This window comes from Panthera pardus, unplaced genomic scaffold (genome assembly GCF_024362965.1).
Source record: "Panthera pardus isolate Hobbes unplaced genomic scaffold, ASM2436296v1 HiC_scaffold_12, whole genome shotgun sequence".
Taxonomy (NCBI): Eukaryota; Metazoa; Chordata; class Mammalia; order Carnivora; family Felidae; genus Panthera; species Panthera pardus.
Genome location: NW_026526677.1, coordinates 37,690,216 through 37,834,394, shown reverse-complemented (window position 1 = coordinate 37,834,394; position 144,179 = coordinate 37,690,216). Strand labels below are relative to the sequence as shown.

The following is a 144,179-nucleotide window of genomic DNA, read 5'->3' as shown; positions in this document are numbered from 1 at the left end:
AATTTAGAGATTACAAGTTCCATGGTTTCTTTTTTTTTTTTCTCCTCTTCCTCCTCCTCTCCCTCCTCTCCCCTTACCCTTTTCCTCCTCCTCCTCCTTTAATTTACTTCTCTCTCTCCTAGATATTATTGTCAGGTGGGTGAAGCCAGCTTCACTCCAGAAAGTGTTTTCCTGGATGCTTAAAAGATTGTCTTATTAATAAACTCGATCCCAAAAGTGAATAAAAGCTAAGCAAAGGAGTATGTGGATTTAATAACTACACTCTAGATTAAAAATATAATTAAAAATAAAAACAGTCTTTAGAACTGAATTGGTTTGGGAAACATATCTTACTTCCTGTCTAGAGCTGACCTATTCCCAGTCTTGAGCCCTGATTCATAACTAACACATAGGAATGGGTTTCATCATAAGCACAATGGGTTACATCATAAGCTATTAATTATTAATAGCTATCTCCAATGTTTCCAATATAACTTTCTGCAGCAATGGAAATGTCCTATATCTGTGCTATCCAACATAGTCGCAACTGGCCATGTGTATTTATTGAGGATTTGTCCTTGATCTGCATTAGCATGATTGGGAAACTAAATTTTAAATTGTACTGGGCTTTCATTACAATAAATTTTATAAACAATTTTACACCACCAAATATGACAACTTAAATAAAATGGAAACATTGCTTTAAGGACCCAAACTATCAAAGATCATTGAAGAAGAAATATAAATCCAGAATAGCCTTGTATCTATTAAAGAAATTGAATTTGCAGTTAAAATCCTTCCCACAAAGAAAACTCCAAGATCAGGTGACTTCCCTGGTCTATTAAACATTTTAAAAGGAAACAATACCAGTTGCACACAACTTTTCCAGAAAATTAGAAAAGAGGGAATACTTCAAACTCATTTTATAAAACCAGCATTACATTGAGACCAAAAAATTACAAGAAAACAAAATCACAGACCAATATTCATCATGAAGATAGATGCAAAAGTTCTCAACGAATTTTTAGCAACTGAATCCACCAATTTTTTTTATGTTTAATTACTTATTTTGAGAGAGAGAGAGAGAGAGAGAGAGAGAGAGAGCAGGAGAGAGGAAGAGAGAGAGGGAGAGATAGAATCACAAACAGGCTCTGTGCTGTCAGCACAGAGCCTGATGCAAGGCTCAAACTCATGAACTGTGAGATCATGACTTGAGCCAAAACCAAGAGCGGGACGCTTAACTGACTGAACCACCCAGGTGCCCCAAATCCACTAATGTTTAAAATGAAAAACACAGGGACACCTGGGTGGCTCAGTCAGTTAAGTGTGTGACTTTGGCTCCGGTCATGATCTCACGGTTTGTGAGTTCAAGCCCTGCATGGGCTCTGTGCTGACAGCTCAGAGCCTGGACCCAGCTTCAGATTCTGTGTCTCCTTCTCTCTCTGCCCCTTCCCCACTTGCACTCTGTCCCTCTCTCTCTCAAATAATGAATAAACATTAAAAAATGTTTTTAAATTAATCAATATAATTCACCATATTAGCAAACCAATCCAAATAAAAGGTGCAATTGTATCAATAGATATAGAAAAGCATTTGTCAGAATTCAAAATCCATTCCTTCCAGATAAACTCTTAGCAAAATAAGAATAGAAAGAATCCTCAACCTGATGAAGAGCATCTCACCTACAACTAACTTCATTCTTAATAATGAAAGAAAGACTGCTTTCCAATAAAGATAAGGAACAAGGGAAAGATAGCTGCTCTTCTTTTTTTTCCTGGAAATTTGTACCTTTTGACCACCTTCACCCATTTCCCCTCACCGCCCACTCCCAACTCTGGCAACCATCTGTTCTCTGTTTCTATGAATTTGGGTTTTGTTTTGTTTTTTTTTCCCTAAGATTTCTACATGTGAGATCGCATAGTATCTGTCTTTCTTGGTATGACTTATTTAACCTATCATAATGCCTCCAAGCTCCATCCATGTTGTCACAAATGGCAGGGTCTTCTTTTTAATGGCTGAATAATATTCCAATATCATTTCAATGGAATAATATTTCACATACACACAAACATATACACATATGTCATATATACACAACATGTATCTCGTATTTCCTTTTCTATTCATTTATCAATAGACACTTAAGTTGTTTCCATGTCTTGGATATTGTGAATAATTCTGCAATGAATATGAGGGTGAAGATATTCTGTTTGAGATACTGATTTCATTTCCTTCAGATATATACCCAGAAGTGAAATTAATGGATGATAGGATAGTTTTATTTTTTTTTTTTTGAGGAGCCTCCATACCATTTTTTTTTTAGTAGATGTGCCAATTCACATTCCCACCAACAGTGCCCTATAGTTCACTTACCTCCACATTATTGCCAATATTTATTGTCTCTGTTTTTTTTTTTTTTTTTGATGAAAGGCATTCTTATAGGTATAAAGTGATATCTCGTTATGGTTTTGATTTGCATTTCCCTGATAATTCGTGATGTTGAGCACCTTTTCATGTACTTCTTGGCCATTTGTATGTCTTTGGAAAAAAATCTATTCAAGTCCTTTGTCTAATTTTAAATTGAGTAATTGAGTAACTGGGGATTGCTACTGAGTTGTAAAAATTCTTCATATATTTTGAATATTAATCTCTTATTAGCTAGGTGATTACCAAATATTTTCTCTCATTCTGTAGGTTGCCTTTTCATTTTGTTGATAGTTTCCTTTGTTGAGCAGAAGCCTTCTTGATGTAGTCCTACTTGTATAATTTTGTTTTCATTGCCTTTGCTTTCAGTGTCAAATCTAAAAAATACTGCCAAGACTGATGTCAAAGAGCATACAGCCTATGTTTTTTTCCTAGGAGTTTTATGGCTTCAGACCTAAGGTTCAAGTCTTTGATTAATTTTAAGTTGATTTCTGTGTGTGGTGTAAGTTAAGGGTCCAGTTTTATTCTTTTACAGGTAGCTGTCCAGTTTTCCCAACACCTTTTATTGAAGAGAATATTCTTTTCCCATGGCATACATATATATTTTTTAATTAAAAAAATTTTTTTTTTATTTAAAAGAATTTTTTTGATGTTTATGTTTTGAGAGAGAGAGAGAGGGAGGGAGGGACAGGGTGTGAGTGGGGAGGGACAGAGAGAGAAGGAGACACAGAATCTGAAGCAGGCTCCAGGCTCTGAGCTGTCAGCACAGAGCTCAACGTGGGGCTCAAACTCATGGGACACAAGATCATGACCTGAGTCGAATTCAGATGCCCAACTGACTGAGCCACCCAGGTGCCCCTAATTTTTTTAATGTCTATTTTTGAGAGAGAGAGAGTCAGAGCATGAGCAGGGGAGGGGCAGAGAGAGGGAGACATAGAATTCGAAACAGGCTCCAGTCTTTGAGGTGTCAGCACAGAGCCTCACACAGGGCCTGAATTCATGAACCATGAGATCATGACCTGAGCCGAAGTCAGACACCTAACTGACTGAGCCACCCATGTGCCCCTCCCACTGTATATTTTTGACTCTTTTGTTGTACATTAATTGACCATGTGTGCATGATTTTACTTCTGGCTTCTCTCTTCTATTTCTGTATGTATCATTTTTTATGTCAATGCCATACTGTTCTCATTACTATAGCTTTGTAATATAATTTGAAATCAGGAAGTGTGATCCTTCCAACTTTGTTCTTTCTCAGGATTGCTTTGGTTATTTGGGTCTTTTGTGGTTCCATACAACTTTTAAGATTATTTTTCTATTTTGTTGAAAAATGCCTATGGAATTTTAATAACAATTGCATTGAATGTGTAGATTGTTTTGAATAATATGGACATTTTAACAATATTAATTGTTCCAATTCATAAACACAGAATGTCTTTCCATGTATTTGGGTTTTCCTCAATTTCTTTCATCAATGTCTTATAGTTTTTGGTGTACAGTTCTTTCAACTCCTTGGTGAAATTTATTCTTAGGTATTTTATTCTTTCTGATGCCATTGTAAATGGGATTGTTTTCTTAATTTCTCTTTCTGATAGTTTGTTGTCAGTATATAAAAACACCACTGATTTTTGTATATTGATTTTGCATTTTGAAACTTAACTGAATTTATTAGTTCTAATAAGTTTGTTTTTGTTTTTGGCAGAGGCTTTAGAATTTTTGACATAAAATCTTATGTCACATGTAAATAGAGACAATTTTGCTACTTCCTGTCTGATTTGGGTGACTTTTATTTCTTTTTCTTGCCTAACTTCTCTGGGTAGGACTTCCATTACTATGTCGAACAAAAGTGTTGAGAGTGGACGTCCTAGCCTTGTTCCTGATCTTAGAGGAAAAACTTTCAGTGTTTCACCATAGAGTATGTTCTTGGCTCTGGGCTTGTCATATATGGCCTCTATTATGTTGGGGTGCATTTGTTCTATATCCAGTTTGTTGAGAGTTTTTATCATGAATATATATGGCATTTTGTCAAATGCTTTTTTCTGCATCTGTTGAGATGATCATATGATTTTTATCCTTCATTTTGTTAGTGGTTAGCAATAACTATGCTCAGTTTAAAGTAGTATATACTGTTTGGTTTAATTTACATAAAATTCTTTAAAAAACATATTAATCTATGGAGATATAAAGCAGATGAGTGGTTGCCTGGGAGTTGGGGGTGGGCAGGGAGGAAGAAGAGGAAGAAAAGACAAATGGGAACAAAGAAACTTTGGGGAATAATAAATATGTCCTTGATTGTGCTAATGTTTTCTTCCTAAGTGTATACATATATCAAAATGTATCAGGTTTTACACTTTAAACATGTGCTGGGGCGCCTGGGTGGCTCAGTCAGTTAAGCATCCGACTTCGGCTCAGGTCACGATCTCGCGGTCCGTGAGTTCGAGCCCCGCGTCGGGCTCTGTGCTGACAGCTCAGAGCCTGGAGCCTGCTTCTGATTCTGTGTCTCCCTCTCTCTCTGCCCCTCCCCCGTTCATGCTCTGTCTCTCTCTGTCTCAAAAATAAATAAAATAAACGTTAAAAAAATTAAAAAAAAACAAAAACGTGTGCAGTTTATTGTATGTCATTGAAACCTGAAAATGCTGTTAGCATTTTAAACTTAAATAGTCACTTGTGGCAAGTGAGTACAACACTGTTACATGAGATAATACAAATCTAGACTATTAAAATTTCAGGGTTATATACAAAGTCACAAAGTCAAAGGCCATGATCAAATATGACATGTGCTCTGGATATGAGAGAGGAAGTAAGAGTACTTGTGTTATACTTGTCAGCACTCATTACTATGTGACCACTCCTAGGATTCCAGTTGCTCTGTATCATCTGATCCAGTCAAGGCAAAATGTAGCAGAATTTCTGGGCCATTCAAAAAAATAGGTTAATGTCTTTTGTTGGGGTAAAAGCAGAGGTCTGGAGAGACAGATAATGAAGCAATAATATTCTTATCCAACTTTGATACCTTTCACAGCATTTCATATGTAGTCATTGTGCAACAAATCTTTCTCAAATTATACTTGTCATAATTTTACTGAAGTATAGTTGGTGTTCAATAAATTTAAATATGCTACAAGTTTTAAAGAAATGATCCTACCTACCTAGAAATAGGCTGGTGTATCATGTGTGGTTTTTTTTTTCTTCAAGATTTTATCCTTATCACCTTATCACCTAAAACTTTCAGAAAAAAAAGTGTTATGTTATAAGAATAAGAAACACTAATACAAAATTATCTAGCAAATGTTGTATCTTGCTGTTCAGTGTTCATAAGAACTGGAGTTCTATCATGCTGTAGGCAATACATGAAGAAGAAATGATAAGGGTGAAGTGTACTCTTTGTATAAATGGAAGATAATATTGCTTGCTGAGAGTTGAAACTAATATAACTATGCAGTTAGGAACACTGGTATACAACATCTATATAGAAAGGAAAATACAAGAATAGCTGCCGTGATGACAGGGCAAGAGTGTAACTCCATTTAAGGTATTAGCATAGTTAAAGAAACAATGTCAAGTACAAGGGCATTAAGCAGTGATGAAAGCATAGACAAATAAAAGTCAGGAAAGATATACTTTGCCTATATCCCTCAAACCCTCATTAGGGGAGAGAGTGCCCTGTCAAAAGGACCAAAGTATCCTCCCACAGTTTAGACTATCCCTGGGGTGCATATTAGAGCACCAGAGTGTCAGAACTCAAGGAAAACAAAGTTGTTTTCCTATCCAACAACCACTGTTTTCTTTCTTTCTTGTTAAAAGAAACTGATTTTACTCAAGTATCAGGCAGCCGTGTGTTTTAGAGAAACTGAAGCCTGTTTCAAGACCAAGTGATGAATCATAATGGGCTGATAGCGGTAGGGAAGTTTGGAAAGTCTGAGCCAAGGAAAACACTCCCTATTGTCCCTGTGAGATAGTGTCATCTGGAAGTCACACCTGGAGCTGTGGCAGCTATCTTGACATTAGGTTGGTTAACTTTACAGGACAGGCCAGGAGGACAGAAAGATGACAGAAAGAAACTGCATCTTTGATGATGTCATGCAGCCACTGAATTTACCAACTCTGGAACCCTACCACCTTTAGGCTGGGATTACTCAATTATATCACTGTGGACATTTGGGACTGGATGATTTCTTGTTGTGGGGGCCTGATCTGTATGTTGTAGGATTATAGGATGCTCAGTAACATTCTTGGCCTCTACTCACTAGAGGCTAGTAGCATCCGTCCCCAGTGGTAACAAGCAAAAATGTCTCTGGACATTGATAAGTATTTCCTGGCTGCCAAATCTGTTCCCAGTACTGCCCTTGGTTGAGAACCACCACTCTAGGTTTATTGCTATATGAGGAAATATGTGTGTCTTATGGTTTTATGCATTTTAATTGAATATGCAGCCAGAAGCATCCTAACCCAGAACCGCACAACATCCACGATATAATTTATTCATTTTAACCATTGTATTTTTGTTGTGGTATTCTTGTTTGCTGAATTAAAAAATAAAGAAACTTTATTCTTCCTTTTTTTTGTTTCCTTTTATTGATTTCTTTTCTTTTTTCTTTAGCCTGTCCTCTTCTCCCTCTGCTTTTACTTTGTTCTTTCTCTTCTCTCCTCTCTTCATTTTAACTTGCCCTTCCCTTTTTCTTCTGCTCTCCCTCTCTCTCTCTCTCTTTCCTTCTTCCCTCCCTCCCTCCCACTTGCTTCCTTCCTTCCTTCCTTCCTTCCTTCCTTCCTTCCTTCCTTTTCAGAAAAATCTTGAGTCTGAATCAAATAACTATAAGAGTTAGCTTTGGTAAAGTTGAGACCATCATGATTCATGCATTAAATCAAAGAAGTTGGAATGACAAGGCCACTTATCAATGGATTGTTGAGTAGAATGGCACCAAATGAACTACTGTGTCTGCTCATCTTTCCCAGAGATACTGTCAAGCATGAATCATGTAGTTGGTTTTGAATTTCCTGATGAGGTGTAACAAAAATATTCTACTCACAAACTGGCTTGAGTCACTCTAGGCAAAGCCAGAATAGATACAGCATATTGAAGGAGGAAACCACACACGAATGACATTGCCCTGGGATCACCTGTGAGACACTCTTACTCTTTCCTACTCTGACAGACATCATAACGTCATAATCCTTTATTATCCCCTTTATTTTTATATGTTTGTGACAAAGAAGCTCTCATATGAAATCTAGCATTACTTTGAAATGAGTTAGCTTGAAGTGAGTTTAAGACACACACTAAAATGGCTGTTACAAATTAGGGAATATTCTTTTTCCCTAAAAGTCTTCTATGGCAGATATAATGTAGATATAATTACAGACTGTCAGGATCAAGCTTTGCTTCAATTTAACATAATTAAAAGTAGTTCTACCAATTCAATGTTCTCTTTTATTGGTAGCAAGAATAACTTACGTCTTATTCCTGTAGTCACAAAACTACACGTCTAATGCAGCATTTCTGTTTCAGAATTCAAGTGCCATGTTTGTTCAAAGATGCGTCTGAATCCAACACAAAGCCTTTCATCAGCTATGTTATGACAATTAAATAGCAGCTTTACAATTTAGGAGGCAAGCAAATACCACATTTTGAATGGGAATTTCTAAATAATTGAAATCTTAAAAGACATATATAGCTTTTTCAAATACAGTGTGTGATTACAGCACCTGGCAGATTTGATCGCCCAGAGAATTTTCAGTTTGACTCTACAACAGCTCTAGTAAATGGTTATTAAACCAGGGTTGTAAAACTTTGTTGCAAAGTACTTCATTCTGTTTTTTGAAAACTGGTGCAATTCCTCTCTCTCATCTTCCTTTCTTGTTTCTTTCCTTCCTTCTTTCCACAATACGTACTAAATGCTAGCCTGTGACAAGTTCTATGTTAGGTCTGTGGATGTAATAATAAACAAGATATAGCCCATAACTTCTTTTTTTTCTAATTTTTTAAATGTTTATTTATTTTTGAGAGACAGGCAGAGTGAGAGTGGGGGAGGCACAGAGAGAGAGGGAGATACAGAATCAGAAGCAGGCTCCAGGCTCTGAGCTGTCAGCACAGAGCATGATGCGGGGTTCAAACTCATGAATCGTGAGATCATGACCTGAGCTGAAGTCGGACGCTCAACCGACTGAGCCACCCAGGTGCCCTGATATAGTCTCTAGCTTCAAGTAGCTTGTAGTCTGTACTACAGGTACAGTAAAGTTAAAAGACAATATGGAATGAAAGTTCCAAGACAGAGATAAGCTCAGGTACACTGGGAGCAGAAATTGGTAAATATTACCATTCTTATAGTTAGAGAGCCCACAAGATGATTCATACTTTATCATAAGGCAAAATCTTCCTCTTGGCCATTTTAATTCATTAAGTCTAGTTCTGTCCTCTAAGAACACGCATAATTTTGATTTTTTGCCGTGTTTCATAATCTTAACAAAGACTAGTTTTTCTTCTTTCCTTGGGAGGCACTGAAAGGCAAACTCAATGTATGATGATTCCCTAAATGAGTTTTTGAAACTTTCCTATGATGGGACATTTGATGGAAAGGTTGTTTGGAATTTTCCACCGTTGTTAATTTTAGTTGAGAAGACAAAGCACTAAAGGTTGTGGTCCTTCACGATTTCACTTTCCCAGAATATGTTCTACAGACAGTGGTACTGATGAGTCATCCTCACCATCAACACAAAAGTTAGTGCTCAGATTTGCATTCCAGGCTGCAATGACATTTCAGATGGAAAAAACAAAAACAAAAACAAAACAAACACAGGTCCTCAAAGGGCCAAGGTTATCAAAGCTGAATTTTTTGTGTATAATGGAGACTAGTTTACCATCATTTCCTTTCCTTTGGCAAAAGATTTTAAAAGCATAACAAGGAATTGAGAATTTGGTATACAAGTTGTTAAGAAATGTAAATTAAATGAATAACCTTTGGTTTATTAAGTAGGAGCCTTGGATTCTATTCCCAGTTTGGTCACTAATTATCTGTGTGACCTTGGAAAAGTCATTTAATTATTTTAAGTCTGATTTCATCAACTGACTATGATAAGGTGAACATAACATTCCCTAACATCTTCCTATGATTTTGAAAAGACCTTATTGAAGATGCAGTGGAAGTGCAAAAAGCACTTGAAAAATACGTCTCTTCCCCACCCTCCACCAACTGCTCTGCCACATTCAGTAAATCTAAAGAATCTTGTATTTCCCTCACAACAGATTTGTCTGTTAAATTTGTGGGTCAAAAGGAGAGGGTGAAAATAATCAAGTGTCTTCTAAGCACAAAATAATATGCTAGATTCTTGACCTATATTTGCTCATTCAATCTTGTAATCACTCATTTTTTTTGTCTTTGTCACATCTTTATCACACGAGTATTATTGTGTCAAATTAGAGAGACAGGGACTATAACTTTTTTTTTTTTTTTATTACATGGGTTGGTAGAGAGGCTGAGTTGAGATTCACTTACCTTCTGCCCTTTCTGCTGACTCAATGATCCCAGATAGACTTCAACTCACCCAGGAAAGATTTTACTGACTTCTTTCTGATTTATTTGAAATCAGTACTTATATTTGTTTTGTTTTGTTTTGTTTTTTTCAAACACTCCTGTGATGACTGCTTTCTCCTTTGATTCAGGAGTTATAAAATCTGTTCTGACTGATGACCTAAGAAAAACAAGTAATAATTCTTCAAGGGAGGAGATTAAAGGCAGCTGACATGAACAGACCAAGGGAGAGAATTAAAGACGTGAAGACTTCTTCTGGAATGAAAATATCCTGACCACATAGGGAGTGTGGTTGCCAGGTCACTGGGAAAGACTTGGCTCTAATAAAATTTGAAACAGCACAGAAAACTGCTCTGGAGTTTCTTTGTTACAAAAATGAGGCTCTGAGACCATGGGCACTAGAGTCCTGGAGGTATTCTAAAAACTGGCAGCCACCATTGGCTTGGGAGGATATTGGAAAATTACATTGATCTTATAGTATTTCCCATGCTTTAGGAATTAAACAGTATCTTCTTGGGGCTAGCCTTAGACTGAAACCATATTAAAGATTTTATAATTTTAAAAGTTACAAAGGGGTGCCTGGGTGTCTCAGTTCGTTAAGCATCCAATTCTTGGTTTCAGCTCAGATCATGATCTCACAGTTAGTGAGTTCGAGCCCTGCATTAGGGACAGCACAGAGCCTGCCTGAAATTCTCTCTCTCCCATTCTCTCTGCCCCTCCTCTGCTCTTTCTCTCTCAAAATAAATAAACTTCTAAAAAAATCTTTTTGAAGTTACAACACATTTTCAAGTATCTCCCAGCTAATACAGTCCTCTTCTCAATACAACAGAATAGTCACAGAAGTGGTTAAAAGGGGGGTGTAAAGCAAGGGGATGATGAAGAAAAACTAGCATCCTAACCTTATCCTTGTCCTAAGAGGCTTTATCTCATCCTTTTACTTGTGTCTTATTTTTTTTTTAATCTCATCTTTCTAAATTCCAACTAAGTCATGATCAGAATTCTTGGCAGCTTGTGCTGAACATGAAACTTGCCCCAAATTCTACATTTTTGTTTCCCAAATTAAGGGAAAGAGATATTCTTCACCTTTCTACTCTAATTTTGTTTATAAGGGGTTGTGTCTGGGTCCAAAGTGTGAAAGCATATTTAACTAACCTAACTTGGTTAACTATGAAGAAAAGGAATGAAGCGAAGCTACTACGCACGAATGTGGTCATTTAATGCTGTTGTGCGTAAAGATGAAAGTTTCTGGGCCCCTCTCAGTTTGCTAATAACTCTATCATCAGACTTGATTATCACTCCACATTATTCTATTCCAAAACAGTAGCAGCCCATTTTTTAAAAAGAGGACCAATCACAAATATGGAGGTTGATGGCATGGAAGGGGTATTCATTAGATTTTCATTTAGAAATAATAATAAAGTCAACAATGGCCTTATTCTCTCTCTTTTTCCCTGATTGCTGACTTGTCTCTTCCTCCAAAACAACAGTCTAACCAAAAGTGTGTGAGCCATCGGTTAAGTGTCCGACTTCAGCTCAGGTCATGACCTCAAGGCTCGTGAGTCCGAGCCCCTCATTGGGCTCTGTGCTGACAGTTCAGAGTCTGGACCCTGCTTTGGATTCTGTGTCTCCCTCTCTCTCTGCCCCGCTCATGCTCTCTCTCTCTCTCTCAAAAATAAAATAAAACATTAAAAAAAAAAAAAAAAAAAGCATGTGAGCCAAACAAGGTCAAACCAGCTCTTGCTATAGGATAAACACTTGGGAAGATTTCATCTTTTCTAGAGATAAGATGCCTCATTCTTAGAACATTGGTTCTAGAAGACCCAATCTTTGCTTTCATCCTACATTTTCAAAGTAAAGAAAAAAATTACAAAGGGTTTAATTTATTTTTGACCAATGCTCATGAGAAATAACTAAATTAACGTTAGGAAAAACCAAAAAGGGAAAGCGAAAACAGTCCCTAAGGTGCCACTGTGTTCACCCCCTACCTCTTTCCTGACCTAGAGTAGAGTGTCTCAAGCCAGTATGTTGTAGCACTCTGCCACGTTACAGGTGGGTGAAAGTTCTGCCCAGGTGCTGCTTCCCACTCTTCATGCCAGATGTGGCCTGGGAAAGCCAGAGCTGTCCCTCTTTTATACAACCGTACTTGTTAAGTTTCCCCAGTCTGCCTACAAGTATTATCGTTTTCTACATATGCCATTACAAGATAAAAGTTAAAACTGCTTGCCTGCAGGTACCCTATTTAAACGTTCTCACAAGATGGACCATACCAATGTAACCATTTCTATGTGTGAGTGTGTGTGTCTTTTAGCTTTTAGAATTAGCCTAACTCTTCTAAACGTTCCTAACATTCCTTACGGGCAGCAACTCTATATTATAAAATTATGTTACTCCATAGTGCATAATACATTGCTTCACTCATTGTGAGGTCTCACTAATAAAATACCAGTTGATTTATGTTCATTTTGTGTCCACATGAATATGGCAGGACACATTACTCACTCATTCAACTGAGCCAGTACTCAGACAAATCCAGATAAAGGAACGAGTCTTGCTTTCAGCATTTAAGCCACATTCCATATGCTAACCAATGTTCCCCAAAAAACTTTGCATTCCATGTTTCCAGTTATACAGATGATGATTAACATAATATTTTATTAGACAGGTAAAAGCAAGGGTTAGTATATAAGATACAACTCAAACTGGTGGCCAGACAGCGAGGCGCTGGTTGCTGGTCCCCAAAATTGTATTAACTTTTTTCCATGTATACGTTTAAAAAAACCTATTCCTTCTGTTTTAAGTCGTACAGTCTGTGGGTTCCCCCTGCTGGCTCTTTAACTGTTAGAAGCCAATAAAACACTGATGATAACTGTCCAATAAAAATCAACTCCAGAGAGAGGAAAATCATCAGAATGTTGCCTGATACTGGACGATTCTAGTTCAGAAGGGCAGAGAGACATGAAGATAGAACTGTTTATTTAAGCCAAGAACCAGTGAGACTCAGCTCATTTTATTTGACATGTTCATCCACATAATGTTGTTGTAAACTGGTTGTCAATATTTAAAATCTAGATTTATAGGTTCCTTTGAAAGGCTGCCAACAGTGAGCCAATATTGCCCCATGGTTATGGTAAATAACATGCCCACTAGAGTTTGCTAAAGTTACCATATTCCCTATGACCTTACTTACACTGACCTACTGCTAGTCTCCACTTATCATCAGTAGCATGAGTAATTAATTTTTGTATACTTGATCCTTTTCACTTGTTATTGTTCTATTTCCAAATTTCACCAGGTATTTGAGTCTTGGAATTTCCCTTGACAGAACCACTTTCTTGAAAAAACTACCATTGATTCTTCCACATCCTCATACCTCAACCCCTTTCCAATAAATGTTGTTATTATTTTGACATAAAAGGAACTAATATGCCTGGGGAAAAGTATGCTATGAAAACTATAATTCAGGCTTAACTTCTCTTATCACTTAGAGTTTAAACACGAGAATCGTACATCTAGAGAGTTCTCTTAACAGAGAAAAATTATCAAAAGAATACAATTTAGAGTTACTACTCTTTCATGTCAGAATCAATTTCTATAGCTGCAGCGAGACAGAATAGAGAAAATGGTATCCAGAAAACTTTATTAGTCAAATAGCAGGAAAAAAGATACACTGTGACTAAGGAAGGGATAAAAGGAAAGTTTGAGATCTTTTAAAAAAGACCACATAATCTTACTAAGACCTGCCCAAGACAGGCTGGAAGTCTGGAAACCCAAATCTGCTTTTACATTGGATTTGGATGAAAAGCAAAGCCATATTTGGTCCATTATAATTATATGCCCCCAAGAAACTGAACCTGCCATTTGGACTCATTGCTCCTTGATATAGAGATTCCAGCTGCTGACGGATCACCAAAGTAGTGGTTAAGTTTACTTGGCTTATATATTTGGCATGAAATGAACTGTTTGGTCATATATACATATTATTTGCACTGGAACAGTTAAATAACAGTTTTGCAAGGACTTCCTATTGTGAGCCTCTCCCACCCAAGTTCAGTTTCTTTCCTTCATCTACCTCTCATTCCAAAGACCTCTTTTCCCATATCTCAGTAGTTCTTTTATTAAGACACAACAAAATGGAGTGGCAGTATGAAAATAATTCCCTGGGGGTTTGGAGGTAGGGAATCAGGATTTCTGAGTCAAAATCACATCTCTGCCACTGCCCAACTTCTGGGCTGCTTTCTCCCAATGGCAAAATACAAGCCTTGGGATACAAGAAAATGCCTTTTTTGTTTCCTTTGACTCCTACATAATTAGACATCCGTGCACATAGGCTTACTTAGTTTAATATTTTTAACTGAAAACACAGGTGAGTCAAAAGGTCTACAGTGTGTGTATGAAAATTATACGTAGCCCAAACGCAAAGTGAATATGGAGACTTATCACTTTTATTTTCCTTTTCACGGGCATCTTTCATAAGGATCTCTGTTGTTTTGTGATGAAATGTTAGTAAAATGAAACCTGAACAGTTCAAAGTGTATAATGAATTACTATCAGCATCAAATAAAATGACTCATTGATCGAAGCCAGTTAGCCTCATACCTTGCCAGTCTCATGGAGAAACAGATCGTCAAGTCTAAAAAGATCGTGATTGGTAATCATGTTTAAAACAAAAATTCCCAAAGTCCCCAGGGCCAAGTAGGCTGTATCATCTGACTTATATGGTGAATGGTGGATGCCAGATATTAGATACTCATTAGTATTTTTTTGCATTCTGATACTCCCTTCCTGGTCTTTCTTCTTAAAGCAGTATTTTCCAAAGAGCATTCTATGGATCTCACTTGGTGCTCTAACAAAAAACAAAGAAGGTAGAGAAGAGTAGGGTAGATTTTGAAGTTCTGTTTTTACTTAGGATATTTAACATATTAAAATTAAAATATATATATAATATTTTATATATTAAAAATATTTTTAAATGTTTATTTATTGTTGAGAGAACGAGTGGGGAGGGGCAGAGAGAGAGGGAGACAGAATCCCAGGCAGGCTCTGTCGTGTCAGTGCAGAGCCCCAAGCGGGGCTCGAGCTCTCTAACCCTGAGCTCGTGAACCTGGAGCCAAAGTCAGATGCTTAACCAACTGAGCCACCCAGGCGCCCCAAAAAATATTTTTTAAAAGGAACTCTTCTCAGAGTCTTTAACCTGCCAGTATGTAATATGATCTATGAATTTGCATAAGGTGATAGCTGCATTTTTTTCTCCATGAGATTTGAAACCATGCCCCAGGGTTGTTTAGAAACGTATTAGGGTATTTTGATATCATGGCGGTTGAGGACCTGTACTTGAATTTAAAAGCCAGGCAGCATGGATGCTAAATAGCTGCGGTACTTGAGGCAGTCCCACACAACAAAGAATTGTCTGGCCCCGATGCTAGTAGCCTCTCTTGACATTGGCCGAGAATGCAACATTCCTCGAATGAATTTGACCACAGAACCTTTAATTTGGAGAGCAACTTGTGAGCCAGTGTTCCCTGGGATCTATTTTGGAAAAGTTTAGCCTAAGGTGTATACTTAAAGACTTAGGTTGTAACACTGGCCAGCCTTTCCACCCACTCTCATCCATGAATTTCTCTTTTTAACTGGGACTTGGTGAAAACTGAAATTATTTCAATCCCTTTAATCAAGGTGAAATGAAAGTAGTAAAAGGGAGATAGGGGTCTGTGAGTGAAAATTCTGCCTCAAATCCACTGAGTCAGAGAGCCAACTTTGTCTCTTTAGAGCATTAATGGCTCATTCCTCTTTCCTCAAGTATTAGGATGACTGAATAATCAAAACCTTCCCACACAGTAGGGTAACTTGTTGAAATAGAAGAGAGCCATTATCTAACTACTGGGACTGATGTGAGGGCTTTGACCAAGAAAAAGAAGATACAGAATTTTATAAATGTTTTGCTATTTTTAATTTAAATTGCTATTTTTTCAAATAAACATTTTTTAATGTTTTTTTGTTTAGTATTTAATCATGTTGACTGGTATGTATAAGTTCATGAAATTTCTTTTTTTTAAATCTTATTTATTCATTGAGAGAGAGAGAGAGAGAGAGAGAGAGAGAGAGAACAAGCAGGGGAGGGGCAGAAAGAAAAGGAGAGAAAGTATCCCAAGCAGGCTCCATGCTGTCAGCACAGAACCCGATGTGGGGCTTGAACTCAAGAACCATGAGATCATGACCTGAGCTGAAACCAAGATTTGAATACTTAACAGACTGAGCCACCCAGGTGTCCCATAATAAACATTTAAAAAAAACCCCACACATTTAAAAAGCTGTGACACTTCTCTTGCCCCTACATCAAGAAGTCTGTTCCTAAGTGTTGGCTAAGATATGGAGAAAAAGGCACTAGTACATTGTTGGTGGGAATGCAAATTGGTGCACCCATAATCGAAAATAGTATGGAGTTACCTCAAAAATTAAAACTAGAACTACCATATGATACAGGAATTCCACTACCAGGTATTTCCCCAAAGAAAACAAAGACACTAATTCGAAAAGAGATACACACTCATGTTTATTGCAGCATTATTTATAATAGCCAAGATATGGAAGCAACCCAAGTATCCATCAATAGATGAATGGGTAATGAACAGTATATGTATATATATTCCAATATATATAACAGAATATTACTCAGCCATAAAAAAGAATTAATTCTTGCCACTTACAACAACACGGATGGACCTGAAGGGTATAATAGTAAGTCAAATAAGTTAGAGAAAGACAGATACCATGTAATTTCATTCATATGTGGAATTTAAGAAACAAAACAAATGAACAAAGGAGAAAAGAGACAAACAAGCAAATAAACAAACAAAAAAACTCAGACTTTTAAATACAGAGAATAAACTGGTGGTTGCCAGAGGGGAGATGGGGGAGATGTTTGAAACAGATACAGGAGGTTAAGAGTGCACTTATTGTGATGAGCATTGAGTAATGTGTAGAATTGTTGAATCACTATATTGCACACCTGAAACATATCATACTGTATGATAATTATACTTCAAAAAAAATAAATTATAAAAAAAGAAGTCTGTTCCCTTCCACTTTCACACAAACCTTCTCAAATTGCTACCCTTATGAGACTTTTCCCCCACCTTAATTGTTGCTTGGATATAGTTCATCATCTGATTTCATTTCCAAATGTTGAAAGGATTTTCAGGAAAATGGAGGAGTGATAAAGAAGGGACAGGATGTCCATTTGTTTTTAAACTCTCCCAAAATAATAGTCATTAACCTCTTTTTCCATTACAAAAACACTTAGCTGGGTCATCCTGGAAAAACTGTTAATACTTGTGGAGTCTCAGCTTCCCTGTCTTTAAAATAGAGTGACCAAAAATATTTACTTTACAGGGCTGTACAAATGGAATGAGATCGTGTAGCAGAAGTCCTTGGCCCTGGCATATATACTTAAGGGCTCGATGCTGTCAAAACTGCCACGTTTATTATTCATAATATTGAAGCGGATCTTCTGCTTCTTACTGTTTGGCTACCCACAGTGCTCCAGAGGAGCCCTGCTGTGTCCAGGTGACAGCTGAGAAGGTAGTGTTTTCCTTTGGCTCAGACAGCACTTGTGCAAACCCACAGCTGCTGCAGCCCACCAGCCTGGGTCCTCACTCACCTCCCAGGCTTCTTTTCCTCACTGCCTTCTCCATCATTGAAATTTCAGTCAAGAAAGCAGCAGAGGCCACCAAATTAACAAATGCTCCAGGAGTCAGTTCTGTGGGATTTCCTTCTCCCTTTTCAATCAGACTTGATACCCAGGGTAATTTCTAAATACCATTTTATTATGTTTTTAGTCTTGAGTAGTCGGCCCCCCTGGCAGCTTGTGGTGAATATTTGAAAAACATGACTGTGTGGAGAATAAAGTGATCCCCGATCACCAGAACTGACTGCAGCGGAACCTAACAACCAGCCCACCCGCTACTCTTACAAAGGAGAATTCTGGGCCTAGAAGGGGGCCTCATGGGAGTAAATCACAGACTTAGCACTGGAATCTGGTTCTCTTGGTCCCTTCAGAATGCAGAGACTACTATTTAGCTCAGTGTGCCTTGTGGGCATAAGCCAGAATAAGCAGAAAAATTCAATTGTAAGAATCTTAATAAACTATCAATGCATTCAGTGTAAATTCAGAATGCAGGTATCTCACGTCAGGGGGCCTTCCTAAGCATATTAAACTAAATACTACTACTTTGACAACACAAAACTTAGATTTACAATACTGCTTGCTCATCGGAAGGAGCATCCAGAATTGGACCTTGCCTCGGGACAAGAGGTCCTGAGGCTCACTTTTTCCTTGGGGTGAGATAGGGAGAAAGTGTTTCTCTCTCTTTTTTTTTAATTTAAATTTGTTAATGTTTTTATTTATTTTGAGGTGGGGGAGGGGCAGAGACAGAGAGGGAGACACAGAATCTGAAGCAGGCTCCAGGCTCTGAGCTGTCAGCACAGAGCTGGACGCAGGGCTTGAACTCACGAACTGTGAGATCATGACCTGAGACGATGTTGGACGCTTAACCAACTGAGCCACCCAGGTGCCCCATCTTTTTTTTTTAATTTAAATTATAATTAGTAACATACAGTGTAATACTGTTTTCAGGAGTAGAATTCAGTGATTTATCACTTACATTCAATACCCAGTGCTCATCACAAGTGCCCTCCTTAATGTCCATCACCCATCTGGTCCCCAACCACCTCCCTCCATCAACCCTCACCTTGTTCTCTATTGTTAAGAGTCTCTTATGGTTTGTTTCCCTCTCCCCAACCCTCCCCGCCCCGCCCCAACGCCCCCCCTTCCCCTCAACCCTGCTTCCTGTATGTTCATCTGATTTGTTTCTTAAATTTTGCATATGAATGAAATCAGGGGGCCTGGGTGGCTCAGTCAGTCAAGCATCTGACTCTTGGTTTTGGCTCAGGTCATGATCTCACTGCTCAGTGAAATCATAAAAACAATAATATTCATATTGCTTTTATTTTATTTTTTATTTAAAAAAATTTTTTTAAGTTTATTTATTTTTGAGAGCTAGAGAGAGACAGAGCGTGAGCGGGGGAGGGAGAGACAAGACACAGAACTTGAAGCAGGCTCCCGGCTCTGAGCTGTCAGCACACAGCCCCGACACAGGGCTCGAACTCACAAACTGTGAGATCACGACCTGAGCCGAAGTCGGAGCCTTCACCGACTGAGCCACCCAGACGCCCCTGTTTTTTACATATTAGTATCAGTGTACTCAATTTTACTTTTGTGAATATGTAGTACATCACATTTCGAAACTACTTTTCATTCATTTTCCTCACAACCACCTTGAAAAATTTTTATCCCAATTTTGTAAAGGAATGAAGTGAGGGTCACTGATGATAGTGCAAGTCTTACATCTAGCAAACGTCAGAATTACTAATAGAAAAACAGGATAAATCATTTATGTTCTTGGCTTAGAGAGGCCACCATTTTAACAGTGCTCTCTTTCTTAATTTAGAACTTAGGAGTTGAGTCTTGATGTGGTCTAGGTCCTTTTTAGCTCAAAGTTTGTTTTGTTTTGGTGGGTTTTGTAATTACAACTTCAATGCCATGTCCAGATGGTACATTGTGTGGAAATACATTTGCATTATTAAAAGGGCTATGAATGCGAAGTTGTTCATCAGAGGAAAAACACAACTTTCATGTTCCCCTTGTGTGAAATTAAGGGGACGGATGAGAATTTATCCAAGATATTTTCCGACTCTATTATTCTTCAGAACTTGTAGAACTGCAGTTTTTGTAAAATTTAGTAGTTTTTTTATTGTACAGTATTTTTTGTTTTTCGCATGTCTTTCTACCACAAGTATGCTTACAGACACTTGTGCAATTTTTCTGTAAATTCTCAAGAAAATCTATTTGCATTCCCTAAACACACGTGCACAGAAAACTTCAGAGGGTCAGAGCAGCCAGTCTGAATCCACCAACAAGCAACGAACTGGAAATCTGCCTTTACTGGACAGGGTGATTTAAGTATAGCTGACTCAAAAATATTAAAGTAGTCCTTTCCCAACCTCAAGTGACATTTCATTCACCTCACTGAAAATTTATTTCCCATCCAAGGACTCAAATGAAACCACATCTAAAGGTTTATGCTCTATGGAAAAGGTTGTACCTATACTGCATGTACCTTGAGGAACTTGGCAAAATTTTCTGGACCCTTCTGCACTGAGAGTGCAATTTGTGGTGGCATTGTAAAACCAAGGTGATTGCTCAAAATCCACATCCTTCCCTCACTTAAATGATGTAAGTACCCACTTCCAAATAAAAAAAAAATTATAGTACACAGCTAAAGAAATAAACAAGGCAAAAAGGGGAGAAGACACTACAACTCAGCTGAATGTGGCTACTACAGATTAAACAAACTGTGAAGGAGGAATTAATGGTTTGTAAAGGCCTCCTACCTCTTGCCTCCTGCAGTCCTGCCCAACCCTGACTGCCCACTGCCTCCTATATTCTGCCCAGCTGCCAGAGAACAGTGTTCCTCAACCTACACATGTCTACAACTTTGCACCCCTCACTCCCACCCTTACATGTGCAAGTAAGCAGCTCAGCCATGCTGGTATAGCTTTTGTTTTTATAATTGTCCCTTCCATACTTGCCCTATAATTCTCTCCCTTTCCCCTATCTTAGGTACACTCCCAATCTACTCGGGTAAAAATTTCTTGACTGTAATTAATAAAGTATTTGATTCAGCTGGCATAACGATTAAAAGCCAGGTTTTAGAATCATGTAAACTACTCTACCACTTACTGTCTGACATTAAGTACATCATTTAGCCTCTCTAAACCTTCCTTTCTTCAGCTGTAAAATGAAGATAATATTACCTTCTTCACTGGGATTTTTTGAGCATGTAGTTTCTGTCCAATAAACATAGCCATTGTTTTTGTTGCTATCATATCAAAGAGAGAAGATCCCTCCAGAAATATATTATTTGGGCAAAAAAACAATTTTCAGTTGGATGATCTCATGGTAAAAAAAAAAAAATGTTTATATTATATTGGAGTGAGTATTGGAAGATGGGACCTGGTCCTGTCACCTCATTATGTAAGCTAAGGCAAATCCTAAGTTTAAGACCTCCCAGACAGTAAAATAACCTATCATATAGCTTTAAGCTTCTGTCAGTTGTCAATCTATTTCTTCTCAGGTCTGAATTCATAATTTATTGCCAGCTGTGTGAAGATAGAGATGGGTGTCTATAAAGTTTTTCTTTGCCAGGTGGCACAATGTTAATTAAGCTTCGTCAGTAGAGGGCGCCAGAAAGACATAGCAGAAGGAAGGGATTTTTCTTCCTGGTTAAGCTGTGCTTGCTCAGAGAGCCCCTGCAGCACACACTGCTTCTCCAGACCTAGCTCCTGCAGCAAGCACAGCTTCCCCAGCATGTGGCTCCTGCAGTGAGCAGTGGGCAGGAGAAACTAGCCGGCAGCTGCTTCCCCCAGCATCCCTTTACCAATGCAATTTTGTACTGTAGTGCCTCAGGTAACACCCTTTCTGTGAATTGACTTTCCCTAGTTCCTACAAGGTGACTTCCCTGCAAGTTCAGAGAGCAGATTCCCAGCAAGTTCCACCAGTGAGAAACCACAGCAACTACTCTATTATCCAGTGAGCCACAGTAGAGCCTTTTCCAACAAGATCTGTACCTCAAACCTCGGAGTGGGGAGGGGAGAGGGATGGGGGGGTGGATCTCCCTTGAGTGTTCTATCTCAGCCCTGCAGGTGCTGGCTGGTCCTTATATGTGCTACCTTTGTATTCTTTGAAACTGTCTTTATTCTTCACCAAACCCTCATTACAGTTGATAATTCTTTATGTTAAAATTTCCCTATTCAATTCTGTGTAGTTTTTTCAGCAGATTGGGCATTGACTGATAACAGAGCTCTAAGATTTTGAGACCCAGAAATACTGATTTCGAGGTGATGTTATTAGGAAAGTGATCTAATCACACTGCTAAGACTCCCAGAGGGACATTGTTTCTGAAGAGAGATGTTAGCAGGGATTAGCAAGGCCTTTGGAAGAAAGCTACATTTGAAAGACAGATAACCCTTCACTTGGGCTGCAAAAAAAAAAAAAAAAAAAAAGAAAGGAAGGAAGGAAGGAAAAAAAAAAGATTGGCCTTACAGAGTCCAAAATCATCTAGACAATCAAAAGGGGCATTCAAAAGCTCTGATTTGGTTCTGCATCATTGGGAGTTAGCTAAACTCTGAGGTTAAGGGCACAGTCCTCCAGAATGCCAACTCTGCCCAGACTTCTGGCACCAACTGCAAGTTTGGGGGTTCTAAAACCACACTTGGTTTTTATAATTCACTAGAAAGCTCACAGAACTCACTATTATACTTAAAATCACATTTATTACAGGGAAAAGGCATAAATTAGAACCAGCCAAAGGAAGGGATGCATAGGGCAAAGTCTAGGAGTTGCCCAAACATGGAGCTTTTAGTCATCTCCACCCTCACCCCCGTCTGGAGTCATGGACAGATAGTGTTGGCAACCAGGGCAGCTTACCTGTATTTTAGTGTCCAGAATTTTTTATTGGGATTCATTACACAGAGATGATTGATTGAATCATTATTCATGTGGTTGAACTCAATCTTCAGTACCTACTCCCTCCCTGGAGATTGAGCTAACATCACATGACCAGAAGGGCTTACCATGAGCCATCTTGGTAGCAGGTAGCATAATGTATCTGATGAGGTCCCAAGAGCCCATCATGAATAACAAAGATATTCCTATAACTTAGGAAATACCAAAGTTTCAGAGGGTACCCCCTCTGGAATCTGAACAAAGGCTGAACTTTTCTTTGGATGGGTCAAATTCGCAGCTACACATGCACCAAGTACATTGGAAAACTGAAGAAAAAAAGGTACAGTAGTTGTTACACTAAAGCCAGGTTTTATTGGAAACAAAAAAGCTGCTTACATAAGGTCAGTTTCATTGAAAGGATAATAGATTGCATATAAAACGGAAGAGCCGGCAGCAAAATATTACAGGATTTGCTACCTCACCATTTTTTACCTGTTCATTTAGCTTTGGGACCTAAGGTTTCCATACAATGGCATGAAAAATTGATTTAGAAGTAAAATTAGTCATATGGAATCCCCATTTCCTTCTTTTTGCATAATAACATTTTCATCTGTATATACTAGCATGCTTCATCTCATTGTAGATTTGCCTCCATGCATTCTGAAAGCACAAAGAAGCCATTCGTTGCCTCTTTCACCCCTCCCCAACCTCAGGAATATATCAAAATATATAGAAAATGTGTGTGTATACATATATAAATGTGACTGTGCTGTTAGATTCTGTGGTCACGTGAATCTTTTGTCCTCTTTCTTCTTGCTCTAAATGGCTTTATAAGTTAAATGATTCGATCACTGTTTTACATTTGTACATATTCAATTACATCAGGCATGGCTCCAGGGAATTTCAAAATGTTATTATATGTAGTGAATGGGCAGAACACCATGCAGACTATTTGAAATAGACATAAAATTTTATTTCCATGGTTGTCTTCTTATTACATTTGTTCCAGCTAAACTGTATGTGATAAGAAGCAAAATAAAGGTGAGTCAGTCAAGGAAAGCAGATTGGATACCCATAAATCCATTGTAACTAACCTGGATATACAGTTGACCCCGACGGTCTATTCTTCTACATTTGTCTGGTCAACTTTTATTGTTTTGACCTAAACCTCAAATCTTAACCAAATGATGTCACCATTTACCTTCCAAAGAAAAAACAAGATTTATGTATATACAGGCACACACACACACACACACACACACACACACACACACACGCCCGCTTTGCTTGCCATCAAATATTCGAACTTGCCATATGTACCAAAGTAAGCTAACAATGCTTTTCCTTGGTTAAAACAGATGTGCAGCACCTTTGCCACCCAAAGGTAGTACCTCCTTATATGTTTTCAATCTTATCATCTTCACTCTTCTCTGGAAAATTCCATTATTGATTTTCCCTCTTATTCCTTTTCTTTTTTTTTAAATTGAGAACATTTTATTTATTTTTACTTTTTACTTTTATTTTAGAAGGATAGAGAGAGAGAGAGCATGAGCAGGAGAGAGGGGCAGAGGGAGAGAGAGAGACAGAGAGAGAGAAAGAGAGAGAGAGCGAGAAGGAGGGAAGGAGAGAGAAAGAATCTTAAGCAGGCTCCACACTCAGTGTGGAGTCTGACCCGGGGCTTGACCCATAACCCTGAATCAAGAGTCGGATGCTCAACAGACTGAACCACCCAAGCACCCGTCCTTTTCTTTTTTATACATTGCAACATCAAACATTGGTGTTTGAACATACTCAATTCTCTTTTATTTAAAAATTAAAATCCTTCCCTCAAATGCTATATCCTGCACCAGTTAGGAGTCTATCCCTGTCTTCACCTTTAAGGCCAAACTTAATAAATCAACTCATCTCCAATTCACTTTCCTAACTATATTAGTCTGAACTTTGGCCTCCATCATTGGACAGAAACAGGTCTCACGAAGGGCCCTCAAAATCCACTGCTGCTAAATCCAGTGAATATGTGTAGGTCTTTTCTTAACTTCTCAGCATTATTTGATTCTTTGGCCACTCCTTCCCTCTTGAAATATTTTCTTGCCCACCATTCTCTTGATAATATTCTCTTGACTTAGTTATAGCTATGGCTGCTCAGCTTAAAGTTTTTACCTTCTTTCCTTAGCCATTTGAGGTCGAAGCTACTAAAAGTTTATCAGAGACCCAATTATATTATAATTTTGCATTTTCTTTCTTGGAGCCATCATCTATGCTCCTGTCTCCATTGCTCCCAGATACAGATGACCCCTAGATCTGCATCTCCAGCTCGGACAGCTCCTTTGCATTTCAAGTATGAATTTGCAACAGTCAACTTGACAAATTGTCTCAAAAGCTCTTCAGACATAGCATATCCAAACCACACTCATGACTCCTCATCTTTCACCAAAGTGGTGTCTTTCTTGTGATGGTCCGTGTCTCATCCATTCAGTTGAATAAAGTAGATATTTGGGGGTTATCCTTCACACCTTCCTCTTCCATACCTCTGTATCCAGTCCATCACCCAGTTGCATCGATTTTATCCCTTAAAACGTAATTCAACATATCTACTTTTTCTATATCCATGAACAAATTTCAGTCCAAGGCAACATAATCTCCCTACCAGACATTTAAAAATCTCCTCACATGTATCCCTGTCCATATTTATACTTCTTGCGTCCTCCACCCTAATACATTCACCATGCAATAGCCAGAATGATCTGATATATCACCTCTGCTTTAAACACCTTAATAGCTTTCTGTTAAGCTAGAGATAGAGATAGAGATAGAGATAGAGATGATAGAGATGATAGAGATGATAGAGAGATAGATAAAAATGCCTGAATGGTTTACAAGGCTCTGTTTGCCCTGGCCCCTAGTCATCCCATTCCTCACCCACCCCTTGCTTGCTTCGTTTTAGTCACACTGGCCATCTTCAAAGAATTGAAAAGCCATGCTTGCCCTGCGTTGTGCATGAAATACTCCCACTCCTTTACTTTACCCAAGTAACTCTTAACTTATCTTTAGATCCTGCTTCACTCATCAGCTCCCCTAGAAACCTTTCCTGATATCCCTGTCTAGATCAAACCTTCCTATCATATGCTCTCATGGTAGCATTTCCCTCTCTTTTATTTAATGTATCACCTTTATAATGTTATACTTATTTGTGTAATAATTTCATTGATCTTTATCTGTCCTATAAGACTATCTTTATGGAGGACAGGGAACATATCAATTTATTGGCACCCCCCCAGAATCAAGCATAATGTCTGGTTATCATTAAGAATGTGTTAAGTATGTAAATAAATGAAAGGAATTTTACTAGTTTTTGATCTACAAAATCACTTACAGGGAGCAGACTTTCTGCTTTTGAGGGTAACATTGAGCCACTTATGGGAAGAAGGCATTCTGTAAATTTCCCTTGTTGGTCAAAATGTGCTCCTCAAGAACTTGGAAAGCCTCAGAGGTGATCCAGAGGTCAATTGGGATGTAAACAAGAGGGAAGGTTACCTTGGTTGGCAGGGAACCAAGATGCCCGCCAGCCTCTTTGTTCCATTTGAACTAGATTAACTTTGATTTTCCCTCTGTTTTACATTAGATTTCCATGAACTATTTTGTTTGGATAAGTGCCCACTCTTCTTCCCTATCAAAAAGATTTGAAGATGACCAAACTAGTAGATAAGAAAATGGGTAGGTAAGAAAATAGAAGCCCATATTAAGGAACTAACCCCAACTTGAAGAAGTGGCTAATGTAGAATTTCTATATTGGATGACAAATAAAGAATCCCCAAGAGGAGGAAAATCTCTTGGAAAAAATATAAGTAGTCCTCTTAAATGACAAAGAGAAATGGTTCTTTTCTCACTTCTCCTTCGTCCTCCTCGGTAGTTCCCATTTCCTCTAGCTGCTTTTATTCTCACAGTATTTGTTACATTATCAAGAAATAGACTTCACAGACTGAACATGAATGTTCATTGTCTGGCTTTGTAAAGGAGAGCCATTCTGGTAACTAAGTTTCCCAGGCAATTTTCATTCTGGCATTTGCCAGATATTGTGTGATCCCCGAACTTTCCTCAATTAAATAATTGACTGTCACTCATTTTTGTTTCTGAAGTGAATTTGAAAATATTCGAGCATTACCTCAATCCGTATAGACACAATCCATCCGTTCCAAGGAATCCTAATAAGCAGAAAAGAGGCAAAATGTATTGTTATCCCTTCTTTGCAAACACCAGAGGGCGCTAAATACCAAAAAAGAAGTCAGAAATGTTCCAAATACATAAATAGATTTTCTCACTAGAGGGAGCAAATGATAAGTTACAATAATATACTGTACATACTGTTGAAAGAGCCTATGTAGAATATATATACTACTTTAAGATAGGGGAATGAATATTTCACTCTAGAGAAACATTACTATCAGAATTTTAATAAAAATCAACCAAAAAGATAATCTCTTTCTCAGGAATCTTAAAGCGATAGAAAATCTGTTTCCATATCATATACATCATTACTATCCCCTCTTCCTCTTTGTTTCTCTACTTTTCTCCCCTTTCTCTCCTATATTTATGCCTCTATTTTTTTTTTTCTTTTTTATCGTAAGTAGGCTCCACTCCTAGTGCAGAGTTCAACTCAGGGCTTGATCTGACTCTGAGATCATTATCTGAGCAAAAATCAAGAGTCAGATGCTTAACTGACTGAGCAACCCAGGTGCCCCTTATGCATTTATTTCTATCTCCATCTCCAGCAATAGGACTATCAATATATCTCTGTCTATCACGTAAAACAATGAAAACTAAAACTTCTCAATAAAAAAGTGAGTAAAGCATGAAAACAGAAGTCACAGAAATAACATGGCCCCAAAAAAATTATTAAAAAAAAAAGTTCATCGGTATTAGTAAGAAAGTAATACAATGAAAAACCAAAAATCATAGTGTGAAAAGCTAGAAAGTATACAGCGTAATAGGCACTTTCACATACCACTGGCAGGAGTATTAAATTTGTTTTAAAAAATTTCAGAAAGCAATTTGGAGATCATTTGTGTAGATAGATAAATAGATAGATCTTTTTCACCTGAAAATTTTCACTTCTTTAAATCTTCCTTAAGAAAATAATCATAAATATGTAAAATATGAATGTACAGAGGCATTTGTCAGAGCAATGTAATAGTAACAAAGTGGAAGTAAACTTAATGTCTTATAGTAAAGAAAATGTTATAATAAATTACCATTATAGCCATAGAATATTATATTTTCATTAAAATGTACTTCTTCAAAAATTATTAAATGATATTTGATAACATCATAATATAATGTTAAATTTAAAAAAACCCAGAAAATATAATTATTTACCCAGTATGTTTCCAATATATTTTTCAATATTCCTTTATTAATGGTGGTTAGATTTATGGAGGAGGATTACAGATACTTTTAATTTTTTTTCTAAAGTTTTCACACTTTGTAAAGGCTGTAGGTTGGGTAATGTACTAATCTTATGATTAGAGAAAAGAACCCAGTTAACTAAACCCTTTCAACTGAGAAAACCTTTAAACCTGAGTGTTTAAAACATGTAATGCCATCTGCCTGTTTGTCTATCCATCCATCCATCCATCCATCCATCAATACACACGCATATGAGTGGGATGTGAGAGTACTCATTTTGCAATATACTTGCCAGCATTGAATAATATAGTTTGTTTTTGTTTTATGTTACATTGTTTAATTATTGTTAAAACTGAATATATGTCTTAGGATTTTTTGGCCATTAGTAATTCTATTACTGCAGCAAATTTTCTACTGTATAATATACAGGCCATATTCAAATTTCACCTCTATACCAACAATTTTCATTTCACAGTTTTTTTCTTCAGTCCAGAAACAAATTCAGTATTACACAATGCATTTACTTGCAATATTTCCTTAGTCTCTTTTAACCTAGAATAGTTCTTTAGGCTTTTTATTTGTCCCTGGCAACATTGACTTTTTTCAAAAGACCACAAGCCAGTTATTTTGTAGAACATCTCTCAACTATTTGTGGAGGTTTTTTTTTTTTTTTTCCTTCTAGTTTAATTCATGCTATTCATTTTTGTCTGGGACAACAATGAAGTAATGCTTTCTTCTCAGTGAATCACATCACATCTCCCATCTTTGGTGATTAATAACTAATTTCTGGAAAGGTGCTTTGATATAATGTGCATACCCTGTATCTCATCAAAATTTGCACTTTAGTTTTATCAGCTTTCGATGATTCATGCCTGAATCAATTATTACTAAGATGATCACAAGATGATTTTTTAATACCATCATTCCTTCCACTTTCAACAGTTTTCATTCTTCTATTATAAAAAGTTGTCTTTTCTATTCATACATATTAGCAGTATAGGCACATGGATTCTTTTTTTAGTCAGTGGGCTGTAATCCATAACTACTATTTTTAATTGTGATATTCCAACTGTGCCAGATTTGACCACTGTGACTCTCCCACACAGGGAGGGGTCCCTCCCGGCCCTTTCACCCTGCCACCTCCCCCAGGCTGGAGAAGGTGTGAGGTGGTCTCAGCCTGGAACCTGACACAGCAGCGGAGGCAGGCCAGGTGCCCCCACACAGAGCCGCCAGGTCCTGGCATTTCAGCCCCCCAGCCCCAGCCGGCACCCAGTCTTGAGCAGGCAGGGGCAGTGGATGGGTGGGGACGGGCTGTGACACCCCTCAACTCCAAGCTCCGAGGCCCAGGGACAGAGCAGCGAGGCCAGGACAGGGACCGCGGCAGGGCTGGGGGCTGGCGGCGAAAGCTGGGGGGGTTCAGCTCGGCCCAACCCTGGGCACCCAGCCCTCGCTGCGCCCCAAGCTGGGAAGGTGACATCACTGCCTTCTATGGGGAGGGTCCAGCCCCCACACAGCCAAGCCCACCCACGGGATTGCGCAGGAAAGGCCCCTGCCTTGGCCCGCCACCAGCCCTTCTGGAGAGGCCCCCCCACACACACACAACCCCGCGGCCCCCAGGGCGTGAGGTGGCCACGTCCTCCTCAGGCGGTGCCCCAGCTGGGCTCCCTCCATCTTTCTCAGAGGCCCTCCTGGCAGGGGAGGCGGCCGGACCCCCACCCCGCAGTACGGGGCCCTGGGCTCTGATGCTCTGAAATGTGTGGGTGGGAGCTCGGGGTGGGGGAGTCAGATGCCAGAACACGGGCCCCCCTCGGGCCCCCACATACTTGAATGTACAAGCATATTTATTGCTCACACGTGTTTGCCCTGTTGTCAGTGGGTCCTTTCCAACCCAAGAGATACATGGTTTTTGTTTTTCCCCAAAAAATAAAGTCTGCCAAGTGAATGCTGTCGCGTCAGGGTTAGTGCTAAGAGTGTGGGAGGCCCCAGGTGGCCGACTTTACAAAAAAAAAAAAAAAAAAAAAAAAAAAAGGCTTCCTTCAGGAGAGACTTTTGTTCTACTGACATGCCCCCACCAGCTTTTTTTTTTTTTTTTTTTTTTCAGCTCTTCCTTACTTTGTGGCACCACAGAATGTTCCCAAGTCATCTTGTACTTTTCCTGTCTCAACCATGGAAAATTCCAGTCTAAAAGTACAGGGTTCTTTCTAGCCTTCCTCTCTTCCATATTTGTATCTTCCTTCTCTAACAGGGAAAACCCTAGCTCCAAACATCATCAGCACCTTTACTCATTCACTCAATACTGCAATACACAGAAAGTAGTATCAGATTTGCTAAGCGCATACTGCTGTGAAATCTATCAAGTAGAATGAAAGCTTAGTTTACAGTTCTTTTCGTCTTTAGAATACAGATATAGTTCAAAAGTTATCTGAGTTTTAAAAATGTTTTTAAACGTTGTTTGTTTAGTCCTTTTATCCTCCTCATACGGTTATGTTATTTGAAAAATTATTTTTTTCAAATATAATTACATTTGATTAAGGTTGCCTTACTTGAAAAAGTTAAATTGAAGGTCCTTATGGTTTGTTGATCCATTTCCATGCAATGCCAATTTAGAAATATTTTCATTTTTGCAATGTCTATTTTTGAGGATGAAAAGCATCATATAACCCAAAGTATAAAGTAAATATCAATGAGTCCATACTGATACAAGTAAATGATTGAATAAGTAAACAGGGAACAAGAGATAAATCTTCCATGTAGAAGAATTCCAAATAATTTATGCAGTTATTTTGTCCTCAAGGAGGTAGCACATAACTCTTTACTCTGTTAGTGTGGGCTGTGCATTGTGACTTCCTTCCAAAGAATGTAAAGGAGATAAAAAAAGTGACTTCCTTCCAAAGAATGAAAAGGAGGTAAAACCAAACACTGTCTCATCCAATTAACCAAGGTTAACATCACTAGTGATAAGCCATGTTGATAGTACTTACCCTTGATATAATGGGAGGAAAGTGGCCCTTTACCTCTGGTCTTCCTGCTCAAATAATGTCTAATCATGAGAAGAACACCAGACAAATCCCAGTTGAGTGACATTCTACAAAGTATCTGGCCAGTATTCTTCAAAATTGTCAAAGCCATCAGAAATAAGGAATGAATGAGAAAATATCATGGCCAAAGGAGTCTATGGAGACATGACCTACTAAACGTAATGTGGTGTCTGGGTGGGATCCTGGAACAGAAATAGGGCATTAGGTAAAAAATAGGGAAACTTGAACAGGTATGAACTTTAGTTAATGACAGTATATTAATTTTGGCTCATTAATGTAACAATTGTACTATATTATTGTGCAGTGTTAATAAGTAAAACTGTTTATGGTGTATATGGGAACTCTCCCTACTGCCTTTGCAATTCTTCTGTAAATCTAAAACTATTTTACAATAAAAAGTCTATTTTAAGGATCAATATAAACTATTTGGAAAATGCAAAATGTTTGGAGGGCAAAACTTAAATTATCTCTCTCACCACTCCAGCATAAACACCTTTAATATTTTTAACTTATTTCTCTTTCTCTTTCTCCCCCCAATCCTCCTTCCCTTCTTTCCTCTTCCTTATCTATCCTTATCTGTCTATTTCTACCTCCATTATTTTCAACAGTTTTAGTGCACTCCTCTTTCTCCCTCTCACACACACTGACTCTATTTGGGTAAGTATATGTGTGATTTGACCAGGATCCCAAAATAAAATAGATGTGAAATTGTAACTGACTCTTGAAAACCTCAACCAAATCAAAAATTTAGAGGGATTGGAAAGTAGGCAGAAGAATTGGCAAAGAGGTGTCCTTAGAGAGAGTTGTTTCTACACTGTGAGTCCTCACTCCTGGCTACTCCAGGCATTGGATAAACCTTTACCTGAAGCTTATCAAGGCAGGGTAATATTTATAGGACCACTTGTAAGAATTAAACTGTGTTTCTGAAATTGAGAAAACTTGAGAAAAATTTATGTCTGAGAATACCACCATAGTCTATGACAGCAGACCACCTACAGGGAGCTAGTTACATTGGGATATGTATGGACTCTCAGACTTTATTGAAGCAAGGGAAGGGAAAGAGTTGCCCATGAACCGGGTATAAACTATGCAGGAGCAAGGGACAGTATTGGGTTATCCTAGGTCCTCGCCTGCAAAGCTATCTAAAAGTGCAGATGAGCCCTAGCTGCAAGATGCTGGATATTGCCAATGGATTCCTGGGGGCTAAGGAAATGAACTATAAGCAACTTGTAATAATGATGCATCTGCCCAGGTCAGGGGAATTGATGGAGAGAGTACTCATTGATGGTGACCACTAAGGATCCAGTAATGTTTGCAGGTGACTGAGATCACAAAGCCATCCAGGCTAGTCAAGATGCCTGTTTTCTTGTCATGGGCTGGTTGGATAGCTGTTCATATGTTGAAGCTCTAATCTCTAATGTGACTGTATTTGGAGGTGGGGTTTTGGGGGGATAATTAAGTTTAGAGGTAAGGTATTTATTTAAAGAAATAATTGGGGTGCCTGGGTGGCTCAGTCGGTTAAGCATCTGACTCTTGATCTCGGCTGAGGTGATGATCTCATGGTTTGTGAGTTCAAGCCTGCATCATGGGGCTCTGTGCTGACAGCTCCTGGAGACTGCTTGGGATTCTGTCTCTCCCTTTCTCTGCCCCCCCCCCCCCCTTAAAATAAATAATTAAACTTAAAAAAAAGAATTAAGTTAAAATGAGATCAATAAAATGGGCCCTAATCCATTATCATTAGTATCCTTTAAAAAAGAAGAAATCTGGAGACATAAAGAGACACATCACAGAGGGGAGACCATGTCAGGATACAGAGAAAAGATGATCATTCACAAACCTCAGGAGAAACTGAACTGAACTAAACAGGAACTTCTGACACCTTGATCTTGGACTTCCAGACTCTGGAACTTTGAGAAAATAAATTTCTGTTAAGCCACTCCATTAGTGGTATTTTGTTATGGCAACCCTAGCGAACAAATACAATATCATCTATATATCTTTGACATATCACACTTAATTTCCCTTCCTGTTCTCTTTTCTGACTCAGAACTCATTCCTCAAACATAATCATTCTCCTTCTTTTCTGTTATTGTTCTTGGCTTCTTTCCTTAGCTGCAACTGGCACCTCTTCTATTAGGCCTGCTTTTAGCTTCTACGTGTACAAAATGGATCTAAATGGATGTTGGCACTTTTCCTGAGACCTTTTACACAGGGCTAATGGACCACCAAATCCCATCCTTTCCATTCTCAACCCAAATCCTGTGGTTGAATTGAACCAAAGCCTGGAAGCAACACCTTATAAACTTCTCATCAACGAATATCCCACCAAGACTTGGAGGAGTGAACTTCTTCCCCTAGATGGGTGTTTGAAATAGTAAAAAGTCACACAGAACCTGGAATACAAGTTCAAAGTCTCTGCTGGCTCCTCAGCAGAATAGGCTCAGCCACGGGAGAGAAGCTGTTTGCCTCTGACAACCTCAACTTGGTCTATACCAACAATCACCTCCTTTCCTTCTCTTTTTCCTTATGCAGTGAGGCTGTTACCTGGGGTGGAGCTGTGCATAGTTAGGTGATATTACTCTCTTTTGCCAAGGGTTCTTTTTACTTAAGTTGTTATACATGGTGGGGCTTTTGCTTTGGCTAAAGGAACAAAGTTTATTTCCTTTTTTTTTTTTTAACTCTTTTTTTAGAAACAGGTGCCAAGACAAAGGAAGAGATGGAAAGAGCAGAGGCAATGAAATGAGGTTTGCTGACCAACAAACCCCTTGGGTCATGTGAGAGCTTCTGGGAAAGAGAGAAGTTAGGACCTGAGTGTGATGAACCCCTTTTGTGAGGGATCTGATGAGAGTCTAGGAACTTCCAATGCTGTGATGGGACTCAGTCACCAGGAAATTGAAGGGAGGATCTGTCCCCTCCCTTTCCTACAAATACCCTACTTTGACCTCCCGGAGCATGAGGAGCTCAAGCTTGACTGGGTGCATGTATTATCACAGGGGTGCTGAGGTTCCTCCAAGCAGCTGTGAAATCCTGGGTTTTGACAAGGGAAACCTGAGCAAGACACAGGAAATGCTCCACAGCAAACTTCTGGCTGGGGCTGAGCTGAGAGACCGAATTCTGAGCATGTTTTACATGCTCATTAAAGATCCCTGAAAAGGGGGAAGGAAGATGCTCTGCTGGGCAAAGGAGTGTGGGGGTGCATTGCAAGTACTGACTGGGGCAATTTTAAGGTGGGCATTTACTTTCCTTTTACTCCATGTTTCCATGTAGAGGGAACTCTAAGTCCAGGATGACCTCATCCCGTAATAATCAACTTAGTTACTTCTACAAAGACCCTATTTTCAAATAAGTTCACATTCACAGGTACCAAGGGTAAAGGCTTGAACATATCTTTGAGAAGAAACTATTCAACCCACCACACTGCCCTGCCGAATGAAGTGTTCCTTCCTCTGAAAATCACTGTATTTTTTGCTGATCTCAATCAGGTGAGAACATTTTGTCCAGCTTTATTTTCTATAGTTTGCATGACCAAAATGTTAGTGTTTTTCATTTTCTAGGAAAAAAAAATCCTATTTACTTGGATTTCATTTTTTAACATACATTCTGTCTTTACTCACCTCCCATCTGTATGGAGTAAGAAGCCCCAAAATGCTTGCCAATTACACTGTGCTCCGCTGATACCTACCAAGGAAGGCAGCCTCGGACAATTCACGACACAGGCTGTGATTGATTGAACTATTTCTCTTTATTCCTGGGCACCATCAAGGCTACATTTTCCACTTTGCTTCGCAGTTTGGTAACTCACTTCTGCCCAAAGGGACATGAACAAAAGTGCTTCGTATCTCTTCCAGCTGGCCCATCCAACCTCTCATGAGATCACACATTCTTTCCCCAAATTCCCTAACCAACCCCCAGTCTGGATATCAGGGCAAACTTGAAAGCTATATGTTAATGATGGTGAATCTTTTATTAGTCTAGATTCATGAATGATTAAATAAACACTGATCAGGGACACTAGTTTGGAATTTAATGGAGTAAGAAATACACTTCTCCTCCATTCAGTATTAAGTTAGAGAGATTTTGAGGGTTATCTGTCACAGGAGTGAACACTTGATTAATACAAGCAACTAAGATGATGAGTAATATTCAATTAGATCTTTCCTAATCAGGAAGGTTGAAATTCAGAGAAATAGAATGGAGGGGTGAGGGAGGAAATTCCATCAAAAATGAAAGAATAAAATTTAACTATTTTGGTGACCCATTAGGTCCTAATGAAATAACCCTTACTACCCCCTCCTTACCCTTCTAACATCCACATCTTACTTGCTGGGTTTCCTTCACCTTGATCTCTTTGGCTGGACTTGAGCATGTCACAGGGCCTTTGTGTATGCTACTTTTTCTGTCTAGATTACTCTTCTTTAATTCTTTGTAAGATTAGCTTCTTTTCATGATTTGGGCCTCAGCTTAAGTATCGTCTTCCCAAAGAAGGTTTCCTAGATATTCCTGTATAAATTACAAACAAAGTAACCTCCCCCATGCACCCAATCCAATAATTCTTGATAACATTATTCTGTTGCTGTTCCTATAACCCTTTGAAATAATCATTTAAAATTGTTTACCTGTTTATTTCTTTCTCCCCAGACACAGAAGTTTCTTTAGAATAGGGACTTTATTTGTGTTGGCCACTTTTGTGTCACCAGAACCCAGAATAATGCCAATCAACAATGAAGATGCTCAGTGACATTTGTTGAAAGAATAAGGGAGGAGAGAAAAGAGGGAGAGAAAAAAAGGAGAGAAAGACATATGGTAGAAAACCTTGGAAGATCTTGTTACATACAGTAAACTTTTAATTAGTTACGTCCTGAGTTTACTCCTTCCTGGTTCTGTTAAAGGACTTACTATGCACTTTACTATATACTTAAAGAATAATATTCTTTCAGATTAGTTACCTGTATTTTTCAATGTTCTCATGTAGTAAGTGGCATATTTCACAAAGAAAAGAATGTTTAAGTTGGATCCACAATATCAGAAAATGCTTGAGAGGTACAGTTTTTGCAGTTTGAGGACAACTGGCTGGTTTTGGCTACAGCCACAGAAGGAGACTTGGCAAAAGACTGTCAGGGCTCAGAGATTCAACATATCTCAAGAGGGCTGGACTTAGGAAAGAGACAAAAATCAAAGCCATTTCAAAGGGCCCAGGAACAGGAGAGGCAATAACCATCTTATGGTAGAAATGGTCTAGGCAGGATACCTGGCCGTCCTTGATTTGCTGCTGCCTCATCACGTGCCTGAGCATGGCCCCTCTGTGAGGTCCCACCTGCCACCATGGTTGGATGAGTTCAGATCTTTTATTTTTGTGCCGTTTGCACAAGAGCCAAAGAATCAAATAGGAGTGTCTGATTGGCAAAGTCTAGGTCATGTGACTGTTCCTTAGGCATAACGCCATCAGTATCTGCTAGGAGAGAGGGGAGTGCCCAGAGATGAGAGACACATTCCAGGAAACTGTAGTTACCAAGGCACAGAGGCAAGAACCTGCATGGTGAGTACGTGGAAGACCCTGGAATGAGGTCGAGATGAGGAGAAGGAGAGAGTTTTGAGGTCACTAAGGAAGGCTATGGTCCAGTTGGGAAGACCCTTTTCTGCTGGGCTCAGAAATTTGGGCTGTATCCTGGACAAAATGTGCATATTATTTCTCTAACTAGATCCTAAGTTCCCTGAAGGTTTAGAAGGTAAAATATTTATCACTCCACTCTACCAACACCGCCAACCACAAAAATACACAGCAGCAAGCACCGTACTTTATACATCACAGCCAATCAATAAAGTCCTTTCAAGTTAAGTAGAGATGATAACAAGTTGACATAAATTTATAATAAAAGAATGCAAATAAAAAGCCAAAGCAGAGCAATCTTAGGAAATTAGAAAGAGGCTTATTCATCTCCAACCCCTTCCCCTTCCCCTTTGTAGGACTCTGGATACACCTCTCCCCACTAGTCTCCCTTTCTCTAGAAGGTACACAGGGTAATGGAGGAAATGGCACATAAATACACTGTCAGTCAGACATGACTTCCAGTCCATGCTCTGATGCTTACCAGCTATGTGACCATGGGTAAGACCTTTAACTCTCGGTCGTTTAGTTTGCTCATTCACAAACAGGGACTCATGGTAGTGAGCTCACAGTTGTGATAATTTAACCTAACAGGGAAGTCCCTTTCTATCCCCTCTGCCTTCCTGTTACTGAGGCACCAAATCCAGTCCTGACCTTTCTGCAGCTTTCCAATGCCCCAGGATTCATTTCTCTCCTTCTCTCCTCCTGTGCCCAGCCTTAGGTTCTCATCCATCTTAAAGGGCATAGCTTGTGATTCATATAAATGAAACTTTAATGGTGCATTTAGATGCAGTTAGAGAGTTATCTTTGTCAGCACATCACCCAGGGGCATCTCCATAACATTGATTGGTAATTGCTTTCACCTACAACACATCTGCTAGGTAGTAAGAGTTTTCAGCTGTAATGTACAAAATTAATAACCCATTAGGATGCAGAATAGAGCAGAGACCGAGAGCGTGATTGCTGGAGTCTATTCACCTCCATGAGAATTCTGTTTCTGCCAGTTATGGGCTATGTGACTTTGCACAAGTTATTAAAAACCCTCTGTGCCTCAGTTTCCTCATCAGAAAAAGAGGGAGAATAGCCTCTGTTATACGAGGTTGCTAAAAAGATTAAATGACTTAATATATGTAAAGTCCTTAGAACAGTGCCAGAGATAGAATTGAAATCAGTGCATTAAAATGACTAAGAAGAATATCCCTAAATGTGAAGAAAATGATACATATTCTTGTACTATTAACTTTCTATTATTCAAAACAACTGAACTCATAGTGTGAGCAGACTTGCAAACTCTGACTTGAAGATAAACATTTCAAGCTCCTAACAAATGAAGGGAAGGCACCCGGAGATTTATGAAGTGTGACACATACTAATCATTCATTCATGCATTGAGAAGGAAAAAATAGGTGACCTGAACCAGACACAGGCATCTGTAATCATTTTCTCCCTCCACCCTCTCTCTCTTTCTCTGCTCTCTCTCTCTCTCACACACACACACACACTTTTTTTCATGTCTTTTAGACTTGTCTGAGGGATTATTAATTTTTATGCAGTTTGACTTTAATGCCATTATAAAGACTATAACATAGTATAGTTCTGAGCATGAGCCCTGAGCCATACTTAATTTCCTTATCTTTTTCTGCTTGTTTTGTAGATAAACACATTGAGAAAAGGAGATGTTTAGATACTTGCACAAGAATATTGTGAAATGGAACTATTTTTACTGAGCATCTGTAACAGGCTAGAGATTTTAGAGTTCTCGGCTCATCTAATCTCTATAACTCTTCAAAAAAAGGCATTATGCCCATTTCATAATTGAGGAAACTGAGCTCCAACAAGAATTAGAAGTTTGTGCAAGATTATAAAGCTAGTAAGTAGCAGAATTATAATTTAAAGTTCATTTTGCCCACCCAAAATGTCATGATTTTTCCTGGTTTCTCAACTCTTATAACTCATTCTTCGGTAGTTAGAAGGAACTATAGGAAATGAATATGGAATTTTTATGTCAAAATGGACATATTTGGGAATTTCATGTAATTCAATGAGTACTTAAAGGTATGCTATGCAGAAATCATGACAACTCCTTGCTACCACTCTTGCTTCCCTATCTTTTACTTTCTCAGCTTGACAGCTTGACAGCTTAATCAGTTGGTATTGACACCAATTTAAATGAAACACTATTGCGAAGGATTTTGGAGGGATCTAAGGTGTGGTCTCTGCTCTCAGATGACTACAACCTAGTTGGGGAGAGAAGACAATCACTAAAGAAACTAGCAGAGAGAAAAACAATGAAGAAATTCATCTGGCTATCTATCCCTGAATATTCTTATATTAAGCCCTGTCCTATAGCCTCTGGTGGATGCAGTGATGAGTAAAACAGACATGGTACATGTCCTCATGGAGTAATGAAGGAACGAATAGTCAACAAATATTTAGATCATCACAGATGTAAAATATGCTTGGGGTTCCCATCAGTTCTTTTCTCTTTCAGCTAACACTCTCCTTACCTGGACAAGTTGTGGTTCTTTAGACCCTGTCCTGGGGTCCAACTGTAGGGACTTCTCTGACCTCAGTGGAGTGTATATTAATTTTTGAAGCAGACCTGTTTTTATTTTATGGGCTCCCATTTCTTTGTTTCTGAAGACTGACCTTTCTGGCAATTCAAATTAGAACCATCCCCTTAATGTAAAGCAACTATGTCATTAAGTCTGGTAGGCTCATTTTTTTTTCCCTGTGACTTTGCAACTACAAATAAGTATCCAGCTTAGGAGAACTAAATAAAGAATGTGATTAAAAACTTTCTCCTTAAACTTTCTCTTAAACATGAAATTACAAACCACAGTGGGTTTAGTTGCAAGTATGCTCACGATTTGGGGAGAGTCAAGTATATTCTTGATGCTTTTATGCTACTAGTGGAAACCATGTAGCCACTGGGTGGAGAACATGAAGGAGGATTTAATAAGGTAGATAAAACCCCAGATGTAACCACTGAGGCAGTGAAACTCTTTAATCACATTTTCTTTGTACTCCTGGTTGAAATTGTAACCAAATTAGATACTTTGAAAATAGACTGTGTTTTCATAAACATATCTTATAAAAGTCCTGACCAATTTTAGCATACGTAATTGTACGCTTTGACTAACTTGAAGCTCCTGTATTTCAGTCGAGTTTAGTTTTCTATTTAACCCCAGTTTTAAGGACTTCTTAAAATTTTGGTACTGGGTATAATATATTTTAGGGACTACAAATTGGCTGAAGGATATTTGAATCCAAGCATTAAATCATCTTTTAATGGGAACCTACTATTTCTCAGAAGCTTTTATTTCATTGCCACAGCACAAAAGATCGTCTGAATGCCACATAATGGAGCACTTTGATCAATATGTGAGTCCACTGGGTCTTAAGAGTTCCTTCCATTGCTTCCAGCAATATTTATATTGACATTTTTATGCGTCATGCACTTGATTTCAAAGTCCAGAAATCTTTGGGCTTGCTTCATAGATTAGTAGAAGTATATAGACTAGTAAAAATAAATCCTTTCACACACACACACACACACACACACACACACACACAAGGAATGAATAAACATTTAACAATAAAAGGCTCTAGCTTCGTCAGGACTCTACCACTTACCACTCTTACCAGCTCAACAACAATAATAGCAAATGTGATAAAATGGATATGGCATGCTATAGTTTAATATTTAAACAAATGAAAACATATGAATTATTATATTATTGCACCAAACAACCCTGTAAGTTAGGAATTACTTTCTCCATTTTATAAATAAGGGAACTGAGGCTTAGAAATGGAAAAAGCCTCACCAAATATCATAGTTAAGAACTGAGAGAATTAAGATTTGAATCAGTGCTATCAACCCCCAAACCCAACACACTTATCTGTAAATAATATTGCGTGATGGCAAGGAAGAAAATCAGCTATCAGGCTGTCATAGGAATCTAAGAGGGAGGCTGTAAAGTGATAGCAGTAAGAAATTACCCATTGTGGTTTCCAACTAGATGAAAGCATTGTGAATAACTGATGAGTGAGGCATTTTAAAAGAAGGAATGACAGAACACTGGTAATTTAGATATACATCATAAACATATTGGACAGAATCAAAGCTAGTTTTAGTTTCTACCTTGAAAAGCAATATAGTGATTAAGCAAGAAATGTGGAGTCAGGCTGTTCTGGATCCAAGCTTTTGCTCTGTATTTTAATAGCCATGCAATTCTGGGCAGTTAATTTCTTCCTTTTTTCCTCCCTCCCTCCCCCCCCCTTTCCTCAATTTCCTAAATGCTTTAAAAAATAGGGTTACAAAAAATGATTCTACCTTAGTGTGGGTTTCCCCTAGTAGCCTGAAGTAAGACTTCTGCACAGAAAAATTATTTTGGGAAGTGATTTTAAGGAAGTGGAGTGGGAAGGAGGGAATACTGGGAAGTGTCAAACATGGAAAGGAAGGAAGAGCAGATCCAAGGGCAAATGGGGAATGGTCCTTCTCTTATACCCTTGAAGAGCTAGGTTAAATGCATCCCAGAATTGCCCCATCAAAGAATGGCAATAACCCTATTGTCAGAGCCATCTCCTGTTGTGCTAACTTCCTCCTTAAAAGTTTGCACATGTGTCAGAGTAGCAGAGTGGTCACATATACCAACCCCACTTCGTCATGGTAGAGAGACCCTAGGGCAGAAAGGAAGAGATCCTCAGGGGAGTTGAGGCAAGATCCTTTAAAATTATACACGTGGACAAGTAATTGTAATAGTACAAACTGGAATGGAAAGAAAGTAAGCCCCAATACTAGTGATAGACAGAATATCAGTGATTGCCAGGGGTCAGGGGGTGGGGCAAGGGGACTGACTACAAATGCACGCAATAATTTTGGGAAATGTTCTATGTGGTGAAAGTGGTATTTATATACATGTCACAAAATCTATCTAATTGCACACTTAAAATTGGTGAACTCAATTATTAGTATAATCATGATTATTATAAATTACACCCCAATAAAGTTGATTTTAAGAGAAAGGGTGAACCAAGAAGATGTGCAACACACACAAGAGATATCTGATAATAAGTACCTACCTATAATAATAATAGTACCTACCTAGCTATTATATAGTATAATATATAGTAACAATATATAGTAATAATATAATACATAGTATAATACACAGTACTATATAATTAATATAGTATATAATGTATATAATATATAGTAATAGTACCTACCTAGCTATTATATAGTATAATATATAGTAACAATATATAGTAATAATATAATATATAGTATAATACATAATACTAATAATTAATATAGTATATAATGTATATAATATATAGTAATAGTACCTACCTAGCTATTATAATCAGTAGCTTGAGGTAACCCTAATAATTTTGAAATAAGTGGGCGAGCTGGAGTTGAACTAGTCTGAAGGAAGATTGATTTGTTCAAATTAAGGTAATGTTAGAACATACAGGTGACATAAATTTCATGAGAAATTTAGAATTTTTCAATGAGAAGTAAGTGTGGAGCTGGATATTTGAGAAAGAGTCTTTTTTTCTAATGTTTATTTAGTTTTGAGAGAGAGAGTGAGACAGAGCATGAGCAGGGGCAGAGAGAGGGAGACACAGAATCCAAAGCAGGCTTCAGGCTCCGAGCTGTCAGCACAGAGCCTGATGTGGGGCTTGAACCCATGAACTGTGAGATCGTGACCTGAGCCGAAGTCGGGCGTTCAACCAACTGAGCCACCCAGGCACCCCAAGAAAGAGTCTTAAAGAAGGTTAGTGGAGAAAAACAGTAAATGGGAATAAAAGGGACATTTTGCTGAGAGAAATCTTTTTCCTGAAAGAATCAAGGAAATCATTGAGTGTACTAAAGGAAGATGAAAACTCACATTCATTTAATGCCTCCTGTGTGTCAAGGACTTCATAACCACACCATTTGGTAGATACAACTGTTTCCATGATATAGATGAAGGAATTAAGGTTTAACAAGGTAAAGCCACTAGCTCACGGTTGTGCAGCTACCAGGGGTCTGAAGGAGCATTCAAACCTGGGATGGGTCTGCCAGACCCAAAACAGTCTGACTAATGTGCACTTTTGGAGTGGGACAGTGAGAATTATGGAGACTCAGAATGGCATAGGTGCTGAGAACCAATGGAAGGATTTGGAAGGAAGCACTTGATATAATGACTGATACACAGCAGTAAAGATAATCTCTAAGGGTAGTGTGATGACCCTTCAGTGCTATAATAAGGTTCAAAAAAGGATGTGATGGTACAGAGAATATAGAGTTAGTGAACATAGACTCACTGATGGAAAACTTTATCTGTGAAAGATGAATGAGAACTATAGTAATATAGATATATCCACTCAAGGCCCAAGATACCGATTCTTATTCGATGCAGCCAGTGTAGGCCATTTATTTTTTATTCCCTATTTACGTATATGCCAAAGACAAATAGCAATACTAAACACCTGCCATTTAAACAAGAAAATGTGATTACTTTACACTAAAGGACACTTTTTGGGGCACCTGGGTGGCTCAGTCTGTTGAGAGTCCAACTTCAGCTCAGGTCATGATCTCACGGTTTGTGAGTTTGAGCCCCACATGGGGCTCACTGCTGTCAGCCTGTCAGTGCACAGCCCGCTTCAGATCCTCTGTCCCCTTCTCTCTGCCCCTCCCCCACCTGTGCTCTCCCCAACATAAATAAATATTAAAAAAAAATCTGAAGGACACTGTTGATACAGGAAGACAGTAGCACTGAAGCATAGGTGGCTCTTGACTTGCTTCTTCTTGCTATTTGCTGCCGTTGTTTGCCAAAGATCCAGCATCTGTGTTCCAAGAGAAGCCAAGAGATTGTGCTCAGATGGTGAGATGAAGTCCTGATTTACTGTCTGTATCTCTGCTGATTCTACCAGCTTCTTTAGCTTTTTATTAAAACTGTTTATAGAAGTTTTATAGTTTTTTTTTCAGAATTAGATTATTTTCCCAGCTGCTAGAAAGCATGGGGCATTGGGGGAGTTAGGTACTGCCTGGACTAAAAGATAGGAAATTTGGTGATAAACCTTATTTGTATCATTCATTCAAGAAATATTTCTTGAGAGTCTTTCTGTGCCAGGCACCATTCTAAGCACCACAGAAACCACAGTGAAGAACCAGGAAAACCTGAGCTTCTATGTAGAGCTTATACACAACTAAATGTGCACGAGCGAATAAATTTAGAGCCAGAAAGAGATAAATGCTATGAAGAAAAGTAACACAAGGCGAGTAGAGTGATGTGAGGTTATTGTCTTAGGGTGGTCAGCAAAATTCTTTCCGAGGAAGTGCCATTTACGTAGAAACTGAATGATGTAAGAGAGTTAGCCATTAAGCATCTGTATGAAGATCTTTATAGGGGGGCGGGGGACTAGCATGGGCAAAGTGCTTGAGGGAAGTAATGGATAAGTGCTTTTTGTGTTTGAGGAACAGCAACAAGACAGCATAGTTGGAGCATAATGGGAGAGGTGGGAAATAATAGATTTACCCAGGCCCAAATCATGGAAATGTAGCATTGCAATCCTACTGACAAGAAAGACATTTCAATTTTCTCTTCTATGTGATAGAAGCCATTGGCAGATTGCAAGTGGTGGAGTGTCATTTCTAACTTAGGTGCCATCCTAAGCAGGCATAGGAGAGAGTAACACACCCTTGTTCCTTATTTATCCTTTGCTGAGACAGTGCCCCATGATCCGTATAGTCTGGGTACCAACGCCATTTCCCTAGTAACAGGGCAGAGTTGACACGCTATCCTAGGCATTTATCTTGGTAATTATCAACATGTCCATGAGTGCCAAGTATTAAATCAGTGTTTGATGACCACAGTGGCTCCAGGTGCCAGCTTTTGAGTGAGGTTTTTTGTTTGTTTGTTTGTTTGTTTGTTTTTAGAAGAGGGAAGAATATGAGATGGTAAGCCAGTAGACAGAACTAGAGCTTATTGTGAAGGTCCAGCACCTAAAAAAAAAAAAAAAGAAAAGAAAAGAAAGAAAAAAAAGTCAAGATGCAGAGAGATAAATTTTGCAACTAAAGAGACACAGCTTGTCTTTTGAAACCAGGGAGTAGTGAATGAGGAATCTGTATGGAGTCAGAAAGTACCTGCAAATTCCAGACACATGGTTGAAGCTGCATTTTGTGGAGTAAAAACAACACCCACGACTAGTATTCCTACCTACTAGTAAATCTAGGACTTTACCTCTGCCAGTCAATAAAACTTTCTCCTGTTTGTTACTCTTTTATTGATTCCAAACTCCTTTCATGCTTATGATTTGTTTGACTTTCACAACAACTTTGAGAGATGGGCAGAACACGTAAGAGCCTTAATATTCACAGATGGGGAAATCTGTGGCTCAACAAAGCAAAGTCATTTGTTCAAGGTCATTGTGCTGTTCAGCTTATCAAGGGACAAAGACAAGGATGGAATGTATGTCTTTTGATTCCTAGTTCAAAGCTCCACACCTTAAAGCATGGTGTGGATTTTTTGAGGATTGTAGTGATGTTAAAAATAGTTGATCCTTGAACCCCAAGGGTTTGATCTACTTTTGCACGGTAATCTTTTTATAAATACAGTATAGTACTATAAATGCATTTTCTCTTCCTTATGATTTTAACAAACTTTTCTCTAGCTTACTTTAGTGTAATCATACAAAATATGATGTTTATGTCATCACCAGGCTTCTGGTCAACAGTAGGCTATCAGTAGTTAAGTTCTGGGGAGTCAAAAATTATACGCAGATTTTTGACTGTGCAGGGGTCACTGTCCCTAACTCCCACATCATTCCAGGGTCACCTGAAAATGGAGTGAATGAAATTTTTAGGGGCCAAAAAATAATAAATGCCTGTTAGACCCCAAAGGAGGAAACTAATTCTAGGAGATAGAGCCTTGATATGAGGAGAAATCAAGAAAGCCGACTGATCTGGAATATTGACTGGAGGTCCCATGTCCTTTCTTTGAATACCAGGAGGGTAGAGGGTGGAGGATTCATCAGATGACTTCTCAAGGCCCTTCTGGCCTCCAGAATCTAGCTCATGAACTTGTCCTCTTCAGAGTTAGATCCATCTACTCAATCAGGTTGCTAGAATAAAACATTACTCACATGCAGGTGTTGCTCAAGTGTATACATTTAACTTCCATACAGCTCAGGCTTTCACACATTATATACTGACACTCCTTAAGTGTCTTCCCTTTTTTTTTTTTTTTTTTTTATTATTTCAGAGAGTGAGAGAGAGAGCACGAGCTGGGATGAGTGGCAGAGGGAGGAAAAAGAGAGGATCCCAAGCAGGCTCCAGACTCAGCACTGAGCCCAATTTGAGGCTCTGTCCTGGGGTCATGACCAGAGCCAAAATCCAGAGTTGGAACCTCACCCGACTGAGCCACCCAGGTGCCCCTAAAGTGTCTTTCCCATAGCACATTCATACTTTTACTTCTCAGTTGGCAATTATTTCAATCTGCCAGTTTACAGTTTGATTTTCAAAGTGTCACCATTTATATCATTATAGCTATGTTTCTATTATTATTTAAATACTTTTGCATACCACCCTTAGTCTAGGAAACATAAGGCAATGTTTAAAAATTTTTATTTTAATCATCATGACAAGTGCACTCCTTAATGCTCATCAACAAAGGGCAATTTTTTTTTTTTTTAAAAAGGCACTACCAGATGATTGTAGTAACATTGAAGCAAAGACCAAATAATCTTGAAACAAAGGGAGAACGCATTTGGAGGGCTAAAAAAGAGTGTTTTTTTTTTTTAAGATAAATTTTTTATCTCAACTCAATACTTAACTGTATATTCAATTACATTAGAAGAACATGTATTCATTATTCAGAAAATAATTTTGGAAATGTATGGTCGATGATTCTGTTGAAAGATGCAGGATGTAGCAATGGAGGAAATAAACAGATCTTAAAACTGTAAATGGATAAGCAACATAAAATATTTCAGTGATAAGAATATAGAGAAAATTCCTTAAGAGCTCCAAGAGTTGTGGGTAAATACAGACCTTTACAAAGGAACAAAAGAAGCCTTCAACTTTTTGGTAACAAAGTTTACAGAAAGTTGATAAAATATCAGCAAATATACCATCAAAAATTCCATTTACTTTTGTGCAAAATCATCAACATTAAATGTCTGCTCATATATGTCACTTCCAATATGGTACAGAACCAAGGAATATAAAACATGATTTTATAAAATTATAGAAAAATAATTTTATTGCATTTATTTTTGTTTAATCTATGTAAAACAAAGATTGTAGTCATCTGTTCAATGACATATCCACAGTACCTACCAGAGTTCTGGTATACAGGAAGAACATGAAACAAATCATGTTGTAAACAGCTTATTAGAATCAAACAATGATTAATATTCAATCGGAAAAACCAAACACTGTATCACAACTAGTGATTTATTTTAATCACATTTAAGACTATCGCTTGACTTACATACATTTACATTTCAAACACAGTTCCAAAGCATATCAAGTAAGGAATTGCCTACAGTCTCAAATTGCTTGACCAGCACTGATGTACTCCTAGAAGTTTAAACAGGGAACAGATAGCAAGGTATAGAGATCTCTAGGATGGAAGGAAGGAAGGAAGGAAGGAAGGAAGGAAGGAAGGAAAGGAGGAAGAAAGAAAAGGAAAGAAAGGAAGGAAGGAAGGAAGGAAGGAAAGAAGGAAGGAAAGGAGGAAGAAAGAAAAGGAAAGAAAGGAAGGAAGGAGGAAGGAAGGAAGAAAAAAAGAAAGAGAAAGAAAGAAAGAAAGAAAGAAAGAAAGAAAGAAAGAAAGAAAGAAAGAAAAAGGGGAAAAAGAAGACAGGTTTTAGTTCCACAGTTAACCATGACCTTCACCAAAATATTTTCTAGGCCTCTTTACTCATCTGAAAAAGGTAATTCTCAGTTCCAAAATGTCAATAGAAAGGGGAAAAGAAAGAATAGTATAAAAATGAAGAAAGGTCAAGTCTTCCCTGGTCATCTCCTCTTTATTCTTAAATCACTGCATCCCTGCCCCAAACTCAGTCACTACCTCCTGAGCACCGTCAAGGCCTTCAGCTCAGACCACTGCTTCACCCTCAGTACACTGTCATTCATCTGTTCCCCCATCTTAGACAGTAATTGACCTCATCTCCCAACGTTGGGGAGCTGGCAGTTGGAAGGGTCTCAACAACATAGAGCCAGTTCAGAGGAGCCTGTGAAGAGTGGGACCGTTCACTCTGCTCAAGGCACTAAGGGACACTTAGAGGCAGGGCTCAACGTAATATGGGTGAGTTCTCTGAGAGCAGCGAGATTTTAGTGCAGTATGCCATCACTCTATCCTCACTACACCCCTGGGTGGTGGGTGCTGTGTTCTTATTTTTAAGACGAGGCACCTGAAGCTTATAGAAACTCGCCCAATGCCATCCAACTTTTAAGAGGCATTGCTTGAATTCGAACTCAGGCCAAAAATGTATGAGTCGTCCCCAGATGTGTTAGAGAGAGATCCGGTTCGGCGCCCAGGAGGGAGGCCCGGTCGGGAGAAAAGCTGAGACCCCCGCGGCAGGTGGCAGAGGCAGGAGGGGGAGGCTGCAGGAACCTCGGAAACACGCCCACGCGCCGGCCTTAAAGCAGGGGTCGCCTTAAGGAAGGGGGGCTTTTTCTCACCCGACAAAAAATAACTCCCCAACTGGGAGGGGGTTCCGTCCGAGTGCCACCCGCGGAAGGCGGAAGGCTAGGCAGATGGACGAGGACCAGGCCGCTCGGCGGGGATCAGAGGAGGAGGGTTTGGAGAGAGGGGAGGAGACAGCGGGGGAAGGCCAGCGGTCTCGGGCTTGGGACAACCGGGTGGAATGGGACCAGCAAGACCTGTTGATGGGGCTGAGCGGCCGGGAGAGCCGGGAGGCGGCGGGCCCCGAGGAGGCGGCGGAGCCGGAGCGGGGGGGTACCGGGCGGCTGGAGGGGTGAGGGGCGGGCGGGCTGGGAGCCCGCCGGGCCAGGGGGCGGGGAAAGGGCGGCCCCCGAGGGAGGGGTGGCGGCGGGTCTGGAGGGCGGGAGGGGCGGAGAGGGGCGGGGAGAGCAGGACCAGACCGACGGGGAGGGGCCGGCCGGGGAGAGCAAGAGTAGAAGCGAGGCTCGGCAGCAGGCGGGGAGCCAGGGCGCCCCGGGGTCCGGCACGCTCCGGGGAGGGTACTGGGAGGGCTCCCGGGAGCGCCACCGGGAGAGGAAGGTGAAGCGCAGGGCCAAGGGCACGAAGCAGGTCGAGAGTAAGTACCGGCTGGAGAAGAAGCCCAACCTCCTGCAGGAGAGGAGGCAGGCGGAGACCCAGAAGAACGTGGTCTTGAAGGGACGGGCGAAGCCTGTCCTTGCTGGTTGTCGGAGCAGCGACGACGGCCGCCCACCACCCGAATCAGCCTCTCCCCCAAACCTCGCCGCCAGTCGCAGTGGTCCTCGCTCTGCCACGCCTCGGTCAGTGTCATTAACGAGCTGGCGCAGATGGGCGACCCAGACGTCCTGGAAATGGTGCAGGAGGAAGGTAGGAGCCGGCGGAGGGAGCCGGCGGACTCGGTGGCGCGGCGGGAGGGCGGGCCTGGGCGCGCGGACGCCGCCACCATGGGCGCGGGGACCCCGGAGGACGTTGGCGGCCCTGCGGCCTGTTTCCTGGGGACGTTCTCGGGGTGGCGTGCTCTGCGCGAGACAGGGTCTGCAAGATGAACAGCCCCTCCCCGGCGGGTGGCTGGGTGACGGCGCGCTGTGTTTCCTCTACTACTCGCGCGAGCCGGGGACCTGTGTCCTGTGACCCCAGAGGTTCTGAGGCCGCCCTCCTCGCTCCTGTGTGCGCCGCCGAGCGGTTGACTAATGCTAGGAGCGAGGCGAGCGCGCTGGCCGCGTGCGCTGAGGCGCTCGGGCCTCGGACTCCCACGGAGAGCCGCAGCTTGGGGTGCGTGACGGCGGTGCCATGGGTGGGGGAGCTGGCCCCTGAGTCCCTCTGCCTCTCTCCATTTGCCGATTACTGGCCAAGCTTTGAGATCCCTGTTAATTATGCGAGCGCCAGGCTCTAAGATCGATCAGCTTGGGATTCTGGTGCACCTGGGAACGCTGCTGTTTCACCAGCTTTCATGCAATCTTTAGTTCCGTGGAGAAATGTCTGTTCATTGTTTGCTAAGGCCGTTGCACAGACTTATGTTCTGTGGGTCTGTTTTGGTACACACATGTTCCTGAGAACGCACGTATGTTTCTGGGACTATCTCCAGGACTCTCAGCGATACTCAGTTCTCTCCGCGACACTCTGTTTTCATGTCTTGTGTGGTATTAGATTTAAACATGGCAACAGTGTTTTTAGGCGATAAAAGGTCTAAGTAGTCTTATGATCCAGTCTTGAGAGGCACTAGGAAATGCAACGCGTTACTGCATCCTCCTCTCTTTTCTAAACAGCTTTATTGAGGTACACTTTAGATACCATGTCACCCGTTTAAAGTGTGCAATTCAGTGCCTTTTAGTGTATTTACAGAGTTTTGCAATCATCACCACGATGTAATTTTCATCACCATAAAATAGAAACCTTAGCAGTCACACCCCCATTGCCTACCCTTAGCTCTAGGCAGTTACTAATTTATTTACTCTGCAGATGTACCTATTCTGGAAACTTCCTGTAAACTGACTCCTACAATATGTGGTCTTTGGTAACTGTCTTCTTTCTCTTACCGTAATGTTTTTGAAGTTCATCCGTGTTGTAATTCGCATGCTTCCTTTTTATTGCCACCTAATACTCCATTGCTAAAGATAAACCACATTTCATCCAGTCATCAATTGGTGGACATATGGGTTGTTGCCAGTTTTCACTATCACGAATAATCCTGCTCTGAACATCCATGTACAGATTTTTGTATGAACAGCTTTTCGTTTTTCTTGGGTATATCCCTAGGAATGGAATTACATAATCATATGGCAGCTTTATATTAAACACTTTTAGAAACTGCCAAACTGTTTTCCCAGTGTCTGTGGCATTTTATATCGCAACCAACAATATGTAAATGTTGCAGTGTCTCTACATCCTCTAACATTTGTTATTGTCTATCTTTTTTATTTATAGCCATCTAGTGGTTGGAAGTGGTATCTGTGTGGTTTTGACTTGCATTTTCCCAGTGATTTCGCAATCAAATATCTTTCCCACGGCTTATTGGCCATTCATATATCTTCTTTGGTGAAATACACATTTAAGTCCTTTGCTCATTTTAAAAGTTAAATTATTTGTCTTATTATTGCGTTGTAAGAGTTCTTTACATATTCTGTATATATGATTTGCAAATATTTTCTCCAATTCTATGAGTTGTCTTTCCCTGTTCTTGATGGTGTCACTTAAAGCAATTCCCCCTTTCTTAAAAAACAATTGAAGGTAGAAGGAAATATGACTATTGAAAACTTTAAACTTTGCCTAATGGCTCTGCTAAATGATACAGTGAATTTATTTGTTAGTGAAAATGAGTGGTTCAGTGTACAAAGTGAAATGACTTTTAGGTGTCTAAAATTAAAACCCCTTTTCTATACTTAATGGTTTCCTCCGTTGCCGAGAATTACTTTTCAGTTGTAATTTCAGTAATCTGAATGTCTTAACAGATTGTTTTCCACTTGAAACATTCAGTAATTCTTTATAATCAGTCCTTCTAAAGTAGAGTTATGAGAAGGTACAGAAATAGTATTTCTCATTGAGGGAAGAGAGGAGGGGAAAATGTGGAGTATGTAACTTTCTGTGCATAATGAAGGAAAAAAATCTACCAGTGCGGCATTACAGAGATTGACCATTACTCTCTTTCAGATAATAGAAGTGTGATCTAATTTAGCTGCAGGATAATTCTGCTTACTAGAATGTATAGTTAAATTAGTATAACTTCAGCTGTGAGGTCAGATTGCAGCTTGAGTCCATCTAAGGAAGATTAAAAAAAATTTTTTTAATGTTTATTTATTTTTGACAGAGAGAGAGAGAGAGAGAGAGAGAGAGAGAGAGAGAGACAGACAGAGCATGGGTGGGGGAGGGGCAGAGAGAGAGAGGGAGACACAGAATCCAAAGCAGGCTCCAGGCTCTGAGATGTCAGCACAAAGCCCGATGTGGGGCTTGAACCCACAGACTGTGAGATCATGACCTGGGCCGAAGTCGGACGCTCAACCGACTGAGCCACCCAAGTGCCCCTATCTCAGGAAGATTTTAGAACTTTTCCCAAGCTAATTTGTTTTCTCTTTACTTGGCAAAGACCTTTGTAACTTGTCTATATTCCCTCTTACTGTGATTGAAGCTTTGCCTCTGCTTTGGGCCTAGGTAGCGGAAAGGAGGTTGATATGGAACACCATGTATCTGATGGATGAGGGTGATGACCACATCCAGCCCATGTTCCCGTTCCCGATTTGTTCATAGATCCAGCATCCAAACAGGGGAGGAGCAGGGTACTGGTGAGAGTAAAGCCTGAGGCCATTCAGAGGACTCTTAGTTTTCTAAATGTTTTTTCAGTATGTCAGTTGTTTTGCTGTGTTGGTTTTACTGCCCGTTACTGAGACCTGTGTTATTACTGTAGTTGTATGAAAAGTGCATTAAAATGATGGTGTATTTTTAAAATATAATGTATTGTCCAATTGGCTTACATACAACACCCAATGCTCATCCCAACAGGTGCCCTCCTCCATGCCCATCACCCATTTTCCCCTCTTCCCCTCCCCCCATCCACCCTCAGTTTGTTCTCTGTATTTAAGAGTCTCTTGTGGTTTGTCTCCCTCCCTCTCTGTTCGTAACTAGTTTCCCTCCCCCACCCCCCACGGTCTTCTGTTAAGCTTCTCAAGATCCACAATATGAGTGAAAACATATGATATCTGTCCTCTGACTGACTTATTTCACTCAGCATAATACCTTCCAGTTCCATTCATGTTGCTACCAATGGCAGGATTTCATTCTTTCTCATTGCCACATAGTATTCCATTGTATATATATACCACATCTTTATCCATTCATCAGTTGATGGACATTTAGGCTATTTCCATAATTTGGCTATTGTTGAAAGTGCTGCTGTAAACATTGGGGTACATGTGCCCCTATGAATCAGCACTCCTGTATCCCTTGGGTAAATGCCTAGTAGTGCTATTGCTGGGTCATAGGGTAGTTCTATTTTTAATTTTTTGAGGAACCTCCATACTGTTTTCCAGAGTGGGTGTACCAGTTTGCATTCCCACCAACAGTGCAAGAGGGTTCCTGTTTCTCCACATCCTCTCCAGAATCTATAGTCTCCTGATTTGTTCATTTTAGCCACTCTGACCGGTGTGAGGTGGTATCTCATTGTGGCTTTGATTTGTATTTCCCTGATGATGAGTGATGTTGAGCATCTTTTCTTGTGTCTATTAGCCATCTGGATGTCTTCTTTGGAAAAGTGTCTATTCATGTCTTCTGGAGGGGGTATTTTTTAACATCAGCAATCAAAGGGGTTTTCAGAAGCCATTCTAAATATCCTAAATATATGTTTCTTCCTGGAGTTTAATGATACAGTTACAAAAACTGAAGGGTTGGTTGAAGGAGGCTGAAAATGACTGGGTTCCATAGCATCCATTTTAAGGAGCTACTTTCAATTTCGTGTTTTAAAATATAAATGGATTTCTTTGAGTAAATTTACTGATACAGGTAAGCCTGGATCTTGCTTATTAATGTATTTCCTAAATCATCTTTGAAGAGTAAATAGGAGAAAGTTAAATGGCTGAGTTATATGTGATGAGATTTTTTTTTCCCCAGAGAGAGAATGCTAACATTTTACCTTTTAGACGTAATAGTTAACAAGGTATTCCTAGGATTTGTTAGGTTTTCTCAATTTATTTTCTTCAGTATTGAACACATAAGCAATCTTTTCCAGTTAACTCTTTTCCCACTATCTAGTGATTTTTAAAAGGAAATTGTAAAGGCAAAGCGTAGCAGAATATTTAAATAATTATGTAAACAAACACTGCTAGTAAAATATCAGTGCTGAAGTTGAACTATTGACTGGTTGACATTGTAAGGAAGTCTTGATTTGAAATATTCATTCTTAGGCTGATTTATGACTCATTCAGCATGGGAAATGACACTTTAAGGGTTTAGCATTGGAAAAGGCACTTTTACAGTTGAAAGAAGTGTCTTGAATCTTTACAACTGCATTAAGCATTGTGTTTAACTAAACCACCCTTCCTTTGGGAATGTGGGTATTTATTTGATTGCATGTATTTTATTTTATGCTGTGGAAGGGGTGTAAACTGAGAAGATCATCTGGTAAATACAAGAGCTATTTTTGGGCTCAGGGTTTGTTGGAGTATATATTCTTAGCAACTTGCTTTCAGTTGAAAACTCAGAGCTCAGTCTTTGGGCTGCTTTACTTTTAGCTCGCATTTTATGATCTCCATAGCAATCAGTATTAAACCCTTCCTATCTCTGGTTTCTAGTGCTCAGAAAGAGTATAGTCATTTCCATGGGGCTTAGAGGATGCTGGAGGAATGGAGGAATGACAAGAAGCCGTTAAAGTTGTTGGCTTCAAATCTTGCCTCCTCAGATACGTTTCTGTTTTGACAGAGGTTTGGTGATTATGTGTAGCGATGCCAGCCTCATACTCTGTGACCGAGTGTGACAGTTTGTCTATATCTCTGACATGTGCAAGCATCTGATTGTGCACGTGTGTGTCAGAGAGATAGAGTGAGCACTATGTGTGAAGGGGAGCATAGTGTGTGAGGAAATACATCTATTTTTTCTAAATCTTTCTGCTTTTCAGAAAGGGATAGAATTTACAAAGTGTGTCCCACCCTGGTCCTCCGCAGTGGGGGTGGGGAGGGAGGGCCCTTGCCCTCTCCTGAAGGGTGATATTCTTGGGCTGGGGACCCAGAGAGGGCTCCATTGAGGATAGTATGAAAGCAGGACGCTAACGTAGGAGGCTGATGAGGAGGTTTCTGGTCAACATTGAAAGGAAGGTGTCAGGAGTGATACAGTGTGAAAAAGAAACAGTAGTTAGCCAAGGAAGAAAACAGTTGTTAGTTCTAGGGAAAGGAGGCAGCAAGTTGAAAGGGAAGAGGGTAAGAAAGAACTAGTAGGGATAGGAGATAATATGGAGGAACTATTTTTTCCCTTTTCCACATTCTCAAATAAACACACTGCATCAAACTCTGATAGCAAATTGCAAATGTTCTTTCAATGCTACATGTTGTTTAAGCTACACATGCAGGAAAAATAATTAGGGGAAGGAAGGGTTAGTGCTTACAGTTTTTCCAAAACCAGAATTATAAAATACTCTATAATCCTAGCTTGAGGCGTGCACATCTTCACCCCGTACTTGGAACAGTTCTTCAGCATAATGACTGGTTTTGTTCTCAAGAAAATAAAAGCCTCTCCTAAGTTAGCGTTCAAGTACCATACATTGAGAGATAAAGCGTGTATTCCTTAGAATCCTGTTCTTTATGTACTCATTATAAGACTTTGCAAGATTGGTTTTCTTCACATTCAACATTCCAATGAGATGGTTGCAACATTGTGCAGTTTTGAGTTGTAAATGTAGACAGTATTCATGGGTAAAACACTTTGATGATGGTACTGGACCATGTTTTATATTTTTCAAGTAATTTTTACATCTATTTATGGTCTTTTAGATGAGAAAGCCTGCACTCAGAAAAGTTGAGTAATATAGCTATTAGCCATAGTTTTGCTTTGCTTAAGATGACTATTAACTTTCTTTTAACAATTCTTTTTTTTTAATTTTTTAACATTTATTTATCTTTGAGAGAGAGAGAAAGGGAAAGAGAGACATAGTGCAAGCAGGGGAGGGGCAGAGAGAGGGAGACACAGACTCCAAAGCAGGTTCCAGGCTCTGAGCTGTCAGCACGGTCTGACGTGGGGCTCGAACTCATAAACTGCAAGATCATGACCTGAGCCAGTCAGACACTTAACCAACTGAGCCATCCAGGCACCCCACTATTCCAGTTTTTAATCGCAGATCCTGCAACAAAAAGATCTGAATACAAAATAAATTCTTTCATTTTTATTCTGACACTTTCAAATTTATCTCAAAGAATTTACGTTTAAAAAAATTCTAAAGTTTATTTATTTATTTTGAGAAGGAGAGAGAGAGAGAAAGAGAGATGCTTAACTGACTGAGCCCTCCCAGGTGCCCCTCAAAGAATTTAAGTTTTGAAAATTAACAATAGAATATATCCTAACAACAATAATATCATCAAAAATAACTAACATTGACTGACCTCAGTGCTGCATGAAGCATTTACATGAATTGTCTCATTGAAATGCTTGCACAAACCTGATGACATAGACATCAATGCCATTTATATGACACTTGAAAGCTTTCAATTTATGGCTTATTCTCCAGTTGCAAGGAAGGCTGGGAAATGTGTTTTTGTTTTTGTTTTGTTTTCGTTTTGTTTTGTGTTTTGGTTTTTTGCTGGAGCACATCACTTCACCTAATTAGGGTTTTGTTAGTAAAGAGGAAGGGGGAGAAAGGATACTTGAGGACAGCCAGTGGCAGCCTCTCCTGTATTTGCCCACCATTAGTAATCCTACCTATTTTTTTTATATAGGATCTTCCCAAATTGCTCAAGCCTAGGAGAGTTCTCACTCAGTCTTTGTCCCTCAACTTGCACATCTGAAATTTGACAGCAGTTTATTTCAAATGTTTACGCAGATATCGGTAATCCATGGACATTCCTTCACACGCACTGCCCCCACTGCAGTCCAGACAGCCAGATCTCCCTTGTGGTTCACTGCCACAGCCTCCTAATGTCTCTTTGCTCCATTCCCTCTTCCTTTCTTTCTTCTTTTGTTCCTATTTTTTTTCTAATGTTTATTTATTTTTGAGAGAGAGAGAGAGAGAGAGAGCCGGGAAGGGCGAGAAAGAGGGAGACAGAGGATCCGAAGCAGGCTGTGTTCAGTGAGCTCAGAGCCTGACACTGGGCCTGAACCCATGAACTGTGAGATCCTTTGTTGCTGAAATCAAGAGTTGGACACTTAACCTGCTGAGCCAACCAGGCACCCCCTTCCCTGCCCCCCCACCACTTCCCTTTTAACTCATTCTTCACTGAGGGACCAGTGCTTTTCATAAAATGTAAATGTAAAAATGACTTAAAAGCTTTTTTGTGGCTTGCTGTTTCATTTAGGAAAGAAAAAACAAAAACAAAAACGGGTATACAAAGTCTTCCACAAACTATCCCCCGCTCCATCCCTCTCCAACATCATGTCATGTCACTCTGCCATTTATCTTCTCATCTCTAGCTTGGCTTTCATTTCTTTGAACACCTCAAAACTGTTCCTGTCTTATAGCCTTTGTGTATTCTCACATGGATTGAGTGCCCTCAACTTTCAGATCTCAGTATATGTATTACTTGCCTCAGAGAGATTTTCTGATTTCTTCATATCTAAACTTCCTCACCCCCAGCTCTGTTTATAGCATTTATCTCAAGTTTTGGTCTGCTTCCACTACAGTACTGCAAACTTCTTAACAATAGAGAACCAATAAATGTTAACCATTATCACATTATTATCATTGTTATATTAATGATCAATATCAAGAACTGCAAAAGATCTGAGATTTTACTGTACTTGGTAGTTAACAGAATATCCTTTTACAGTTTCATGGATACTGGTAGAAGACATAAGATACATAGATCAAAGACAAAGGACAGTGTATTACTCACAGCATTAACAGTAGCCACAGTGGCAGTATTTGTGCCCGTTTCTTGAACCCAAGTTGCCACAACTCAATGCAAAGAGGGCCAGATAATACCTGTGTGTGTGGTGGGTTGCAATACAGGAGAGCAATCTGAACTTAAGGAACTTGAGTCTTTTATATTGGTCAGCAATTATGCCTTCCATTTGCTCTGGAGGAAGACATTACTCTGATATTCCTAGACTGTGTGCAAACCTGCCCTTTGCTACAGAAGGAGACTCAAGATCTTCCAAGGGTGTTCACTCAACCAAGATCCTTGAAAAGGCTTGCAGTCAGTGTCTCACTTGCAAGATGTACAGAAACGTGAGAGACCAAAGGAGAATTATCTCCAAACAGTAACTACCTTTAAGTATCGATTCCTAAGTAACATATTTTGGTTTTGCATAATTAACTTTATGTAAGTGAAATATTAAAGTTTCTTCTTGTTTTTGTTTTGTTTTTGGTAAATAATATTCTTTGGAGATTTATCCATATTTTTGCATGTAATTCAAATTCATTTAACTTTGTTGCTAAGTATAATATGTGGTATTATTATACTACATTGTATGTATCCATTTTACTGTTTGTGGATATTTGAGATGATTTTGGTTTCCTGGTTATTCCCAGCAATACTTTTATGAACACTCTTGTACATCCCCAGAATGCATGTATTTCTATTGTTTATATATAAGGTGGTACTTCTCGAACTTTTTTTTTTTTAATCTCAGGACTTCTCTATACTTTAAACAATTATTAAGAACCTCAAATAACTTTTATTTATATGAGTTATGGCTATTGTTATTTACCAAGGATATCCACTTTTACCCCTTCCATTAAAAATAATACTGGGAGTTCTAGCCAAACTACTTGGGCAAGAAAAAGAAATAAAAGGCATCCTCATTGGAAAACAAGAATTAAATATCTTTATTAACAGATGATATGATCTTTTATGTAGGAAAACCTAAAAAGTCCAGTAAAAAAAACCTTTAGAATCTATAAATGCATTCATTAAAGTAGAATATGAAGTCAGTACATGAAAACCAGTTGCATTTTTGCACACTAACAATGAACACTCTGAAAGGAAATTGAGAAAACAATTCTATTTATAGAATAAGAGACATATCTAGAAAAAGGTTGCTATGGCTAATGTCAAGCAAGTTACTGCCTGTGTTCTCTTCTAGGATTTTTATTGTTTCATGTCTCACATTTAGGTCTTTAATCTAGGAGTGCGCTTATTGTGATGAGCGCTGGGTGATGTATAGAACTGTTGAATTACTATATTGTACACCTGAAACTAATATAACACCGTAGGTTAACTAACTAGAATTAAGATAAAACTTAAAAATAAAGAATAAGATATTTAAAAATTAGTCAAGGATGTGAAAGACTTGTACAAATAAAACTACAAAACATGGCTGAAAAAAAAAATAAAAAAACAACATTTAAATGAAAACATACCCCATGTTTATAGATTGGAAGACTTAATACTGTTAAGATCTCCATACTACCCAAAGTGATGTATAGATTCAATGCAGTCTCTATCAAAATTCCAATGTTTTTTGCAGAAATAGAAAAAACCCATCCTAAAATTCATATGAACTCTTGAGGGACTGCTGAATAGACGATCAATCTTAAAACAGAAGAACCAAGCTGAGGACTTACACTTCCTGATTTCAAAACTTATTACAAAGCTGCAGTAATTGAAACCGTGGAGTACTGGAATGGAGACAGACATATAAACCAATGGAATAGAAGAGAGAGTCCAGAAATAAACCTTCACATATATGGTCAAGTGACTTCTTTACAAGGGCACCAAGACCATTCAATGGGGGAAAGGACAGTCTTTTCAACAAATGGTGCTGGGAAATTTGGATACCCACATGCCAAAAGAATGAAATCGGACCCTTACCTACCACCATATACAAAAATTAACTCAAAATGGATCAAAGACCTAAATGTAAGACCTGAAATTATCAACTTCTTAAGAAGAAAACACAGAGCAACAAGTTCATGATGTTAGATTTGGTAGTGGTTCGTTGGATATGACACCAAATACACATGTAAAACAATAAAAGTAGACAAAATGACCTCATGAATATTTAAAAATGTACATCAAAAGCAACATAAACAGAGTTAAAAGGCAAACCACAGAATGGGATAAAATGTTTCCAAATCATATATGTGATCCAGCATATTTAGAGAACTCCCAAAACTCAACAATAAAAAAAAAATCTGATTAAAAAATGGGCAATTGACTTGGATAGACATTTCTCTAAGAAGATATAAAAATGACCAATAAGAAGCTGAAAAGATGTTCAACAACATAATCATTGGGTAAATGCAAGTCAAAACTAAAATGAGATACCACCTCAAACCCATTAAAATGGCTACGTCAAAAACCCCAAAACACCAAGAGTTGGTGGGGATGTGGAGTAATTGGAATCCTTGTGCACTGTTGGTGAGAGTGTATAATGGTATAGCTGCTGTGGAAAACAATATGGCAGTGCCTCAGAAAATTAAAAATAGAATTACCAGATGGTCCAGCAATTCCACTTTTAGGTATATACCCCAAATAGTTGCAAGGAGGGTCTTGAAGAGATATTTTTATAGCTATATTGATAGCAGCATAATTCACAACAGCTAAAATGTGAAAGCAACCCAAGTGTTCATTAACATATGAATGGATAAATATAACGTGGTATACATGTACAATAGAATATTATGCAGCCTTAAAAAGTAGGACATATGGTACAATACTGATGAACCTTGAAGACATTATGCTATGTGAAGTAAGCCACTCACACAATGACAAACACTGTATGATTCCACTTATATGAGGTACATAGAGGAGTCAAAAATTGTAGAGACAGAAAGTAGAATGGTGGTTGCCTCAGACTGGAGGCGAGGAGAATGAGGAGTTAATGAGTATTGTGCTTCAGTTTTACAAGACGTAAGAGTTCTGGAGATAGATGGTGGTGATGTTTGCTCAATATTATGACTGTATTTAATACCTTTCAACTGTGCACTTAAAAATGGTTAGGATGGTCAAGTTTATGTTATGTGTATTTTACCACAATAAAAAAAATGGGGAAAGAACAGCAAAAAAGAAAGGAAGGAAGGAATAAAGAAAGAAAGGAAAAAAGAAAGGAAAAGAAAAAGCTATACGAATGGCAGGTTTATATTTTCTATATTTTCAGCATATGTTCTAACATTTCCTAAAATTACAATTGCTGTGGATGGTCCTTTATTTCACTCCCACTGTGATTTTCTCCAAAGAAAGTTTTTATATGGGAAGTTTTTGACTGGAGAAATATTTCTCAGTGTTTTTCCATGTCGGAGGCAATGGAGAATAAGAATCTTCTATGTTTAACTTTTTGTAGTGTCAGAAACTTATTCGAAGATGTATTTTAGTCCAAATGACTCAACAGATAGCTATCACAGAGATACTTGTGTGTGAGGAAAGTAATTTGGCCTATTTAGAACTGGTAGTGCCTGTTTGTTAGTGCTTTCCTTGCAGACAGTTTGGTTCAGTTCCAAGAAAACATGCTGACAGAATATTAAATCTCACACAGTGAGAACTAAGATGTAACCATGGATATCCCTCTTGGATGTCTTCCTCTCTGCAGTTTCATGGCTATGGATTAATAACTGCATTTGTCAGGGTTAATTTTCTTTCTTAGTGGGGGAGATTATATCCTACGCATCAGTATTTGCTTTTCCCCTCCATCATAGACAGTTTTTGGTGCTGACTTCCACTGGCAGCTATTTTGAACAACTTAGCTCCAGGAAGGGCATCTAAGACCTTCCTGTGTTTTTTCTTTGAACTTTTTGGTTTCATTTCAGAATTTCTATTTTCTCCTCATGCAGACTTTTAACCTATTCTGATCAATTGGCCATTCTGACATGTTTTTTTTTTCTTTCTTTCTTATTTAATTTAGAGAGAATATCCAATAGAGAAGCAGAATATATTTTCGGAATGAATGAGGTAAGTCAAATGTATATGTATTAGTTTCCTATAAGTCAGCACAAAAAATTGAGACAAGGTTAGGAATGTACTTTGTATGAATACTTCGGTCTTTGTACTTCAGTTATTTACTCATACTCTATCAACTTTATTTTGTCTTCTGATGTATTCATGTTTTTGGTAAAGAAAACAAATTCCAAGTTTCATTCAGATTTAATATTCTATCTTCCTAGGTATGATAAGGGAGCAAATAGAAGTATGAATTTGTTTTGAGGCTCCCTGTGAACAAACTCAGATATGCTGAGTCTTCCTGTGCAAGAGAATAGTATTGGGCTCAAAACTTTGCTAGAGGATAATGCAGGGAGGATATGTGACAGTCTTTGATGTTACCATTACTAGTATGTGATGAGTACTTATTACTTCAAGTGACTCAACTCAACAAGATATATTAAATGAAATAATAAATAATAAAATTAAATACAACTTATAAAAATAAAAAAAATTCTCTTAACTAAAGGCCTAATTTAGTAAAAGTTACTAAAATTTTAGATTTCTTGTATACAGAGAGTAAGCATTCTAAAGATATTTTGGATCAAATAATCTTTCTGGTAGGGCTCCAGGTGACACAACACTAGTCACGGAAGTAGATTTCCTTGAATCAGGTTACAGGTGACCAGCTGGATAGAAAAAAATTCTTTAAAATTAGTTTTTTAGGAATGACCGAAATTCCCACCCTGGGAAACACAACCCACCAGAATAGGTTGGCTAGTCCTAGCTGACTGGATAGACTGGCTGGGTAAGCTGGTTGCTTAAGATTCCCAGAAGTTCTTGGATTCCTTTAAAACCTGTGACCAAAATGCTGAGACAAATAGACTATGAGAACCAAGGGGGCAATGAAAATCATTTAGCCCAGTAATTTTTACAATGCAATTTGTAGACTGCCTGAATGACAATTATATTAAAAATTTCTTAAAAATGCAGACTCCTGGGCCCAACCTTATACACTTAATCTCATTGTTGGGGAATAAGGTTATGGAGTCATGATTTAAAAATAACACCCCAGGTGATTTTTATTGCTCCTAAAGTTTGAAACCCACTGTCATAACGCAGAATCTCCACACTAGAGTGATGTAATGTGGTACAGAGTATGTATTCATTAAATGAATAAGTGGATCAAGGTAACTGTGTAAAAAACAATGTGAAAAATTAAAGTTTGTATGTCTTTGGAGTAGACGGAAGAAAGTTATTATGTGAGATTGATTGGTTCAGTTTAAATGATAAAACGTTGTCATTTTCATTTTGTTCACATTGACATAATAGTAATATACTCCTCACAGATCTCTATATGTATTGCTCAAGTTAACTTCAACTACGGTTCATACTCTTTGCTTCTCTATGTGTCTTTCATATTTATATATACTCTAAACTTCTATAAGAGAAAAACAATTTCATCAAGTCATATTTGTTCTATTCCCTAACCCTTTGCACATTTTTTAAAATGTTTATTTATTTTCGAGAGAGAGCGAGTAAGTAGGGGAGGGTCAGAGAGAGAAGGAGACACAGAATCCAAAGCAGGCTCCAGGCTCTGAGCTGTCAGCACAGAGCCTGACGCGGGGATCGAACTCATGAGCCGCGAGATTATGACCTGAGCTGAAACCGGACGCTTAACCAACTGAGCCACCTGGGTGTCCTTCCCTTTGCACATTTAAAAAGCAATGATATTGCTTCCATGCCTTCAACCTTGGATAGGTCTTCATTTGAAACAATTTTGCTTAAATTTTTAAGGCTTTACGTTTGGCTTGACACACTGAGAAATATATTCAATTAACTTTAAGTTACAGTATTTTAGAAATACCATATGTTTTAATTTTTAGTTCTGATTCTATATAAACTTTACTTTTGTTGGAAAGCAACAAGTGAAAGGGGAATTGATTCAATTTTAGGAGAATTTATTTTTAAGAGAGAGAGAGACAGAGTGCAGGTGAGGGAGGGCAGAGAGAGAGGGAGACACAGAATCTGAAGCAGGACCCAGGCTCTGAACTGTCGGCACAGAGCCTGATGGCGGGGCTCAAGCTCACAAACTGCAAGATCATGACCTGAGCCTGAGTCGGAAGCTTAACTGACTGAGCCACTCAGGCGCCCAAAACTTTTTGAAGAAAAACATAGGAGAAAACCTTTGGAAAGTAGGTCTTAGTGAAGAGTTATTAGACATGACACAAAAGCATGATCCATAAAAGAAAAATTGATAAATTGGACTTTTTAAAATTTAAGAACTTTTGATCTATGAAAGATCCTGTTAAGAGGAGCAGACAAGCTATAGACCTGGAGAAAATATTTGCACATCCTATATCTGTGGCATTATAAAGAAACAGCAAGGGGAGCCTGGGTGGTTCAGTCAGCTGGACGTCCAACTTCAGCTCAGGTCATGATCTCACAGCTTGTGAGTTTGCGCCCCACGTTGGGCTCTGTGCCGACAGCTCAGAGCCTGGGTCCTGCTTTGGATTCTGTGTCTCCCTCTCTCTCTGCCCACCTTCCCTCCCCTCCCCCACCCATTCATGCTCTGTCTCTCTCTCCTTCAAAAATAAATGAACATTAAAAGAAATTAAAAAAATAAACTGCAAAACCCAGTTATTTTTCAAAACTATGTCGATAGTACTTTATATCTCCTGTTTTCAGAACTGGTCTGCCCAACATCACCTGGGTATAAATGAGATGCTGTTTGTGATTTTCCAAGAGCCAGGTAAATGAATTCTCAGTCTAGACATGAGTTTCAGGTCATTTTTGCTGGCTACTGCCTCTCCAGGCCACCCTGCTCTACCAATCACTAGAGACTGCTGAGAAGTGATGGGGAGCGGTCTCAGGAGCACGTGCTGTGGTGTGCAATCTGTCATGGAACATGAGGATTTAAAATCCACCATATGCCAAGAGAGGCATCGCTATTGCTTTAATTATAGGTGTTTTGTGTGTCTTTATATCCATGCATGGCTTTTCTCTTGGGTTGTAAGTACAGATCCTTAGAAATTCTGGTGTTGCGTTTCCTAAAGTATTCACTTTAATAATTCCAAACAAATGCTGAAAGGCCTAAAATAGCCAATTGATTCTACCTTTCATTGTGGTCCTGTTCAGGGCTCCGTATCATTAAAACAGTGGTGTACCTTGTTATTTCTCTGTATGTAGTAGTTCTTAACCATTTCTTGCATCTCAGATTTTTTTTTTATGATTTGATAAAACTACCTCCAAAAGTTTCATTCTCTCTCAGGCTGTCTCTCTCCATACACACACGCACGCACACACACACACACACACACACACACACACACATGCAAGCACACATGAGCATGAACACACATGCACATGTATACACATATATACCCACAGTTTTGCATTCACTTTCAAGTGTTTTATAAGTCCTCTGAATTGCAGGTTTAGTATTTGTATATTGAGAACCTATTTTTGTTGTTGAAAGTTATATGCTCCCCACTTGCATTATTATTAATGGCATTATATCTTCCCCATGGTACTGTTAGCAGTCCCTGAGCAGCAGAGAGACCAGCTTTCTCATCAGTGAAGAACCAGCGGTAAGCATCAATCGGTACTATACTTTCTTGCATGGACACAAATGGGGTATTATTTTGTAGTCAAAGATGGAGATGCTCTGTTTCCCAGGTTACAGTTATTTTTCAGGTCCTCATATATGAAATTTGAGGGTCAATTACTTTGAAAAAAAAACCAGTTTCTTATGGGGAAAAAAAGTAACATAAGACATATTAATGAGAATGACAAAGCATAGCCATTTGCTTGCATTTTAATTTCTCAGTCTTACAAATGAGGAAAAATGAAGGGTCTGAGAGGTTTAATGACTTGATTAAAATTATCCATATGTTTAAGAGGCAGATCCTGGGCTAGAACTTGAGTTTCTGAATTCTAGTTCAGTATTCTCTCTTCATACCTCGTTTCTTTTACCTGTAAGTACATGCCTAAGAATAATCATGAAGTATAGTTTATTTAAAAATCAAATTTGAATATCAACTAAGAGGTCAGTAAAGGGATTTAAAATTTTTCACTAATTTCTTAGCAAAAAAAAAAAAAGATGCTGTTTGGGAACATGGGAAAATAGAGTTATATTCTTACGCTGACAATTTTAACATAGGTGATATTTTGCTTTTTGCTAGCATACTGATCTTTAATCTTTCAGAATGAAGGTTGTGGGCTGACCAATTGAAATAATTGAAACTTTGTTAGGTTTTCTTTTTTTTTGATCATGTGAAACATATGATGTCAAAGTTTAAAACATTAAAAGGTGTCCTTTACTTTTCCGTGTGTGTGTGTGTGTGTGTGTGTGTGTGTGTGTGTGGTATGTGTATAAAGATACATGTGTAAATTTATATTCCTCCTGTTTGTTTACACTAAAGGCATCATACTATATGCACTGGTCTTTTCCTTGGTTTTCAGGATTTAAAAACATAACCCAGAGTTCATGCGATATTGTACATAGATTTTATTCCCATTCATTTGTATGTTGCATAATATTATATTCTGGGTGTTTAGCATGGTGTATTCATTCAGTCCCTTTATTGATGTATATTTGAGTTGTTTTTAATCTTTTGTTATTACAAATATTGTTATCATATATACCTAGGGAATCAGTCTAACAATATTTTGGCCAGTGCTATCTTTATAGCTAGGATTTCAGTATTAAAGAATAAATACATATGTTATTTTGCCATAGATAGCCAAATTCCCCTCTGTTTTGCATTTCTAACAAGTGTAGGAGAATACCTATTTGCCTACAGCCTCATCAACAGCATGTTGTCTTGAGTTTAAATTTTTGCCCATCTGATAGTAAGATAGCTAGTGGCTGTTGGGAGCTCTTTCAGTTTGCCATGTATCTTAGTGTGGTTTAAATTTGTATTTCTCTCAATGAGTGAGATATTCACCTTTTCCTATGTTGGTGGTCATTTTAATTTATTTTTCTGGATAAATCTGTTTATTTATCGCATCTATTTTCTTGTCAAACTGTTCGTTTTTTTTTCCTTTTGTTTTTTTGGAGATGTTTACATATTTATTGTTATCCCCTTGCCTGAGATATGAGTTGCAAATACTTTCCCAATTATGTCATATGCTAGTAATTAAAATTTGAGATTCCAAATGATTTTAAAGTGATTTATGATATTTCTTTTTTTATGATGACATTGTCTTTGGTTAAGCAATAAGTTGTTAAAATTAAACAGTAAGCTTCTTTTTTTTTTTTTTTTAAGTTTTATTTATTTTTGGGACAGAGAGAGACAGAGCATGAATGGGGGAGGGTCAGAGAGAGAAGGAGACACAGAATCTGAAACAGGCTCCAGGCTCCGAGCTGTCAGCACAGAGCCCGACGCGGGGCTCGAACTCACGGACCGCGAGATCATGACCTGAGCCGAAGTCGGCCGCTCAACCGACTGAGCCACCCAGGCGCCCCAACTTCTTTCTTAAATCAACTTTTTATTTTAGCACTGCAAGGTGCTCTCAGCTCATTTTATACTTTCCCTGCATCAGTCCTGGAATCAACTATTTCTCCAGGGAAATTTTTCTTTTAATGTCACAGATATATCACAAAAGAACAATTTGTTTCAATCAGGGTCCTATTGGCCATTTTCAGAGTAGGATAGTTTGGGGAGAGCTTAATGAAAAACTTATAAATATGGGATGCTGAAGAATCCTGCTACATATACATCTAGTAACCATGAGTCTGTTGTCATCTATAGAACTGAGGGAATAGAAAGAGAGCATCATGTATTGAAGACCTTGAGAGGCTCAATGACCTTCAGTGGAGGGATACAGCCTTCCTGAATCTGGCCTCCAGAAGGAAGTCACTCACTCTCTTCCTTCTCTCTAATCATATTTGGGAAACTAGAGGTCTGGGGAGCTCTTTCATATCTATACCAGCCATCCTCACAAGAAAAAGCCAGGTAGAGAGCTAAAGAGAGCATCTCCTGGGATGAACCAAAAATATCCAGCAGAGTACATGTTTTCTTTTACACTATTAATGATTCTATAAATATAGAAGACTTAACATAATTTTACATTTTACTTGAAATAAAGTGGTCAACAGTGGATTTGGTTGAGTGGCTAGCTAAGAGGCTAGCTGAATTGCTAGAAGATACTAGAAGGACCCTAAAGCCATTAAATAGGAAAATTCAGAAATTCAGAAAAATTGGAAAAGCCATACCTAATAAAACTTGTCCCAAAGCAGATACCATCTGTGCTTGGGGGTATAATTTAATAAGTATTCAGAGTTTAATGAGGGATGGATAGAATTAGAAAGTCACACTAGGGGCATGCTTTAGAAACAGTATACATACCATTCACAGGTTCTGAAGGGGTCTGGGTCTTTAACCTCAGGAATGATATTACAGATATTTAACAACTTATGTGGCACAGAAGCTACCTTTGAATAAATGGACCAGAACCAGTCAGTATAAATATGGCATAATATTTATAATTAGTCAATGTATATATTTAGATATGGTTACTCCAGGGCTCAGACATTTAATTTGCTATCCTGGCTTTAAATACCATTGATACACTGTAAACTCTCAAATTTAAGTTTCTCAATAGACATCTCTCCTGAACTTAAGACTGAAATATCCAAGTGCTTTCCCATCATATGCACTTGGATGTCAAAAGATGTTTCAAGATTACTGTGTCTGAAATGTAATTTTTTTCTTTCTCATAAAAAAAAAAAATCTCCCTGGTGAAGTGTTTCATATTCCAGCTCCACACAGTCCAACCTTCTAGTCGTTCAAGCCAAACACTTTTTAAAAAACTATTATCTTTATTTTTATACATTACATACAATGAAATGCACTATTTTAAGTGTATGGTTTGACGAGTTTTAACAAACCACAACAGTCAAGATACAGATTTCTATTACCTGCTGTTTCACCTCTGTTCTGGGCAACCAATGATTTGTTTTTTATTTGTTTCTAAGTAGCATGTGAATGGAATCAGACTCTATAGGCTATTTTGTGTCTGACTTCTTTTGTTTAGCATAATGTTGCTGAGATGCATCCAGAGCTTAAATGATACTGATATATTGAATCTTGTTGAACATATCTATAGTTTTTTTCTTTGATTTATTTTGTTTTATTGCTAAATAGTATTCCAATGTATGGATATGCCAAAATTTGTTTATCGATTCACCTGTTGATGGATATTTATGTTGTTTTCTGATTGGGGACCATTATAAGTAACGCTGTTATGAACATACATGTAAGACATAATATAGTTTGAATAGATGTATATTTTAATTAATCTTGGTTAATTTGCTAAGAGTAAAATTTCTGGATCATATGAAAGCATATGTATAACCTTATGTGAGACGACTGAACTATTTTGGAGAGTGGTTCTACCATTTTTCTTTCCTACCAGTAATGTATGAGAGTTCTACTTCTCTCTACCCTCACTGGAACCCTCTCCACCCTCAAATTTAGTAATCTAATGGAAGGTAGTGGTATCTCGTGATTTCAATCCTCATTTCCCTGATAAATGATGACGTTACACATCCTTTCTTGGGCTTGTTGGCCATTCATATATCTTCTTCTGTAAACTATCTGTTCAAATCTTTGTGTATTTTTAAAAGTCAAGGTCTGAATGTGAGACCCTTGTCAGCTGTTTTCATTGCAAATATTTTCTCCCAGTCTGTGACTTTACTTTTCATTTACTTAAAAATATCTTAACATATTTTAAATTCTATTATGTTTGGTAAAAACTTCCAAAGTTTTTCTCAGAAAAACCCCCCAAAACTAAAAGCAAAACTAAAGACAAAGAAAATGACTAAATGAGAGTGAACAGTGACATTATTTATCCCATTACTGTAGAAGGGAGTGTCTACTCCTTAGTGAAACTGACTGAGAAATTCAGACATTGAAATTTTGATTTTTTCCTGGCCATGTAAGACTGTCATCTTTTGTCGTTTTTCCTAGTGTTCTCATAAATTGGATTCTCTTTCTATGTGCAAATATCCATTTCGTTAAATTTTTTGCTGCATAACTAGTTGTTTCTCTATGATTTCTATGTGCCTGGTCTTCAAGGAACAGTCTTAAAGCTTGGTGTTTCACTGTACATCCTTAAGGTCCACTGCAGGTATTTACAAATATTTCTGTGTCTGATTAATCCATCTGCTACTTTAAACTAGAAAAATAGGAAAGTTTTACATGGCTGTTTTTGTTTATTTTGAAGCTATAGTTTAAACATAGGAATATGTAGACCACAGAGGCTGGGAATATGACACGCACTCCAAGCAATCTTATCCAGATGTGGTTACGTATAACTGGGGATTTTCCAAATTAACTTCCATTTACTAAATTGAAACTTACATCTAGAATATTAAAATGTAATAGAAGCTCAACATTCATTGAAGATTGAGACAAACATATTTTTCAAGAAGGAGTATTTTACCAGTGTCTTAAGAAATTGCTGGTAGTTGACTTTTATTGTTTTTATTATTTTATGGTTGCTGGCTTCAAGGTTGCACAGCACTTACTAGCCAGCCTTTTGTGTACTTAGCCAGTTGTATGTCTTTAGTACCTTTTGCTGATAATTAACAGGATCTACCTGATAACATTAAAGATACGAGTACACAGTATTTGGCACAAGGAAATCAAGATATGCTAGCTACTGCTTAATTGCTGTGGTTTTGTTTAAATTTAGGACTTCTGTAGGGTCCACTCAGTAAGTAAGTTTTACAGTTTGTAGATTGAGTATGTACATCCTTAACATCGAGGGTTAATGTAGTTTTTAATGTGAAATCGAAGTCTCAAGAGCAACTGGACTTTTTCTTGCTTAGAAATTCACAGCATTGAATGGCTTGCGGTATTACAACTCCATGAATTATATTGATTTTCATTCTCTTACAATATATATTCTAGAAATGTCTATGATATTGGATTCCCGCCCCCCCCCCACCCCACCCTGCTGTCTCACCAATGATCTAGTAGCTGAGACGGGAGCTGGAGCCAGCAATCTCAGAAGTGCTGCCCTCTCTAGCACACTAAGTAGTGTGCATATTGGTCAGTGGCTGGTCTGTTGATGATATTCAAAAATGGCCAAGGAGGAGTACGAGAAGAAAGAAATACATAAAGAGGACTACAGATGTGTGATACAAATTATGTATAATGAGAGGAAGATGCTATTGACACCCCCTACTATGTGGCATAATAATATAGGTGATCAACTCTCTTCCTAGAGAAAGGACTCTAAAGTGTCTTCTTACAAATAATTAAAAAAAAATTTTAATGTTTATTTAGTTTTGACAGAGAGAGACAGAGTATGAGCGGGGGAGGGGCAGAGAGAGAGGGAGACACAGAATCTGAAGCAGGCTCCAGGCTCTGAGCTGTCAGCACAGAGCCTGACACGGGGCTCCAACTCACAGACCATGAGATCATGACCTGAGCCGAAGTTGGATGCTCAACTGACTGAATCACTCAGGCGCCCCAAAATTAGTTTACATTTAATGAATTGAAATTACATGGAGAAAACTGTTTTTACGAAAAGTTTATAATATATGAAAATTTATTTTAATATTGTAGAATTATGAAAAAGGCAAGCAAATGTATATTAAAATTAATGATTTACTATACTAAAAAATTCAGTCAGTGCTTAGAGAAAACCAGAAATAAATACAGCAAATAGTTACTAAGATAACAAGGAAATAGCAATGATTATAAAAATACCTATTCATTACTTTCAGAGTTGCCCACATTTTATTTATGTTTATTTATTTATTTATGTTATTTTTTTTTTTAATTTATTTTGAGAGAGAGAGAGTACAAGAAGGGGCAAAGACAGTGAGAGAGAGAATCCCAAGCAGCCTCGGCACAATTAGTACCGAACCCAATGCGGGGCTTGAACTCATGGACTGTGAGACCATGACCTGAGCTAAAACTGAGTTGGCTGCTTAACTGACTGAGCCACCCAGGCACCCCAGGTGTTATCCATATTTTAATAAAAAGCAAACAATTTAGCACGTGATGGAAATATTTAGTAAAGCTGTTCTATAATTTTAGTCGGTAGAGTGTTAATTTTATCTTTTTGTAATCAATCCTTTGGTGGTTTATTGATCTTTTAACATGTTTAAAATCAAGTTTAAAAAATATTAAATATTGAGTCAGTATGTTTCACGACCAGCTGCTGGTGTTGATTCCATTGGTTTTTTTGTTTTTCAAATATTTTTTTAAAGTTTATTTATCGAGGACGGGGAGGGACAGAGAAGAGAGAGACGATCAGTTCTGCATATTGTCAGTGCAGAGCCCAATGCAGGGCTCGGACTCACAAACTGGGAAATCATGACCTGAGCTGAAACCAAGAGTCAGACACTTAACCAACTGAGCCACCCAGGCACCCTGATCCCATTGGCTTTTATATCATGAAGATATCATATGATTTTGGAAAGCTGCAAACTAACTTGATATTAGATGTATTGATTACAGAAGGCTTTTTAGCACTCATCTAAGTAACTTTTTAACCCTGCACTCTTAATAGCTCTTGAATATATGGCATCTAGTTAATTCATGACCCTATGGCCAACTTATTCTTTAGGCACAGTAAGCACAGTGCCTTCTAGGAACCAGGATACTTTTTGAAGCCCATTGAAATGTTTTAATTTTAATTTCTTTTAAAATCTAAATTAAAGAAACAAACAAAAAAACACCCCATAAGTATAATAGTCTGTGTGTGTATGAATATATATATATATATTCATTTATTTCTTTTTAAATTGATAAAAACAATTTAATGGAGAAAGGAGCACACAGAAAGCAAATAGGCCAGACAGAACCCACGAAAGTCATAATGTGGACCTTCTTGGCCCCTTAGTGTATAACTCTTTCCTTTCCCTTAATGATTCTGTAATGAACTGAGGAAAAACATCTGAGAATAACAGTAACTTGTGGACCTCATGAAAGATTCCAAGAAAATCAAAGTGCTAAGATGAAAAATTTCAGCCCAGGAGAAAAATACAGTGTAAAATACACTTTAGCAGTGACCAACATCCATCTTGTGTCTGTTTGCTCTAAGCAACAGCAGTATTAACTCGTCTATGCAGAGTAGGTTCTCAGGTAATAGAGCAGGGATTTTTCATCCAGTAGTCACCGCTGCTTAGGGCTCTAGCTTATTTTATGAAAACAACAGGTTCAGCAAAACTTTCCATGACAGGAACTAAAACTTTTAATTGATAATTTTATTAGGTTATTTATCATTTCATTATAGTATAAAATACACACAGTACTTGCCTTTTTGTGGCATTATTTGGTTTTCTTTCAAATATTATTGATTTTCCCAGATGTTTTTCGGTACTTGCCTTGGTGTCTTAAAAATAATGGTCACCGTAACTGAAGATTGAAGACAGCTTAGCATTTAACTGAATGAGCTCCCCTTTCCTTTCCCCAGTATTTTGGGAGGCTGTGAAATATTGTCTGCTATTAGGTGAACCTTCTATACCATACAGTATAATTGTAGTAATTTTAGTAGTAATTTTCTTCTCCTGATATATATGGGCATACTTAACTGATTACATATTTTACTTTACATTTCCCTTTTTCTCATATTTTCCTTCATTATTTTTTTCTCTCTCCTTTCTTCCTCAATTCAGTTCCACTTAACGTTACGGTATAAAGAACTTAGAGAAATTTACTTTGAAGTCTGTTATGGTATAAAGAACTTAGGGAAATTTACTTTGAAGTCTCTTTTATTCCCCTTTCCTTTATTCTTCATTGTTTTCTTCCTATATTCGTTCTTCTTTCCTTCTTGCCAGCTTCTCCCACCCTGCAACTGTAAATATCACACACACACACACACACACACACACACACACACACACCTGAGTAATCATACTGAAGATTTGTGTCTTTGTGTGTATGTTTTTTGGAAATCTTTTCTTTACTCTGGCAGGATTTGCTAACTTTCTGTTGATTGTTTCACAGTCTGCAAAGCGATTCAATTTGTTCCTGAAGCGACGTCTTTTGGTAAAAAAGTGCTGAATGCTGCTGCTTACGCTTTGGATGGCTGCAGTAGTAGCCCCAGTCCTTTTTATTCCAGTGTATACTATTGATTTGTGGGGACTTTGTCACTGATTTCCAGTCTCCAGGCGATTGAGATTTTAGAATGGTGATTCTTAATTCTGTTTGGATCTGATTAAAGCTGTAGATGCTCTTTCTAAAACATGTATATGTGTGTCTATCTATATACATATAATTTATATATATTATATATATTTGCTGTGTATACATATATATATTACATGTATGTAATGTATATATTTGATATATAATATATTTTTTATATTTGCATATAAACACACATATATATTGCATACATATACACACATATACAGACAATTTACCTACAGTTTTAGAATTTATGAACTCCTAGTGGGAATCCTGGACTATGAACCTCAGAATAACTACCTCATTCAAAGAAAATCCACCCAGATGTTCACCTATTATACACTGGAATTTCTAAGAGCAAATCAAATATAAATACAGACACATACACACATGGCAAAATGTTATCTTTATGTCATGCCTTGAGCAAAACAAAAGAATGATGTTTTTTAATAGCCTTCAGTTATATGTAACAGAGTTATCAAGTTTTTCTCCCCTCATTTGCTTCAATCAGTTTTTTGTTAACAGTACTAAGACAGGTACGTCATGGTGATCTACAAGGTTACCAGTGATTTCTCCATCTGTTTTTAAATGTTTGTTTATTTTTGAGAGGGAGAGAGAATGGGGTAGGGGCGGAGAGGGTGGGGGAAAGAATTTAGGAAGTGGGCTCTGAGCTGACAGCAGAGAGCCTGATGTGGGGCTCAAACTCATGAACCATGGGATTATGACCTGAGCTGAAGTTGGATACTTAACCGACTGAGCCACCCAGGCAAGCCAATTTCTCCATTTTAAGCAATTTACTCTTTATATTAGGACACAGCATAATGAGAGAAGTTTGGGTTTTCCTAGGTAGCATCTGGCTTTCAGTGACTGAACACTGAGAAAACTAATTGTTTTGGGGGTTACTTTGTTTACTTTCTAAGAGTCAAATACTCTGCGTGTGATTTTTTGGTGACTTCAATGTGCATGACTTCTCTCATCAGAACTTCTCTTTGTGAACTTAGATTTAGCTTGCCCAAACAATAAAAACACTTGTAAATGTATATTGTTTTAAAAATAATCTCTCCCAGGAGCACCTGGATGCCACAGTGGATGGAACATGCAACTCTTGATCTCTGGGCTGTGAGCCTACTTAAAAAACCATGCAAATTTTGGCTGTCACAGATTTTGCTTTGAGAGCAAAAGGATTATTAGAATTTTTACCTCTAATTTTTTGCTTTGATTATATTTAGTCTAATTAGTCTTTTATTTCCTGCCCCAAGTCCATGAGTTTTGGTGAATTTCATAAACTATGTTAATATTATGATGATTTACAAGAGCTCAAATGACTTTTTAAATTTTGTTTCCTTTTTCTTTTTGTAGTGAGTTGTAAATCAAGGGGTAACAGGAAAATAGTTTGAGTTTTCTCAGGTTCTTTTACTTTGTTTTAGGCAAAAGGAGATGATTATGCATCTTTTGGTTAGATGCAGAGAACTCAGACATAGTATTTGAATTACTATTTTCTATATTTACTCTCTAGACTCCCTGGATGTGTTTTGTTTTTTTGCTCATTTTCCCACTCGTTTCTTTCTGTGCATTAGGAGCTACTTCTTCCTGAAACATATCAGCTATGCCTTCACATAGATAAAATACAGTTCTATTTTTCATAGAACACACTTCAAACATGAGATTTTTGTTTTATTATACATGACTGTTGTACATCCATTCTTTTTTAGGGGAGGTCTCCCTGGCTTGAGCTGGGTGAAAAACAGCATAGAATACCATAACAGTAACTCATAAATTAACACAAGTAGCAGTACAAAAACAAAACATCCCGTTCTCCATTCACAGGTTAGCTGAATCAATTGGAAAGTTGCCAGGGTTAGGTTATAACTGCGCCACAGGGTTAGAGAGATCACTAACATCCACTACATCATCTGTTTGCGTCAGTCTAAGTATTAGATATATCTGGGCTACTTGAAATATTACGTATTACACATTACATATAAACTCTGAGGAAGGCCACATCAGTCAAACGTGAAATCTCTTCTTCTAAAGCTCTCTAGTGTTTTTGTAGTTCTGAAAGGAAAGGAATTAATGAAATATACAACATGTGACTGCTGAATTTGTCAGTTTGACTATTCCACTGAGAGAATTGATAACATCCGATTTTAACCAAAGATGGACTCGGGCTCACGTAGGGATCAGAATTGAAAGGAGATCTGCATGAGCATTTACGTGCAGTAAACCCAGCTGGCAAGCTATCTGCTTTCTGATTTTTAACTGCACTTTGATTTTACTTTAACCCTTCAGAAGTTGAATTAGAAAGTGGCAATTTTATGAAAACAGAGAAGCATTAGTCATAAGTTAATTTTCTTAGAATGAGATTCATTAATTGGTCGGTAATTAATTCCACCCCAAAGCAGTGTGTGAACATGAATTATTTGTCCGACTCATTGGCATGTTATTTAATGAAGCTAACAAGTCTCTCTCCGAATATGCATTTTGGGATCCATGTATCCATGTGTTCATTTTATATATTGGTATAATTGTACCATTTTTGTTGTGTGTGCATGTAGTTAAATGCTTACCTTCATCTTGAGTCTTCCTGGTATATGTATATATCTTCCCTATGGAAGTTCACTTTCCAAAATGAGCATAATCTTCTGTTGGTGAAAACTCTGGCTATTTGTCTTTACCCGCCAATTCAGGATTGAAACAAATTAGACCAAATGTCAGCTAATTCGTTTCATGTTTTTGCCATTTGAAAATAAAACTGGAAAGTGTGTCATTTCTGTCTCCTACAGTTTAAAAAAGATGAACAAAGCAAAGATTCTATCTTCTTCCGAGATGGGATTAGGCAAATTGATTTTGTGCTATCCTATGTTGATGATTTAAAGAAAGAAGCAGACCCCAAGGCGGTAAGTACTTAAGGGAAGAGAAACTGGGAATCCTTAAAAGAAACACTTCCTGTAGTTCATCAGGGTTGTTCCCATTGAATTAAGCTGTAGAGGTCAGAGGCCTCTGAAGTGTTATTGAAAGCTAAGACTGAGGGAGAAGATTAGAAAACAGGCCTAATAATGGATTGGATTGGATGTATAAAGTCAACTTGTTTTTTGGGGTTTTTTTTTTGGACATCTTGAACACTACCTTCTTTTTCTTCTCCCAAGTGACTGCTATATTGTTTACATAGCTCCACAATATTAAACGTGACCTCCAAAATTTGAGGTGTGTGTCTGAATATAGTATTTATTTTCACTTTGAAAACGTATGGCTAATCCAGGCCACCTGAAATGTCCTCCACATTGTGCTCTATTCCTTATCCTGTTTTCTTTTCATTATAACCCATCACTTTCTGAACTTGTGTATATGTTGTTTAAATTGTTTGCTGTGTGTCCAACACCCTAAATTAAGTTCATGAGACCAAGGACTTTGTCCTGTTCACTGCTGTGTACCCAAATGCCTAAAACAGTGTGGTTGCACAGCATAGTGGATGCTCAAGAAATAATTATATTTGAAATAATGAATTAATACATTAATCCATATGTGTAAGTGTGTACACACACATTTACTAACATACTTACCCAGGAAATAAATGTCAAATAAAATAAAAATAAAAGAACAACAGATATTATCCCCATAAAACCCTGTCCCTTTCTTCCACACTTTCCCTGGAAACCCTTCCATCAAGCCCCTGAAATTCACTCATTTGTCATCATTTTCTTTTTCTCTGAATGTCCGCCTGTAACTGGGCTCTTCATTGAGTTCCCTGCATTCTCCAAGTGCCCTCTCAGGTGATAGTTGCCTTTTTCGGGAGATGGGCAAATGCCTGCTCCGCCCTCCTTGTATCTCATTGTTGATTACAGACAGCTCTCCCTACCTCATCCCTAAAATTCCTGAGCTTTTATTCTTCTCACATTAATTACTGCCCTGCTTTACTGCTGTCATTAATGTGTCCCTGGGTCTTCCTTTCATTTCTCAACAGTTTGAGCTCTTGGTTCATTATCATTCTCTTCACCAATACTCCTTAAATTATTGATTATTGCAATTCATACATCGATGACTATTTTATTTGCAAAATTTTTTAAAAATCTGTGTTTATTTTTGAGAGAGAGAGAGAGAGAGACAGACAGACAGACAGACAGAGCACGAGAAGGGGAGGAGCAGAGAGAGAGGGAGATGCAGATCCTGAAGTAGTTTCCAGGTTCTGAGCTGTCAGCACAGAGCCCATGTGGGGCTTGAACTCACAAAAGCAAGTTCATGACCTGAGCCGAAGTCAGATGCTTAGCTGACTGAGCCACCCAGGCACCCCAGTGACTATTCTAGCATCCTGGCTCTCTTCCTTGAACTCCCCTTTCCATTTATCTTAGTTTCTTGCTCAGCCATTCACTTCCCTAGAACTTGTCATTATTGATAACTGCAAAAATATTTTTGAATGAATTAGAGGTTTTCCTAGAATGATGTGGTTCAGGTTCAACTATACCCCTCTCTTGTTTTTTTATGGCAGTGTCAATTAAGCTTGTTCAGATAAATGAGTAGATTGGAATAGAAAGATTATCGTTTATGCAGTTTTAATCTTTTTTAGACACCTGAGTTATATCCCCAAATTACAGTGATGTATCATAAAAGTAGTGTTTAATGGCCCATCACCTAGTAATCCTATTAGCTCTTCAGTTTTGGCAGTCATGTTACTTGCAAAAGCATTTGTTACTATAATGAAAAGAGTGGTTCACTTTCTCAATTCTGATAAGAGATAACAGTAATTTGAATGCCTAAGTCCTTTTTTTTTTTTTTTTTTTTTTTTTTTTGGTTTTCTGGAAGTTTGCAGTCTGCCTCCCTCTGGTAATGTGAAAGAAGGGCAATTATGAAAGGAAAATCTGTACCACTGTCATAGGCCTGTGCTCATATGTGGCAAACTTTGGAAGTAGGGGAAAAACACCTTAAATTATCTTTTACTCTTTCTTGTAAACTTTAAGATATATCAAGGTAGACCTATGCATTTGAAGATAGGCATTCTATAATACCATAAAAAAGTCTTTTAAAATTTCATTTACTATAAAATTCTTCAGACTTAGGTAATAATGAAAGCCAAAAAAAAAAAAAATTTCAACAATCAATGCATTCTTTTAAAGCCCACAAGTAATGATTGTTTTAACTTAATCTAATTTAATTAAATTAATTTATTTTATTTTTTTTTCTAAGTGAAGCTATTCTTTTCTTTAGCATTAGAAAGTTATAATGAGGGGCATGTGGGTGGCTTAGACGGTTGAGTGGCCTACTCTTGATTTAGGCTCAGGTCATGATCTCAATAGTTGTGAGATCAAGCCCTGTGTCGGACTCCACGCTGAGCATGGGGCCTGCTTGGGATTCTCACTCTCTCTCTCTCTCTCTCTCTCTCTCCCTCTCTCTCTTTCTTCCTCTGCCCCTTTCCCCTGCTCACACACACTCTCTCTCTCTTCTCTCTCTCTCTCTCAAAAGATAAAATCAAAATAAAAACTCACAATGATATTTTGGCTTAAATTTGAATTAAATATATCCTTTCTTTTTAAGAGTGTTGATGTGTTTCTAATACCGAGTCTTCCTGACCAAGGGCATGACATGTCTCTCTATTTATCTAGTTTTTTAAACTGTTATTTAGTAAAGTTCTATACATACTTTCAGATAGCAGTCCTGCACATTTCCTGGAAATTATTCCTAAATATTTTGGATTTTTATACTTATATTGTGAATTTTAGTACAGACGAAAATCAGGACATGGTGCTGAGATGGGGGTAATGTATAAAGGACTTTTATATACAAGCATGGGAGGGGCAGAGCACCATCTGGAATAATGAGTCTGTTTATCACGGGGCAAATAAAAGTGTTCTGCATAATTCTACCAATTTTTTTTCCCATAGGAAAGGAGAAAAGAATTTGAACAAAATCTCAGAAAAACAGGTCTTGAGTTGGAAATTGAAGACAAAAGGGTAAGTGTAGCTGTTAATTTGTACCAGAGTCTTGGTGTTTTAAGCAATTGTTATGGCCTTTGACCAAATAGACTTTGTGTTTGAGAGCAATACAATAGTTTTTTTGGCTACTGTTATCTGGATGGTAGGGCATATGGTCTTCCTGGTAAAGAAGTAGGTCAAGGATATGAATATAAGACAATGAGCAGACACTGAACAAAATAGACATAATTCCATGCAGGATACAAAGAAAGTGAAGATACAGTTCTTGTTTCATGTCTCTCATTTTTTTAAATATGAAATTTATTGTCAAATTGGTTTCCATACAACACCCAGTGCTCATCCCAACAGGTGCCCTCCTCAATGCCCATCACCCACTTTCCCCTCCCTCCCACCCCCCCATCAACCCTCAGTTTATTCTCATTTTTTAAGAGTCTCTTATGGTTTGGCTCCCTCCCTCTCTGACTTTTTTTTTTCCTTCCCCTCTCCCATGGTCTGGAGAGTGTTATGCTAAGTGAAATAAGTCATGCAGAGAAAGACAGATACCATATGTTTTCACTCTTATGTGGATCCTGAGAATCATATCTCTCATTTTGAAGGCTGTCTGTAATCTGGCACTCTAACTAGTTAACCTGGCCATCATCTGCATACCCACTACTTAAGCCAAGACAACTTTCTTTGCTCATGAATATGGCAAATTCTTTTACTTATTTATTTTTAATGTCTTGCCATCTATTGGTTTTCTAGAATTTCCTTCAAAATGTTTTTTTAATTTTTTTAAGCTTATTATTATTATTATTATTATTATTATTTTGAGAAAGAGCAGGAGGGAGAACAAGAGAGTGTGCACAAGCAGGGGAAGGGCAGAGAGAGAGGGAGAGAGAGAATCCAAAACAGGCTCTACACTGTCAGCACAGAACCCAATGTGAGGCCTGAACTCACGAACTGTGAGATCATGACTGGAGCTGAAGTCAGATGCTTAACCAACTGAGCCATCCAGGCACCCCCTGAATTTTATTGTTAAAAATATTCTTTCTTTGTCTCTATCACACACATGTGCGCGCACACACATACACACACACACACATACACATACACACACACGCCATGTATACATATACATACATACACATATGTAAGTGTAATAATACAGATACACGTTTTGAGCATTTGTTCCTCTGTAGATTTTGCTGAAAAGTTTCAATAAATTGAAAGTGCTGTGACATCTGTGATTTGTTCGAGTTGTCATAAAACTTTGTGTCTTTACTCAGTTCGGTAACAAGTAAATCGGTATGCTTCCTGTTATCTTTGCCTTCTTTTTCTACAGAACTCTGAAGATGGAAAGACGTATTTTGTCAAGATCCATGCCCCTTGGGAGGTCCTAGTTACTTATGCTGAAGTGTTGGGAATCAAGATGCCTATTAAGGAGAGTGATATTCCTCTGCCCGAGAATATCCCATTCAGCTGTATGCTTGAGCCTCTGAAGCTCCCAAAGAATGTGAAGCACCCTCATCCTGAATATTTCACTGCCCAATTCACCAGACATCGGCAGGAACTCTTCCTCATTGAAGACAAATCAAGCTTCTTTCCGTCCTCATCGAGAAACAGAATTGTAGGTAGAAAAGACCTTTGAGCATATCCCTTCAAGTGAGGCTTGTGTATCTGCACGTGCTAGTATACATCAATGCTATGTCTGCACCGGGTTTGTGCATACATTTTGATAAGTACTGGGTGATATTGAGCAGGTTCGAAGGTCCACCTGGACTGCTTAAACCTGTTCACCTACCGACTTCTCAAACTGTTGTTTACACGTGAAAGGGTGACAGTGTGGGCACAGTCAAGACGGATGCTTTGTGCAATATTGGGAAAAGTTCTTAATGAAGAGCCAGGGCTTTGGTTTTATTGGTTCTTTGCAAATGGTTTTATAATCTTAGAGTGGTTTTATAAATTCAGTGCATAGCAGGAGGAATATTGGTCATTCCAAATGGAAATGGAATTTTAAAATTTCTTTGTATATCGATAGCATTTGAGAAACCTCAAAACTTTTTCCTTTCATTTAAAACCATTTTCAATCATGGATAATATTTCCTCCCCATTTGTAGTCAATAAGACCTTTAAATTTCCTATGAAGAGCCTCTCTGTAAAGAATCATGCTTTCTGAGTCACTGCTTCTTCATGTTAAGATAGGAATAAAGTCTAGGTTTGCCTAGAAAATTAAATGAGTTAAGGAATGAAAGGCTTCGATACCTGGAATATACTAGGTGCTCAGTAAGTGTTAGGTGTTATTATTATTATTGACCTGACTTGAGCGGGGGAAAAAAGTAATGTTCCTTTTTGCTCTGACCCTCCTCCCTGTTGCCTACTAATGTGATCACCAGGGTATTAATGATCACTTACTGCCTTTCCCAACTTGAGGCTTATTTCTTTTAGGTTCAGCACTCTTCAGTGACTAAGGATTTTGAAATCATCATTTTTTCTAGTTTCTCATTTTTTTTTTTTAATTCACGGACAGGAATATTACATACAATATAATGCCTAGAATTTGCATATAAAAATATGAACCTACAAACTAAAAATGTTCTCCCTTTTCTTCCCAGCAATAAAAACCCACCACCACCACCACAACTACAACCTAAGGGGCAATCTCTAAAAAGGGAGTAAAGAGCCTATGACATGGAATCAGAAGACCTGGTTTCAAGTCATAACTCTGCTGCTCTCTAAATAAAACAACCTCTCTTAAAACAGAGATAATGATGGTCAACACTGGGATTTCTATCAAAACCAAATGAAAGAATGTGTGTGAAGCACTCTGCAAATTGTAAAGTACTTTAGATAGACTTACTACGTTAAAAAGTAGCTACCAAAAGGCCAGTGAACCAGACCAAATTAGGAACTAGATTAAGTATAGAAATACTAGTATCCATTTATTTTTACTGCTTCTGTGTAAAGAGTGCCAATACCTTAGATTAATTCAACATTAAAACACAACAATTTTAATAATTTAATAATTTAAAATTTTATATTACATGGGGTGCCTGGGTGGCTCAGTCAGTTAAGCACATGACTCTTGATTTCAGCTCAAGTCATAATCTCATGGTTTATGGGATCAAAGCCCTGCATTAGGCTCTGTGTTGACAGCAAGGAGCCTACTTGGGATTCTCTCTCTTCCTCTCTCTGCCCTTCCCCTGCTCGCTCTCTCTCTCTCTCTCTCTCTCAAAATAAAAAAGATAAACATTAAAAAATATTTATATTACACTATCACTCTTGACAAAAAGATGTACTAATTTAGGGTCCTAGTAACAACAGATGGAGTGCTCAGTGCTCCATAGCATTCTTGACACTAGTATTTACAAAGCTTTCTTTTTCTTTCTTTTGTAATTGTAGCATAACATGAATAGAGATAGGCCCACAAGTCATAAATGTACAGCACACTGAAACAACACAAAACAAATACGGCCATGTAACCACCACCCATATCAAGGAGAAGACTTTGCTAGCCCCCCAGAGACCCTGCTGCCTCCTTCCAATCACTATTCCATCATCCTCAGTAGAGGTGGGCTTTAACTTCCAACAGCAAAGATTACACTGTTTTTACACTTCACAAAAACGGAATCATGCCGTATATATTCTTTTTTGAGTATGGCTTCTTTGGCTTAACATTTATTTGTGTGATTAATTTAGCTCTTATGTGAGTTATTGTGCATTCATTTTCATTACTTGGTCTTGAAATTTATTTGTGTATGTGTCATGATGGTTGTTTTGTTGAGAGAGAGCGAGTGAGCACGTGAGTGGGGGAGAGGAACAGAGGGAGAGAGAATCTTAAGCAGGCTCCACACTCAGTGCAGAACCCAACGCTGTGCTCAATCTCATGTCCCTGAGATCATTACCTGAGCTGACATCAAAAGTCGACGCTCAACCGAGCTACCCAGGTGCCTCCGTCATTATGGTTTTAATTTGCCTTTCACTCATATAAATGGGATTGATTCTCCTTGTATATGTTTATTGCTTATTTAGATATGCACTTTTATGAAGTCCCTGCTAAAGTCTTTTGTCTGTTTTTCAATTAGGTCTTTTCTTTACTTGTTGATTGGTAGGAATTGTTTATATATTCCTTTTATGAGCCCTTTGTTCATTATATATGTTTACTGATCTTTTCCTACTTCTTGCTTCCTTTTTCTAATGGTTTCTTTTGCTCAACAGATGTTTTTAATTTTAATGTAGTCCAATTTCTCAAGCCTTTACTTTATGAATCATGCTCTTAATCTTTAACTACCACCAAGACCATGAAGTTAATTTCCTATATTATTTTTTTGAAGTTGTATTACTTTACTTTCCACATTGAGGACTACTGTCCACCTGGAATTAATTTTTGTGCATGGTGCAGTTTTCCCACCATATATGTGGTCATCGGTTTGCAACAATTATTGAAAACATTCAACTTTTCACTATTTTTCAGTTTTACCTTTGTCATAACTCATGTATCTATACATTCATAGGCCTACTTCTGGGCCGTGTTCTGCAGCTTTGATCTTTTTTGTCCATTCTTGCATCGATACTGGCAATGTTGAACTTTACTTGAGTTCTGTAGTCGTGGAAAACAGGGACAGTTACAGAAATCGCCCACTCTTCTCATTCTGGGAAACTGTAAAGGATTACCCTTCACCACATGACTTAAAGAATATTCATAGATAACCACCACCCCCATCTCCCAATTTGACTTGAGAGCACCATTTGCCACATAGTTCATCCTAAATTCTCCTGGTCATTGGCGTGTCCATTTGTGTTAGTTGTCTTTATACCAAGAAAAAAAATTAAGCTTCTCATAATCTCTATGGCAAGCGAGTAGTTACAAGTTGGAGCCAGTTGCCCGGGCTACACTGCCATAGAGACAGGGAGGTAGTGATGCTGTCTTTCTTGATGTTTACATTTAGAAGAGATGGGTCCTAGAAAACTTAAGAAACACACTCCTGCATTGTAAAACTGTCAAGAGGCTTATCTAGTAGATTTTTACAGATTTATATAAATCTCAAAGGGAAGGAGAAAAAATTTATAAGTTCTCTAAAGAAATACTCTAAGAAGAGAGAGATGGAGGAAATCCCTTTCCCTTGTGGCTCCAGGGAAATTTAGATTCACACCTAGCCTTGTAATTTCTCCCTTTTGTTATTAGTTTGTGGTAATAAGAGTCAGACACAGGCCTTCCACATGCCTGCTCTTTGTTGGATAAATGGCTAGCTGAACTATTTATCTGCACTGACCCATCAAAGTATTTGTTAGCTAAACTGACCAAATTTTGATTAAACTTGCCTCCCACAGGACCCTAAGCTTTGATGTACCTTTAACCCAAGCCGACCCTGGCAGGTGTAACAGTCCTGCCTTAACACAAAGAAAGATGCTCTCTGAAACTGCCTTGCCTCTCCCAAATGAATGAATGAATGAATGAAAAGACGCTTTCTGCCTGACTTTTCAGATGTCTGCAGATATTGCTCTTGCAATAGTTTTCCTCCCCCTCTTGCTTTTTGTTTTTAATGTTTATTTATTTTGAGACAGAGCGCACACATGCATGGTGGGGAAGGGGAGGGGCAGAGTTTGTGTGTGCAAACTACACCACCCCACCTTCTACATCTTCCTTCAGACAACAAAGGGAAGGTTCAGAGCCTGTGTCTACATTCAGACAAAGTTGGACATTGTTAAATTGTGATGGAAACAAAATGTGGAAAGCATAAAGTTCAGAAATGTGTTGTCTAATGCTTACTTCAAATTATATCATAGGTTTATTATATTCTCTCACGGTGTCCTTTTGGCGTAGAAGATGGGAAGAAAAAGTTTGGGATTGAAAGACTGCTAACTTCTAATACCTATTCATCTGCCTATCCACTCCATGATGTAAGTATAAGCTTGGTTTTGAAATCCTGAATCCATTTTTCCTCTCCCACATTCAGAGGTTGCCTTGTTGCGAGAGAGAATCTTCCCTTTGCTTCCTCTTTAAGACAGGTTACTTAATTCTTTCTCATGTTGGGAAAATCCCTCAAACTCCCTAGTTCCAAGCTGAGAACTTTAACAGCTATGCTGAAGCACATAGTTTATACATCTTTACATTGAGGTTTTAATGGAAATTTATTTTAAAAAACATTACATTTGTGTGTGAATTTTCTTTAGAACTCATATTGAAAATAGTGGTTTTATTAAAAGAACATTACAGAATATGTGGAAATTTCTATCTGAATCCATCAGATCTTTTCTAATTTATAAAGTTTTTAATCCATAAAGGACTTGAATTATGTGCATTAATGTGTTCATTTATTAGATACATAATTGATTTTAATGACAGACATTTTCTTGTGTGTGTGTGTGTGTGTTTTTACAAATTAAAGGTTTGTGGCAACACTGTGTTGAAGAAGTCCATTGGTACCATTTTTCCAACAACATTTGTATATTTCATGTTTCTTATTTATTTAAAAAAATTTTTTTGATGATTATTTATTTTTGAGAGAGTGAGAGAGAGACTGAGTGCGAGTGAGGGAGGGGCAGAGAGAGAGGGAGACACAGAATCCAAAGCAGGCTCCAGGCTCTGAGCTGTCCGCACAGAGCTCGATGCAGGGCTTAAACCCACAGACCACGAGATCATGACCTGAGCCGAAGTCGGATGCTTAACCAACTGAGCCACCTAGGTGCCCCTCATGTCTTGTTTTTTTGAGACATGAGTTTTTTGGTTTCCCACTGCATATATAAAATTGTTTACACAATACTGTAGTCTGTTAAGTGTGCAATAGCATTATGTCTAAAAAAGAACAATGTACACCTTAATTAAAAAAACAATTTATTGCTAAAAATGCTAACCATCATCTGAGCCTTCAGCAAATTGTAATCTTGCTGTTGGAGGGTCTTGCTTCTGGACAGCTGGAAACTGATTGCTGAAGATTGGGGTGGCTGTGACAATTTGTTAAAATAAGACAGTGAAGTTTGCTACATCGATTAGATTCTTCCTTTCACAAATGATTTCTCTGTAAGGTGAGATGCCTTTTAATGAACTGGGTCTCTTCAACAACTGTCAAGCTGATTAAGCAGAATTTTCCTAAATAGGTGACAGGTTTTTATTATTATTATTATTATTTTAATGTTTATTTTTAAGAGAGAGAAAGAGAGACAAAGTGCAAGTGGGGGAGGGGCAGAGAGAGAGGGAGACAGAATCCAAAGCAGGCTCCAGGTTCCAAGCTGTCAGCACAGACCCTGACATGGGGCCCAAACCCACAAACCGTGAGATCACGACCTCAGCCGAAGTCAGCTGCTTCTCTGACTAAGCCATCCAGGTGCCCTAAATGGGTGGCAGTGTTTAACAGGAGTATCAATTCAGGTGAATTTAATTTAAGTGTTAGAGAAATCATCCTCCTTCCCCAACTCTCCCTCTCCCTGTACACACATTTTTTTCCCCTTGGGCAAAAGAATTTCTAGGTGATTATAGATTCAAAATAATGTCATGGCCATTTAGTAGAGAGAGATATATATAGTGGGTTAATAAAACACTTCACAATGCATTCTCTGTCAGTTTTCACAGAAAAAAAGTCCTTTTGAAGATTTTGAGAATTATTTCTTTTTAGGGCATTCATTCTCTTTTTACTATTACCAGGTCATTAAACCAAACTAATATCCTCAGTCAGCAGCAACTTTAATCCATAAATCAAGCCTTCCAGCAAGCAGGGTGCTTTATGATCACTGGAAACCTTAGCTGTTGGGGCGCCTGGGTGGCGCAGTCGGTTAAGCGTCCGACTTCAGCCAGGTCACGATCTCGCGGTCCCTGAGTTCGAGCCCCGCGTCAGGCTCTGGGCTGATGGCTCGGAGCCTGGAGCCTGTTTCCGATTCTGTGTCTCCCTCTCTCTCTGCCCCTCCCCCGTTCGTGCTCTGTCTCTCTCTGTCCCAAAAATAAATTAAAAAAAAAAAAAAAGAAACCTTAGCTGTTAGTGATAGATGTAACTTACCATTAATTCTACTTTTTTTTCTTTGTTTTCTATCCTGAATGTAAGTTTAGGTGCTAGATTTTCCCTTATGTGCTTTAAAGAATGGTTTTTCAAGATACCCAAATAGGCTGCCTTTTTATTATTTTGTTTCTCAAGATTCAGTAGGATTAGTGACAGAAGAAGAAAACAAGACGGAATCTACGTGATAGAAAATCTTCTATCTTATCACATAGAGATTTTCACATGTGCTTAATTTAGATTGGATATTCATTCATGCTGTCTGTAGCAGTTCATTTGTCTGGACCAGCAGTTGAAAGAATGTGTTGAACTGCCATGTGTAGACAGCACTAGTATTCTGCTCTGTTGTGAAGGGGTATTAATAAAGCTATTCAGTAGGTAACAATGGGGAAAATCTTAGGCATGAAACAATACTGAGGTTCTTTGGTGTAAAGTTTATGATACATATTTCAAGTTTTCTGGGAAATGGTGGCAGTGATTGACAGGACCAGATGAGTTTTCTGGAGGAGATTCCTGTCATAGCAGGATGACTTTGGATCATTCACTGGACGTTGCTTGGGTCTAATTTTTCTATATGTGAAGTAAAAGTGTTAGCCTATTTCTAATGTCCCAGCCAGTTACGTAGTTATATTAATCCCTGAGCTGTGACTATTCTAGTATAATTTGAGTAAAGAAAGGGCTTTCGACGTGAAAGAACAGCTTGAGGAAAGCCAAAGGTTCAGACTTTAACTTGTATTTTTAAATAACTGGGTGCGAGAATTTAATGAATCCCTTGTGTCATCGTTTATTGTAGTTTTGGGGAGATAATTGCACATCAATGGGATATGAAAATCCAAATCTAAAAGCTAAAGAGAACATTTGCTTCATTCACTAAACTTCTTATAAAACAGTGTTTATTTGCTTCACCCTCATCTTTTGCTTTGTCATTCAAGTACTTTCATTTTGACTATCTTGTAGGGTCAATATTGGAAGCCATCAGAACCTCCTAACCCTGTCAACGAGAGGTACACACTTTGCCAGAATTGGGCTCGGTTTTCCTATTTTTACAAGGAGCAGCCTTTAGATTTGATTAGGTAAGTTCCTTATTAAACACTATCAAACGGATTAAAACTTCATGATGTGATTTTTATTCACAGTGGTATCATATTCCATTCTTTTCACCACTGTTTTCACCCACCACATGTCACATGTCCCCAGTTTTGTACCCACACTATCACTTAGTCATTCATTTGTGAGCAGAATACTGTCGGAATGTGCTTCATCACCATACAGAAGTAGCTCAGTAGTTAAGAGGTTGGGCCTTGGTGTGTGGGGTGGGCTGGGTTCAGATCCAAGTTGGTCAAATTATTTAACTTCTGTGAGGCTCATCAGTAAAATGGGAATAACAGTGGTGCTTTCCTTATGAGGCTACTTAATAATAAAATGAGATAATGTATATTTTTTAGCACAGGGGTAGCACTTAGTGCTTAATATGTATTAGCTTTGTTTTGTTTTGTTTTTCTCTGAGTTCAGGAATTTAGAAGATAGCAGAAAGGTTGTGTATGGACGTCTGTGTGTGTGTGCATGTGTAGATCTCAGAGATCTGGGAAGGCGTTTGTCCTGTGACCTCAATTCTTTAGACAGTTTCATTGCCTAAGCAAGAAGACTGCAGTAGCAAGTTCCTGCTTTGCACGATAACAATACTACATACATACAGGATGTTAGGAGACTCCTGCTATGATTTCAGTAAAGGAACGATCAGATTAGACCCCTGGTTGTTACAGACCCTGTTTTTTACTCAGTGATTTATATTTGTAGTACTGTGTTTGCACAACATCACAGTATCCTTTTTATGAGACTGATTTGGATGCATACATCCAAACAAGTGAACGATGATCTCAACAGGTTTGTTTAAGGCAAATAAGAAGGGAAATTTTTAAGAATAAATGAAAGGCAGATAGCATATATAAGCTGGTACTTTTGGTAAATCATTGTCTGAACTCTTTATTCGATGGATGTTTTAATTATTTTGAATAATGGTCATTTCATTTTTTTAATGATGAAAGTAGCACACGTTTATCAAAAATTCAAATAATAAACAGATGTGCAAAGCTTTTTTTTTTAAGTTTAATTTTGAGAGACCGTGCATGCAGATGTGTGCGAGCATAAGCAGGGTAGTTTCAGAGAGAGAGGCAGAGAGAAAATCCCAAGCAGGCTCTCCACTGCCAGCACAGAGCTCCATGCAGGGCTCAAGCCCACGAACTGCGAGATCATGACCTGAACCAAAACCAAGAGTCGGATACTCAATTGACTGAGCCACCCAGGCACCCCAAGATGTGCAGAGTTTTAAGTGAAATTCTACCTCTATTGAACTTTGCAGAAGTGACTGCTGTTGATTTGGTATATCCATTCAGTTCTATTTTTATGTGCACAATAAAATGCATACACAATCATATTTTTTCCTTAGAAAAAACAATGACATCTTTATTTACCTTTCAGCTGCAATTTTCTGTTTGCACTAAATAATATATTATTGGTACTCCTCCTGTGAATACACACAGTTCTATCTCATGCTTTTTAAGAGAACACAGAGTGCCATATTGTAAATTTTGCATAATTCATTTATCTGGTTTTTTATTGAAAAACAGGTTGTCCCAGATTTTTCACTGTTACAAACGTGTTGCTAAGAACAGTTTGCAGACATTGTGCCCTTGGAGGATGTTTTCATAGCATATTTTCAAAGAAGCAAAGTCATCAGAATGAAGGTTTACATAGTTTTACATTGTTCAAAATATATTTAAAATATGTATTCATTTGACATTTTAAAACTATCAACAGGTGTTTCTGCTATGAGTATTCCCCAAAGGTTTGTATTTATAACCCTAGATACGCACAAACACATTACATCTTGGGTCAGTGCCAATGTAGCTGTAATACTTCGTTAGCCCTTGATAATTTCCTTTTACAACAAAGTGGAAGCTCAAGTATTTAATCAGATGACAGTGTCTAGCTGAAATTTAAGAACTTTTTAGTTTTTCATTTTCTTATAATAACTTATAATTTGTAGCAAGTTATACTGCCTTTTCTGATTCAATAGTGAAATAATATTTTTATTTATTTATTTTAAAATTTTTTATTGTTTATTTAATTTTGAGAGAGAGAGAGAGCAGGTTTGGGAAAGGGGCAGAGAGAGACGGAGATACAGAATCCGAAGCAGGCTCCACGCTCTGAGCTGTCAGCCCAGAGCCCAACACGGGGCTTGAACTCAGGAGCAGTGAAATCATGACCTGAGCCGAAGTTGGCCACATGCAAAACATGAATCTTGATCCTTTCCTATACAGAAATTTAAACTAACTTGAATGGATCAGGGAACTTAGTGTAAGGGCTAAAAATACAAAACTTCTAGAAGAATATTTAGGAGAAAAATTCATATGGCCTGAGATTAGGCATGGACTTTTCACAAAAGACATAAAAAGCCAAATTTAAAAATTCATAAATCGGATTTAATTAACATTGAAAATGTGTGCTCTCTAAAAGACACCGTTCTAAAAATAAAAAGGCAAACCACAGACTGGAGAAAATACTTGCAACACACCTATTAGTAAAGGACATCTAGAATATTGAAGGAACTCTTAGAATTCAATAATGAGACAAAATCTTTAAAAATGGACAAAAGATTATAACAGATACTGCACCAAAGAAAGATATTTATGGATGGCCAATTAGTACATCAAAAGATGCATAACATCTGTATTCACTAGAGGAATAAGAGTTAAAATGTTTGCCATTGAGATACCACCACACCACCCACTATAATAGCTAAAATCTAAAAGATTGGCAACAATAAGAGCTGACAGGGGTGTGGAACAACTTGAAGACTCAAAGTGCTGCTAGAATGCCAAATGGAGTAGCAACTGTATAAAAAAATTTGACACTTTCTCATCAAGTTAAATACACACTTTGTGTATGACCAGGCAATTCCGCTACTAAGTCTTTGCCCACGAAAAAATGGAGCGTATATGTCCACAGAAACACCACCGATTGAATGTTTATAGCAGATTATTGCAGAGTAAGAAAAAACTGGAAACAACCAAAGGCTGCCAATGGGTAAATGGATAAACAAATTATCATATATTCATACAATGGTTTGTTGTTTTTTTGTTTTTTTCCTCTGAGAGAAATTACAGATAGATGCAACATCAAAGGATGAATCTTAAAAGCATTACGCTAAGGAAAAGAAGCAGGCCATGGAAGGCTGCATAGTCTTAGGTTTCCATTTATAAAACATTCTGGAAGAGGCAAAACTATAGGGACCTAAATGACAGTAGTGGTTGCCCAGATCTGGGGTTTGGGGAAAGGGTTAACTGCAAAGGACCCTAAGGGAACCTTAGGTTCCATCATCTGAGATGATGGAAACGCTCTATGTGTTGACTCTGGTGGTGGTTACCTGAGCGCATGCGTCTGAACTTACCAAATTATGCGCTTAGGTGTATGCACCCCAATCAATTTGATTAAAAAACAAAAAGAAAGAAACACCACTCCTCTTAAAGGATTAACTTTCTGGGATAGAGGGTGAGCTAGGGTTTGGTGGATTCCTCCTTGGAGAGATGAGCCCCGTTGGCCTGGAGGAGCTGGAGTCCAGCACAGTGGCCTGGAAATGGTGTTGGACGCTGACCCCCAAAGATATTCCCAGTATATGTGAGACATATCTGGGGGACTCCAGGGACGCCGGAAAGGAAATGACGCGGGAGACGGGGGGCCAAGGCCTGCAGTTGTACAGGTAGGAAGTGGCAGTTGAATAGTGGATTCGTCAACGAACGCGACATGATCTCATTGATACGGTGTACCAGTCCTTAAGCTGTGGTTCCTCAGCTGCTTCATGAAATTGAGACTGGAACTCTCAAAATCACGAGTATGCGTTGCCACTTGGCTCACTGGGACTCTGCCAGCAGGAAGCACTGGAGGAGGAAACAAGGATCTGTTTCCTTTGTTTTTTGTGGGTTTCCCGTTTGCTTCCTGTGAGCGAGCGATTCCCCAACAACGCTCCTAGTCCTGGATGGGGCAGTGCCTTCCTGTTGCTGAGGCTGCACGCCGCGTACAGTTTTCCCGACCCTTGCAGACCCCACCCGGTCCGACCTGCTCTGAGGTCCCTGCACGAGCCTGCCAGGACCTCCTTCTCAGAGACCTGGGTCCCAGCCCCATGGGCCCCCTCCCGTGACTTTAGAGACACCAACAGCCGGCTATGAACAGCCTCTTCTGAGATGGCAATCAGCTCCGTGGAGCCCCGGGTTGTTTATGACAACTTTGGTCATCCAAAGTGTGATCCTGTTTCTCAACTCTATAGTTTATGTTTTCTTCATTGCTTCTAATAAGTCCCTCATTTTTTATATGAATTTTGATTATCCAGCTACAAATCTTGTTTGATTTCTCCACTGTTTTCACTCTGCTTAATAATAAACAATCTGTGGGAAGTTTGGCTACTCATTAAAATTTCTCCCTAGACACAGCATATAGAACGGTTCTCACCTGAACCAATATTCACTGTTTTGGTTGCAATGTGAGTTTCCAACTGTATTACTCCTTCCTTGTCTAATTGTTGTCACTCAGCATCCTTTTACCCAACTTCCATCAGGAGCCCTGGGAGCTGGATCCTATGTCTTTATAACATTGCTCCTTTTTCCTCGCCAGAACTCTACCCCACTCACTTCACACGTAAGATTTATTTCAGTTTGTTTTCAGTTTTAGTGAAAACCCAGGGAAGTGGCACTCTATCTCTGATCCCTTTCATCCCATTCCTTGCCCTCTTTTCTTATATATTATCCCTTATAACTGGCCAACTTCTCCATTTTCTGATTTATCTTTATGAAAAGCAGATATATGTATTTTCTGAACTTTCTTTTTCATTTTTAAGTGGCATTCTATACAGACTCTTCAGCAATTTGCTATTTTCACTTAATACAGTCTGAAGATCAATCCATATGCATTCATTGAGCCACCCTCATCCATTTTTCGGCTTTCTGGTACACCATTATGTGTACTTGGACATTTAGGTAGCCTCCCGGATTTCATGATTACAAAGTGTTTCCGTGAGTAAAAATGTACCTGTGTATTTTTGTATTGTTGAGAGTGTGTTTTCAGGGTAAATCCGTATGTATGAGATTGTTGGGTTGCAGGGTAAGTGCGTATGTAGTTGTGTTACATATCACCAAATTTCCCTTCACTGGGACTGGACCATTGGGAATTCCCACCAACAGTATATGGAAGTGCAGAGTGCACGATTAAGTTTTCTAATTCTTGCCAGCTGACTGGTGAGAAGCAGTGTTTTAGTGTAGCTTTAATCTGTACTTCCCTTATTATGTACACAATTGAACATCGTTTTGTATGTTAAGGGATATTTTTGTAGCTTTTTAAATGAATAGTATATTCATATCTTTTGTCTATTTTTTCTATAGGATTTTTGCCTTCTTTCTCAATGTTTTTAAGTTTTTAATATACTGAGGTTTTATTACCCTTTATCTGTAGTATGTATTCTTAGTATTTTCTTCAAGTTTTCCATTTGCATTTTGACTTTGCTTATGGGTTTTTTTTTAACTTTGTTTGGTTCTTGCTATGTAGAAGTATTTTCTCATTTTTTCATGAAGTCAAGTTTATCAAAATTTTTATTACATTTGGATTTTTAGAGACAGAATGCCTTTCTATACACTCAAGATATAGAGGATTTCACCTACATTTGTTTTACTTGAATAGTTTCAATTTTAATGTTTAGATTCCTGATCCATTTAAAATTTATTCTTACATATTTTGTGAGGAGTATATCTAATTTTATCTACTTGTCCCAACACCATTTATTAAGTTTATTGATGTTGCAGTAATTTGAGGTATGACCTATATCTTCAAGGTTTTTTTTAATAATGTTTGATTTATTTTTGAGAGCGAGTGTGAGAGGGGGAGGGGCACAGAGAGAGAGGAGGACAGAGGACACAAAGCAGGCTCTGTGCTGATGGCAGTGGGCTCAAACTCACGAATTGTGAGATCATGACCTGAGCAGAAGTCCGACGCTCAACCGAGTCACCAGGTGCCACGTATCTTCAAGTTTCTTTTAAAAAAAAATTATTTATTTTGAGAGCGAGAGAGAGGGAGGGGCAGATAGAGGGAGAGAGAGATCCTAAGCAGGCTCTGGGTTGTCTGCGTGGAGCCTGACTTGGGGCTCGTACTCACAAACCATGAGATCACAACTTGAGCCAAAATCAAGCATCTGACTTTGGCTCAGGTCATGATCTCACAGCTTGTGAGTTTGAGCCCCGAGTCAGGCTCTGTACTGACAACTCAGAGTCTAGAGCCTGCTTTGAATTCTGTCTTCCTCTCTCTTTGCCCTTCCCTGACTAGTGCTCTGTCTCTCTTTCAAAAATAAATAACATTAAAAAAAAAAAAAAAAAGAGTTGGATGCTTAACCAACTGAACCACCCAGGCACCCTGGTACTCCCTTCATCTTATACTAGATTTCTATATGCAGTTGAGTTTATCTGAATGTCCTATTTTATTCCTTTGATCTAGCTAACTACTCATGCATCAGTACCAGGCTGTTTTAATTATAGCACTTTGGCTGTAGTATGTTTTACTATGTGGTGTCTTTGAGTATGTTTTAAAGTCTGTTTGGGCTAATAAACCTCATCATGGCTTTTACTCTCAGTGTTTCTTTGTACAGTCTGCATGTTTATTCCTCCATATAAACTTTATTATCAACTTGTCTAGTGCTTACTAAAAAGAAAAAGATCACTGGTATTTATAAGGGATCACATGAAGTTTATAGTTTAACTTAGACTGGCCTGATAGCTTGGTGATAATTCAGTCATTTTAACCAAGGAAAAGCCATGTGAAGGAAAAGATAGGTCTTTGTCCAAACCTACTTTTGGGTTTTTCAAGAGTGTTACAGACTTTTCTTTGTATACATTAGGAAACTTTCCTAAATTTAATCTGAAGTATTCTATACTTTTGTTGCTTTATAAATTATGTATTCTCTTGTAATATATCTTTTAACTTGTTATTATTTATATATTGAATGCTATAATTTTTGCATCATAATTTTATATTCTGATGCCTTAATTTTTCATTGAACTAGTTTTATCATTGATTCTTTAAGGTTATCCAGGTATATTACCATTTCATTTTTTTTGAGAGAGAGAGAGAGAGAAAGACAGCACGTGTGAGAGTGAGTGGAGGAGGGGAGGAAGGAGAGGGAAAGAGAGAATCTAAAGTAGGCTCCACTCACATCCATCTCAGAGCTTGACTCTGGCTTGATCTCAGAACCTTGAGATCATGACCTGAGTCAAAATCAATACTTGGACACTTAACTGATTGAGCCACCCAGGCACCCTGCCATGTCATTTTTAAGTAGAAGGAGTTGACTTTTTCTTTACCAATTCTTAGGTCTCCAGTTATTTTCTTTTGTTCAGTTGCATTGGCTAGTAATTCCAGGACATCTTAAATAGTAATGGATAGTGGGTGTCCTTGCCTTGTGGAATGTTTCCAGTGTGTCCTCATAAGTAGAACATTATTTTGGCCTTGTCCATTGCTTTATCATTTTGCTAGGAGGCTTCGAGAGTTTCTTTTTTTTTTTTTTTTAATGTTTCTTTATTCTTGAGAGAGAGACAGAGACAGAGACAGAGTGTGAGCAGGGGAGGGGCAGGGAGAGAGGGAGACACAGAATCCGACCATGCCCTGAGCTGTCAGCACAGAGCCCGATGCGGCGCTTGAACTCACAAACCGTGAGATCATGACCTGAGCTGAAGTTGGACGCTCAACCAACTGAGCCACCAGGCACCCCTTTTGCTTGTTTGTTTTAAAGTTTGATTGTTTTAACACATTATGTTTTGGAGTTGATTATTCTAAGTCAGTTTTTCCTGGTTCCTCCTGGATCCTTTAATGCGTACCTTCTATTTTTGTTTTTTTGTGTGTGTTTGTGTGTGTGTTTCTGGAAAATGTTCTTGGGTTATAGTTCTAAAACGTTAGTTCTTTTCAAGTATTTTAATTTTCTTTGGATTCCAATTCGTTGTATGTTTGGTCTTTTTTTGCCTGTCTTCATACCAAGTAATTTCTCTGAGATTCTGTTTACTTCTGTGTGTTATTTTCATACTTTTGAAAGGTTTCCTGTTTTTCTTATCATCCTTTATTAGATTTTCACTGAACCCTCCCTTTCTTCTCTCTCTTGAATACCTCATAATTTCAGCATCAATTGTGATATTACAGTATATGATTTTACTTTTTCCTCTCTTTATGGAGTTTCCTCTATTCCATTTCCTCCCACTGTTAATTTTCTATTTCTGGTATTTTCTTATATCTTCAAATATTTATTTGAGGACATTTTAATTCAGTTTGTAGTGCTTTATTACACTATTTCTTTTGTTCTTTTGGGAGAATATTCATTAGCTGAAGTTATTTGTTTAACATTTTCAGTTTTTGTAACATAGATTTGTATGGCTATGGTCTGCTTTTGTCTGTCTATATTTAACGCACATAAAGAGTTTCTAGCATTAGAGGGCACTCTTCTCCTAGTTCTTTCCTATTCCATGCGTTTCTTTTATGGGTGATGGTATGTGCTTGCCATGTGCTATTTCTCTCATTTCTACAGGATCCTAACTACCTCTCTTATTTTCTTTCTCTTTACTGCAACACCTTTAAGAAGTACCACCCTTTATAGCTGATTATTACCCCCAAATATCACTTCTCTGAGACGGACTCTTCCAACTGTTGCTTATTTTCAGATCCCCTCCTTTTGCCCAGGACTATGAATTGCCGTGTCGCAGATAGGTTCAGTGTTGATTTAGTTTTTTCCCCCCAGCGAGTGATTTTGTGTGTATTTGTCTAATGTCTCCACCTTACTTTACATTTTTTTTTTTTTAATTAGAATTTCCTAAGCATCATCTTCACTGCTCTTTGGTGCTTCAGATTTGTGGCAGCAAGTGGCAGGTGGTCTGTTGGATACGGGTTTATTTTTTTACCTATAGGTAATTTGATGATCATGGTGTTCTTTGTCATGATGCTGAAGGCCTATATCAGGTGTGGTTTTATTTCCTCTCCTTGTTGACTTTATGGTTTTTAGGAAAAGTTTTAGAGATTTGTTGGCACTTGATAGCAAGAGGATAAAAATAAAAACATCCTTAAGAAGAGAAAGGAATTGTCCATAGATGCATGATTACAATGCACAAATTCCTTTAATTTTTTAAGTTACTATTTTTGAGAAAGAGAGAGCAGGAGAGGGGCAAAGAGAGGGAGAGAATCCCAGGCAGACTCTGTACCATCAGCACGGAGCTTGAACCCATGAACTGTGAGATCATGACCTGAACCGAAATCAAGAGTCATACACTTAATTGACTGAGCCACCCAGGTGCTCCACACAAATTCCCTTAGTGAGCATTTATTAAACATCACTGGATATCAAGCAAGAGAGTAGGGCTACAAAGATAATCAGAACATCATTTCCTAATATGAATATATTCCCAGGAAGACACAGAAACGTATAATTATAACAGAATGATACTCATGGAAGAACAGCATAGAGGAAAAAGCACCCACTTTTATGACAAGCTCAGGGAAAATTTCACAGCACTGATTCTTGAGCTGCCTCTTGAAAGGTAAGTAGCAAGTTGCTAAGTAAGCAAGTGGGGGTAAGAATGTCTCAGACAGAGAGAAGTACAGAGTGCTGGGCTAAGAAAGAACATTGCACATTTAGTTCTTCGTGTAGGAGTAGAGGCAGGTGAAACTGAATGTTTATCAGCAACGTCATGCAGGACACTGCTAAAAGAAGGGATGAAACCGTTGAAGGAGGAAGAGGGCAGGTTCAGTTTTTTGCTTTAAGACCATCACTACATTGGAAATAAGGAGACAGTTGAGAGGGATGCAAGACTGAAGTCAGGGAAGTAAGGAGGCTATTACAAATTTTCAGTGACAGGTACTGACAATCATATCCAAGGTATTGCTAATAGAAAATAAGGGAGACTATGGATTAAAAAAAGATTTTTGTGGCAAAATTTATTGCACTTTGTAGATGACTGGATGTGGAAGATTAGGGAAAAAAAAGAAATAATGACTTCGGATGGCTAGAAAGAGATTGTCTATTTGTTTGTTTATTTATTTATTTATTTAAAGGTTTGAGAGAGTGCTTGCACATGCACTTAAGTGGGGGAGGGGAAGAGAAGGAAGGAGGGAGGGGGAGAGAGAGAGAGAGAGAGAGAGAGAGAGAGAGAGAGAGAAAATCCCAAGGGGTATTTCAGCAGGTATTCAGCAGGGTAGCAGGCTCCATGCTGTCCGTGAAGAGCCCAGAGCAAGGCTTGATCATGACCTGAGCTGAAATCAAGAGTCAGACGCTTAACCAACTGAGCCACCCAGGTGCCTCTAGGGAGAGATTTAGAATTTAGGAGTCTGATTTTCTGGATTTCACATATTCCATGTTACCTCTACACGAAACTTAAGTTCCATATTGAAATATTTGTAAATAGTTTTGCTGTCTTTTGGGGACTTACCATTTTGTCATATTAGATTATATTTTCAAAGAAAACAATGGGAATACCAAGGTTGCTATCATTGGATTATCAGTCTTCAATTTTAATTTTTTGGTAACATTTATTTGTTATTGAGAGACAGAGACAGAACATGAGCATGGGAGGGGCAGAGAGAGGGAGAGACACAGGATCCAAAGCAGGCTCCAGGCTCTGAGCTGTCAGCACAGAGCCTGATGTGGGGCTTGAACTCACAAACCATGAGATCATGACCTGAGCTGAGGTCGTACGCTTTACTGACTAGAGCCACCGAGGCACCCCCAGTCTTTATTTTTATATGCCCTCCAATCCTATTTTATCTTGCCAATTTAAGAGCTCTCTATATTTTTTCTTTCGATAACCCCTGTTTTGAGTGGCTTAATACTTGATATGTAGCTATATAGTAAATAGCTTAGAATATAAGTAGATTTACGGTAAATACAATGGTGCTATTAAAATGCTATTAAATGTAACAGCTAAGTGTCTCAGATGTTCATTAACTCACTATAAAAATGAATCACTGTATTTTAATTTTTTTTAATGAATCACTTTAGATCAAATGTTTGCATTTGTTTGTTCATTCCTCAAGTCTATATTCAGTTAAATTTTATCATCATTCTTTTGATTATTTGCTGTGTCTCAGACTAAGTCTTGGGAATCCAATATTAGACCAATGCTTTCTCACAAAATCTCACAATGAATGTCTTCTACCTGTCATGTGCTATTTAGATGATATGGGGCCACAGATGTGTTCAAAGTCTAGTAAGTAAAACAGGTTAAGAAATGCCCTAAGTGTGAATATAAGGCACATTTTTCTAAAAATAAGTACTTAAAAAAAGAGTTCCCTTTATATTTGAGTCTTTATAGAGTGTCTCATGTTATTAGATTTCTCTCATTTAATCGTTATGAATAGTGAGATAATTTAACATCTTAAATGTTATTTCAAAAATTTTTTTAATGTTTATTTATTTTTGAGAGAGAGAGACAGAGACAGAGTGTGAGCAGGGGAGGGGCGGAGAGAGAGGGAGACACAGAATCGGAAGCAGGCTCCAGGCTCCGAGCTGTCAGCACGGAGCCCGACGCGGGGCTCAGCTCACAGACTGTGAGGTCATGACCTGAGCTGAAGTCGGACACTTAACCGACTGAGCCACCCAGGCGCCCCTTAAATGTTATTTCAATACTGTGTACATTTTTACCATAATATACATCTAAGATATGTCTTTTGCTTTTTTACACTCTTAAGAGATGGTTTAGTTGTTAATCTGATTGTTAAGCTTCCCAAATCCATGGTTTAGTAAAATAATTTCTATGACTCCATATATAATAAATTCTCATCTGAAAATTTCTATAAATTTTAAAGAATTTTTTAATACAAATAAAGGTCTAGAGTTCTTGAAGCCTTTTTTTTTTTCATTCTCAAGGAATGAGATTCTTGATATTTGAAAGGAAGAAAAATGTAGTTCTTTAAAAATAGGTTGTTGTGGGGCGCCTGGGTGGCTCAGTCGGTTAAGCTCCGACTTCAGCTCAGGTCACGATCTCGTGGTCCATGAGTTCAAGCCCCGCGTCGGGCTCTGGGCTGATGGCTCAGAGTCTGGAGGCTGCTTCCGATTTTGTGTCTCCCTCTCTCTCTGCCCCTCCCCCGTTCATGCTCTGTCTCTCTCTGTCTCAAAAATAAATAAACTTTAAAAACAAAAAATTAAAAAAAAAATAGGTTGTTGAAATATTCAGTTTCTTTATGAATTCCCAAACAATTTTAGGTTAAATCTGTAGCAGTAATATTGATGTCTTAACTTCAAAAAAATATTGGTTTTGTAATCTTTAAAGCATCAATTGGAAATAGATATGGTAAATAGTAAATTCCACAAAATCAAATATTTTTATCCTTTATTAAAAGAGTTTGATGTTATGCAGTATTGCTATATTATGCTATATTTTTCAGCAAACAAAAAGAAAAAAGAAAAAATGAGTTCATGTATCCTAAGTGTAAGTGAAGCTAAGGAAGTTGTGAGTGGCAAATTAACAAGGGAAGAAGATGGGATTATAATTTAATTTCAAGTTTGTAGTGATTTGAGGAGCAGAACAAGAGAAAACAACAGTGTAAAATGTTTATAATCAGTGAAAATAATGAAAAATGGTATAAGCATAAAGATGCCTATGTAATTAGAAGAGATTAGGAATTTTGAAAACTGAAGAATATGAGGTTCAATAAAATTAGTATTGAATATGAGAAAATATTTAAATATTAGGAAATTAAGTTTGTACCTTTATGTTCCGAGTTGCCTTTTTTCTGAGCATGCATGGAAGTTGTAATTTAATATTAAGTGATGTAATAGATTTATATACAGCATGCTATTAGAAGCCAAAAGGATCATATCTATCTACCTTGGAAACTGCGGAAAGGCTTCACAGATTTAGTAACCTGAGCTCTATATGAATTACGAAGATTAATCTGTTTTTTTTTTAACATTTATTCATTTTTGATAGACAGAGAGAGAGACATAGCATGAGCAGGAGAGGGGCAGATAGAAAGGGAGACATAGAATCCGAAGCAGGCTCCAGGCTCTGAGCTGTCAGCACCGAGCCTGATGTAGGGCTTGAACTCACGGACTGTGAGGTCATGACCTGAACCGAAGTTGGACGCGTAACCAACTGAGCCACTCAGGCCCTCCAGTTTTGTTTTGTTTTGTTTTTAATGTGATTTTCTGAGACAGAGAAAACTATCTTCTTTGCTTCCTTAAGAGATTCCTGTAAGGGGGACTTTAAAATAAGTCAGTCAGAGAAAGATAAATATCATATGATTTCACTCATGTACTATTTAGGAAACACAACAGATGAACATAGGGGAAGAGAAGGGAAAGTAAGATAAAAACTGAGAGGGAGGCAAACCATCAGAGACTCTTGAATGTAGACAACAGGGCTGCTGGAGGGGAGGTGGTTGAGGGATGGACTAAGTGGATGATGGACATTAAGAAGGGCACTTGGTGGGATAGGGACTGAGTATCATCTGTAAGTGATTCATCACTGGATTCTACTCCTGAAACCAATATTCCACCATATCTTAACTAGCTTTAATTTAAATAAAATCTTGGAAGGAAAAAATGCAAAGTTAAAATTAAAACAAACAAAACAAAACTTGGTTTTAAGACTTGAACATTTGTGACAAGTAATGCTATAATTTTTCAACTCTTTGTAAAGCAAGAGCTGAATTGCATATTTTATGGACCTTTTTTTAAATGTTTATTTATTTTCGAGAAAGAGAGAGAGGGAGACACAGAATCCGAAGTAGGCTCCAGGCTCTGAGCTCTCAGCACAGAGCCCGACCCAGGGCTTTACCTGATGAATTAAGAGATCATGACCTCAAAGTCGGATGCTTAACTGACTGAACCACCCAGGCTCCCCTCTATGGGATTTTTCTTAAGCAGCCCTTTTTAATTCCTTAGTTTGCTACCTCTATCACAATTCTATAAACATCTATCAGAGATCCAAAATTGAAGGGAGATGTAACTTTATACATATAACCACTCTTGATGAATGTGGTGAGAGTACCTTCTTCTATATTAGAAAGAGAAATAAAGCGAAACTCCATGCAGATTAGGAATGTGATTTTGATTTGTTAATTGCTAGAGTTACATCGCAGAATGTTCTACATTTTAGTACATTAAAGTCTCCTGAAACATTGGAAGCTTTTCAAATTTATACTTATTATTTCAAAATTAAAAGTTAACTTACATTCAGTTGGCTTCCTATTTATATGTGTTAACTCTTTCAGTCCTTGCACCACTTCTTTGGATAAGCATCGTCTTATATTTTAGGACGTGGAAACCAGAGTTCAGAAAGTTTAGTAACTCTACCAAAATGACAGGGCTAGAAAGCAGTGGAGCCAGGAATACATGTCTCTTCTGAATACAAAACCAAGGGTCTCTGGATTGTATCATTCTCTTAAACTTTGATACTATTTTTTACCTTCTTTCATAGGGATTATTATGGAGAAAAGATTGGCATGTATTTTGTCTTTCTTGGATTTTACACGGAAATGCTGTCCTTTGCGGCTGTCGTTGGCTTAGCTTGTTTCATTTACGGCTTATTATCAATGGATAATAACTCAAGCAGGTACGTGCAACTGAATTGCCCAAACGGAGAAAACATCTTGATGTCATACTAACTGAAACAACTGCTCTTATTATTTCCCTGGCATTTGTTTCAGAGTGTCTCCTGGTGGCAGCAGATAATTGATATTTCTGATAAAAACCCAAATGTAATGGCTGCCCTCACCTAGTGCTTTACAGAAAAATCTATAAATGATCAGCTCTAAAGATTCTGTTTCTCAAAGCATGACTTGACCTACTACAGAGATTGCTGCTTTATTTTCCCTTCTGCCATATTTGAGAAGCTGTGTAAACTGTTGTTCTGTCACCTAAAAGCACATCACTTTTAAAATCACTTTGCTGTCTCCTCTGCAGCACTGAAATCTGTGACCCTAAGATTGGAGGGCAGATTATCATGTGCCCGCTCTGTGATCTAGTGTGTGATTATTGGAGACTAAATACTACGTGTTTGGCTTCAAAGGTATGTATGCATTGTGGTATGGGAAAAGACTTGGGATTTCTCTTTTTGTATTGCGTTTGATACTAAACAGTCTTTGTGATGTTATTGTTTTTGCAGATCTCGCATTTATTTGATAACGAGTCCACAGTATTCTTTGCAATATTCATGGGAATTTGGGGTGAGTAAATGGCCACATAAAAAACAACTCTATGTTATGTGTTATATGGCCATATAACATATACAGATGGCATATTTTATATACCAAAGGTGACTTGGGATCTTTGTGTGTTTGCTAACTAACATCAGTACACCGATAGAGTCTACATCAGTGGTCTGTATTCCTTGGTCTTTGGTCCAAAAAAGGTCTTTATTCATCATCTGTTTATTTCTCTGAGAGATAATATAATTTTTGAAACTTTGTATATATTCAGCTCACACCATCTCCCAGTGCTATGAAAAAAAAAACAGTTCAATAAGTATGTAATTCAGGAGAGAATACACATAAATATTTGCTGGCTGAAAAATATTGAATCATAGATACAAAGTTGAACAAGAATCAACAACTGTTGAGGGCTGTTAAATCAATGTTTGAGTCTAAATTCCCTGTGTATAATTCTGGTTCCAGCTTCCAGTTATATTTGTTAGAAATCTTCCATATAAAGTAGAATTCCCCTTAATTTTGGAAATGTCCCAGTGTTTCATCTTTTTTCTTCTTTTTTTTTCATCTTGTTCCTGCTGTCAGTGAGGAAAATATGTTACTAGCTCAGCAGGAGGAAACCTAAAGACTTCCAAAACATGTCCCAAATTTTAGGGGACTCTGGGAAGAAATAGATTTTTTCTTTCCAATTAAAAAAATTATTTAATAATCACAAATATGTGTATTTAAAAAGTGGGCAAGGGAGCTCAATCCAGGGAAAAAGACACCAAAATTTGTGGATGTGCGTGAAGATTTATGGGTTTCCACCACTTCTGCTTGGCTGCTCTGCTCTGAAGACAGTGGCCTCGATTCAAAGAACAGAGAATAGTCAAATCTTACCATCAGTTCTCTAATAACCCCGACTTTGTTAAGTACAAATACATCTTTATCACGTAGCTGCCAAATTTTTCCTCGATCATTACTTGGAATCAGCAGTGAACGAGAGGTACACAAATTACAGCAAATATAGTGGTTTTCAGGTGTTTGCACATAGAGAGATGGTGTACCAACACCAACCTCATACTTCATCGCAAACAGAGACACAGCCATATGCAGAACACCCAGACAGTTGAAGTGTTTTGAGGAGGTGTTACCATCGGTTCTTTCAGAAAAGTTTACGTTAGTAGTGAATTGGTTTACCTTTGGTTTTTGAGGCTCGTGGCCGAATTCTAGGAAAGCAGAACTTTAGAGATATTTATTTTAGTACAGCCACTAATAAATCATTAAGCTGAATCAAAGGATGCGTTGGCAGAATAGATGTGAAGAAAAAAACATTCTTGGTTAAAGGAATAACATTAGTTCAAGAGGTTGAGACGTGAAAATAATGCTTCCTATGCTTTGTAGTGGCAGATAGGAAATGCTTTTTATTTTTTTAAACTTTTTGTTCATAATGCAAATACACACTCATCATAGGAAACTCAAGTAGTATATAAAAGCAGGGAGAAAATAATGTTAAAGTTACTAGAAATGGAAACATTATCATGGCCATAGTTTTTCAGAATCTTTTCTTCCATGTGTGTGGGCATGTGTATAAATATAATTTTACATAACTGATATACATAGTTTTAAATCTATATTTTTATTAAAAACTGAGTGACGAGACTCCTTCCAGGGTAACAGATATGTGAATGTGTGTGTATATGTGTGTGTGTGTATTTATGACTGAATGGAATTGCCTTAAAATTTTTTTTTAATGTTTATTTATTATTGAGAGAGAGAGAGAGAGAGCAAGGGAGGGGCAGAGAGAGAGGGAGACACAGAATCCAAAGCAGGCTCCAGGCTCTGAGCTGTCAGCACAGAGCCCCACATGGGGCTTGAACCCACAATCATGACCTGAGCAGAAGTCAGAGGCTTAACTGACCCAGCTGCCCCACTGTGTCCATTTTCTAATCGGATTAGTTTTGTTTTTGTTTTTGTTTTTGTTTTTTTGCTGTTGAGTTGTATGATTTCTTCAGATATATAAAAAATGATATTAACCCCTTACCAAATACATAATTTGCAAATATTTTCTCGCATTCTGTAAGTTGCCTTTTTATTTTGTTAATGGTTTCCTTTCCTGTGCTTTCTACTTTGTTGAAAGTCCTACTTGTTTATTTTTGCTTTTGTTGCCTTAGTCTTTATGTTAAATCCAACAAATCATTGCTTTGACCAATGTCAAGGAACTTACCCACTATGTTTTCTTCTCTGAGTTTTATGGTTTCAGATCTTAGGCTCAATCAGTCTGTAATCTATTTTGAGTTGATTTTGGTATATGGTCTAAGACAGGGATTTGGCTTTGTTCCTTGGCAAATGAATATCCAGTTTTCACGAAACCATTTATTGAAGAAACGATCCTTCCCACGTTGAATATTCTTGGCTCCTCTGTGAAATACTAGTTTATCATACATGCATGGATTTATATCTGAGCTCTTGATTATGATCTGTAGGTCTATGTGTCTGTTTTTATGCCACTATCATCTTGTTTTGATTACTATAGCTTTGTAGTATAGTTTATAAAGTGTAATTACGATAGCTTTGAAATCAGGAAGTGTGATGCCTACTGCTTTGTTCTTTCTGAAGACTGCTCTGCCTATTCCAGGTCTTTTGTGGTTCCATACAAATTTTAGTATTGTTTGTTCTATTTCCCTGAAAAATGTCATTGAAATTTTGATAGGGATTGCATTGAATCTGAAGATTGCTTGGGTAGTATGGACATTTTTACAATATGATTCTTGTAGTCCGTAAGCATGGAATATCTTTCCATTTATTTGTGTCATCTTGAGTTTGTCAATATCTTGTAGTATTCAGTGTACATATCTTTCACTTCCTGAGTTCTATTTATAACTAGATATTTTATTCCTTTTGATTCCATTAGAAATGGGATTGTTTTCTTTATTTTTCTTTCTGATAGTATGTGGTTAGTGTATAGAAACAACTAATTTTTGTATATTAAGTTTTATCCTCAAACTTTACTGAATTCCTTTATTCTGTCTTTGGTGGAATCTTTAGGACTTTCTACATATAATTTAATACCATCTGCAAATAGAGACAGTTTTATTTTTTTCCTTTCCAAATTTGTATGCCACTTATTTCTTTTTCTTGGCTGATTGCTCTGGCTAGGACTTTCAGTAATCTTTGAAAAAAAGTGGCAAGAATGGGCATCCTTGTCTTATTACTAATCATACAGGAAAAGCTTTTAGCTTTTCACCACTGAGAATGGTATTAGCTGTGGGCTTGTCCCATATGACTCTTATTATATTGAGGTACATTCCCTCCATACTCATGTTGTTGAGAATTTTTATCAAGAATTCTGTCAAGTGCTTTTGCTGTATCAGGTGAGATGATCATAAGTTTTTTTTTATCATTTTTGTTATTAATATAATATACTGCATTGATTGTGCATATAGAACCATCCTTGTATCCCTGGAATGAATTTTACTTTGTCATGGTGTATGAACCTTTTAATGTATTGTTGAATTTGATTTGCTGCTATTTTATTCAGGTTTTTTGCATCTGTGTTCATCACGGACATTTGCCTGTAATTTCTTTTCTTGTAATTTTCTTGCCTGGCTTTGGTATCACAGAAATGCTGCTTCCTAAGATGAGTTTGAAAATCTTCCCTTCTCTTATAATTTTGGCAAGAGTTGAGAAAGGTTGACATTAATTATTTAAATGTTTAGTAGAATGCATGAGTGAAGTCATCTTCTCCTGGATTTTTCTTTGTGGGGAGGTGTTTGATTACTGATTCAAGATCTTTACTAGTCATTTGTTCAGAATTTCTATTTCTTCATGATTCAGCCTCAGTATGTTGTGTGTTTATAGGAATTTATTTTTTCTTCTAGCTTTCACAATTTGTTGGCGTATACTTGTTAATAGTAGTCTTTTATGATTATTTGTATTTCTGTGGTATCAGTTGTCACGTGTTCTTTTTCATTTCTAATTTTATTTATTTGGGTCCTCTCTCTTTTTTCTTGGTACGTCTAGCTAAAGGCTTATGTAATTTGTTTATCTTTTGAAGAAGAAAAACAGCTCTTAGTTTCATTGACCTTTTGTATTGTCTTGTTAGTCTCTATTTTATTTATTTGCACTCTGATCTTTGTTACTTCCTTCTTTCTACTAGCTTTGTGCTTACTTTGTTCTTTTTTTTCTCACTCCAGGTAAAGTTCAGTTGTTTATTTAAGGTTTCTCTTATGTCTTAATATATGCATTTATTACTATGAACTTGCCTCCTAGAACTTCTGTTGCTGCAGCCCATAAGTTTTGATATGTCATATTTCTATTTTCATTGTTTCCAGATATTTTTGTTTCTCTTTTGATTTCGTTTTGAGACATTGCTTGTTCAGAAGCATTGATCTAACATTTGATCTTTCCTAGGGAACATTCCATGCACACTTGAGAATAATGTGTATTCTGCCACTGTTGGGTGGAAAGTGCTGTAGGCCTCTGTTAAATCTACCTTGTCTAACATGTAATTTAAGTTGAATGATTCCTTATTGATTTTTCTGTCTGAATAATCTATCCATTGTTGAAAGTGGGGCTATTGAATTTCCCCGCTATTATTTTTTATTTTTTTTTCATGATTATTTATCTTTGAGAGATAGAGACAGAGATGGAGGCAGAGCATGAGCGAGAGAGGGGCAGAGAGAGACGGAGACACAGAATTCAAAGCAGGCTCCAAGCTCTGAGCTGTCACCACAGAGCCTGATGCGGGGCTTGAACCCATGAACCATTGAGTCATGGCCTGAGCTGAGGTCAGACACTTAACCGACTGAGCCGCCGAGGCACCCCTCCCTACTATTATTATATTGCTGTCTGTTTCTGTCTTCAAGTCTATTAATATTCATATTATTTCTTTATGTGTTCTGCCGTTGGATGCAGAAATATTTACAAGTATTATATCCTGTTGCTTGATTGACCTCTTTATCATTATGTAATGATTTTCTTTGCCCCTTATTACAGCCTTTGTCTAAAGTCTGTTTTTTTTCTGATATAACTAACCTTGCTTTCTTTTGGTTTCCATATATTTTTCATCCTTTCATTTTCAGTATGTGTGTCCTTAAAGCTGTAGTGAGGCTCCTGCAATTCACAGACAGTTGGGTCTTGTTTTTTATTCATTCAGCCACTCCAAGATTTTTGATTAGAGAACTTAGCTTATTTACATTAAAGTAGTAATTGTTAGGTGTAGACTTCCTTTTTCCATTTTGTTAATTTTTTCTGGCTATTTTATAATTTCTTTGTTCCCTTCTTCCTGTCTTGTCCTCCTGATAATTTTTTCTAACATATGTTTATATTCCTTTCTTTTTATCGTCTGTGTATCTATTATAAGTTTTGCTTTGTGAGTACAATGAGGCTTATATAAAACATCTTATAGTCTCTGGTAAGCTAAGACGAATTAACTTCAGGTACATACTAAGTTTCTATATTTTTACTCTCCCCTCCATGCTTTATGCTTCTGATGTCACGATTTACATCTTTTTATCTTGTTTATCTATTAACCAGTTATTGTATAGTTATTTTTACTCCTTTTGTCTTTTAACCTTCATACTAATTTTATAAATGATTTAGCCATTACCATTACAACATTAGAGTATTCTGAATTTAACTGTATATTTACCTTAACTAGTGACATTTATATTTTCACATGTTTGCATGTTGGCAACTAGCATCCTTTTATTTTATATCAAAGAAGTCTCTTTAATACTTCTTATAAGGCCAGACAGACCATCCTAGTGGTGATGAACTCCTTTAACTTTTGTATTCTGGAAAACTCTATCTGTTCTTCAGTTCTGAAAGACAGCTTGTCAGGTAGAATATTCTTGGTTGGCAGTTTTTGTCCTTCAGTACTTTGACTATACCATGCCAGTCCCCCTGGCCTGGAAAAGTTTCTGCTGTGAAAATCTGCTGATAGTCTTATGAGGCTGTCCCTTGTATGTAACAAGTTGTTTTTCTGTTGCTGCATGTAAGATTCTCTTTTTGTATATAGCTTTTGAGAATTTAATTATAATGTGTCTTAGTGTGAGTCTTTTAGGACTCCTTTGGGATACTTTGGGCTTCTCAGATTTGATATATTTTTCTCCCCATGTAAGGGAAGTTTTCAACCACTATATCTTTGCGTAAGTTTTCTGCCCCTTTCTTACTGTTTTCTTCTTTGGCGAGCCTATTAATGTGAATGTTGGTCAGCTTCATATTGTCTCATAGTCCCTTAAGCTAACCGCACTCTTTCATCTTTTTGCTCCTCTAAATGAAGTACAATACTGTGTCTTCAATTTTGCTTATCTTTCTTCATTTGATCTAATCTGCTGTGGAATATCTCCATTGAAATTTTTGGTGCAGTATTGTATTCTTCAGCTCTCTGATTTGTGTTTATTACTTTTGTATGTTTTCTGTCTCTTAGTACATTCTCACTTTGGTCATGCAACATTCTTCTGCCCTTGGTAAATGTCTTTATGACTATTATTTTGAACTTAAAAATGTTTTTTAATGTTTTACTTTATTTGAGAGAGAGAGAGAGAATGAGAAAAAAAAATAATGTTTATTTATTCTTGAGACAGAAACAGAGCGTGAACAGGGGAGGGGCAGAGAGAGAGGGAAACACAGAATCTGAAACAGGCTCCAGGCTCTGAGCTGTCAGCACAGAGCCTGACGCGGGGCTAGAACCCACAAACTGTGAGATCATGACCTGAGCCAAAGTCAGATGTTTAACCAACTGAACCACCCAGGCACCCCTAAAAAATTTTTTTTAATGTTTTATTTTTGAGAGAGAGAGAGAGAGAGAGAGAGAGAGAGAGAGAGAGAGAGCACAAGAGGGGTAGGGGCAGAGAGAGACAGGGAGACACAGAATCTGAAGCAGACTCCAGGCTCTGAGCTGTTGGCACAGAGCCCAATGCAGGGCTGAACCCACGAGCTGTGAGATCATGACCTGAGCTGAAGTCAGACGCTTAACTTACTGAACCACCCAGGTGCCCCGATTTTGAACTTTTTATGAGGTAAATCATTTATCTTATTTTCATTAAGGTCAGTTACTGAGGCTTATTTATGTATTTGTTTTTTGTTTTGTTGCTGTTGTTTGGAACATATTCCTGTGTTTCTTCATTTACTTTGTCTCTCTGTATTGATTTCTGCACATTAGATAAATTAGCTACCTCTCCCAGTAATGACTGTGTGATCTGGCATAGGAGATGAATCTTTTTGATGAATCCAGTGTGAACTGTTTCTCAAACCTCTGTGATTGTCCCCACCGCCTTCTATGTTCTTGGTGGCTCCCAGTATTTGGGAGTATGCTAAGACCTGTCAGTGTCCCAAAGGGGAGTATCTGAGTTAGCACCTGGTTCAGGCTAATTGGAAGCCAGACCTTCAGGAAGCAGCTTTTAAGTATACAAGTAGATCCCCTTCAGGAAAGCATTGGAATATTAAAAGACTGCTTAATTATACTGTGCTCTTGAAACTTTTTTCTCCTAGTAGCAGTGTATCTACCAAATACATGAGTAAAGAAATGAATAAATGAATAAAATTTTCTGCCTCATGAAATTCAGTTAATATTAAATTTAAAAATGAATAAATAAATGAGTGAAATATAACATGTTTTTAAGAAGGTCACAATCTAATTGGGCCAGAATCTAGTACATACTGTCATTAAATTTTAAGTGCTGAAGAAGTACAGAGGAGGAAGGAATTACTTCTTGACTAGAGGAATTGAGATAACTTTTATAGAAGACCTGCAATTTGATTTGGATTTTTTAAAATAGGATTTTGAAAGGGAAAACAGGTGGCAAAGGTATCCCAAGGATAGAACATTCTGGTGTGAGCATTAACTTACCCTCTGTGTTTTCACTGTAATGAACTATCACCGAGAGTTCCTTTAAGCTGAAGTTTTTGCCAACACCGTTTCCTATGGGACATCCCTCTTCCTCACAACTGCTTTCTTCATTTATGTCAGCAGATTTGCCTTTGCTAAGTTCCTCTGGTTGTATATGTACAGAGTCTCTCAAATGGCAACAATGTCAATATTCTCAGTCTTCTATTCTTCCATAACTCCATTTATGTTTTGTTTTCATTTTCCATTTGTTTAATGTACTTACATCTTTGTTCATCAGTTCTATTTTTTAGTACCCATTTTTGTAAAATGCCACGTGGAAGGCAAGGAGGAAATACAAAGACATGCTTTGCTGTCTGCACATTAATTGACTAACAAATATGCAGCGTTCAAACACCAGCGGCATTTAAAGTGATGTGATTGGTCACTAATCATGATACACGTCTGCTATTTATATAGTGATTTGTGGTTTGAGGAACTAACAGCAAAATTTGTACTTTATGCAACAGTTCATAGTTAATATACTGTGGTACCTGAAATTTGAGTCATGTTGGGGGACTGGTGTTATGTAACTAACCAATGGAAACTGAAATCAATGCAAAGCAAGCAATATTATACTTCTAAATATTTGGAGGAATAATATAAATTTTTTTAATGTTTATTTTTGAGAGAAAGAGAGAGAGAGACAGAGTGTGAGTGGGGGAGGAGCAGAGAGAGAGGGAGACACAGAATCTGAAGCAGGCTCCAGGCTTTGAGCTGTCAGCACAGAGCCCAACATGGGGCTTGAACCCATAAACCATGAGATCATGACCTGAGCCAAAGTCAGATGCCTAACTGACTGAGCCACCCAGGTGCCCCTGGAGGAATAATATATTAAGCCATTCCATACTAATGGATTGGAAGACTTAATATTATTAATTTTCCTATACTACCCAAAGTGACCTAAATATTCAATATGATCTCTATCAAAGTCCCAGTGGCATTTTTTTTACCAGAAATAGGAAAAACAACTGAAAAAATTCACATGAAATGACAAAAGTATTTTTTTTTAATTTTTTTAATCTGTATTTATTTTTGAGAGAGAGAGAGAGAGAGCAAGTGGGGGAGGAACAGAGAGGGGGGAGACACAGAATCCAAAGCAGGGTCCAGGCTCTTAGCTGTCAGCACAGAGCCTGACGTGGGGCTTGAACTCATGAACCGTGAGATCATGACCTAAGCCAAAGTCAGACACTTATCCAACTGAGCCACCCAGGAGCCCCCCCCCCTTTTTAATTTTTAAAGAAGTTTCTATTTATTTATTTATTTTGAAGGAAAGAGGGGGAGAACAGAGGAGGGGCAGAGAGAGAGGGAGAGAGACAATCACAGTTGGGCTCTGTATTGTCAGCATGCAGCGCAGGATGGCGCTGGATCCCATGGATTCCATGAACTGTGAGATCATGACCTGAGCAAAAATTAAGAGTCAGATGCTTGACCGACCTGCTGAAATTAAAGAGTCAGATGCTTGCCTGACAGAGCCACCCAGGTGCCCCTGGGATCACAAAAGTCTTGAAATAGCCAGGTAAATCTTGAGGAAGAACAAAGCTGGAGATATCAGACTTCTTGATTTCAAAATATATTGCAAAGCAACAATAATCAAATCAGTATGGCACTGGCATAAAGACAGATATACAGACCAGTGAAACAGAATAAAGTTCAGAAATTAACATATATCGTTAACTAATCTTCAACAAGAGTTCCAAGAATACACAATGGGGAAGGAATAATCTCTTCAACAAATGGTGCTGAGAAATCTGGACATCCACATGCAAAAGAGTGAAATTGAGTCTTTATCCTATACTCAATCACCTCAGCATTGTGTAAAATCTTAAATGTAGAACCTGAAACTATATAAAACTCCTAGAAGAAAATATAAGGGAAAACTTCATTACATTGGTCTTGGCATTGATTTCCTGGGCATAACATCAAAGCTCAGGGAACAAAAACCAAAAACAAGTTTGACTACATCAGCTAAAAAGTTTCTTGCAGCACAGAAAACAGCAGAGTGAAAAGACAACCCATGGAATGGCAGAAAATATTTGCAAATCATTTATCTGCTAAGTGGTTAATGTCCAAAATACATAAGGAACTCCTGCAACTCAATAGCAAAAAAAAAAAAAAACAACAACAACAACAAAAAAAAACAAAACAAAAAACAAAACAAAAAGAAAACCCTAATAACCTTATTAAAAAATGGACAAATAGACATTCTCCAAAGAATATATATAAATGGCCAACAGGTATATGAAAAATATTCTTAGTGTAACTAGTTACCAGGGAAATGTAAATCAAAACCACAATGAGATATCATCTTGCACCTGTCAGGATGGCTAATACCAAAACAACAAAAGACAAGAGCTGGTGAGGATGTGGAGAATTCTAATGAATTTTTGTACATTGTTAGTGGGAATGCTAAATGGTGCAGCTGGAAAACAGTATGGAAATTCCTCAAAAAAAACTAAAAATAGAACTACTATATGGTCCAGCAATATCACCTTATGAGTATTTATTCCACATCTTTGAAATCAGGATCTTGAGATGTTGGCACTCCTATGTTTATTGCAGCACTAGCCATAATAAGCAAGATGTAGAAACTACCTAATTGTCCATTGATGGATAGACAAAGAAACTGTGGTATATATGTACACCATACACACACACACATACAGAAACAGACACACACACACACTGTTGATATATACATATGATATACAATTCACCCTTGAAAAGAAGGGAATTCTGCAATATGTGACAACATGGATGAACCTTAAAGACATTATGGTCAGTGTAACATGCCAGTCACAGACAGAGAAATCCTTAATGATCCCATTTACATGAAATATCTAAAATAATCAAATTTATGGAATTAGAGAGTGGAATGGAGGTTGTTGGAAGTTAAGAGAGGTGAGGGAAAAGGGGAGTAACTAATCAATGGACATATAGTCTCTGTTAAGTAAGATAAAAAAGCCCTAGAAATCTGCTGTATGACATTGTGCCTATAGTCAACATAAAGGTATTGTAGACTTAAAATTTGTTAAGCAGGTTAAGTGTTCTTATGATAAAATAATTTTTTAAAAAAATGAGGAAAAATACATAAACAAATGTACACATAAGCAAATAAACAAATAAAACTCTTTAGTAGTCAGGGGATATATTTATATTGAAAAAAAGGGATATTGGAATCAGAGAGATCAGTTAGATGACTATAAGGATACTTAAGGGAGGATATAATTAAGACTGTAAAAATGTACAGATAGAATTCATAATTCCTTATAATTATTTAAAAGGTAGAGAATGAGTCAGATAAAACATTAAAATTTGAATTTTTCACAGGTGATAAAATTATAAGTTAATATTGTGTTAGTATTCCATTCTTAGATATATACCCACCAAAAGACACGTGCAAGAATATTCACAGCAATGCTATAATGGCAAAAAACCTGGCAGTAGCACAAATGTCCATGAACCCAATAATAAACAAAATTGTGATTTATCACATAATGCAATACTATGTAGCAATGAAAATAAGTGAACTTTTGCTGCACACAGCAATATAGGTTGAGTTTACAAGCAAAGTTGAACCAAAACAAAACCTAACACAAAAACTACCTGTGTATGGTGTATGACATGATTTACGTAAAGTTCAAAGACAGGCCAAACTATCCTATAATATTAGAAGCCAGGATATTACACTTACGTCTTAGAAGAGTCATAAGGGAGTGTTTCTGGGGTGCTGGTCATGTTCTACCTTTTGATACAGTTGCTGATTCCATGAGAGTGTTTATTTTGTGAAAATTCTTTAAATTGTACAGTTGTGTTTTATGTACTTTTCTGTAAATATGTTATGGTTCAATTGAAAGTTTATTAAAATTATACATACATATGTACATTGAATGATTTCAGTAAAAAGCTTGCAAACAAAGTCTAAGTGTTAATAAAAGGTTAAGTTTAAACATTCTTTCAGATTATCTGAATGAAGAGAGAGTAATGTGCCTGAATTTTTTTCTTCCTTGCAGGGATTGCTAAGAAATTAACTTGAATTTTTATATAGGAGTTGTTTCAGTGTTTCTACATAGTATTAAGACAACATTTGTAATTCTATAATTTTGTCATTAGAGTAGTGACAGAGAGCCATCATTCAACCAAAATGGTTTTTTAAAGTAGAGAAAAGCACCGGGTTCTTTTTTTTATTCACTTGATTTCCCTATCTCTTGATTATATTTGTTCTTATACATTTCTTTGCCTACAGTCACATTGTTTTTGGAGTTTTGGAAACAGCGACAAGCCAGAATGGAATATGAGTGGGACCTGGTGGACTTTGAAGAGGAACAGCAGCAGCTTCAGCTGAGACCTGAATTTGAAGCTATGTGTAAACACAGGAAAATAAATGCAGTAACTAAGGTAGATTAGGAAACTGAAATGGGCAGCGTATCTCAATGGACATACCTCCCAAATAATTACGCATATTTTAATTTGCCTTTAAAATATTCTCCAACATATAAATCTTATAAACTTCTTTAGTTGTTTCTAATATGTATTTCAAATATATACAAAAAAAAAGGTAGATAGACAAGCGTAATGAACCCCAGGATGGACCCATCACCCAGCTTCAATTCATATTAATTCACGGGCAATCTTGATTCGTTTACACTTGCTCCTCCCTGCAACTAGATTATTTTGCAGCAAATACGAGGCATCGTGTCATGAAATAGCATGGGTTTGTAATAAATGATGTAAAAGGAAAATGGAAAATAATGTGTCTGCTGTGTGGGCATATATATATATATATATATATATATATATATATATATATATACATATACAGGTATATATGTATATGTGTATATATATATATATGGTATATATATACACATGGATATGATACTAAGTTAATATGCAAAAATTTAAATAGTATTGTAATAAGATAGTGGACTTATGAGTGATTGTTTTATTAGACCACATTGTATTCATCTAGTCCTTTTCAATTTATCATAATGGGAAGATCATTGCAATAGTGTTTGGGCAGTAAAGTCTAGATTTGGGGATCCTTAACTGGCAAATCACCTGTATGTTGCTGACTGAGTAATTTGACTTCTTGGTAATTTTTTTTTTTTTTTAATGGGAAAATAGAAGGTATTTTGCCTTCAAAGACCAGACTCCTGGCTGCATATTCTTAGCGTCCCTACCTTTCCATAATCTATAATCACTGCGTTGCTTGATGCTGTTAAAGGTGAATAGAATATGTCTCTAACACAACCAGAAAAGTAGATTTTCCTACTTTGTTCAGGACACTATTCTTGTGGTATAATACTCAAAATTATTTTCACAGTTTAGGCATTCACAAAACACTTATTAACTTTTATTGAGACATTGCAAAAAATTCGGTAATTGAGCAAAGGGGAAAAACACCTCAGAAAATACATTAACAACTTGGATGGCTGTATGACATTAAGAAAATATATTAAAAGAGACATTGTCCTAATGACATGAAGTGTATCTGTTCCTATTTAATGTTGTAAAAAAACTAAAAGCAGACCTAAAATTACTGACATAAAAACAATATGTACTGAATGTTTATTTACATTTGAAACCAGCTGAAAAACAGTGTGGATTGATCCACTGTGAATCACCCACTTTAATGGTTTTGAAACCAAGGGATTTTTTACTCACTTGCAGTGCTTCAGTGGTTAAGTACAACCAGAACCCTCACATTTCAGTCTGTACTGGGAACACATATTTGTATGCATGGACACACACATGGGCACAAACAAATATGCATACACAGACGCAAACGTATTGGACACACATGCACACACATGTACATAGTCATCTACATGCACACATGCACACACATCCGGGGTTTCAGTAGAGTACTTGGAGGGCTATTTTGCCTGTTGAGTTATGTTTGCATTCAGTCTTCCCTAAAAATCCTCAAGATCTAAAAATCCTATCCTTTAGATAGGATTACAAAATTTAGATTTCTGCTGACAGCTATTCTTTTACTACATGGCAGTATTTTTTTTGGATAAGATCTAACTACCTCTTGATATAGGAGAGAATTTTCAGCTGATATAATTAATATCTTCCATTAATAACTTAAAAACATGAAGGTAGAAAAGACTGGGCCCGTGCACTGTGTGGAAAAACAGAATCCTGTTAAGTGTAAAGAAGGCACCCTGTTTAATATCATACACAGCAATTAGGGAGCGATGCAGTTTGATTGAATTCAGTTAGAATAAAACTGTAATATCATTAAAGCATTTCAAATTAAACAGCAGCCCTCAGACTTGTCAGGCCTGAATATCACTCCATTTCAACACTGAGGAAATAGTATGTATCCATTGTGGCTCATATTATGTATAAAATCTGTCAACTAAGAGTAGTAGAAGGCTTCTACTTAAAGGGAAGGAACCAATGCTAGAATGTAGCTTCCCATGAGCTGTAGCGGATTCTCTGGGGGAGGTTTCTACTTTCACTGGATTTTGTGGTTTTGACTGCTTTTTGGAGTCCCAACTTTGTGGGTAGATTTTGATGTTGCTGTGATTTCTTCTAAATTACAGGAGATGGAACCTTACATGCCTCTATATAGTCGCCTTCCATGGTATTTTTTATCAGGAGCTACGGTGACGTTATGGGTGAGCATTCTTTTACAACTGCTCTCATGTCATTGACATGCAGTCATAGGAAGATTATTCTAGCAGTTTCATCTGCAGTGACTCTTGAGTCCCTCTCCTTCCTCCCCGTCCCCAGTCCTTTTATCTCGAATACAGCTTCTATATAAAATAAAGTGTGATCTATGTGGAGGTGCCATAATTGAACCCTGGGAATAATTGAACCTTGGGAAAAGAGCTGGGGGGAGACAGCGAGGCTTCATCTCAGAAACTGTCCTTCCCCCTCTCCTAGCACTTCATTAATTAGGTGATAACTTGAAACCTCAACAGTATAACAAACTTATAGTCTGCAGACTCTTTGGTTAGTGTTTTGGTTTTAATCATTAATTTATCTTTATCTCCACTTAAAATAGCTACACAAAATGCAAACAAAAAGCATATACTATTGAAATTTATTTTCTTGCTGAAATAAATAGAAGAAAGTATTACTTCTGTTTGAAAAATTTAATTAGCATATCCCATTGTGAGGGAGTCAGGTTTTCTCCATGCTTTTGAACTAATAGATTCATTCCTCCATCACCACAATTTATTTCCTGCCCTCCACTCTCCAAATCTGTGCCCTCTTACAGTTGGCCTTTAACTTTAGGAAAAGAAGCAATGTTACCCCCTGAGAGTTTAGCATCGTTGAAATATAAATAATTAGCAGCTGTAGATTATAGTTTAACCTTACCAGTGCATATTATCCCATAATATTTTAACATTTCTAGTTAAAGGAATTGATTTTTCTGTTTTAAATGTATGTTTTCTTAGATGATATAACAGTCACTGAGGAGAAATGATAGAGTAAATGGAGGGGGCAATAATCAATTCAGGGCACTACTTAAGAAATAATATAGAATATGGTCTCAGAAAGATTGTTCTAACCTTTATTTCTAGTACTCATTCAACTTGATTCAGTCCCTCAATTTTCAAAATCAAATTTTCCGATCATTGAGATAAAGGCATCCCTACATCTTTCTGTTTTTCCAATATGGGAAGTGTTTAAAATTTATGCAGAATCTATACAAATATCTCAATGACCAGGCATATCAGACCACTGATGGCAACACTCTGAGGGGTAATGAAATAGAATCTGTAACTGTGTTCTTCTTGGGAAAGCACATGGTTTTCACACCACCTGTTTGGAGCAGAGGTTGGCAAATGTTTTCTGTCAAGGGGCCAGATGTATTTTAGGCTTTGTGAGCCTTGTACAAATAGTCCCTGGCATCTTTGTTTTTTCTTATAATCTTTAAAAAAAAAAAAAAGCAAAAACAAAACAAAACAAGACATTTTTAACTCAAGAATCATTTAAGAATAAGTAAGGCCGTGGGCAGGATTTTGTCTTCTGGATAGTTTTCTAGTGCTTGGTAGAGGATGGGCCTAAAAGATGAGCAATGGCTACTTTTCTGTTTTAGGCTCCCCCAACTGCTGCTACTGTAGGTCCTGTCTTATCTCCAGCCCTTTCTCCTTGGCAGTGTTCTTTTACTGCCACCTGTCGTGAGAGAGCCTGGCTTGGTCTGCTTTCCATGTCAGAGGCACTAACCTTAACATGACGAGATGAAGAGACTAGTTATGTTTCAGATGTGTACACATTGCAGAGATGCAGAGACCCAGTGACCAATTCCTTCTTTCCCATTTCCAGATGGCTCTTGTCATTGCCTGTATGGTAGCTGTGATTGTGTACCGCCTGTCAGTCTTTGCTACATTTGCTAGCTTTATGGAAAGCGAAGCATCCTTTAAGCATGTCAAAAGTTTCCTCACTCCCCAGATAACTACATCACTCAGTGGATCCTGCTTAAACTTTATCGTCATCTTGATCTTGAATTTCTTTTATGAAAAGATATCTGCGTGGATTACAAAAATGGGTAAGCTGGCCAGATCATCTGTGTAACACTAAAAAAGCATTCCCGCCAGTGGTATATATCCACTGTGGATCATCCCCTGGGGTGTTCATATTTAAGGCAGTTTTTAAAGTTCTAAAGCAATTTTGTTCTACAGGTAGATGCATAGGCTGGTACTCAGAACCCCCAACAGTCTATTTAGGCCCAATGTAGTGAAAGCGAGAAAAAGAACTAGACAGAAGAATTAGGACTCTGTAGATCTTTTTTGAGTATTTTTGTCTTAATCCTCCCTTGAGGGGGCTAGTTGAATTTTAAGTAAAATCCTCACTTTCCTCAAGACACAGGTAATTTTTATTTCCTGTGTATGGTTTTTAGAAGGTATTTGATTTTGAAAACCATTGTAGGAAAAACAGAACAGTCGGCTTTTCCTGAGTAAATCTTACACGTAGTGCTTTTCTTTTCAGTTGCCGTGTCTTAGATCCTGGATTATTCTCCTTTTAAATGATTAAAAGTTCTCCCACAACCATGAGGGATGGTAAAGGCGTCACAGGTGAAATGGAGATTTAGTCCAGAAGAGGAGTACAGAGCACAGTTGTTTCTGGTCTTGCCCCCCAGCAAGTTGGAAATGAGATCGGAGACCCCTCTCCAGACCTCAGCTTTTCCCCTGTGCACTCAGCTCCCTCCTCTAAGTCAGGACACCATCACTGTGCGCAGCAATAACCAGAAAGAGCACAGTATTCACCGAGCACCGGAGTACGCACTAGGAAGCAACTTTAATTAAATGCTATCCTCAAATTTGTAGTTCTTTCTCAATTTTACTGCTTTTTTTCTGCTAATAACAACAACAAAATATCTAGCAGATAGCACTTAAAAACAAAGCATCTAAAAAATCAGTTTTCAGTGAGAAAAATTACTTGTGTTCACATTAGAGATTTTTTAGCAATGCAGAGGAATTATCTGTGTCTTTAGAATAATATGTGTTACTATTTCAGTATTATTGAAGCTGTCACCAATTTGGCTGGAACAGCTCATCCTGTTGGGAGATAATCAGCTCAGAAAAACATGCTCCCTGACTCTTTTACACCTACTGATGCTTCTCTGTGGTGTGAAGGGAATTTTATATTTATATATCTTTGGAATTCAGGATATATGATATATAAGGGGGCTTATGCTCGCTGTTCTGATAAGGGTTTAAATGCCATATGCTGACTGTGTGATTCCAGGCAAGTATTTTACCATCTAAATAAAGTAATGACTGCTTCCTAGGCTTCTCCAGTGATTAGATTAATACAAAGTCTCTGATAGAAAGCTGAACACAAGGGGTGCCTGGGTGGCTCAGTCGGTTAAGTGTCCAACTTTGGCCCAGGTCATGATCTCACGGTCCGTGAGTTCGAGCCCTGTGTCAGGCTCTGTGCTGACAGCTCGAAGCCTGGAGCCTGCTTCAGATTCTGTGTCTCCCTCTCTCTCTGACCCTCCCCTGTTCATGCTCTGTCTCTCTCTGCCTCAAAAATAAATAAGTGTTAAAAAAAAAATTAAAAAAAAAAAAAAGAAAGCCGAGCACAAATCTTGATATTGGTCTGTTAGAATGAAGAGTGGGTCACATTTCAACAGGTTCTCTGAAGAATGTGACTAATAATATGACTTGAACCAGGGAATACAGAATTTAAAGAGAAACAGGAAGGCACATAATTTAACCTTGGTGTTTTATTTCTTAACAGAAATTCCTCGAACTTACCAGGAATATGAGAGCAGTCTTACCTTGAAAATGTTCCTGTTTCAGTTTGTAAATTTTTACTCGTCCTGCTTCTACGTAGCTTTCTTTAAAGGGAAGTTCGTGGGCTATCCCGGAAAATACACATATTTGTTTAATGTGTGGAGAAGTGAAGAGGTAGGAATTCTCTTGAGAGGTTTGTGGCTTTAGTAACTCAATAATTAACTACATACTTTTTGTGTGTCCAGCACTAACTCAGATTTTATCAGGATTGAAGAGAAGTCTAAGACACCAACTCTCTCCACAGAAAGTATTGGTCTCACAATCCTGTCATCTGATAGACTTTCCAATTCCTTTTGGGCAAGAAGTGATATTGTACCTATTGTTTAGTAGTAAATATGAGCTATAAAATGGGATAAGTATGTTTTATATTCCTGAAGATTTCCTGCAAAGGATGAATGACAGTGTTCCACAAGTATAGCAGAAATGGCTCCACCATGGGTTACAGAGTTAGACCAGTAGGTGGTTTCCATACATGGTTGTGTATCTAAATCATGTGGAGAAAATAACAACTTCCAGCCCCAATCCAAATATAAAGATTCAGATATAAATATATAAAGAATCTTCTAAGAGTAAGACCAGAAATCTGAATCTAATGCAGCTATCTCATAACTGGTTAATGAACATGCTTGAAACTGTTGAGCTAAATATCTCTTTATACCCCTTTAATATCCATTCCCATTAAAATCTTTAGGTTGTAGTCTTTTGGTTTGAGATTTTTTTTTTTTTTTGCCAAAGTCTATCTTTCATCATTCACTCTTTTTTCTTCTTGCCTCTGACTAGTGTGATCCTGGAGGCTGTCTAATAGAATTGACGACCCAGTTGACCATCATAATGACTGGGAAACAGATCTTTGGAAACATTAAAGAAGCCATTTATCCGTATGTATGACTTACAAGTTTTTCCTAAATAACCATAAGAGCTTTCTTCTGGAAGAAGATGGAATTCTTTGATTATCATGGTATCTTTGTTAACAAATGCTTAAGTCAACAACAACAACAACAAAAACTCACTTTTAATCAATAGTAATGCATTTAGGTAACACAGGCTTTTAAATATGGATTTTTATTGCTTGAGTGAAGTTGAGGGAAAGGTATTATCCCTCTCTCCTGTGGAGATTCCATTGGGAAATCTAAATATTGTATCCTCTGTATATTATTCTATATGTCACATATTATTTCTCAAGATTACTAAACGTTGAACTCTGTTAAAAATATCCATGTGAGGGGCACCTGAGTGGCTCAGTCAGTTAAGTGTCCCACTCTTGATTTTTGCTCGGGTCATGATTTCATGGTTCATGAGTTCAAGCCTTATGTCGGGCTCTCTCTCTTTCCCTCTCTCTTTTCCCTCCCTCCCCCCCAAAATAAATAAATAAACTTTGTGACATGGACACACTTAGGCACAAAAATTGGTCATGAATGAAGTTTTAGTATATGAAGGAATTGCTCCCTGGTCCAAAAGCATAGCAATAATGAATACATTATCAAAAGAGAAAACCAGAATGACAGTTGATCTCAAATATAAGTTGAAAATTTCCATGGATAAAAAGAGAAAGAAACATAAGCCTGTAATCTTGCAGGTCTCCCAGTTAGGAAATGACAGTGCCAAGGTTAACACCTATAGTGTCAAGTGGACTAAAGTGCCCCACTTAGGACTAGGGCTTGGCCAGTGTAACTACTTGATGTTAGGGATTGGGTTTATTCTCACTTCTTTATGAAAAAGTTGAAAACACCCTCCCCTTCTGCTCCTACTTCTCCCTACAGTTCTGTAGCACTCCTGGGGTTCTATTTCATGTGCTGACAAAGGAAGAACATAGACTTATCTTTTCAAACAGTATTTGATGCACTGCATCCCAATTGCCCCAGGGAAATAACTCTAAGCTGCTCTTTTAAGTCCTAGCTGTAAACTGAGATCTGAAGGGCAGAATGGGGATAACCCCTAAACCAAACACAAGAGGAGAATAAATACAGAGAGGAAAGGAGACAGACACACAAGGAAGTAAAAGAAAAAATAAACAAGTAAAATTAAACCTACAGAAACCAAAATTCCATAACTTATGATAAAATTTAATGCTACAGAGACTGCTAACAAAATCAAGTTTTAGAAAGTGAACTTATCTAGCTAGAAGCTTCTGGCAAAGCCTAAAAGCATAAAAGGAAGTGATACTGTCATTTAGAAGAATCAGGAAAGAATTTAAATAAAAACATATAAATGAAATAAGAATAAATTGACAGTAAAAAGAATCAATTATACATAAATGAAAAAAAATTGTACTTTAAATAAAGAGTACAATAGGTGACATCAATTGCAGACTGGACACAATTGAAGAGTGAATTAATGAATTGGAAAATAGTACTGAGACACTCCCACGTTATACAAATGGCAATAGAGTGGCAATGAGATTAAAAAAATAAAGTGACAGGAGACTATATTAGGAGGCTTCCACATCAACTTAGTAGTAGTTCCAGAAAAAAGAGAATGGGTAAATGGTGGGAGGGAAAAATTCTTTGACTAGGTAATTGCTGATAATTTTCCAAAACTGAAGGAAAACATGAGTTTCAGAAATGAAAACAAATTCGGAGTATGAAGTAAGATAAATAAAATTAAATTCACACCCAGATATGCTATGGTGAAACTCCAGAACATGAGAGGTAAACAATCTTAAAATCTTCCAGAAGAAAAAAGAGTATCATCTACACTGACAACAGATTTTTTACTCATAGCACTGGATACAGAGGACGGTAGAGTCGTTTCAAGATTTGGAGTAAAATTAATGCACACCTTAGATTTCTAGAACCAGTTTAACTGTTTTATAAAGTGCAGGTGAAATAAAGACACTTTTAGACATCAAAACAAGAATTTACATTTATAGACCTTCAATGGAAGAACTACTGAAAGGTGTAGTTGAGCAAGAAAAGAGCACAAAATCAAAGTATGGGAAGCAAAAATCATCGATCAGTACAGAAAGAGTAAGCACCAAAATAAAATGAAATAACTGGTACAAATTTTTAAAATATATGGGATTTATATGCTGAAAACTACAGATCCTGGTGGAAAAAAAATTATTTGGGGAGAAATGTGCTCACAGATTGGAAGACTCAAATCTTCATAGGGGAGAGTCAGGGTTGTCTTATTTTCTTTATCACCCCAATAAAGAACTTTGACCACAGCCTGTGTTATGAAAAGAACTCTAGATTTTTATTTCAACTTTAGCTATAGTCATCTCTCCTTGCTCTGTGATCTTAAGTTACCTACCCTGTCTTACTGCCAATTTCTAGATCTAACCCCCTTATTCTCTGACCCCTTACTTTTAAATTCTAATCATGTATTTACTTTTATCACTTCCAACAGTATGGTTCTGAATTGGTGGAGACGTCGAAAAGCTCGGACCAATTCCGAAAAGCTATACAGTCGATGGGAGCAGGATCATGACCTTGAAACTTTTGGATCTCTTGGGCTGTTCTATGAGTACTTAGAAACAGGTAATTTTTAACCACTGTCTTGAAACATAGAGTCAGGTTGAGTAGAGTAAGTGTTTTTCCAACTCTTTATATTTCTTCCTGCCTTGCACATGGTAGGTGTCCAATAAATTATTGGATGGTAGGTTAAAAGACACATGGATGGATATGGAAAAGATTGGTTCAGTATTTATATCCTTACCAAATAGAATGCAGAATGAAGTTTAATTTCAAAACACCAATGGTAGAGATGTTTTTCCTATCAATTGAACATTAAGATTGTTGAACCACATAAAGTATGGATTACTTTTAAATTCCTATCCCAGGGGCGCCTGGGTGGCTTAGTCGGTTGAGTGGCCGACTTCGGCTCAGGTCACGATCTCGCAGTCCATGAGTTCGAGCCCTGTGTCGGGCTCTGGGCTGATGGCTCGGAGCCTGGAGCCTGCTTCCGATTCTGTGTCTCCCGCTCTCTCTGACCCTCCCCCGTTCATGCTCTGTCTCTCTCTGTCTCAAAAATAAATAAACGTTAAAAAAAAAAATTTTAAATTCCTATCTCAGATTAGCTTGCATGGCTGTCCTGTTTGCCACACCGACAGCCCAGAGAGAGAATAAGTTGAAAGATGTTTCCAGAGTCTGACATACATTTAGGTAAGTTCTTTATTTCAGGCTGAAAAGAAGCAGGCTAAAAACAGTTGTGCAAGGGAAGCTCACATTGAATACAAGAATGCATAAAAATGCTAAGGATTGAACAGAGAAGAGATTTTGAGGTGAAATTTTAGGAAGGATGATTGCTGAGGACTACTTATAAAGTCTACTTGAGTGTTTCCCCTCTTTTTTTTTAAATATATGAAGTTTATTGTCAAATTGGTTTCCATACAACACCCAGTGTTCATCCCAACAGGTGCCCTCCTCAATACCCATCACCCACCCTCCCCTCCCTCCCACCTCCCATCAGCCCTCAGTTTGTTCTCAGTTTTTAAGAGTCTCTTATGCTTTGGCTCTCTCCCACTCTAACCTCTGAGTGTTTCCTCTCAAGTTACCCTCTCTGCTTCTCTGGTGGAATAATATTCTTCACTTACTCTCTAATCCCATAATGATAGAATGAAAAAATGACCTGAAATTGTTATTGATTCTCCACTGTGATACATACACATGATACCTGGGTTGAAATAGGTAAATTTAAGACAAATTGAGAGAAGTCTGTTTCATATAGCTGACTGTAAAATTGGGCAGTCCTTGCTTTAGGGGTGATGAGGCTGTAATTTTTAATTAAATTTGTAAGTATCAAATGCATTTGTGCATAGATGCGTTAGGGATTATCACTGAAATTTTAAAAAAATGAAATCAAGGTATCATAAGAAAATTAATTACCATTTATTGAGACACAGCTAAGAGTTAGTTTATTCTGGTTGTTTAATGAACATTATCCCTAATCTTGAAACGTTCTGCAGAGGAGTCATTATTCACTGCATTTTGTTTTAGAGGATACCGAAATTTGGATAGGATAATTTGTGTTATGGGCTGAAAGATTTTAGGTAAAAACCTGGGATTTGAACCCAGAAAATTCAAGCTGTTTCTACATAACACTTCCTCTGAATTTTCTGTCTCTTAGTTCAGTAGAGGTGTTCAGTAGATTTAGTAAATGGCAAGACTGATTATTTTGAGAATTTTTTGTGATAAAAGTTGAAATTCAGAAACACTTGGGATTCATCTAAAAATAGAGGACTCGTGGAAGAGTCTTTTTTTTTTCCCCTTTAGTGGAAAGCCATTCCTGTTCTCTTATTACATTTTTCACTCACGGGAAGCCCAAACTGCCAGTTGAATGGATTCTTGTACCTTAATCGTTGTTGGAAGCAAACAAAAATAGGAAGAGAAGCTAACTTACATAGATGCTAAGTCTTAAGACTTAGAAAAGAGAAGAGAATAAAATTTATTTAGAAAGATGTCAAGATAGTATAGAGGATCAGGACCTTAACCAACCTTAAATAATGTATTCATTCATAAGGCTTATTATAGTTGAGTATGTTTATATACCCAACACATGCTGGCTCTTGGAAGCGTATAAATGAATCAGTCCTTATCCCTGATCTCACAGATTTAGCAAGATAGAAAAACTTGATTACCCCACTAATGTGCCAATACCAGTGTAAAGGCTGGGCCAGCATAGGCATAAACATAGCCCAAAATAAAAGGCTATGTTTAAAAAGAATAAAGAGAATCTCTTATCTGACAAGAGGAGATGCTTTCTTCAGAGAAGCAGATGTCAAAAGAAACAGCCAGGAAAGAACTGAGTTGTACATGCTCAGTTTCTCCTTTCTATTCTAGTAAGCAAACAAGTCACTAGGCTTCCAATGAGGAGGAAGGAGTAGGCAGATGGAAAGAGGCCTGGAGGGTTTTGCTGGTGTAGATCCCTCTAAAAGGAGGGAGTTGGAGGTATTGGGCAGAATGTTCCCCTTTTTCTCTTTCATAATAATGACTTCACTATTTTTTTTTCCCTACAGTTATCCAATTTGGATTTGTCACATTATTTGTGGCCTCTTTTCCTTTGGCTCCTCTTCTTGCTCTCTTGAATAATATTATAGAGATCCGAGTAGATGCCTGGAAACTTACAACTCAGTACAGGAGACCGGTAGCTGCTAAAGCTCATAGCATAGGTGTTTGGCAAGACATTCTTTATGGAATGGCTGTCCTTTCTGTTGCAACTAATGTAAGTGGACCCATTTTGGTTGGACGGCTTCGTATTTTATTTCGTTTTCTTGGGGTTGGGGAGATGTGAATGATGCTTAACTCAATATGTATTTATGTTGCTTTCATCATGGTGACAGTCCATAATGATAAACCATCCCTACACTTTTATGCACTGAACAACATAGAGAAATTTATGACATGCAAACTCTTAGAAATACAAAGAAAATTGTAAAACCACTGTCCTTAAAATACCATGATATAGTTTCATAGCATGTGACAGAGTAGACAGAAAATATGTAATGGCATAAAAGATTTGAATAACACAATTAAAGCTTAATTATACAAGGAGTTGTCTACTACAAATAGAGAATATAAAACATTAATGTGTTTTGCTTATGGAGCACTTATTAAAAAATGATAATGAGGGGCTCCTGTGTGGCCCAGTCGGTTGTTTCCAACTTCAGCTCAGGTCATGATCTCACGGTTCGCAAGTTCCACCCCTGCATGGGGCTCTGTGCTGACAGCTCAGAGCCTGGAGCCTGCTTCATATTCTGTCTCCTTCTCTCTCTGCCCTTCCCCCGCTCATACTCTGTCTCTCAAAAATAAATAAACATTAAAAACATTTTTTAAATGATAATGAAACTAAATTCTCCAAAGCAGAAATTTTATAACACTTATTTGTATATAATAATGTTATAAAAATTGAAGTCGATAATAAAGATAATTTTAAAAAATCTACCTAACATTCACACTCCCAAGTAAACTTTATTGTATAAAATGGAGGCAAAATTCAAATTATAGAGAGCTTAATTAAAATGAAACCCTATAGGAATTAGCTAAAACTATAGTTACAGAAAAATTCATAGCAATAAATGCTTTTGTTATTTTTTTAAGTTTATTTTGAGAGAGAGAGATTGAAAGAATATGTGTGTGAGCAGGGGAGGGGCAGAGAGAGATTGGAAGAAAGAGAGAATCCCAAGCAGACTCTGTGCTGTCAGTGTGCAGCCCAATGTCAGGCTCAGTCTCTTGAACCATGACACCATGACCTGAGCCAAAGTCAAGAGTCAGACACTTAACTGCCTGAGCCACCCAGGTACCCCTGAATGCTTTTATTATTAAAAAAGAAGACTTGAAAGCATAAGCTGAGCACATAATTTCAGAAACTAAAGAAAAACATAAAACTAATCAACAAAAAGTAATAGGAAAGAGTTTATAGAGATGCAATCAGAAATAATCAAAATAGAAAATAAATTAAAAAAGCAATATAATTCCTATGTGAATCAAGAGCTGGTTCATTGAAAAGACATATAAAACTCTGACAATCTCAAACAAGAAAAAAGTTATACAGGTAAGAAAATTGTGAAATGGTTATATATGTGCCTTTATTCAAATAAATTATAAAATCTATTTGAAATTGTCACCTTTTTAGAAAATAAAAACTGCCAAAGTTTATTCAGTAAGTGGTAGAAAACCTGAATGGACCAGTAGCTATAGAAGTAATATTAAAAGTTTTTAGGGGCACCTGGGTGGCTCAGTTGACAGACTTGGGCTCAGGTCATGATCTCTTGGTTCATGAATTCGAGCCCCACATCAGGCTCTGTGCTGACAGCTCAGAGCCTGGAGCCTGCTTCACATTCTGTGTCTCCCTCTCTCTTTGCCCTCCACTTGTGCTTTGTCTCTCTCTCTCTCTCTCTCTCTGTCTCTCTCTGTCTCTCAAAAATAAATAAACATAAGTAACTAGCTAACTAACTAACTAACTTACTAACTAACTAAAGTTTTTTTAAGCATCTACACTAACAATGTAGATGGCAGAGCCAGATGGTTTTAAATGGACTTACCTAACCTAAAAGAAACAGGAATTCCAGAGCTTAGGTAAGAATGGGAAAATACCATTCCTATAGAATTAAATACTAAGATTAATTACCCTGAACTTTGGGCAATTTACCATCACATGGTCTTCTATCTCTCCTTTGCTTCCCACCAGCCACCAATAGTGCGCACGTGTGCAAACTCACACCGATGCAGGCACACACACTGTCCTAGCTTACAGAGTTGATTCCGCCAAATGAATTTGGTTAGGGACAGTAGAACTATGCTGTGAAATAAATGGAAGAAATAACAAGGCATTGTGGAAAGAGCATGGTTTTTGGAGCTAGATGCATTTAGGTTCACTTTTCACCTTAGCCACTTTCTAGCTGTGAAATCTTGGAATACTAATCATATGCTTTAAAAGGCCTATTTCATGTTTTAGGCCAAAGACTCATTTATTAACATGATTTGTAATGGCATTTTAATCATTTGTATCCATATAGAACTGAGATATATGCAAATCAGATATTCTTAAAATGAAATTGTTAGCTCAAAATCTCCCTCTTACTTTGTTCTTTAGGCTTTTATTGTTGCATTTACCTCGGACATCATTCCCCGTTTAGTTTACTACTATGCCTACTCAAAGGATGCCACTGCACCCATGAAAGGATATGTCAATGACAGCCTGTCAACATTCCTGATAGCTGATTTTCCAAACCACACTGCACCTTGGGAGAAACGAGACTTCACCACTTGCAGGTTCCCTCTTACGTTCTTAGCTTTTAATTTTGCTTTTTAAATGTATTTTTTAAATTCTCCATTTTCTTCCTGTCTTACAATGTGAAGGATTTATTTGGGGCAATAAAAATCCTGGGTAAAGTGCGTCAATTTTGGAATTCACTCATCATATGAATCTGGTTTGGAAAAGTAGAATGTCCAAAAGTAAAAGAATATCATGGGTAAAGACATCAATTTTGAATTGTTTCTTATTTTTTAAATTTATTGGAAAGACTTCTGACCAACAAATACATCTTGGTCCCAAAATGTTGTATCTATAGATCATACAGCATGATCATATTATATATGCATTTAACCTACTTGAATTTAACTATGTGTCCTTAAAAAGAGAGTGAGAAAGGGAGAAATAATATGATAAGTTCGCCATACATCCCACTTTAAGGGTTTCTTCTGTGTAGGAAGCATGAAATTAGATTTGTGAATGTATTTCCACATTCAGTGTCTCATGTACTGTGAGGGTCTTTTTACCCTATGACTTAAAGATTATATATAATAAATATATATGACATAAATGTATATATATATAAATATATATACATATGTATACATGTATATATGTATATATACATATATATGTGTATATATATAACGTACATGTATACATGTATATATATACATATATGTGTGTATATATATAACGTATACATATATATGTATATAGTATATACATATATATATACATATAATATATACATATATATACTTATACATACACACACACACACACACACACACACACCCCACTTAACTTAAACCTTAAGCCAGCTACTTCATCTGGGATTCCAACAAAGAAACAGCAAAATGTTGATAGACCAGTAGACAAAACCATTGTTATATTTTAGATTTGCATATAGAGGAATCATAGTATACTGTTTAAGAGCATAGATGTGGGTCAGTTTTCTAGATTTCATCACTTCCTAGTTGGACTAAATCTTTGAAGAACATCAATCTCTAGCAACTTTGTAGAAAACAATGAGCCCCCAAGGTTGAGCACTAAGAAAAGTCCAGAAGAATAGTAAGAAAAACAAAAACAATGCAGTGTCAAATAAGCCAAAAGAAAATAGAGTTTCAAAAAATAGAAATGGTCAACAATGTCAAGTCCTACCGTTTAAAGATCAAAAAAGATGAGGATTAGTGTGTTTCTTCAGTTTAAGGATAGGAGACAATGCATTTCAGGGAAGTGGTGCATAGAACTGCATTAAAGAGTAGGAAGAGGGGGAACAGAGACAGCATCATTTTGGTAACTCTTTTGAGAAATTTGACTTTGAAAGTCAGGTGAGAAGCTTCACTTGTGTCTTCTGCTACACCAAACTAGATACAAGTAATATGTGGCCATGATTTTTATCTGTGCTAAAAAGAAACATTTCATAACAGGAGTTATCTTCCTATGACTTGACTTTTGTAGTCAATTAAAAATGTCTCTTAAGAGAAATAGTAAGAATTTATGCTAGGTCTCTATTGGAAATCATACCTAATTTTTTTGGCATTTACTTCTGTTTTTCAGGTACAGGGATTACAGATATCCACCTGATCATGACCAGAAATATTTTCATAATATGCAGTACTGGCACGTCCTTGCTGCCAAGATGACTTTCATCATTGTTATGGAAGTAAGCCTTTCTTAACTTGCATTCCAGCTAGTCTGTCTTCTGCCTTCAGGTTTCTAAAGGTGTCTGCTCAGCAAAAAATTATCTCAGGAAATTATTTTGAAGGAAGTATTTGTTGTCCTAAAAAGCAACTTAGGGATATTTTCAGTACAATGGGTTGCCCTATTATTCACCTACTATTGTTGAAGATATCAAGGTGACATAAAAGAAAAAAAGAAAAAATGTGGCCTCTTCTCTCAAGGTCGATAAAAGGACACAGAACTCATTGATGTTACTGAGTTTCTATTATATAGTGATTCCAGACACTATAATAATAACCCTGTAAGTTAGACTTTATTAGTGACTCTTGAGAAATAAATCTGAGACTCAGCAGAATTAGCAGTGGTTTTAAAGATAATCAGCTAATATTGGAGCTGAGTTTCATTGCCAGCTATATCACTCCCAAGCATCTGCTCTGTCCGCTGTATTATGTTTCCCCCTTTGTGGATTATCCATTCTTGTTATGGATATAAGGCATGCGTTCAAAGAGAACAAATACAGAGGGGGGATTTGGGTAAGTTACATATTGAGTGTTCTACATCATAAGATGTGAAGGCCAATAAGGGAGAGAAATAAAAGTGAGGCACTTTTTCACTCTGCTGTGAAATCTAATAATACACAAGTCTAATGCAAGCAGACACAGATTCTACATGATAAAAAAGAGAGCAGTCTTATGTGTATCCCTCCCCATGTTTTTCTTCTCTTTCTCTCAGTTCTTTATGACTTTATCACTGTTTCATTCCCATATTTTACATCATCAGTTTAGCTCACCATTCAGTCTGGTCATTTGCACCAGGATTCTTTTTCATTTTTGAGTTTTGTTTATTTATTATTCTTATTAATGTTTTTAATCATCCAGCTCTGATGACCAGTTTTTAATCTGGTGAGCTCTGACTCACCATCATCCTGGGACTTCTTTTCACCTTCTCTTGTATTGAATGCTATATGCTACATTATCTGCAGTCTATGTTTCTCCCATTCTTGGTTTACTAGCTTATTTAGGTGAAGTACATTTTTCAGTAATTTTCTGAGGAAAATTATGGGTGGTCAATTTTTGAGACCTTGAATATTGAAAATTTCTTTTCTTTCCACACAGATGACTAAGTGGTATAGAAATGAAGACTGAAAGTTATTTCCCTGAAAAATTTTCAACCAACTTTATTTAGGTATTCCTGACACTTTTTAAAAGATTTATTTATTATTTGAGAAAGAGAAAGAGAGAGCACGCACGTATGGGAGGTGCAGAGAAAGAGGGAGAGAGAGAATCCCAAGCAGGCTGTGCTGTCACAACATGAAGCCTGACGTGGGGCTCTATCTCATGACCATGATTGTGACTGAGCCGAAACCAAGAGGTGGCTGCTTAACCAACTGAGCCACCCAGGCACCCCGGGTATTCCTGACATTTTTGGAGACATAATATTGCACCATTTTCTGTCAGCTTCAATGTCAGCATTCCAATTCCCCAGTCTTTGTTTCTGATCTTTTATTAAATCAATAAGCTTTAAGGATTCTCCCACTAGTCCTCTTCTATGAAACATTACAAGACAGCTTCTTGTTATTGGACAGTATTCATTTTTCTGGACACTTTGCTGGACTTTATAAATCTGAAAACATACTTACCCTTCAGGGTGAGAAAATTTGCTTGTATGTATTATTATTATTTTTTATTCTTTCTTTCTTTTCTCTGTTCTGTCTTTCTGGAACTTCTGTTACTCAGGTGTTATGCTTTCTGTTTTAAAATTCTTATTATTTCTCTCCTATAAGTAGTTGGTCTCCTATTTTTTGTCTTTTTGTTCTGTTCTTTTGTTCCTTCATTATTTCTGTTGCCTCTTAGTTCCCATTTGTCTGTTTCAAACTTTTTCTTTTACATTAGAGACTTTCTTACATAATGGGTGATTCTTGCCAACCTGCTCATACTTAAGAGTGAATAAATGAAAGCTGATTATAAGCTTTGTGTGCATACAAGAAGAATGTCACTTGGTGGGTTTCACTATAGGGTGACGAGTTAGGGAGGGGGACCTTTTCATTTGAAGCCTACAAAATTTTGATATCAACCATTCTAATTTCACAGACTGGTTACCCTCCCCAAAGAAAAATCCTCTGAACTCTTTTCTGTTGAGCTATTTTATGGCTACCTGTATTCCGAGAGCTGAGCAAGACAGGAGAAAACTAGGGATCTTAGGATTCACTGAATTTCACTTAGTTGCCCTGTTTTCAGAATGCTGCCACTTCTCCATTCTCTGGTGTCTCTGGTGCTCCTGAGTTCACAGCTTTCTGTTTTGATTTCTACAGAAAGTAAATTACTCAACTGCTGCCAGGGTGAGGTTGGAGAGAAGTAGTACCTGGATGAAGGTGGGAGAGAGGTCCTGAAAATTCACCTGCTCCTCCTTATACCAAATTTTGGCTAGTCCTCTTGTTTTCATCTCCACCCACATGCATGCTTTCCAAGTTCATAAGACCATCTTTCCTGATATTTATTGAAGATCTAAAATAAAGTTGGTTTTTGTCTTCTTGGTTTTTACCATCACCATATCACCAATTGCAAGTTTAAGCGCCAGCTTTCTTCCATCTCTGGAATCTATTCCTACTGTTTCCTCCTTTTTTTTTTTTTTTTTTTGGTCTTTGTGAGTTACACCATTTTTTAAAATTCCTTTACAAATATGTATTGGGTTTTCAGGAGTGAGTACAGAAAAAAGTATATTCAATAACCATGATCAACTTAAATGTCTATAATTACACATTTTAGTATATATTCATTTGCTTAAGGTTTGTCTTTCTGGGAAAGTTCTGGGACAACGACCGTATCTTTTGCCTTTTCCTCATACTTCTGTGTTGAACACAGTTTATTGAATGATTAAAGTGGTTTGTAAGAACTTCCTGCTGAACATTTGACAATTCTAATGTCCTTGATTTTCTTTTATTTTTCCTCCAGCACGTTGTGTTTTTAGTTAAATTTTTGTTGGCCTGGATGATTCCTGATGTTCCAAAAGATGTTCTGGAGAGAATCAAGAGAGAAAAGTTAATGACTATCAAGATTCTCCATGACTTTGAGCTTAACAAATTAAAAGAGAACTTGAGAGCTAATTCAAGTGAACTTGCCAAAGAAGTCCTGATTCAGGAAAACAAAACACAACTGGCTAAATCAACAGTATAATCAACATAATGAACAAGCCACTGGTTGCCTGTTAGGCTTCACAATTTTCTGTGGATTTTCAGGCCAGAGGCCAGAAGCCACATGTCAGTTTCACCCTGCCTCCTCCTCCTCCTTCTTTTTTAACTGAGAGTTTTCTGTACCCTTTTACAGAGGCCAACTTTGTGAGGTTGGAAGAATACCACTTGTCTGCTTCCTTGCCTGAGCCCTCTGCAGATATTGTTTTCTGGAGTTCTAGAAATGATTGTTAAGAGTGCATATCAAATCAGAATAGTGGAAAATCATGGGATGTTGCAGTTTAGAATTAAACACTGGACTTGGGCTATCCCATCATGTTCCAGTGCATCTGCACATTTTCATGGTCTCCTATTGGGTTGTTTTATAACTTCTTCCCATCAAGAAAAATGTTGGGACATGGAGAAAAGAAGTGAAGAGGCCTACTGAGCCATCTATATCCTGCCATCTTCGACCATGTGAATGAAACCCCCAAATTAAACGACTTAAGAAAACTCACTTATTAAATGCGTTGAGTAAATATCATGGCAGGGATTTGTCCTTGAAATCATCCTGAATAAGGTAAACTTCCATCAGAATCCCAGATAGCCCTTCCAGGTCAATGCAGAATTGATTTTTCAAGAGACTGGACATTTGGGTTTCAGCAAAAGTCTAACATCTCAGTTCTTTAAAGACGACATTTTGGTAACGGCAATTTCAAGTGTGGATTGTTATCTGGAAAACAGCATTAAGTTGTTAGGTTGCTTCAGTTCTTCAAGTAAATGAAAGATATTGTAGAGAAGTAAATGTGTCTTCTTACTAGTTAACAAACACAAGACAATGAATATTGATTAATTTGTTGAGCTTAATCTAAAAAAAATCATTGAATTTTTAAAAATCATTTTTCTTCTACAATGTGTATTTTGCATCATGAAACCTATTTGAGCATTAGCTCTTTGTATAAGTTAGGTACAAGTTGTTTATGAAATTTGATCTCTCTGTTTAAAGCGATCTCAAGTCTTTTAATGGGTTTACACTGTTTCCTATTGATGCATTCATTGCTCCATACAGTGCTCAGTGCCTTGTCCCTATGCCTTTGACACACAAGAAGTGGTTGTGCTGTTCATCTGCTGTGATGTAACATCTCAAATGTTAGCTTCTTTTAGAGAAATTGTCAATTTAACATTAGTCACGGAGTTTAACACCAAAAGTAGATCAACCAAAGAAGAAGGGGGTGATGGATTTGATAGCTAAGTGAGAAAAAATTAATTGAATGATTTCTCTCATATGGAGGGCTATGGCACATGTACACCTGTTCTTCTTTCTCTTAAAAATACTTCATCCATATTTTTAACATTATGGAGTGAGAGATACAGTTCAGTTATATACTATTTGCGTCCGTAGCTTCAAATTACACTTCAGTTCCAATAAAATGGTGTTTTTTTTAATTGTATACAAAAGGAGAAACTTCATCACAAGATTTTTTTAGGTAGTATTTCATTATTTGATCCTAATACATTTTTGCAGAATTGCCAATATTAAGTATATGGCAGGTGGTATTAACTGGTGTTCAGTATTAAGCATTTAGAAATGAGGATTATGAATTTTATAAAACCATGAGACAGTTACCCCAATATTGGCAGTAATGATTTGGCATCCACTGGGTATATTTTATAAAAAACATTTTTGTGTAATTTAAAATGATCTCATTATTGAAAAAAGGATTTCATATGAAGAGGAGACCTATTTTTTGCTTGAGAACACCAGTCAATGTTACTATGAAATAAGCCACAGATGCAGTATCTGTGGCTTGTGAAATCAAACTCTTTGTTACTACAGTGTTGTCCCTTGTGCACAGCTCATACATATTGCTTTCTTCCAGGTGCTAATAAAAATAAGGAAGAGTGTGGAAATTGGTTTCTTGGATATAAGTTTTAGTTTGTAGGGCTTAACAGTATTTATAGATCGAGAGTGTTAAATAAAGACAAATCAAACTCGTAAAATTATCTGTACACTGCAATCTTAAAACAAAATCAACTCAAGTGTCAGGTTTCTAGAATGTATGGAGAAACTAGCAAGAGAGGAAATCATTTGAAGACAAGTGAATAGTTCCAATGATTGGTAGAATCATTGTGTTATTAATGGAGGGCTGAATTTAGAGACTACCAAGTGTAGGTTGAGATTTATCAGCATGGCTGATGTTTTCATCATCCAGTCAAACCCAAACTTTCTTTTTTTCCAGAAATGTTCCAGGAAACACTTGAGATTTTATTTGAAATAATTTTAAGTGCAAAAGCCAAAAAAATTACATAACTCTTTTCAAATGTCATCTCTAATCCTTGCCTTCATCAGTTTTTCTTTGCACACAAGAAGCAAAATCCACCTCAAAACATTTATTTTAGAGGAATCCATCAAGAAGGGAGTATCTTAATTAAATGGGCTGCTGTCTTATCTTTGTTGCATCTCACGATTTCTCTTGGCTTTAACATTCTTCTCTCAGCTAAGTCATTAAGCAGCTTATCAAGGAGAAGATGCAAAGAAGATGATAATGAAGAGGAGGGGCAGAGGAAGAAGGAGATAAAATAGTGTTCTCTCCTTGTGAAGCTGTGCATGCTTCCATGGGGAGAGGCGCAGTGAGGCAGCATGGTGCAGCTGTGGGTAGTGAGAGGAATGTCTCTCCTAAGCCATCTCAGTGAGGATGAGAGAAAAGCCAAAGAAGTTTCAAGCTGAAAACTACTAGGTGTCAAGAGTAAAACTTGGATTCCAAAGTGCCTGTGTAGCATCAGCTGCTATGGGTAGCCCTGGATCTCTGTTGATGGACTCCAGTTGAGGGTGAGGAGTTTGTATCACTCATTCAACAGGGGAGTCTGTTTTGAAAGAACCTCTCTATAATAGTTGTTTTTAATTAGCAATAGTTATTATGTTATCAAAGAATGTTAATAGGGAACAGAGCATTGCCAGAGTACCATTGACTAGACTTTGAAGTCTGCCACCGTCATTGACTATAACTATTATGTTATTTTTTTTCTGGACAGATTTTTACTCTTCTGCTTTATGTATGATAATTCGGGTATGTCAGCTATTCCAGCATTATGTAAAAATTCATGGGGATATTAAAAAGAATAGCAAAAATTCATGAGAATATTAAAAAGAATAGCATAGTTCAAAGTATATGAGATTCCAGCTTCAGCTCCCCCACCCCCATATTTGACTAGCATATCTTTCCTGTGAGTGATTCTGTGCCACGGTGTTAACCAAGAAAATGGGTACTCCTTTTTCTTTTCTTTTGTCTGTTTTCCCTCCCCCAGGAGGTGTGAATGGAGGTATACAGGGAAAGTTGCTCTTAAGTAACCTGTACATCAATCTCAAGAGATTCAAACTCATGCAGTGAATAAATACTTTGACATGAACTCAATTTATTCTTCCAGTAAAACATTGATATGATTCCTCTGAATTTGAGTACCCTAAGAGATTTTTAAGTCTTGTTTTTGTTTAGAAACCTTAAGATACATTACATGTAAAGTGATTACTTCACAAAATTCCATGTTTGTCACATTTAGAGATGCAAATTCCTTAAACTAAGAGGCTGTTATGGTCCAGAAAATTTGGAGAAGGTGGTACTTTTTTTGTTTTGTCTCTTTATTTTTTTTCTCCTTTGGGAGGTGATAAAGGTGAAATCTCCCAAGTAATGTTTTGGTGGGTATAAGAATTGAGAATTGGGGCGCCTGGGTGGCTCAGTCGGTTAAGCGTCCGACTTCGGCTCAGGTCATGATCTCCCGGTCTGTGGGTTCGAGCCCCGCGTTGGGCTCTGTGCTGACAGCTCAGAGCCTGGAGCCTGCTTCCGATTCTGTGTCTCCCTCTCTCTCTGACCCTCCCCCATTCATGCTCTGTCTCTCTCTGTCTCAAAAATAAATAAACATTAAAAAAAAAAAAAATTAAAAAAAAAAAAAGAATTGAGAATTTCCTAAGAATGCCAAATTCCTAGCCTAAAGCATTTTCATACTAACTCTCAAACTTATTTCAACCCATGAGGGAAGTATGTCAGGGCATGTGAACTCAGGATTTCCAAATGTGTAGAACTGTCCTAATTCTGCAGTGTGCAGAGGTAACTGAAATCTTATACCCTAAGAGCCCTAGACTTATAGTTTCTATTTAATTTAAAAAAAAGAGAGAGAGTGAGAGAGAGATATTTGCCTTTACTAACATATTCAAGAAAACAAAAGTGCATGCTGGCCAGAGATTGAGATGAATACATCACATTCTGTATGTGAAAGACACATTCTAGGTTGAAAGAATAAACAGATTTTCAGGGTTTAATCAGGACAGCAAAACTATGAATATTGTAGAATAAAGGGTTTGTTATAGAAAATAGGCCTTTGAAACTGGAAGAAACTGGGAAGTCATGGTCTGGAAGGGCTGAAGGGTCAGAGGCACTATTCACCTCTGAAACACTGCCATAGGTGGAAAACTGGAGAACATATGGATATTCAAGGGCGGAAATGAGACTAGGCAGGAAGACTCATGAAGAAGTCTGTAGAAGGCCATTGCTTCTGTATAGCTACTTACTTCTGTGAGTTTGCAACCAAGTTTCACCGCTGGTCAGGAAGATCTGGAAATGAAGTGGAACAGAGTGAGGACAAGCCCAACTGGAGCCCCGTCTGTGTGTCCTTCATATATCTGGGTGCAAAGACCTCCACAGAGAATTAGCTGCTGCTTCACTTATGTTTGCCTCTTTTGCAAATAGAACCTGACACCCTGTAAGGAAAAAAGAAAACTTCTGGGAAATACAGCTCCAGCTTAACCAAAACTACCATATAAACAAAATTTTACAAAATTAATGAAACTATTGATCATTTGAACAATGTGATTAAAGAATAGAGTCAATTTGCCTTCATAAAATGTTGTATTCAATAACTAAGAATAGGAATCTTTTTTCAGGAACATTCTAAACTCTTACAAAATCTGACCAAATACAAGGACATTAAAATAAGAAATTTTCAAATAACTATGGATCCAAAAATTTATCAAAGTTGATTTTAGAAGATAATTCTAATTACATGGAACCAAAAGTACTGTGCAGCTCACATTTTGTGAGTACACTAAATACTTCTTGTGGGTTCTTTTTTTTTTTTTTTTTTAAGTTTATTTATTTATTTTGAGAGAGAGTGAAAAAACATGCACAAGCAGGGGAGGGGCAGGGAGAAGGAGAGAATCCCAAGCAGGCTTCCAGCCATCAGCACAGAGCCTGATGCAGGGCTTGAACTGATGAACTGTGAGATCATGACTTGAGTCAAGATCAAGAGTTGGACACTTAACCCACTGAGCCACCCAGGTGCCCCAATTCTTTTTTTTTTTTTTTAAGTTTAGTTCTGAGAGGGAGAGAGAGCACCAGGGGAGTGGGGGAGGGGCAGAGAGGTGGAGAGAAAGAGAATCCGAAGCAGGCTCAGCACTGTCAGCACAGAACCCAAAGCAGGCCTCCAATCCAGGAATCATGAGCTTAATGCATTGAGCCACCCAGGCTCCCGTTTTGTCGGTTGCTTTTAGGGGAAATGTATAGTCTTCATTTGGCTATTCAAAAAGAACAAAAGAATATAAGCTAAGCATCCAAAGTTAGACAATGGCAATATAAACAAAAAAGAAAGGAAAAGGTATTTAAGTGGAGAAATTAATGAAAAACTGAACAGAAAACATTTATTAATGGGAACATGTTAGACTCACCCCTTTTATATTCAGCAACAAGAAATTACACTTCCAGTAATAATAGCCTGGGTTTTGTTCAAGTCATTGAAACTCTGAGAACAACCAGAAAAATTGGGTAAAATGTTTAAAAAATTGAAAATATCAGAAAATTACAAAGCAAAGGGGGACTTGCAGCCTTCTAGAATCAGTATTTAGGAGACGTAAGCCTGCTTTTGTGGTGATTTTTCTCCTTGAGGAAATTTTAAAAATATCTGTAAATTAAACAACATAGTTCTCAATGCCATATGGATTAGGGGAAAAAAACTCAATGGATATTAGATAACATTTTTAAATGAAAATATTGACATTTCATGATTTGTGGGAGGCAGCTAAACCACTGCTTTAAGAAAAAATATATGGATTGTAATGCATACATTAGACAAAATTATAAAAATCAATTAAACTTCTATCTCAAATATATAGGAAGAAAATAAGCAACATAAAGCCAAAGAATGGAGGAAAGAGAAAATAACAAAAGTTAAATAGAAAGCAACCATACAATAGAGAAAACTAACAAAGACAAAAGTCTGTTCTTTGAAAAAGCTAACAAAATTGATAACTACCTTGCAAGAAATGATAAAGAAAAAAAAGAAATCACAAATTACCAAACTCAGGAGAGTATCTTCATGACTTGGGCTAGGCAAAACAATAACCATTAAAGAAATGATAGATACATTAACTTCTTCAAAATTAGGAAATTCTATTCAATAAAAGACAACATTAAGAGTGTGAAAACATATGCCACAGATAAAGAGAAAGTAGTTCCAAAATGACTCATACCCAGAATATATAAATAAGTTCTGTAAATGAAATTAAAACACAGCCCTATTTTAAAAGTGGGCAAAGCACTGTAAACAGACATTTTACAAAAGAAGTCCAAATTACCAATAAACTATAGAAAGGTGAACAGCATTGTTGGTCATAAGAGAAATTCCAGAAACGCTAGTATACCCATACCTGATGGCAAATATGAAATGACTGATAATACAAGTGTTAGAAAGGAGAGGAGCAAGTGGAATTCTCATCTATTGCTGATGGGACTGAAAATTATTACCAACACTTTGAAAATTGTTCAGCGTGAGCGATTAAATCTTATAAGCATTACGCTATGACTTACCCTATGACTGAACAATTTTTAAATACTTCTGTCCATCAAAAGACATGTAAAGAATGCCAACAGCAGCCTTATTCATTGTATTCCAAACTAGCTGTAATCTGAAAATCTACAATGCAATGGAGAATTAAGCTATGCTATATTAATTAAGTAGAATACTAACAACAATGAAATAATGCAGTATCATTGATTAGATTTCACAGAGCTTAAAAGAAGCTTAACCGAAAGGAGCACACTTGCATGTCTAATGGACATGTTTTTGATGTATATAAAGTTTAAAAACATGGTAAAATGAACCTGTGATAGAAAGTTCAGAATAATGGTCACTTTTGGGGGGAGGTGTCATTTGGGAAGATGCATGAAGAAACTTCCGGTGCTACTGAAAATGTGTTCTATTTTCATTCGAGTTGTGGTTACACAGGTACGTACAGAGTACACCTGTGGTTGTAATTGTGGTTGCGGTTGTGGTTACACAGGTGTATACATAACTGTGAATTCATTAAGCTGCATATACTTGTTCACTGTATTCTATCAATATTATACATCAATAAAAAAAAATTGAAATTGTAACCATGGAATGGGAAAAGATATTTACAACATACATTTCTGACAAAGACATATCCACAATATTTTGGGAAACTGCTACAAATTTATAAGAGAAAGACAGACAACCTGTTATTGAAAATGGTGAAGAGGCTTGAACACACAATATAAAAAGAATCTTCAAGTGGCCAATAAACACGTGGCAAAGTGCTCAACTTCATTATTATGCAGGAAAATTAGGATGCAAATTGTGTACACCACAACCAAGTGGGACTCGTCCCGGGAATGCCAGACTGGTTCAATCTTCACAAACAATTAGTTAATCCATCACATCAGATCAACAGGCTAATGAAGAAAAATGACATAATCATATCAATAGATGCAGAAAAAGCATTTGATGAAATCCAATACCCGTTCATAATAAAAACTTTCAGAAAAACTTTTTCATCTTAAAATGGATGATATGGCATGATAATGATATTATTTCTATAATTTTGAGAGTATATATTCTTTAGAGAAATATCCTAAATATTTGTGGGTGAAATGACATAATGATTATATCCTTCAAAATAAGCCTTGATGGGGGAGGGGAAGTTGAATGGGAGGAGATATAAGTAAAACAGGATTGCCAGGTGTGAGAACATACATGTTTTGAGAGCTCTTCTTTCTGCTTTGGTATATGTCTGAAAATTTTTCACAATTAACAGTCAAAAACAACAAACTACAAACTGTCCAACCAGCAACTTAACTCTAGAAATTTATGTACAGAAATAACAAAACAAAAAAATTGTAAACTGCAGAGAGAGAAATTTTTTTCGAAAGTTGATAGTTCAAGTATATTCTTTTCACTGGGAAATATAATGTGATAATATAATTCACTGTTTATGAGAGGCAAAAATTAGAAATAACCTGAAAGTAGTTAGTAAAGATTAAATGAGTTAACATTATGGGATATAGCACAGTATTTATATTAAAATTAATATGCAGATTCTACACAACAGTATTTTCATTTTATACAGTTGAGTTCACAATTTGAGTCACATTAGAAGCTGAGATAAGCAACAAGAATATGGTTTTTGTCTGTAATTACTCTTAGCTTGATCGCCACCTGCTGATAGCAAGGAGAAATATAATTTTTAACCAGTATCCGGTTTCCAAGTTAGTTGGATCCAAAGAAGTAAACAGTACCTTTAGGTGAGTCTCAGTAATTCCTGGATAAAAATGCTCAGCCTCTCAGGGAGCCTGTCTTCCCTCTTATTTCTACAGCAAAGATGGTGTCCCAGTTTGTTCATGGAAGGAAATGTGGCATGGGAGAAGTGTCTCTGGTCTCACACTGATTTTGGAGTGTGTGTGCTGCTCTCTACTGTCTTTTGGCAAATAAACCTCATAGGTCTGGGCCCTGGGAGCACTGGTGGCATCCTATGGCAAGTAAACCTGTGATATCGGCTTGTATAATACACCTCAGGAGGAGAAGCTATCTTACACTTGCCAGCTCTGTTTGCTCTCAGGTTTTGCTGGCTAACTGCCTCTCAGTTTCTGTCATAGTGCCCTCTAGATCCTGGCCCAGGGGCCCACTAACCTCTGCTGGATAGTGCTCTCAGTCTTCCAGGTGCACTACATGCCAGCTTCACAGATTCTCAGCTTAGGA

The 144,179-nt window shown here is 37.6% G+C and overlaps 1 protein-coding gene across 7 annotated transcripts; it reads left to right on the top strand.

Moving 5' to 3' along the window:
* The first annotated feature begins 48,977 nt into the window (after positions 1-48,977).
* Positions 48,978-137,048, top strand: ANO5 (anoctamin 5). 7 transcript variants are annotated; one of them, XM_019456543.2, is made up of 22 exons: positions 48,978-49,085; positions 61,188-61,234; positions 64,744-64,791; positions 73,174-73,215; positions 76,140-76,253; positions 79,230-79,298; positions 80,605-80,889; positions 85,047-85,160; positions 88,205-88,320; positions 102,736-102,870; positions 103,221-103,326; positions 103,423-103,483; positions 115,579-115,730; positions 117,890-117,964; positions 119,622-119,844; positions 121,539-121,708; positions 122,375-122,472; positions 124,943-125,073; positions 127,551-127,756; positions 130,127-130,305; positions 131,849-131,954; positions 134,923-137,048. In XM_019456543.2, exons 1-22 carry the CDS (start codon positions 49,046-49,048, stop codon positions 135,142-135,144), a joined length of 2,739 nt encoding a protein of 912 aa, XP_019312088.1. In that variant the 5' UTR covers positions 48,978-49,045; the 3' UTR covers positions 135,145-137,048. The 7 variants fall into 7 exon arrangements, with proteins under 7 accessions (XP_019312088.1, XP_019312087.1, XP_019312089.1 ...); XM_019456542.2 differs by having other exon boundaries at positions 64,741-64,791; XM_019456538.2 differs by lacking the exon at positions 48,978-49,085 and adding an exon at positions 51,684-51,994 and having other exon boundaries at positions 64,741-64,791.
* The last annotated feature ends 7,131 nt before the right edge of the window (positions 137,049-144,179 follow it).

Excerpts from the sequence above, each read along its gene's own strand:
- ANO5 (XM_019456538.2), top strand. The coding sequence starts at position 51,907 with ATGAGGGTGATGACCACATCCAGCCCATGTTCCCGTTCCCGATTTGTT. Across the intron at positions 117,965-119,621 it reads GAGCTACGGTGACGTTATGG|ATGGCTCTTGTCATTGCCTG; the intron begins GTGAGCATTCTT and ends TCCCATTTCCAG. Across the intron at positions 130,306-131,848 it reads CGAGACTTCACCACTTGCAG|GTACAGGGATTACAGATATC; the intron begins GTTCCCTCTTAC and ends TCTGTTTTTCAG.